This window comes from Diadema antillarum, unplaced genomic scaffold (assembly GCF_040938485.1).
Source record: "Diadema antillarum isolate AM-2024a unplaced genomic scaffold, OU_Dant_1.0 scf00000198, whole genome shotgun sequence".
NCBI classification, from domain to species: Eukaryota; Metazoa; Echinodermata; class Echinoidea; order Diadematoida; family Diadematidae; genus Diadema; species Diadema antillarum.
This window is the reverse complement of record NW_027271087.1, coordinates 52052-192256: the sequence shown is the minus strand read 5'-3', so window position 1 is coordinate 192256 and position 140205 is coordinate 52052. Positions and strand designations below refer to the sequence as shown.

The 140205-nt window shown below is 38.2% G+C and overlaps 1 protein-coding gene across 1 annotated transcript; it reads right to left on the bottom strand.

The window, feature by feature from the left end:
• Positions 1 to 55004: 55004 nt before the first annotated feature.
• On the bottom strand, positions 55005 to 117710 carry LOC139723735 (guanylate cyclase soluble subunit beta-2-like). The gene is made up of 16 exons (XM_071634950.1): positions 117702 to 117710; positions 117470 to 117543; positions 107020 to 107114; positions 80304 to 80567; positions 78058 to 78260; positions 75905 to 75961; positions 72930 to 72941; positions 71718 to 72126; positions 70710 to 70906; positions 70065 to 70188; positions 68513 to 68661; positions 65678 to 65824; positions 63760 to 63914; positions 62757 to 62971; positions 60058 to 60186; positions 55005 to 55210 (listed from the first exon to the last, which is right to left on the bottom strand). The coding sequence occupies exons 1-16, from the start codon at positions 117708 to 117710 to the stop codon at positions 55005 to 55007; spliced, it is 2445 nt and encodes an 814-aa protein (XP_071491051.1).
• Positions 117711 to 140205: the final 22495 nt, after the last annotated feature.

Here is a 140205-nt window from a genome sequence, read left to right as displayed (position 1 = left end):
AAATTAAATGATGCATGTATACACCTTGGCAAGTGTGTATGGAATAGTAATTCACACATGAATACATTTACACACACATACTTAACCACAGCCTTCCACATGAAAGATATTTTCAATTTCACTTGTGCGTTCCAATGAACATTTATTGTTTGTTCTTTTTCAGTCCACAAAACAGACATGACCATGTTGTGTCGTGCATTGTTAGTCATTCATGTGAAATATTACCTCAAGCACTTTAGGTGGAGGCGAAACGCAAAACACGCGTATTTTCCACCTTTTGAAAGTCAGTGCAGTCTTATAACAAATACATATATTGGTCGTAAAGTGTTCTATCCTCCAGTAGTGATCCCTTTGTCACTAAATCTTTCCTCTGGTTAAACTGAGATACAAGCTTATATATTTATGTACGGATTACATGCTCATAATCCATTAGAATTAAATGTAACATGTCTTCTAATAACAAAATGTGTAACTGTTTAGTGAGAAGAGAAAAAGGGGGAAAATGAGAATATGCCATCTTTAACAATTACAATCACGAATCATGAAGTAGCACTGTATAAGGGGCCATTGCAGAAATAATGTCTATCCTTTTAGTATCTCTGCTTCCTTTCACACACACTCTTTTTCTGTGAACATAATTTATCAACATATCAACCGTCCATTACGTCACAATGTCAGGGTCTACTATATAGTTGAATTTAAAGGTCAAGCGGGAACATTTATTGCATTGAGGCATCTTCCCCTCACCCTCCCGTCATATTCCATTCTAATTGTGGTTTAATTCGTGCCGGGTTATAAAGCGGGGTTCTCCTAAGTTTACAGATCATGCGAATTTACCTCGCGTCTCGAACAGCCCCAATTTACACAGATCAAACCTGCACTACATTTGCTTTTCTGCATACATAGGTCCGTTTCTCTCTCTCTCTTTCTCTCTCTCTTTATCTCTTTATGTTTTCATACAGTGTTGCACGTGCACTCTGGATTCCCACAGCAGCTAGAAAGAAAATTGCTCTTATTAAATGCAAATATGTCTGACATACATTGACAGCTTTTGCAAATCTGCGATGAATGCACATCAAAAGCGAGTTAATCGAGTACGACATTAAGAACTAAGTTGTCAATCACCATTTTCCCCTCTCAGAATCGTTTAATGACATCTAAATACACTTGAATAACATTTCCTCTTTCTGTATCTGAGTCAACAAAGACAAACTAAAACGCAAAGCACTTTCCTTCTGTCCTTTGCATGCACAGGTATAATCAAGTACAACATTATTTAAGCCTGTTGGTGACCAAAAATAGTGGTAATAATCATATCTTCTAGACATATAAACTATGTTCCTAGCTAGTTCTGCTTTCTTTATTATCATCATCATCATCATCTTCTTTTCTTATGGCTGATTCCTATCTTGTTTCACATAAGCTTATCCCATGTAAAATCTTGTCAGTGCAAAACGGGTCCTTTATTAATCTTTTCATTATTTTATTTCCTTGATGCATTTCACTGTCGGTCTTATACGCAGTCTTAAAAGACAGTAAAATGAAATAATACCATGCTTACACCATCATCAATTTTATGTCATCTGTGCCTTGTGCCTTTGTTAAATATTTTATGTGGTGTGGGGCACAAGGCGTTATTTGAAGCTTGATACCCTGGATTTAAAGGAGACCTCAAATTGATTTCTTTTTAACTTTTCATTTGGATATCTATTAATTGGTTATCACGGGTACAGAGTTTCAGAATTTAAAGTAATTGGGATGAAATAAGAATGTTCCCAAAATTTATAACAAATCTTAATGAAAGAGGATGATGACATAGCTTCAGATAAGCATGCATGATTGAGTTCTAAAGGAAGCAGAATAAAAGAAGAAAGCCTGCATAAATTGTATACACAGGTGAACTGTTAAGCAAACAGTATTGCAATGAGATGAAATTACTACATTAATAAAATATGTAACTTCCTATGTCATCATTCTTATTCAGAGTGTTTTGGGTTTTCAGAGTATTGGCTTGTCTGCTTAGTGACTACAATCTTGACAATGAATTCCACGAATATATACTGTATGCATGACACTATCGATTCATGTACTAAATGATGGCAGATTATATAAATCGTCTGGAATGTCCCTTTAAATAGACGACATCGTAAATCATAATTGTAGGCAATTATCCATCTTGCCATACATTTGCGACGGCAATGAGAGCACGCGTCGAAAACACGGTCATGGCGTGATATCACAGTGGGAAGGAGGAAGATTTTATTTTAAGTGCTCTTTTTCCATCCCCTGAATTAAAGTCCGCAATAAGCACGTTCTTTAAAACTCGTTTTGCTATGGTTTTACTTCCTATCAAAGTATTTGATGTTGGCAATAAGGCTTTGAAAAGGTGCGGCATATCAGGTAACAACAACAACATCAGTAGTTGGGCTTGAATCACACCTTAATCATGTTAATTTATCTGATATACGTAATCTATAAAGTTACTGTTCAAAATCATGTATTCTATATGACCGTTGTTCTCTCTTTTTCCACAATTATTGCAATAAAATTCGCTCTTTTCTGGCAGATAGAAATAATTAGACGTCATGCATGTGTATTATTACCATTGGTGTATAACGAAACACCAATTAACATGGTTACATTTTTATTGAGTCACTTAAAGAGATTGTTAATTTCTATTTGAATTCAATAACACCTTACTTGCTTTTATAAGCTTTGCAAAAGTAAGAGGGAAAAAACGCGACTTGCTTAAACTGAGTTTAAAAGAACCACAATATACTGACTGAAAAGAGGAGAGAAATGAGGAATAAGTGAATCCAAAGTCCACTGTTGTCGTGGTTGTCAAATATGTTTTGACGTTTTCGTTGTCGCGAATCATGCGTTGCGTTTACGTCAAAAGAAATCAAGTGTAATACTATGTCACAGGTGTATATGGTTGAAATTGTGGGAAATAGCCTTGGTATTTCCAACCATAAAATTATGTATATGTTATTATGTTTGATTATATGCTGAAAATAAGGTAGTATAAGCTGATGCCATACAGAGAATAAATAAATCATATTAAAAAATCAAATTAAGCGTTTTCAAACTGAGGAAAATGCACAGAAAACGCAAAAAAACTCAATGGGCAGAACTGATTGACAGTTGAACTTCGCTGCACAAATTACAACATCGTTTGAAATTTCTTTAAGAAGATGTTCAAAACCACCAAAACAGCAAATGAAGCCCGGGAAATTTCGAACATATTCAATGCATTCTTCTATATAGGGGATGCCTTATTGCAGTACACCCTGTTTTGCGTGAAATAGAGTGGTCACGGAATATGGATAAACGGTATGACAAATATATGTTGAAAGGCTATTCATGCCAGCATTTTGTCTAAGCTAATACATTCAGAAGCCATGCTATAGTATTCCTTTTATGGTTGTATTTTATCATGATACACAAGTTTAAATGCTACCCCTCCCCAAAGAGAGAGAGAGAAAAAAAAAGAAACAAAACAAGAATATGATATGAAAAGACATCCATGATAACGACTAATATATGCCTCCCTATAATGTCTGGAAACGGTAACTGTAAAGTGGAGTCCTAGCTGAAAACTTAAATACTAGTAGCAGTTGGAATCACAAGACTGTGACCGAGCACGGGTTCTTCGTGTAACTGTTATCGATATTTTGTCAAGCAACTTGCAGGGTCCAAGACGCGTGCATCTATACCTTGAATTGGTTGCTCCATATAGATACAGTCTTGCTTATGCTAGAAAATAAATCGTTGCCCATATAAAAGTAGTGCCAAAAGAAATACGAATGTGTACTATCACGGAAGTTTATTACAATACATTTCTCTTTAAAAAAAAAAGAAAGAAAAACAAACTGGGACCATTGCTGGCAGCGAAAATCGTGTCAACATACAATGCTTTCAGTTTTTCTTTTCTAACGAATCGAAATAGGATACGCAACTCAATCTATACATCCAGTTTTAGATAAATGATAGCTATCTATAATGAAACAAGCAGCAACTCTTCTTTCAGCATCAACCGTTATAATATGAACAGATCGCAAAGTAGATCAATGTCCCAGAAGTTTCATTCTATCAGGGGCATTGTGAAACCACTTTCATAAGATGCTATGGAACTTTGCTACGGTAATGAAAAACAGATGTAATAGTGCTTCATCGGCGCTAAGTCATTACTGAAATTATTCGATATTCCGGTAACGAGTGAATCTGTAAGGTCACGACGAAGTTTGATGCAAAAATAAAGAAAACAAACAATTAAAACAAAAATCGAAAGAAGTGGCACTAACCTTACCGTGTCCTGGATTAATTACTGACATTTGGAAACGTTGAAATTAGTGAGTTTGATCACTTACCGCCAAATAACCCAATTATAGTCACGTGATGCGCCTGCTTTAATAGGTGTATAGGTACAACAGAAATTTCTCTCACAGGTTGGTCACTGATCTCCGCTGGTATGAGTCCATGTACTGTGTGTGGCGGGAACCTCTGCGACTATAGTTTTATAAGGCCTTGGTTTTTCCTTCGATTCAGTCCTGGAGGCGTAGATCGTCGTGTGAGCGCACTCTCGCTCATGACTCCGATACTCGCAAACACACACACAAACGCACACACACACACACACACACACACACACACACACTAACATATCACCCCTCCCCTTCGCTCCGTAATTCCCACACCTGTGAAAGCAAACTGTCGCATGCGCAGTCCAATTCTTTTTTCGTGACGTCAGCGGCGAGACGGCCAAGCAGCGAGCGGGAAAAGTGGTGGATAAAAGTTACTGCATATTCAACTAAGGCAATGACGTCATACATCTACCAGCTCGCTTTCTATCGGCGGTCGCTGAATGTACATTGGAGTCTATAAATGTATGAATGGGCGCCAAGAAGTGGAATGCAGTTTGCTGACGCCGCAACGTTTAAAACAGCTTTAAACTGATTACATATTCTACATATTCTCAATTTATATTCATTTGAATATCTATTTTTGTCAATTATCATGGTAGGGAAAAAAAGATACAGAATGTTTCGACCTTCATGTCTATTTTTAACGTAAGTAGATCAAAAATATATCCATCGCTTGGTTGTTTGAAAAACATTGCACGACCTTACAAGATTCTACATATGAGCCGTCAACAAATCAGATTTTTAATGCTGATACATTCAAACACACACAAGCACTTATGAAAACATAAAGGAAAACATAAAGTTTTTACCATAGTCATTCCATTGTTGCTGATTTATTTATAGGCTTATACCTTGGACTACTCTTTCATGGACACTGTGTATCTTCGATATTCAAGCAGAAGCACGAGGCGACCCGTTTGCTTGCATTGAATGGTCTGTCCTTTTGGTATGAATCCCGATCTTGATTTCGTTTGGGGGTAGATTTATGTTGAAGTGTGCAGAGGCATTCTCGCAAAATATATGCAAAAGGTGTGAAACTACCTTGTACAAATCAAAATGTTGTAACACTTAGTTGATTCATAAAAGCAACATAAGAAACTAGGAAAGTTAATTGTACAATTTTAACATTCCAACATACATAACATTTGTTTTATGTTCCCTCTGTTTCCCAAACAATATGTCTTATCGTTTCGTTATTATTACTACAATTTACTGCTCACGAGGGGACTACATTCTACAAACATGAAGGCTTTCTAGCAGTGATATCCGCTTCTGACTTTTTTCCTTGTTACGATTCAGTTAGAATTTGCCCATGCATTTCTTTATGCAATAGTACGTTTTGTTTCATTGTAAAAAAAAAAGATGGCGTGCATTTAAATCTCATTTGAATATGCTAAAGTCACATTGTACTTTACTTTGTTTATATGCAAATGTCATATTGTATACTTTCGTTGGAAATGAAATAAAATGAAATGATATGAACATACCAGCATATCGCAGAAAATCGTTCAGAGGAGAATTACCTCTATGCGCCTCAGTTGTGACGTCACGAGATCGACATCAGTAGTAGTAGTAGTAGTGTCCCTATATATTAACCCTTTGTGTCTCTCGTTTATTTTCTGTCCATTGGTTTGTGCACATTTGACTCATTGGCATTGAAGGGGATAAGGTATCTTGTCATCATTGCATAGTACTCCGGAGGGGACTAAAACTTGTCGGTCCCGTGGTATCCTATAGCTTGCCCATGAGCACGATGAGCATTAAGCCCGCCGCACACTACACGACTCACGACTATACGACCTTAGGACCATAAGACCCAGTCGTACGACCTGCCAATGCACACTATACGATCAGACCTTACGAGTAGGCTTACGACTGTTCTGTCTTCAGTACATTTTACTGTATCTGGATTGGCTGAAAGCCTACGACCGGTCGTAGAAATTCAACATGTCAAATCTCTGCGACTGGCGCTAAGACCCAGTCGTAAGACTGGAAACTGGCAAGACTGTGACGTCACACTTCGAGTCTTACGGTCGTACGACCGGTCGGATCGTATAGTGTGCGGCGGGCTTTATATGACTCTTTATCATAGTGGCCACGTAAAGTAAGTCCATTCACGTACCACACACCCAATTCGGGAGTGTTTTCATCAAGACACCTCCAGAATAGAAATATATATCTATATATCAATTTTATATATCTCACTATATATACATACAGTGTATATATATATATATATATATATATATATATATAACACATATATGCAACATTTGGCAACACAACAATCATATTATTATGTAGTGTACATATTTCTTCAAGAAATGTTAAAGAATGTTGTGGAAATGATGATAAATGTGCATGCTCGTTTCGGTGTAGCTTCACAGTTTAATGAATGATGTGTATATGCGCATACGGAGTATACGTGAGATGTAAGTTGAATGAATGTGTGTGTGGGGGGGGGGGGCTAGGGAGATGGGGGTTAATAGTGCAATACGGGTTTGTGCATTAAGAACGTATATGCGTATGAAAATAAGGCATTTTGTTTTCAAGATCGAATTCATATAAGAAAATAATGAATTCAGACAGTTCATGTGAGAATGTAATTAACATTTTTAATCTTTCTACAGAATGTAAATGTTCTTCAAGTTTGATTTTTTTTTCTTTTACCGACCAGAGGGTAATTGATGCCCATCCAATCCAGTAATAGTCTACTATTGAGAACATCCCTTCACAGATCCCTGACACTGCCATTCGTCATGCGAAATGTACGCCACCGGCCCATGCCAATTAGTGGCTAATTAATGTGATATGTCAAACGATTTATCTTGACCTTCGCAACTCCATTATTGGAAAAGGGTCTACCGCGAGACAAGGCTGTTGATGTTTAACATGGAAATGAAAAATGAAAAAAAAAAAAGAAACTACGATTGTGAACCAGCCAAGATTCGTATTCTTGGCATTTGAAGTTTTCTCAATTATGACAATTGGTACAATATGTAGGCCTACTTTCCAGTGAAGTATACAAGCGCCATTAACTCTATCTGTTCGACTGAAATGTGTACAGATTCATCTATATATATGGACAAGAAACTCATATGGCAGGCAGGAGGCTGTTGTGGCATCTGTAGAAATGGGTGAAACGACATTTTTTTTTTTTTTGCTCCTGCAACAATAATAGCTCCAGTCTTATTTTCTCCAATGACTTAGGGTTAGTGTTAGAGTTGTGATAGGGTTTTAGGTTTTGTTTGAATTTAAGTGAGGATTAGGGTTAGAGTTAAAGGTTGTGTTTATGAGTGAAATTTAAGTTTGGCTTAGCGTGCAGATATTTTATGTGAATAATGGTCACAGGAGCAAATGTCATGGGAACGGGAGAAATAATGATTTACAGCACAGCTTCATCGTGGATTAGATGTGTGCAATCTTTCTTCACGTTCTTCCGAATGTCAAGCGAACATGACCTTTAGTATTAAAGGGAAATTTCCATCCTGATATCGTAATATTCCTTGTATGAAAATAGTAAATCTGACGAATAAATCAGCGAACAGTTGGAAAATATGGGACACATGAAAAAGCTATGAATTGTAAGTGTGGAGCGTATAGACAAATTAGCAACTGAGTGTTTTCTAGATGTTGAGCATCTCATCAAAACGTTTGGTACAAAAAAAAAATCAGTAATATCCCTTTTTTCTCAAATATTTGGGCACAGACAGGACTTATCTGGCGAGGAGCTATTACACGCAAATACTTATTACTCGTATAATGTACGAATAAAAGGTCGTGAGACTTTTTTTTGTTTGTAGAAAGATGAATGTTGGTTAGTTTTTTTTTTTTTAATGAACAAACAGAATAGAGAGCTCCTCAACAAGTATTTGATCACATTGAGCTATCAGTTTGCTCTACCCTACAAACGCATACAGTTCATATCTGTTTTTATATGTCTCATTTTTTTTTTTCATCTAGTGTTCACTTATCTACTTCTCGGATATTTCTGGCTTTATAATAGGCAACATGTTATCAAGATGGAATTTCCCTTGAAGTAGTTTGTGTTTTATTCTACATCATGAAATTCTCGAAGAAGCATTGGCCGAGAACTTCTCATGTGACTTAAAATTATTTCACTATGAAGACAAAGTGGATGTGACGTGACGTCAGCCTCGGAATATTTTTCGCCTGACCAATATTCTGACGTCACTTTTTCACAATAACGGGATGCTTATCTATCGGTATCGCAATCGAAATCGCTGAGAGCCAGCCAGCGCAGCAAAGAGCAAGTGCGCTGCACTGTAATGCTGCACCGCATACTGCATGCGCGTCACCACACTGCTGGTATGCGCTGAGCTGCGCTGCTATCATGCGCTGCACGAGCATGCACTCAAAGAGATTACCCCCAAGGCCTATAAAATACATGTATCTTTGCATGCACTGCACTACACTGCCATGCACTCACCACTTGCACTGTGCACTGGCATGCATGGTGCCACTTGCAATAAAGGCGTTGCACTACCACTTCCATGGTTGCGTGGTAAATTTTTATAACATATTTAATATACTGGAACATGTGATTATAGACATTGCCAATGTCTTCCGATATTTCCAGTTTTATCGATATTATTGCATCGTTAATAATGAATTTGTTTGACTAGATCTAGACTCTATAGGCAAAATGAGTAGTAGTAAGCTACTACTTTCATGTTCATACAATGTAATTTTGATTATTATCATTTTATCATTAATTTTCATCTCGGTCTTGATTTTTCTATTGCAGGATGTAAATCAAATATGCCAAGCACTCTTTTCGAGGTGCCAACTGATAGCATGGAGTCTTCGTTGACTGGCATGGGTCATAGTTTCCTCGGGGCTGCGCCCCTCAGAAAATAGTGCAATGCCAGTCACCTCACAATCCATAATTTCAACTGTACAGTTTGAATATTGTAGGTTTTTACCATATACAATGCGTATAGATGTTCACACATATATACATATACGACATAAAGAAATGTCTATGATTTCGTTTTCGTTACCTTTTGACCAATAAGGGCATGGAATATTCTTTACTAAAATCTCAGTGAGGGAGACGGAAAAAATGACTAGATTTACAACAACAAAGTTTAGAACGATCTTCAATGAAAAAAAAAAAGTGAATTGTCATTCCTCGATTGTATGTCATTTCTACGAGGTACTTGTTATATAACAAGACAATTCAGGTAAGCTGTTGCTGTTGTTGTTGTTCTTTTGATAAATTTCACTCCCGACATCATAGAGGTTTTGATCAATGAAACACCTTCGCCAGTTTTCTTCTCTACTTACAAATCACGAATATGAATATAATCCATGTATATGTCATACATAATTATATACATGTATATATACAGCATTTATACATATATATATATATATATATGTATATATATATATATATATATATATATTACATAATACATGTGTATGCATGTGTGTTTGTGTGTGTGTGTGTGTGTGTGTGTGTGTGTGTGTGTGTCATTGATCGACATTGATTCTTTTCTCTGGTAGCCGGTTCGCGGGCCTCTTCAAATCCTTAAATTCTGAAATTTTGGTGCTCCTAAAAGAGATAGTGGCACAAAATAAAAACAAACGTTACAATAATTCATTTCGAATCTTAGTTGCGTGCTTTTATTTCGGAGCCTGAAGTAAAGTCAACATTTCTAGCAGATGTTAGTGTTGAAATGGTAAATTAACATTTTAAGTATTGTCACTCCTCCAACCTTTTGTTAAATATTTCAATTCAATTTCAATTCATTTCAATTTATTCATTTCATAAAATCACATATAAAATATTTACATAGATGTGTGAGTCAAAGGATGAAATCACGCAAAAGCCTAGGGCTTGGAAATGGAGATTTCCTTTACAATATAGTTTAAAATCACAGTTTTGATTGAAACATATATATATATATATATATATATATATATATATATATATATATCAAAACACAACTTAGATTAGAGGCCGTTACAAAATCAACAATACATTATGATAGAAACAGGAAACAGGAAACAAAACAACGATTGAACTAATACAATATAATACAATACAATAAAAACAAAACAAACATGCACGGTAATTGTCAAAGATTTGTATGGGAATTGCACAATTTTCATCATTCATTCATATAAGAAACATTAATCAATACAGATTAAGAAAAAGCTGCTTATATTGAGTCATAAAGATTAACAACAATTAACAATAAAATGTTAGATTTAGCACTCAAAATGTTGAACTGAAATGTAAAATCAAACATTTTCAGTGTGAAATTTGACATTTTACAAAAGGTTTGAGGTGTGACATCGTTCAAATTGTTGGTTTATCATTTCATTTTTTAGAGTGTAAAATGTTTGAGCAATGTCCTTTATTATCAATGCTCGCATGGACAGCGCAGGCATGTAGCTTGAACTTAATTACCACAGCCTTTTAATATCAGCCGGTGAACAATGGTGTTTATCAAACTTATCGCTATTAGGCTTTCATGGCCTCTGAATCTACTAAAGCTAATTCAGTTGCGAAGCTGAAAGAACGCTACCTTAAAGTCATCTTTGCTACACTGCGGCTGAAATGGGTTACTATTCAACCATGTCGGACCTGTTGGTATACTATTGGCCTATACGACTTCATGACTTCTACCGATAGCAACAATGTCCCATGCAGTGATCGATCTTGTTGCTGTGGTTCTTGTTGGTTGATTTGACATTGCACATAATCAGTCTTAGTGGATATTATAGCAATCGCACGGGGTAACAACTTACACGCTACGGAATCGCAGGGAAATGAGTGCTTTGCCGAGCTAAAAGAAGCCGTTTAGGGAGCGCTGGCACAGTAGAGGAAAGGATCTATGTTTAACAATATTCTTGATGACGAAATCATATCAGGTGTTACAAAAAACATTTCCCACGTTTGATCCTTAATAGTTCGAAAACTATGCATCAGATAACACTGTCATTGATATGAGTAATAGCTAAATACATTGTAGTTTATACAATTTAGGTGGAGGTGATTTGAATATGAAAGCATGAATCTGTTGCGTTAAATCCATGATATGATTAATTTTAATGTTAAGTTCCAGATTTTGGTCCGATTTGAACCCTCTGTACAAAATTGTACTTTACACAAGAACCAATGATGTGTATGTGAGTGTGTGCTTACAATGACCGTGAAAAATAGACATGAATACCACAAATACCACCTTTTCAGAGCTCTGTTGACTAGGCTTCCGGACTCTTGCCCCAAGGCACATGAAAGCTTTATTAATAACTCATGGTGGATTGCCCTGGGCACTGCTAGTCTGAATTCATGGTAAAGGGTAAAATGCATGCACATGAAAAAAAAAACACATTTCAGGATGAATAAAGACTAGCTGCATTGTGGAATTTCTCGTGAACATGTAATAGAGCAGTCCAATTCTGGCCATTGTTCAGGACCGTTGCCAGGGTATTAACCACACACTCCCATACACACATAAAATTTTGTACAGAGGGTTGAAAACAGAGCAGAATCTAAAACCTAACTTAAAAATAAATCTTGAATCTAATGAAACTGATTCATGCTATCATATTTAGATTACCTCCCACAAAATTGTACACTATGCAGCTATTGCTCGTATCAATGTCAGTGTTATCTGATATATAGTTTTTGAACTATTAAGGATCAAAAGTGGGAAATCAACACCTAGGACATCAGTATAAGTCGCACTTTTGAGGACCCTGATGCCAGTATGATAAAAGATGCAAAAGAGAAGTTGTTGAAAGTTTCCAGTGACGCTCCTCAACAGGTGATTACACCTATGGAACATATCTCGAGAAGATTTTTTTGTTTGTTACCGTCTTGACATAGATGTGATTATATGTGTATCAATCAATGGCTGCAAAGGTAATTGCTTTCAACTATAGTCATAACTTGCAGTCGTCTAGGTTTGCCAGCATCAAGTAAATAATGATAGTAATAATTATCAGTCATTACAATCAATTGCGTCCCCACGCGTCATAACGAACGTTTATCCCACGTCCAACCACTGCGCCAGCAAAATACAGAAAGTTCTTAACGACTTGATGTCAGGTTTTTATCTTCTCTTTGATTTGTTTGTTTTCTTGCCATGATAACAAATTCAGGGCGTGGCAGGACACTCATCTGTCATTATCCTTGTTTGATGGCTATCTGTAGATGATATTTGAATAGCATATAATTGCAAGATGCCTGTCACAACCTGGCGTTATCAATGAATGAAGTATATATTATGCAATACCTTTCTCGAGCTATAGAGCGAAAAACAAATCAGAATGTCATTTTTGGTCATAATAACGCAATTATTGAACAATGGAAAGAGCTAAATGATGGGAAACATTTACGTGGTATGCAGAAGCCTCAGTACGTCGTGTACAAGGACATTCACAAAGAGGTAACTTATACAACGATCGTGTAATTCATTCAGGTCAAACTAATTTCTGTTATTACTTCCTATGTTTCTCTGGACCCATACAACTATTCAGGCACTAATGATAATTATCATGCGGTCTGTGCTGTAATCAAGACTGTGAGCGTAAAGGATGGTCAGCCATAGGAAGGTCACAAGTTTACTTCACGGATCGGTAACCATCAAAAGGTCATTGTAACCATAACATTTTAATAGATTGTTGTTGTCAGTATACTCCTATGTAATCCCAATACGTTACAAATATAAAGTGAGCAGTTTTACTTTTGAAAACAGTGCCAATAAATCTTTTTCATTTCATTTCATTTCATTTCATTTCATTTCATTTATTTAATTCTTTCTTTTTTTCAGCAAACATAACACAGAATATAAAAGAAATGAAATGAAATTTGCATTGTGAGCGCGTGAGTTGGTACAGTGTAGATCTCCTTGTAAAATGCTAACAGTCAAAACATTAAAGAGATAAAATATGTATTAGTATGGTTTCAAAGGGAAGAAACGGTACTAGAACGAGCCACCAAAATGTGATGCGTGGCGCCGGCATCTATACTGCGATAAGCTCACTCGAGCGTCACCCTGAATTGCTGAATCTTACGAAATTTCGATTGATATCTAAGCAGTAACAATATTATGGTTAAACATTTTCAGTTAAAAAACGTTTCTAAAAATGTGTAACAATTATGATGATAATGATTGGGTCCAAATCCACTCTGTAGTGTGTTTATGGCGCATAGATAATATAGAGCCAAATGTGTGGGGTTTTTTACGGAGTCACACGTCATAAAAAGCTTTGATGACATCAGAACAGCTAGTCTAGAATGTTTAATGCATGAGTAACTGATATCCCCTTGATTTAGTTATCATCTTTGGAGTTAATACATAAGGAATTATGAAACAAATTAATATGCTGAATAACTTATAAATATCAATTTTACGTAAACTTAATATGGAAAATCATACCAAATACACTAAATAACTTAATAAATTAAAAAAAAATTATTCAACTTTATGGTAACATATAGATCTGAATATTTGACACAATAGAAACAAAATAGGTTCCCTTCGGAATACTATAAATACTATTCTTAGTAGTCAGAGAGACTCTCACAATGTAATGACAGTTATGCATCTCATTTGCTTACCCAAATGAAATAGCAAACGCTTTTCTTTGAATATTGGACCCAATTTAGCATAAAAATGCACACATTGCACACACACACAAACAAAAACCAACAACCGATCAACCTCCCCACAGTACATTCCAAATGATAACAATGGTTCTTTGTCTTTTTAATCAAACTAATGCTATGAATTTTTAGAAATTGTTCAGTCACTAAACAATGGTAATTAAGTGGATATAATGAGATCAGTATTCGCCTTTTAAAGGAAAATATTATTTACACATTAACACCCTCACTCACAATTTTTATTCCTTTACTTGGTAAAAAACTACAATAGCAATCCCCGTTCACGAAAAGAAATTATATGTTTTTAATTTACATTTTGTAATCTGTATCGCCTGATTTTTCTATCGTTAAGCGTACATGAAATACTTGGGAAAATGTTATAAATGATTATACAGGTATTTCCTTGTGGAGATGCATAATGAATTAACCCTGGAGCAAAAAGTCTTCTTTCAACTGACTATGCAAACCTTTAATCAAATTGATAAAATCACCGAATTACTCTTTGAGTTTCTATGTGAGTTTCTCTCTTTTCTTAATAGTAAAAAGGCCTCCCCAAGCAGTTAATAACGTATCATTTATATTGATTTATATTGATATATTCAATAATGTGACATAATGGAATAATGATTACAGAAATGTCATTTATAGTTAGATTTTAGTAACATGCTATATCCAGGCCTGTAGCTCTTGTTTCCAGAGTTTAATAAAAAAAAATGAATAGTAATGTTGTGGGGATGATCTGTAACAGAAGTGATATAATAACACATATAATATGATAAATCAACTGTTAGACCGGCGTCTGTCGTACTCAATTCAGAATGTTAATTAATATAACTGTGCCAATGAGTACTTCTTCATGCTACGAGCTTAATTTTGTCATCTAGCACAAACTGTAGGAAATGTGACCTCTCGAGTGAACCCCAATGAGGCTAAGACGTGTAAGGTCTATCCAAATTCCACGGGTGAAAAAGGTAGGATACATCACTCTTGTCAGAGATTTGCGCTACGCGTCTTCGCTAAAGACAAGTGAATACGTTTTGAGTGGGAGATTTGATGTTTTCCAACGCCTCGTATCCGATGATGGCCCTACTAATTCTGTCCCGATTTTACTCGGTTTCCTCCCCTTCCTTCGCCTCCTTGTCCCATTTTCACATCAGCACTGGTTGCAGAGAGGAACGCCTGTTCACATTTGATTGCCTAGACCTTACTGAGGTGCAAAGCATAACAAAGGGAGAGGTAGAAGATGTTGGATGATTACACTAGATTGTATGCATAGTTGCCTAATCTTATATGTCGCGATGCCGTTTTATTTCGAGGGAATAGATGAAATTGTACAAAAACTCGACTAATCATGCACATCAAGCGCACCTCATTTGGAAGAATTTTTTCAGGCAATTTTTTTTAAAAATAATTTGCCCATTAGTATTTTCTGAACAATTGAAAGGAACAAGGGCAAATAAAGTCTTTTTTCCTTTTTTGCTCGCAGCGAAACTTGTCAAATTGACCGCTTTTCATCTTAATTTGCTCGTTTGATATGTCTCTGTGAATGTAATGGTCGATGTCCATGTATGTGCGAGAGTATCAATAGGCTCGACTCGCCTATATTGCACTTCCCTCTTTTGCATTTCGTTATTCATTTTTTGTTTTTGCTTCGAAATGCAAGTGTAATTGGTGATATTGTGTTCAAACCTCAAAAGGGTTTATATTTGAACAAACTGTTAAAAACACTTCTTATTCCTTATGCTTTTGCACCGTCAGTTATCAAACACCTTTTTAATCAGTCACAGTTTCCAAACTTCTATCATAAACAACAATAAACAATAAACAAACAAACAAACAAATAGGAATTGCAAACTTGCCAGCGTAAAGGTACGAGATGAAATGAATTGACATCAGTGATAGAGATAAACGTATCAATCATAATTATAGCTTGAAATTACGTGAAAAAAATCACCGAGCTCTGTCGGAAAGATACTGGCTCTAGTCATTCAACATGTTACATTCTTATGAAGTTCTTATGAAGTTCATTGCGAAGATTGCATAATAAATAGTTCTTACTCTTTTAAGACTGTAATGATTATTACATGTTTTTATTTGAAGGTGTATAAAAGAGATAAAAGGCTTGGAATGTAGATGACAGATTTCTGAATTAGGTTTTCTAGGCAAAAGATTGTTCTCAATATTCTATCGCTATAGGTGTGCAAAACCCGGTGGGATACTACGATTACTAACTATTTGTTAAAAAAAGTCCGGTGTGAAAAAAAAGAAAAGATAATGGAGTTCCTAGTTCAAAAGTGCATGGGTGAACTTCCTGGATGTTACTTCCTCTGAAAGTTGAGCCCCCAAGAAAATGTGGTATTACTCTTGATCGATCCACTTACTACTTTGCCACATTCCGAAATACCCGAAGTCCCATGTCAACCGGTGATCCATTGCTCCGGACCCGATATCCGAAGTAAATACGTCCCCCAAGACGTCATGAATTATGCAAATACAGAGAGCGTGATCCTTTTGGATCAGATGGGATCGTTCCCACGAGCTGATGGTATCAGGTAATTGCCCCTCCCCCCCCCCCCCCAAAAAAAAAAAGAAACAGGACAAAAATATATGCCTATACGCCATGATTTCAATATCTATCTATCTATCTATATATATATCTATCCATCTATCCATCTGTCTATCTATCTGTCTATCTATCTATCTATCTATCTATCTATCTATCTATCTATCAATCCATCAATCTGTATGTATATATATATATATATATATATATATATATATATATATATGATATGTATATACTATATATGTTTTTATACGTATATACACATATACATTTAGCCGTCGAGATATTATCCAGTTGTCTTCGAGCGTTAATACGATATCAAAAAGATATTCAGGTATCCTCATGGCTAAGGCAAGCTCCCTGCGGGAACAAATATGTTATTCATTTCTTGTTATTTTTTTTCTCAAATGTTGTAAACGGACACTTGCCGATGAGCGATTTCACAGTTTTCTCTGGTTTCATGTGACCAGAACTACTTTCAGATGCAAAGAGTGTAAACAAGCTGCGGAGACAATTGTTGATGCTGAAAAATTAAGAAAAGCAAAGGCAGACATGATTCTAACCTCCATAATTTGCTCGAAGACATCCGTTTGGCCACATGATAGGGTAAACAGATTATTTTCTCTTTCGTAAAATCTAATCAATAGGATAATTTCCCGCTAAAAATGCAACGTACTTATAAATAGTAAAACGATGATGATCTAGTGATTTTTTTTTTCAATAAGCGATAACTTTGGAGGTTACTGTTACTGATAACTGAACATAATCTAAAATGTCACGGAAATCAATGTCATATAGATATCACCTAAATTTCATTTTCCAACATATAACTGAGAATTCAAAGATGAATGCAGCATTTCAAATTACTGGATATATGCTATGGTGCGGACTTTGTCATTAAAGTAACATTAACTTAAGTAAGAGTTACAATCAATAAACGGGAACATTTCGCAAGAGGAGAGATCTGAATAGTGCCTAAATCAACACCTCAGTTTAAGCGAAAAAGGCAGAGAACAATATTGTTTGTTCATTGCGAAGTATATTTCGCAATGAATTACATGATTATAGTAAATGGAAGTCAATCTAATTGATAATGTACTCACATGTCGAAAAATTTTCCCACTCAGTCGCAAAAGGGACCTTACTCTCCCATCCCATTATCATTATTTATTTATTATTATTTTTTTTTTTGGTGAGGGAGGGGGGCATTGTACACTATAGTTCTGCCCCTTATGACTTTTTCCTCTTACGCTTGCATGAAATGAAGAATTCCTTTCAAAAAGATGCTAAATCCACTTTTTACTTCTAACAGTTTCATGCAATGCCTTCATGTCCCATAATAGTACCCAATAATGGCATGTAAAAAAATGTGCCTCTGAAAAAAAAGAATGTATCTGTCTACCTGTCTACACTGATATAACATCTATGCATTTCAAATCAGAAACAGAGGACATGGGGATTGACATGGGAATAACTTCTTCATTGGAAATTCTCATCTCCCTGATTTGTTTTTTTATTTCCTACTTCTTCATGTGCTCCTGCTATATTTTCTCTATCAAGTTATCCTATAACAAATGAATAGCTAATGATAATGGTCAAATTGATTGATTGATTGCTTTATTGTCCACACTGGATAGAATATGCAACTACAGATTGAAACATCTGCAAGGTTACAAGGAAGACAACCCAACATTAAAGTAATGATAGACGGAATAGCGGACGAGACAGAAGATGGCTAGCTATAGATAATTGCTGAAATAGCAATAAATATAGTCATAAAGTGAGGGGTGTGGAGAGTACTGTAAGCAAGAGGGTCCATTTTGAGAAAGGCTGAGTTTTCAGAATACAATGTATTCTCAAGTATTCAGAAGCTGGGATCTGAACTGTCATGTAAATGATGATATTGAAATCATCGTGTTTATCACTGCCATATCATTTCAATTCAATTCAAGTTGGATTTTTTTATGGGGGGGGGGGGTTCACAAGAAAAATGTGTATACAAATGTTAGACAGTCCAGTGCGAGGAATTTCTAGTTGTTTTCAATAAATATTTATTTGTGCGGCATTTCCGCTTATTAAGATCATTAAGTTTTGAGAAAAAGGAGGAATATAAACTTTAAAAAGCGATACAGGGGGCCAGTGCTTGTAATCTGTTGGTCCCTAAATTAACCCGTGCACAGCAATCATAGGTCACAAGGACATTTTGAACTATAATCTACTTAAGATAGGACAGGACCAAAAAAACAGAGACAAAAAAAAATGTCTTTGAATTATTACTATGATGCTAACCTTATATTGGTGATACTGTTTAGTTTAATCGGATGATTAAGGTAAATATCAATCGAGTTTACCTGCTGATTTTGCTGATTCTCGAAGGAATAATAATAAGAACAGTACAGAGTGATGATATAACACTATATATTCCGCCATGAAGCCATTATGTTTAATATATCTGCTCACAATAAATTTTCAAATCATATATAATTACTCCTATCTGCAATGTGTCACCGTGCCAATAGGCACTTAAGCCTCATCAACGTTAATTTAGTAATTTGCTTAAGAGTTTGGCGCTCCTTTGTTGTGTTTGATGGATCCATTATCACGCAGGTAAGTGTATATCTTATCAATTAATTTTGAATTGAAAGACCCTTTTTTGTGAGAATTGAAGGGCGACGAAGTTGGATGATTTTATTTTTCTGTGTTCGCTAACCTTGACGGAATTTGCCAGAGTTGAGCAGCAGTTCAGGAGATATACTATCTGCGGTTATACCAACCCATTTCGTAAACAAGTATCAGAGACATTTTGGCGTATGTTTTTCACAACTGCCATATGCCACCATGCAGTGTCTTTGACATTGAACGCGCTATGACTGAATGCTTGAGTGTTCTTCATCCATTTTCACATCCCCAAATAGCATGAAAAACGTACATTACAAGATTAGCAACAAGTTCCCCTTGACACTCAAAAAAATCAAATGTTTAAACACTTTAGGTCGGTATACATACGTATAATAAATCTCATGAATCAGTGCGTATATGCATATTCACGTCTACAAGCTCATGACATGAACAAATCTGTCCTTATTGTAGTGCAATAAAACGCTTCACCAAATTAACCTGAAGAAATGGTTTAGTCTAGAATATTATACCACATACATGTGACTTTTGAACATATCTAAAAAATGAAAAGAAACCAGATCAAACCAAATAGCGATACCTCAGGCAAGAAAAAAAAAAACCCAGTTGTTGTCTACTTTTACGTCAGAGTTTATGTTGCCCAAGTTTGGCTATTATCGCTCATTTGATAACACCCGTCCGCGGCAACGTAATCTTAAAGTTCTTAATTGAAGCACTTTCATAGCAGCGGCTGTGTCCACATGTAATGTACATTGTGCTTTCTTTTTGATAGACGTTAAAGCCACCTGAATGTGTTATGAAATTTAATTTACCAAGTAAAAACGTCTACATGTAGCTTGTTGCCATTGTTTTTTCATCAGATTTTTTTTAGGACAATTAAAACAAAAATCAGTTTAGCGTTCCCAAATTATTCCCAATTCAATAAGAATGCGGTGTCTCAAAAAAAAACAACAACAACCAACCAATTGTCATCTTTATCTTTCAGTTATTTCTATTTATGACAGGCAATATCTCTTTTCTTCTTTTAACTCTGTTAAGGTTACGAAACTCAATGACGTCACTTTGTCGGAACTTACATCACCCTTCCTGAATTAATTTGTTAACGTCCCGGCCAAATACGGTATACGCGCGTTCAAAACTTGCGTAGACTTGTAACTTCTAAACACTCGTTTCATGTTGTTCGCTAAAAGGGATCCTTGGTGACTAAACTGGCGCTCTTTGACTAATGAAATTGTGAAGCTTTCAGGCTTTAACTCTCTCCATTTACCAAGACCGTCCCAGCCGAACAGTTTTACGACATATTAATTCAAAAAGAAGAGAGAGAAAAAAAATCTATTTTCCAGGACACGAATAGAAGTGCTTTTTTGTTCCGGTTGTTGTTGCCTGTCGCGTTGGCGACCTTTTGGCAAGCATACGCTTGAATTACAGCGGTGTATTGCCCTAGGCACACGCCTCTTCGCTATCCCTTTACGCCAGTGACACAAAAATTGAGTGGTAAGTGATATAACCCCTGACATAAATTGTCTCCAAGAAACTGTTTGGGAGACTCTTGCCAATCAATCTAACTTTACAGGCTTGCCACAAAACCCGAGGGAGAAAGTCCTGGGATTTGTCTTTGCAGAGAGCCTTTTCGGATTTTTTTTTTCTCCCCCTGATATGTTCGAAGATGGTCTCTTCTCTGGGATTTGATGACTAGATCATTACATCCGAACAAGGAAAATCGGCGATCGAGGCATTCAGAGTAGGGGCAGTTATCGGCTCCTATTGTGTATTTCATTTAGAGATGTAACTGACTTTGATGTCTTTCCTAATTCAATGAACACATAACAACTAAGCGGCACAAACTTGCTTTATTATGGTGCACGGTTTCTTTAAGTGCGTACTGCTTCTCGCTTTTTTTTCTTACTAAAAAGAAATACTGGCGTCAATAGTGCATGACCACGCTTCGAAACGATCCTCCATCTTGGTTGAATGAATGATTTATTTATGGAAATAATGACGTGCAATCATTATTACAGCTCACCAAGGGGAATTATCAAAGCAGTCCACATGAAACTATAGCAAAGATTGAAGATACTAAATCTTGATTATTGTAAAGTTATTATTTTGAGTATTTCTCGTGCTATAATTGTGAATTGGGCAATTCAAAGTGAAATGACTGTAAAATCGTCGGGGAAAAGTGCTGTTTATATATTCTAGAGTGAATATTGCACTTTCAAGAGAAAAAAAAAATCTTGAATGTTCATTTTGAAACAAAAGTTACAGACAATGCAACAATATTTTAGGTACATAAAACGTAAAAAATTGCATCTTTAAGATTTTTTTTCTGTTTTGGTTTTTGAGGGATAACTTGTATATCGTAGAGAACACCAATAATTCTAGACATGGTTAAACATATTATTATCGATATGATGGTGCCAAGATTGATTTTCATTTAAACAACAACAACAACAAGCAAACCTTTAAAATGTACTCTTTTTGTTTTCTTGTCTTTGTTGACTATAGTTCAACTTACTGTCAATTATACTTTTTGTCCTAATATTGCAAAAATATTATTCTCAAATTAAGTTATTTGCTACGCCAGTTATGGTATAAAAGTGAAACATTTGTATTCTGAAAGAAGATGTTAGGTCTCTGAGCCTTTACAGAAGAAGCTTTTATCATCTGCAAACAGTATATAACTTAGAATATGATGTTTTGGATGTGGAAAATCATTGACAAATAGATTAAGAAGAGGCCCAAGAACAGACCATTATGGTGATCCACACGTTATTCTTTTTAGATATTCAAATTCAAATTCAAGATCAATTCAAATTTGAATTTAAATTTAAATTCAAATTTATGTTTTTATTTTTCATTTCCATCAACAAGATGTCATGGGATTCCACTAATAAACATTTAATTGTCTCGATTAGTGACATTACTTTTTAGTAATTCAAATGAGGTGCCCTTGTTAACGTAATGATATAACTGTAATAATGAAATAAAATGGTCTACATAAACATCAAATTCTTTAGTTAGGTCCACGTTCGTTTATGGCCCAATTTATCCTATCAATAAGTTCTGACAATGCTGTTTCTGTTGAATGCCTCTGCCTAAAATCTAAACGGATTTTTGATAATTAAGTTTGTTGTATTTTAAGAATTCAATCAATCTTTTGTAATATTTGGAAAATATGGGCTGTAAATGCTTTTTTTAGATTAGAGAAGAGACCAATACGTAAACACAGATTATCTCAAAGAGTCTACGTTAAGGATCGCAAATGAAATGTATCACATATTTTACTACTGTGATATCTTCCAGAAGTAATCTTTTGTTTATTGTCAAATGTAGATTTTTTTCTTTACTTCTTATTAGCTTTTAAGTCACAGTGTGGATGTGATTATTGAATAATCGTGAAAATTACTATTCTTGTTTAAATCATCATCATGATACTTATCATAGTTCAATAATACGTATAGTTGACATAAAATACATGACACTTTTATCATTAAAAATACGTTTTAATCTTCTGCAATGAATTGAACGACTGAAAATAAATCTGCATGTACATCCTTATAATTATCTTAAGTTGAATCAAAGTACATCAAGGTAAGTATTTTTTAACTCGTCACATTTCATTGACAATATCAAAAAAATTGAAGACTTTCGCCTTCATGGTGAGTAAGGCTTTTAACAATTCTAAAGCAAAAATCGATACATTTTGTGATTTTACAATGATATTACTATGTTTAGTTGATTTTCCTCTAGAACAAAGACTAGAATGAAGAGTGATCGTAAACAATAAACCACACATTGACAAAATAGAAATAAATGTAAATAGTGGAAACTATAGATTTATTCTATTACATGTTAACCAGTAATGAAAAAAAAAATTTCCCGCCAGTTGCGCCTACAGGCTTTCTTTTTTCAAATGTACACCCGAATACAGGTCTAATCAAATTTTGATTGTTGAGATACAAACACTTCGACTAGAGTTTCCTCGTCAACCTCCGCAAGCCATTCATCACACATGTCATGAAAATTTCCCCTGTAATGTATCAATTTCAGGAAATAGCAACACTTCCGCTGTATATTTTTCCTTTAGGGCGCTGCGTGGTGATGTATCGCCCTGGGGCAACACTCAAAGTCAATGATTCCCTATCAATTCCAGAACGGTCTGGCATGTTTGATCAGAATAATTGACACATCGTTTGTGCTTGTCAAGACCGGTGTACTTGTGAACAGCCATCACTCGTTTTATTCTTTCTCTGTCCCTCTTTTCTCCTTATTTTCTCCTGCCTGCTTTCATGCCCGAAATTGATTGTCTTGGAGACTTTTTCGGCAGACAAGCAAATAATTTTCCGTTATCATAATGAAAACGCCTATGCATTGTCAAATTAAGCAGACGCGTATGTTCTCTAGATAATATATGTACAGGTGTCTCGATTTCATTTCATTTCATCTCAGCATTAAAATTAATACGGTTCTCCTGTATTTCAAGCGAAATTGAAAGTCTTTCTTGTCGTTATGAAACAAAGTGTCGAATACGGTGTCACATAGAGGATATTGACGATTAAGTATTATTTGAAGGATAATAAAACAATGCAACATAGAGAAGAAAGCCAACGTTTCCTTCACAAGTTCTTCATCTCTTTTTCATGTGTTCTCTTTGTGTTTTGAAAGATTTATGATTGATTACGGAGTCGTTGTAGGTAATGCAGATAAAAGCAATGTACTTGATTTAAATCATTGTTCTATACACTCATTAAATAAAACGAGCATTTCGGTCTTCGTTTTTGCTTTGTAATAATCAATGTAAGGATATCGAAAACATATCAATTGTTATGGTTTGTTTTGTTTGTTTGTTCTAACAGTTCGTTTCTATTAAGCCCGCTGCAATCGATATATCAACATTCAGCCTAGCTTTGGATACAGCAGTGTCCCGCGAATAATAGATACTACAAACATGGTGTTAAAATCGGACTTAACTATGCAGTTAGGATAGTGGTGACTTCGGACAGGTTTCCTACCGGGATTTGGCACATTCTGCCATCGATACAAAACACTTTTTTTTTTGTAAGAATTATAAGAAGAGGGGATGATGGGTAATATCCGTCTCATTCCGCATCACCACTATTGAGTGCGTCTACACATGGGGCGAATGACCACCTTCCCTGTTTATGCGCCCAGTACTCAGTGTATACTATTGATGTAGGAGAATAACACGTCTCGCCTGCTATGACGCATGTCACTATTGAATGTTAGGTGGCAGAGGGGACCGGTACTGTGCTGCTTCCGATGCGTACTTCGGGGTATGTTTGGTTACTGCCCGCTGTTCAAGGGAATTTTCACGGAATAGCTCGTTGAACTCCGCGTTGTCATGGCATTTGTCTGTTCTTTTTTGCTCCTTCGAAGACTTCTAACATGCCGTTAGCTTTTAAAACATACCCTCAAGCAATCTATTTTTTAGGAGTGAATAATTCATGTTATCTTCATCTTGGAAACTCGCGCGATATTACGAGTGTCGCGAGGGTCTAAAGATGCAATGAGTAAATATTTGTGATTTCATGCCCGGTATGCTTTATGTACTCAGGGGTTGGTCTGGATATCGAGTTCCAAATTAACCGATGCCGCATAGCATTGACTTTTTAACTTAAAGGGTGAGACAGTTATATCATATAACATGCCAGCGGATGTGCTTGAGCGTGTATGTTTATCTGTATGCATTGGTATATTTTTGTGCGAGCTGAAATGAGTGTTAATGTTCTGTGTTTCACCATGGACCATTGCCTGTCATAATCAGCCAAGTATATGGATGACATTTCAAAGAGACCGATAGTCTCGCATTGCGGAGAACTATACCATAAAAAAAGGTGTCATATTAACAAAATGGTCACAATGCCTCCACCACCTGTCGCAGTAATTCTTGTAGTGACACACTTTATCAAGTGTTTGTCAGTTTGTCATTTTCAGAGCCAGCAACGATCATTACTTTTATTCAAAGAGTTGAAATTCATTGCCGTTTCCCCCTTTACAATGGTTTTGACAGTGACCTCATACTCCGAAGGTTTCATAAATCCATGCACGTAGGTGTTGCGGTATCATTTTGTTTGACTTAATGTTCTTTGATTTTCATATATGCCTGAAGTTTAATTCCACCATTAAAAATAGTTATCTAACTTTGTATGTGCATGCTGACAGCAGCAATCATCTTTACAGTGTAAAAAGAGACATTAAACATACACAAAATTCAAGACAGCATTTTCTTTATGGCCTTCACTCTCACAAAAGGGTGTATGATATGTAATTTTTACGCGATCAAGGAAAGTGTGCTCTTGCCATTTTATGGCCCCATCGGTTCATACTGCATGATATGTATTTTAAACAGGAAATTTCAATTAAAGTGGTTGGCAGTAACTAACATTTGACATTTAAATGACATTTGGTATCAAACTGAAAATTTGATCCACCAACTTGACCAAGTCAAAGGATATGCTGAAAGTTTTTTTTTTTTTTTTATTTACTTTTTACTACTACTTGTCACTACAAAATAAGAGCTAAATAACAAGCCATAGATGTATACGGTCTGATACTGAAGTACTTCAGGCGAACCTTTTAGGATGATATTTTGCGATTTCGACGTTATAAAATTGTGCTGACACAGCATTATTTCAAAAATTTCTTATGCGCATGTGTACATTTTAGAACAAAAATTGCCATTCATTTATAGGCATATAAGTACTATGCTTAAACTTAATAAATCCAAGATTTTTTGCTCCGAAAAAGAGATGTAGGGACTCGAAATACAAGTAAACATAACAATTCATTTGCGCTCTGAAGTTCCTTGATGGGGCCATGAAAAGCTTACCGTTTTCGAAATTTGCCACCAGGCCACCGTTCCTGTCGAACAATGTATATATATATATATATATATATATATATATATATATATAATGTGTGTGTGTGTGTGTGTGTGTGTGTGTGTGTGTGTGTGTGTGTAATTATGCTTTCCTGTTGTATATAGCGGATCCGAGGAGGATATGCAATAGAGAAACTTCTTTAAACTTAAAGATCAAAGACATTTTGCTCGTCATTCATTTGAAACATTGCGATCGTAACGTGAAAGAAAGGATGTAACTTATAACTTTTAAGGTACACAAATTTTCTGTCAGATTCTCTCCAGAAAATGCTGGAAAATGATTGGAAGCGTCAGTCTCAAATATTGCGTAATGCAAAGATGATGGATTCGATTTGGGAATGTGCTCTTTGTCATTTCGTATTACAACTTTTGTTTTTATCCACGTCTTGTTCATAATACGCATTCAACAAATTTATTCTGGTAATCATATCAATATCTTATACCAAGATATTTGTTTTCTATTCAATAACGAGGGTTTATTTCATCTCATAATACATGTTAAGCGCTACTTCAGTTCAGATTAACGTGAATTTATTTTTGTTTTGTTACGAATAGCTCTTCGTAGTGTTTCAAAATGTGAATTGTGTTTATGACTTCTTCTGCTATCATATAGAATCATTCTTTTGGAAATTGATATTGTCTGGCATTTAAAAAGCCGAGCTGTAGAGGAGACATAGACGTATTTCAATCCAATACTAAGACGTCCTTACAATTTTCCGATTTAATGGAAGTTCGTAACATCCCTTGAATTCAGTACGTTAGAGCGAATAAGGCGCATGAACCTCGGACAAGGCTTCCTTAGTTCGAATCCAGCTAACGGGCGATGCACACAGTTCAGCTATTAAAGGTCAGTTCAGTTGTATTTCTGCATTCTATTGTGATACAAGTGTTTTTAAAAAGTTTCAAAATTATTGTATAATTTTGGACATAAAATTATAATATTACGTATTACTATATTAGTACATAATTATATAAGAAAGGCGTTGAAAGTAAAGATAAAAGGCAATTTCATGTTAAATGTGCACTTACTTACAAAAGTGAGCACTCTCGTGTAAAGTTTACGGCAAGTAATTGGAACGCAGGGGATCATTATTCAGGACTTGACTGACTTGACTAGGAAGACGACTCTATCTAATCTGTAACATAAAAGAAATAAACTATCATAAAGTATATGATAAATCTTGCCCCTCACTATATGTCAAGCTTTTCGTTTACCACCAGAAGAAGAAAGGATAACTCTTATATGATTGTATTTCATAACGCTTATTCATAGAAATTGAGATCCCCCTTCAGCTATGCAAGCCTAAAATTGGGTTACTCTTTTTATTTTTGTTTTTATTTTCTTCCAGAGAACACATGCGTTGCAAACCATCGGCAATGGCGCATGCGCGGCTGTGGTTTGACAGTGTGAGACAACCAAATGGCTTCCAGCAGTAATTGATATGAGGAATGCCAATCTGTTCATCTTGTATACCTTAAAACAGAGCACTTTGCTGGGTTAATGCCGCCAAACTTAATGCTAGTCCTGAAATTGACCCTTTTAGAGACAAATCACAATTCCAGCTAGCTTGAGTAGTGTTTCTTTTGTTACCAAGAGGTTACATTTTAGCTTTTCTTTTGGAAAAAAACCCCAAACAACCCATAAAAACCCCTGCTCTTTTCTTCAACAAAAAATATATACTGTTTGAACGCTTATTTGTGTTTTAAATTGTTCTTGGACTGTTTTGCTTCTGTCATTTGATGAATAAATGTATTCTTTGACAAGATTATCTTTCTTCTCTGTGTATCGTTCCTTCTTCATGTTGTTCTTTATTCATACCTGATTTCCTCTTTCATATTTTAGACTGTACGTCTGTTTGTCGGTACTATGCAAAACAGGTACATTCAACCTTTACACAGAAGCGATGAAAGTGGTGTCTTCAATACTCGGATGTATAGAGCTATGAATGATACGCCTTTAAAGTGGATCTATTCTATTCGTTTAAGGTGTTGTTTGTTTTTTTTGTTCTGTTTGTTCATTTTCCATCTGAGAAGATGGCTGGATAGCCCATATTCAGCTACGTTAAGCTGGTCTTCCATGGGGTCCAGTTGGATTTGAGGTGGGACCACTTCACCGGATTAAACACCCTGCTCTTTGCGATGAATGAATGAAGCGGGATCTTTTACGTGCATGAGTTGTTACTCGCTCATACACGGGACCTCCATTTTATGTCGTATCCGAGGGACAGAGTGTTTTGCCTCTTGCTAGAGGGGACGGTATGCTTACACACAACATTGCTCAGTCCAGACTCGGGTTCGAACCCGGGCCGCGTGATCGTGAGGCAGACGCGCAACCGACTGAGCCAACTCACCGCCACTGTTAACAAAGTTAAGTTGATCATTTTCAATAGATTTGAGGACAACAGCAGGCAAGGCAGAAAACACTGGATACTGCTATCAGTGGCGAATCAAAAACAAAACCTTCTTTATTCAAATTCATGAAATCCTTCTGTCAAGATGCTTCCATTGCAACTGATTGACGTAAATAAGCACTGAATTAATCAGTGTTTTAGTAGTAGCCATGATAAAAACAAATCATGGGCGTACATACTCGAGCGGGATTCGAACCCACGACCTCCTGATCACCGGACAGGAGTCATCTCCACTAGACCAACGAGCTTTCGCCTGACAGCAAGTGTTGATTCTAATCCTTATAGCATGCAGCGGGTACTGCGTAATTATTCAATTGAATAATTTGAATTAATTTGAATAAATTGAATAATTACGCAGTACCCGCTGCATAAGGATTAGAACCAACACTTGCTGTCAGGCGAAAGCTCGGTGGTCTAGTGGAGATGACGCCTGTCCGGTGATCAGGAGGTCGTGGGTTCGAATCCCGCTCGAGTATGTAGGCCCGTGATTTTTTATCATGGCTCCTACTAAAACAGTGATCAATTCAGTGCTCATTTACGTCGATGCAGGGCAATTTGTCTATCAGTTGCACAAAAACCTTCTTTTCTTAAATATGTCTGGAAACGCGTCTTCTTTCCTTTAACATTTCCTTGAAGACCCTATACTAGTCACAGTTGATGTATATTAAGTGGAAAGAGAGAGGGGGAGGGGGCGGGGAAAGAATGGACATGCTGGTACGGAGTGGAATATTATAACATCCAAGGGGAGAGAGAAAACAGAGAACATTGAAGAATGATACCGCTGAGGACAATGTATGGACAATGTGTGGCAGTTGCGGCGAATCATTTCTCTCTCGGATGAATTAATGACATTCATGCTACCGTTCAAGTTATCAGAAGGAGTGTCAATATCTAGCGACGACTTGGTTCATGTAGTATTCACATGTCGGGAGAGTGCGATTTCACAGACAAATAACTTGCACTTTTGGTTGTAGAGGAAGGTGCAGGTTATGAATTGCTTCGTACGTTTTCCGCATCATTTCAATTCAATATTTTGGCCCTGGTTTCCACAAGACAGCAGCAGAAGATCCATCTATCTTCCGGAAGCATCACATTGCTGCGACATTCGTCAGAGATTCGACAGCTTGTATTTATTAGAAGTTTTTCTCGTTTATTGGGTACATTTTTTTTCTAACACGTGTATCAATCACCTAGTTTGCTAAAGCTTCAGCCTTTGAACAGTACAGAGACATCTCCTTTAATGTATACATGCTTCCTATCTCGTAACAGAACTTTCGAGGAATAATGTTCACGTGAATTCTAAGAGATTAGACTAAACTTCAAATTTTAGACTGTGATGCTTATTTGGAAATCCCCCAAAATTACTATATACGGGCAAACAGGAAAGTTTATTCACCCAATATGCCTCAGCCTCAGATGGCGCAACTCTTGATTTCTCTTCAAAAATGCCGTTTTTGTCATTCACGAATATTTCTCCGTATAAACCCGTTCTATCAAAATACACAATTTAGAAAAGAAAAGACAAGAATAGAACAGAAAAGACAAGACAAGAACAGAACAGAAAAAAAAATCAATACAGGCTTTACAGTTTGAGACATCTAACAAGTGGAACTCCATTTCCGGAGTACAATTCGGGTCTGAATGGACAACGCTAGCTGTTTCAGAGATTATTTCCAGAAGAGGAGCAGCCTCATGATCATTGACCTCTGATTTTCCCTTTGATTCATTCTCTTACACTGTCCATCGCCTTCAAAATAAACCGGGTAGGAAGAAGAAGCAAAAGTCTGTTGTCCGGAGTTACGGCGCTTTGAGTCCGGATTAATCTCTGCGCGTTGGCATCAGGCACGCATCCACTGCACTAATTGCATTCGAAACGAATGACCCGCTGGTCTCAAAAAAGCCCCCATTCATAACCCCGCCGTCGCTGGGCGCGAAAGCGCGAAGACAAATGACGACGGAGCTGAGGCCGACTTCTTACGCCACTGGCTGGAGTATGCGAGGTAAGACTGTGCCTTCAAAACAGTGTTGGCAGATGATCATTTTGGTAACCAAAAAGGGCGATATTTTGTGATTTTGGGTACTTTTTTTTGGTGATTTAAGACCGATGAAAAATGATCACAATAAATGAAAACGAAAATGCATTTCCCCACAGATTTTCCTTTAAACCACATTGCAATTCCCTGCAGAAACATAACGCATGTGCGTCTTTTTTTTTTTCACTCAACACGCGCGCGCACAGACACACATATACCGAGTTTTATCCATACACATCATACCCATTTGGCATTTAGTGTGTGTGACTACCGCGTGTTCTGCAATAAATTGCACCGAGACTCGGCACTGCAGTCATGCAGAGTGTTTGATAAATATGTCTGTTAACATGACCCGTCATTAATCAGTTTGTATTTGTTTTTTTAATTTAAGTCTAAACTACAGTTTTCCAAATTTGATGATTTTGGATGATTTTGGATGATTTTTCACATGAATTTTGGTGATTTTCTTCTGTTGGGACCTGGCAACGCTGGTTCGAAATGACGCATCAGCTCAGAGCAATTACAAAGAAAATAAAACAGGTGAAATAACAAGACAGAGTGGGAGAGAGTAGTTGACATATATGTTGCAATGAGATATGTTGAATTTTGACTGAATTACCTTCATTTTTCTCCATATATATATAGGTGTGTAGCCTTCTTGGTGAACATCACTGCAATATACGAACCACGAAAGTTACCCAGCAGGTTTGTTTCCAATATCAATTTGTTGTGCACAAGGTGTGTACACAAAATGGAACTATAAACAAGTGTAGGGAGGCGTTGGTTGCTCCCATGGACTGTATGTGTACTGCTACCGCAAGACACTGTAGAGTTCAAGCAGTGAATTAGACTTCTGTCATTGCAGACACAACTAACAGTAACAGAACCACTGAACCAGCAGTAATGAAAAATATGCACTGATTTAAAGCATTGTGATGATAAAAACTTAATCACGAATAAAACAACGCTTTAATGATGACATTATCAGCCCTGACTTTAATGAGAAAGAGATGGTGATTCAACATCATTTTTTTTATTACTATTCCAACACCAATAATATCGTGCTCTATCCCTATATATTCCTCTTCTGGATAATTTTGTTGTCATGTCTTTTAGCGAGAGTGGGGAAATTTATTCAATTATCTTCATGCTGGTAACAAATTGACAAGCTAGCAATAATATTGGGTGAAGAACACTACAGGAACAAAGGGAGGCAACATACTCTGGCCCTGTGTGAGAGAGTCACAACTCCATCACATAAAAGATAGCGCTTCATTCATCCAATCGCAAAGAGCAGGGTGCATAACCCGGAGAAGTAGTCCCGCCTCACATCCAGCTGGACCCCATGGAAGATCGGCTAGTACAGATGAATATAAGCTATCCAGCCATCTTCTCATGTGGACAATGAAACAAATAACAAGCGAGTAAGCAGGTTGTAAGAAAAAAAAGCCAGGTTAATGACCGCCCTTGGAAACATGCCGAACCGTATCTCCTTTCTGATGGTATCTCCTCAAAGAGGATGAGTCAGGGAGGAGGGATGGAGGTTCCTTTCCATCTCTCTGGTAGGGGGAAACAGCAAGTGGTGGTAAGGAAACTGACAGATTACATCTACGAAGGACGATCGAGCTGAAGGCACGCAGAGGTGATCGAACCAAACCGAAAATAAATGAGATAGATATAAAGAAAGTGGGTGGGGGAGGGTGGGAGAGGGAGAGAGTGGGAGATTAGCGGAATTAAGTAACAAGTAATTGGCGCTTTATTTCTTTAGAATGAAATGCATCTTAAAAAAGTGACAAGTATCTGAGCCTTCTAACATCTAAGCTTGCCAAACTGATTTAAGTACTGTTTTCAATTTATAGTTGTATAATGTGTCCCACTTTCTTAAAAACAAAACAAAAAAGAAGAAATCAAGCAAACAAATAAATAATTGAACAAAGAAAGAATAACACAAATAATGCGTACGACACTGGATTTGTTTTGAGGAAATCGGCCAGGAAGTGTGTAGTCTTTATAGCAATGCGTGTATGAAACAATGAGACATTTTAACACAGGAGTTCTACTAAAAATAAGACAAGTATTAAGGCTTCATTAAAATGTAAAAACTTCGAATGCCAGAAAATTCACGCAATTCGCCCACAATGGCTCCTAAAGACTGGACCGTTTGTGAGTGAGTTCGTGACTAGTGCACGGAGCTTTATTTCATCCAATTTCATTTTCTTTTGTATGAACTGCAGGGCCGGCGCAGTGGGGCCGTGGCCGTGGGGGCCAGGGCCCCCACACTTTTTGTGCACCATACAAAGGAATACATAAGGTGTCATCACTTTGGGCCCCCACACTTTTTTCAACCCGGAAGTACGTAAGTGGCACTAAAATAGAAATATATAGAGATCTTGATGTATGGCGGCGGTAAGGTTATGTGTTTTCTCTGAACATTTTTATACCACCCGGAAATGGGAGGGGAGAGAATGAGAATGAGTGGAGGACCTTTTTTTTTTTTTTTTTTTTTTTGCTTGTCAGGTGAAGAAACCCGGAAGTGCACGGGGAGAGATGAGCTGAGGACCTTTTTTTTTGGCTTGTCAGCTGAAGAAACCCGGAAGTGGACGGGGAGAGTTGAGCTGAGGACCTTTTTTTTTTTTTGCTTGTTAGCTCATGAAACCCGGAAGTGGGCCCCCACACTTTTGAAAACACTGCGCCGGCCCTGAACTGTACTCAAGCACTTATGACAATAGGTACAGGAAAACAGGAAATGAGACTGGTGGGTTTGTGTGTGTGCTTGTGTATGTACGCCTATGTATGTGTGTGTGTGTGTGTGTGTGTGTGTGTGTGTTTGTGCGCACATTTCAGTGTACTCCTTGACAGGAAATATCATCTTTCGTATATACATTCTATTTGTTTATTCAAACATTCAAGTGGAATGTATAGCAACGAATGGAATCGGAATAAAGCAAAAATTTGGAGGAAAACATGTGTTGGTTTAACGCTCTTCTAAAGACGACTGCATTTCATTTTTCTTTACATTCTTCATGTATAAGCAGTGCCCAAAAGACCGACTGTAATAACAATAATTTTCTGAATATTACAGGCGCAAAAAGTGTAAATAATTATTTTGCTCCAGTGCAAACTGTCCCCTATAAAGGCAATAATTACAGTAGAAAGATGACTGTATCAATGAATCTGTGGCTTTTTAGTATTATAGCATGACATTTACAATCTAAGAGGAAGTGAAGAGAATAAACTGATTTCACAGAATGCGTCCTACTGTCTGAATCTGTAAACCATTGATTTTAATCTTTCAGTCAATCCGTAGGGGCTATATAGCAAATCCTCATTTGACTAGGGAGACTTCAATTAATTCACTTTGTTCAAATCTATTCAATGAGGATCAAAAATGCACACCGCCCCCCCCCCCCAAAAAAAAAAAAAATCAATGAAGATAAAATTATCAGGTGACAAATGGGGATGTAGGGAGCAACTTATAGGCTGGCAGGGAGAAAAAAGAAGGGGAGAGATGAGAGGGAAGAGAGAGAGAGAGAGAGAGAGAGAGAGGGGAGATGCGAAAGAAGATATTGATGAGAGAAGAACGACAGACAGAATTTACCTTGGATATTGGTCTCAACATTCCTGTGCTTATTCATATTCCGATGCAACATGGAGAGTTGTCCTCTACAAATTGTGTCCTCTGCGGCATTCCCCATGGACACAATGTACATCAGTATTTAAACTTTTTTCTTCTCGAAATTTCACCCGGTAAGTTTGAAATCTGTGATTTTCTTCTTAAATCGCATTTACGATAGTCTATATCATATGCAATTTAGATGTACCCAAATGCCATCAAATATACATGAAACAATGTTAATGACATTACCGCCATGCGTATGCGTTTCTACCATGAAAGCAAATTCCCTTCACCTTGTTCACTAGCGATTCGTTCATTTGTCTTCTACATTCACATTGAATGAGTGTGTAGATTAACTTTAGGATTTGTTTGTTTTTCTAATTTGTGTCGATACATACCGCATTATTTATTCTCTTCATTCATAAAGTTTTCAAGGTTTTGCCATTTGATGACCTATAAAGGGGACAACATTTCCCGTTGCACCGTCGCTGTACCGCCCAATCCACCTGTCATTCACTTACCAGGCAATATCGGTTAATGTGAGAATTTGACAGCGGGTGTATTAGGTTGAGTCAATGAAGCACCGGGGCTCTTACGTCACAGGATATAGACTTTCATGTGACACAATCGTGACAGTGCTAGCTGCGTCCCCCTCCCCCCTCCTCCAACACACATACGCACACACTATTTACATACAAACTCACACGCAGACTGTTGTTTCATACCTTCTTTTCGACCCTTATTTTCTCATTTTATTCGACTCTTTTCGACTCTTATTTTCTCATATGGGCGGTGAGTTGGCTCAGTCGGTAGCACGTCTGCCTCACGATCCTAAGGACCCGGGTTCGAACCCGAGTCAGGACTGAGGAATGTTGTGTGTAATCATACCGCCTCCTCTAGCAGAAGGCAAAACACTCTGTCCCTCGGATAGGACATAAAATGGAGGTCCCGTGTATGAGAGAGTCATAACTCATGCATTCCGCTTCATTCATTCATCGCAAAGAGCAGGGTGTTTAACCCGGTGAAGTGGTCCCATCTCAAAGCCATGGAAGACTAACTTAGCGTAGCTGAATATGGCTATCCAGCCATCTTCTCAGATAGAAATGAACAAACAAACAAACAAACAAACAACAAACAAATATGTTCTTCCTTCATTGACTAGACCCTATACATGACGACACATTGCGGACGGCAATAACAACCGCGTGATTTCGATCACGTTCAAATCAAAACTATTGAATGAATAAATGTGACTGTGCACCTCAAAACGAACATAAAGTCGCACACACTGATTTTGCGTGAGGACTGAAAATAAGTGAAATGGGCCAACCAAGCCGAACTTGCCTTTTTCAAATTTTCTGAAAGAGCGGGTCTTCTTTTACATTATGCTAAAATTTGGTATCATAAAACGGGCAGGAAAATGTGTTTTTTTAGCAGTTTATCTCGAACATTTTTGGTAGAATAGTGTGATTAGGTGTGTCTTTAGAATCCCTGTTTCATTTCTGAAAAACCTTGTCCACACTCTTCACTTTCAACTCTAATAACTTTTGAAAGGATAGTGCTACTGCTTTGAAAGTTAGCATTAATTATGGACAGAATGTGTTAATAGAACATGCTTAATTTCAGTTTAATCTGATAATCCTTTCATTGTTGTTACTCTGGTGGTTGACTTCCTGTTTTTTGTCTCATTCATCGCACAGCCAGCACGGTTTGGTAAAGATTAAACGCTTGAATAGACACTGTACTTCAGAGCCTCTTTTCTCAGTTCACATTTTTCCTGAGTTTGCGCTTTCTTTCCAATATTTAGATAGGTTAGGAGAGTCCATTTGATTTGAGTTATACATCATCTTAAAGCTTAAAGTCTGCTCTTTCAGAATATGGTCTTAACTAAAAATTCATGTCTGGCGACTTTTTGTTTGTTTTGAGGTGCAGGGTCACAAATACATAAATGAAACACCAATGATCGGTTTAATGTATGGACAAAAGAAAGAAAGGGAGAAGGAAATAAAGAAAATAAAAAAGCAAAGAACCAAGCAAACAAAACAATTCCCTGCGTCCCTGCGTACTACTCAAATTAGTTCTGCCACAGTACCCTCAGGAGAATACGATCGTCAATGGAATGATGAGGCAAACACATGGAATTCTAAATTAATCATCTGTGTTCTTTAAAGAAAGGAAACATTGTTATGTATTAAACAATAGAATTAAGTATATTTTTTCGCATGAGTCTTGAGTAATAAAGCAAAAATAAGACAAAGAATAATAATTGTAGTCTTGTAATAGGATGTTAAAGGGGCCATATTAAGCCTTTTGTTTTTAAAAGCATTATTTCCTCCAATAAAGCAGTTTATCATTGCTTGTCAGAAAAAGGGCTTTAGAATCTCTGCAATCTGATTTGTTAATTATCATGCGTTGAGTCATGCGTCCGGTAAAATCCGATCACACGGCTTAAGCCTTGTAGTGTGGTAGACATACCAGACGCATGATGTGGAAAAAGAAAGGTTGAATTTCATGAATTTATGGGCTCATCTTATAAAACGAATGATGCACAGGCCGACTTCGTGGATCGGTGAGAATCGGATGGTCTCTTTTAACTTTGGAAACAGTCTAAAACCCACTTGCTGCGCTCGTTGTTTTAAAGTGTTCCAAAGTTAGTCTCCTGCATCCAATGCTCACCGATCCAATCTGTCCTGTGCATCATTTGTATAATAAACGACCGTAGAAACCCATTCTGCCTATTGGAACCTGCTGAGGGTCGTAGAAAACGGGTCAATAGGTGGATAACATCTCTCATTCTGATCATTCCTAACAGCGAGGCTCATCATCGCAGCTAATTAGGAGTGACAAATGTCATGACTGAGATCCAAAATAGCCATCGAGTCAAAAGCCATCCCTACATGACTTTTGTCAGAAATAGAAAAAAAATCCATAACTCAGCAACAGTAGAACTATAGATTCAGAAGCGAAGTCTAGTCGATTTTGCAATTGCAAACACGTGCTACAAAATAGATTAAACTTTCTCAGACATTATTGGCATTGTTTCAAGTATTTGATAGTATTACCCACGGAATATTACTGGTAGAATATTGTATAGTTTACGGGCTTAATTGCTGTTCTGGCTCACAAATTATTCGCAAAAAAAACCACCACCCATCAACAATATGCGACTTTTGAATGTCAAGATTAGCACTGATTTGGCATTTGTGTGATGTACTTTAAAAATCCTATCCAATCCATACTTTTTTTTTCAATATTCAGTAAATACCTAAATCATATGATATCTTAACCCCGTGTTTTTAACTTTACAATCCTTGCTGATTATTTTCTTCACATAATACTACTGTAATGCTAACTTATTGTTAAAATATTGATAATTTTTACTATCCTAATGGTTTACATTTTTGACTTACCACTTTCTTTTTTTTTTCTTCATTTCAGTAACCAAAATCCCGAGACTTGAATTGGAATATGAATATTAAATTTGATCTATTGACTAGCTGTTTGCGCAAGACACTGCATCAAAGTCTTACATTGTCTTAGGTCTTGCAATCGCTTTTTTTTTCTTCGATATTGTTATCAAGGTATAGTTTTCAAAAGAATAGTTCTTTCATTTAGTTCTACACTGTATTTTGGGACAAAACTTATATAATCTAATGGTATTCACAAATTCGAATATTTTTAAAAATCTACAATAGTAAAAAACCTTAGAATTCGTACGTCTAGTAATGGTCTGAACAGCCAAAGGTCATACATTTAATTGATCAAAGAACTGAGATGCCCATAATTCTTGCAATTCCCTTGTTCGAAGCATTCTGCACTGTCCTAATTGGGTTCGCCACTTTAGGATGGAAAGGTTGTTGTTTATAGTAGTAAAGCATAACTATTATGACGTCTTAATTGCAGAGCGTACTTTGTAAGATTTCTTTAGTGGGCGTTTACCCTTACATCTAACATACTCCATAATTTGATGTTATTGATGTGTTTTTTTTAACGCAATGTCATCAAAGCGGTGGTAAGACATGCATGTTTACAGACGTACACGCACACACCCACACACACACTAACACACACACGCATATACAGTATATAATATATATAATATATATAATACAATAATATCATATCATATTGTAATATTTCTACGGTCACAGCTTGAAATAATACGTTTTCTTGACACTGGGTTAGGCAAGATGTATGAACATTTTATTGAGTAGACACAATCAACATTTTGCAAAATATATATAGATCTATTTCGGAATGTAACATCAACTCAGGGAAATCTTTATACACAAATTCCAATCTATACAAGTCTCTCCATATGTACAAACTAATCAGAGATAATGTACAGCATTCTCAACTTAAAAAAGAACGAAACAATCTTTGGGATGTACACCAGACCTGACCCTTGTCGAAAGATATTTTCTTATGTATCAAGGACATGTACTGGTAGATATTTTCGTCGTTGAGCTCCTTCAGTGATTTAATCTAAACATTTTGGTTGATATTTAATGCAAATAAGTTCAAAGAGGCTCCACTTTATTTAAAGAAAATGTATTAGAAACATTTTATGTATTATGTGTACGTGTGCTCGCTTTGGTGACTATGTTCGTTTAGCGGATAGCATGCTACAATGATAGCGTTATTGTGTGTAACAGTATTCTTTCTTGTTTTTTATGTTAAAGGACAAGTCCACCTTCATATACATAAGGATTGAGAGCATGCAGCAATATTAGTAGAACACATCAGTGAAAGTTTGAGGAAAATTGGACAATTCGTTCAAAAGTTATGAATATTTGAAGTATCTGCGCAGTCACTGCTGGAAGAGAAGACTACTACAGTGTATGATGTCACATGCGTACAACTACATAAGGAAAATAAAAAGAGAATTTCACAAAACTTTACTTTTTGAATAAAGTGCACATTTCTTCGACTTGCTACTGATGTATGTTAAGGGTAATATTATTCCTCCTGCCTTCTGAAAGAGAGAAGTCAAGTGTTCTTTTGTTATGGGAGAAAAATGGAAATATGTTGAATTTTCTTTATTCTTTCTTTATATCGTTGTACTCATGTGACATCACAAGCTATAGTAGTCTTTTCATCCAGCCGTGACTGAGCAAAAACTTCAAAAATTCATAACTTTTGAACTGATTGTCCGATTTCGCTCAAACTCTCACTGATGTGTTCTACTAATATTGCTGCACTCACTCAACCCACATGTCTATGAAGGTGAACTTGTCCTTTAATAGTGTTGTGTTCTTTCATCATGAGAATCCGATTGAGCTGGCAAACTCCAATTTTCTGATCTGATGGATTTCCGTTTCAGTTGGAATTCCGAGCATGTGGGAAATTGGCCCTGTGATTTATCAATAAATTTGCAGGACACTAAAGCACATTAGGTGAATTAAAATACCATAGCAATATGCCTACAAAAAGAAAAGAAAAAAGTTTATGAATTCTGACACCATTTAGAATTTAGTATTTGTACAAATGTACTCTCACGATCTCAACTATAGCCTTTAAATGTAGTGAGAAGCCATTCTTTTTCAAACTAATTAAAAATAGAATCAAAATAATGGCACGGATTCACTTCAACTTAAGGTTAAGCCACATTATTTTGACTCGGCTCTCCAAAATTACTTATCTTTATAATCTAAAGCAAACTTGCTAACGACAGCAAATTCTACACACAAAGCTACGACTACTTTCAATTATCTATCATAAAACATACGCTTTAGTGCGCAAATTAATATACCAATGGCACCTCCTTGTTCCTCGATATTAAGAGATAATGCCAGAATGCATAGGATAAAGGAGGAAAAAGTAAAATCAATTATGATAGAGACGTGTTAAGGACAGTCTGTCATCCCAACTTGCACAGAATGTAACCTATAATAAGGAATGCCAATTTACATTTCTTTCTTTTTTAATGTCAGTAACGTCAGTAATGCACTATCTTCTACAAAACCATTCAGCAATGTGGTCTCTTGGTAACGCTACCTCTACTCTGTCTTTCTTCACTGCGTGTATTCAGGAAAATAATCTGGTTGTAAGGCGTGCATGTTGTGTGTAAGTGTGTGTGTGCGTGTTTGTGTGAGTAAGTGTGTGCGCGCGCGCTGGGCTAGAAGTTGCGCTGTCTTTCCTCTCGCATTATATTGTTCACCGTAACGATATCCGTTTTGTATAGCCTATTGAATGGTCTATTCACTGCTATTGAACAACGATGGTTCAGAAAGCTAACTTCGCACAGACGTGCACGACACTAAAGAGAAATGATGATCTATAGGGAACAAGTGGAGAGTAGGGGCGAAAATAGAGGCGAGAGGGTGGGAAACACACACTAGAACATTACAATGAAACAGATACATATCACACGCACACACACACACACACATACACACACACACACACTGGCTTGACATATAGAGTGTGTGTTCAGAGGAAGACAATCCACGTGGTGGTACGTGATAACTACAACATTTACAGTGTATAAATACAAGAAGACACGCGTCACCTTTATAAAAGCATGGATCTACTGGGACTGTAACTCCATGATAAAAGAATCATAGATGCCACAAACGCAAATACATACATAGGCACATACAAATGTCTTCAAAAACAAATACCACTTCAATTTATAATTCTCATGGTATAGAGTACGTAGAACAATAAACATTTTCAACATCAATGAGTGAATGGTTGAAGTTCTAAACATACATGACAATGTCAAACACACTTGACCCACCTGGGACAAACATCATTATTACTTCCCATAAGTTCATCATTTACCTTTTCAGAAAACAAATAGAGCTATTCAATGTTCAAGTCGATTGGGGTAAGAATTGGGATTTTTCTTTTTTGGGGTGGTTCCTCCTTCAGTTCCAATAAGAACTTCGATTTTTCTTATGTATCATGTCACCCGATGCCGTCATCCTAGTCAAGCACATTGCTTATTTAAGACGGTCTCCTCCTCTTGTACCTTGAAATATAATTATAATACTGTTAATACGAATGTCTTTTCCTTTCCTGCACCTGAATGTCTGTACTTATATTTCAAATAAGATTATGAATGTTCCCGATTTTGCCATTTTCATTGCGTATTTGTGCGTATTTCGGTATATTTGTACAAGTGGACAAATAAGATCAAACTGAAACTGAAACTGAAACTCTCGAAATGTACAAATTAGCAAATGGTTTTTTGAATGGCTGTTTCGTCATTTTATCCATCTTCCTTTAATTCTAAAAATTAGTTTTCCTTTGAGTTCCTTTGATTTTCTTTGGCCTTTTCAACTCATTTACTCTTCTCTTTTTCAGTGAGATTGTACGCATTTTTTTTATTCCACTCTATTCATCATACGTGCATTTAACAGTTGTGTGATACAGTGTGGTGCAGTGACCTGATGCTTATTATACTCTTCTCTTATAGTTCCCCATGAAAAATTAGCTGATATTGACTTCTAACGTTTTATCTTCTTCTACATGTCTTTCATGTTATTGTTAGGGTTTTTTAACTTATTGTTGTGTTGACACAAACTTAGCATCAATTTCCATCTGTTGGTTCCTAAAATAGGCTGACAGAATCTAAGTTTCAGCTCATCATCCCCAGAGCAAAATGTCATAGGGGTGACCTAATAACATGGTAATACTAACATGCCTAATTAGGCACTCTTCGTATGTTGACGATATTATTGCATTTTCATTTCATCTGGGTCACCGTTCGGAAGATCTTACATAAGCTCGTTACCAGACATTTTAGCACAATTCTTATTAGATCTGACTCAAGCCATGAGCACTGCAGGCCCAAATAAGATTGACACGAAAAGAAAAATAAAGAAAAACAAGTAGTGTATTTTGTTTTGCTAAAAACAGAAACGTATCGTTGCAGTACACAAATATAATGATTTCCCCCGTAATGGGATGTTATCCAGAACAGGATGTCTTTGCTACAGTTCTAGACTCTTCCAGAAGAGCAAAACTACTCATTACTTCTCCAATGTTTTCACTGAATTTCTGCAACACCATAATCTTAAAAATGATAAAATTTGATTTGTGAAAGTTTGCGTTTAAAACAAACATCATAGTGGTGTGAATTGCTAGAATGGAAATCCATCGGTAAATAATTTAAATCATCAATAGGTGGGTACTTTACAACTGATTAACATGTACAATCGGATTTGTACCGATCAAATTTCGGGCAAAACTTTCTGAAAAAATCCACAAATCTAAGTCCCCCTAAGTCCTTTGGTTTCCGTTGTCTCTCTCTCTCTCTCTCTCTCTCTCTCTCTGTCGTTTCTATTATCGGTATGTAGCCTATTTTGCTCCCAATTTAAGGCGGATTAGCTGGCGTCTTAACAGTTTGGACAATAAAAGACAGTCACATCTTTCTGGCAGATAATCATTGGGTGCCCAAAACAAGCAGAGCTGAGGACATCTTGGCGCTTTTTATGGTTCGTTTCTGTTTTTGTAGTGTGTCTTTTTGCTTTTAAGCGTGCAGAATAACACGTGGGCTTGATGTCACGGCCTGCGGTAAATCAAATAGCCCATACAGACCTAACTGCTTTTAGGTGAGGGGGGAGGGGGCTGTGCTTCTATCGGGCGTGTTTGCCTAATTCCTTATTTGCGTTCACTTTTGTATTGCCGAGCGGACGAATGCTTGGCCTATGGTCGGTGGCGAATCCTGAACAACTACTGCAGTTTGATATGCCTTGTTTTATCCCTGGACCTTTTTCTGAGTTTATTTTGTTGCTGTGCTCGTTGTTTAGAAAATCTGACGGCCTAATCTACGATTGCGTTGACTCTACTACAGTCGAACGGATACAGTCACATTTGTATGTAAGATAATATGCCTTTCTTTCTCACTGTGTGTGTGTGTGGTTTTTTTTTTTTGAAGAGTTTTCGCTCTCTTTTTAAATCTAATTGTGTGTCCATCCCTCCAGACGCATTTTCCCTTGCGACAAATCTCGAACCCAAATACCATCATGTCGGTGAGAGCTCAAATGGCACTCCTCTTCCTAAAATCCTGACGTCTTTTCTAGTCACCTGTGGGACAACAAGATACTCTTTCATTTTTGAAATGTGAAGAGCCGGCCATCAGGTTCAGGTGTCTGTAGCGGTGTTTGCTACACGAGACATCACATGAAACTGTTATGAACCCATCATTGGCTCGCGAACCGCCGCTGTCTTTTTTTTTTCCTCCGAGGACACAGACTTCACTTGGAGCGATTTGCAACAAACGGGGTGTCTCGAGTGGGGGGGGGGGGGATCCAACGAGCTTTCCCTGTAAGTGACTGCTGCGACGGCGTTAAGGGGAGTTCGCAGTCGTGAGCTTTGGTGTGATTGATTAACGTGGCAAGCAGAACATGCTTGCATTTTATTCGGACGCTCCTAAAAGGCAATGACGAACATTTCACCTATATTTGTACACGTGGGGTATATTCACCTTTCGATAATGATCACGCAGTCTAGAGACAATTTGCATGTACAACTTAATTATTGGAAACCCCCACCCCCTTGATCCCAAGAGGATTTACAAATATAATTTATTTTATGTTGAGGCACTAGCTTGCTTGTGACTGCAAAACATGCGTCTCCCTATCTGTGAGTTCATGCAGGGAGGTGGGTGGGTTTCTTCTCACCTCCCTGGTTCATGTATGAGTGTGTGCGTGTGTGTGTGCGTGTGTGTGTGTGCGTGTGTGTGTGTGTGTGTGGGTGGGTGTTGTTGTGTGTTCATTTGTTTTTGTGCGTCATGATCAATTGAATTAGCCACACGGAAAAAGAAGTAGTGGAAAAGGTCATTGTTTGGTTGTTTTTGGGAATGAGCAATCAACGTAAGGTATGAACGCTATCTCCCTCTCTTGCTCTTTCTCTCTATTAACTTATCCATCTATCTATCTACCGATCTCTATCTATCTTTTTGTCTATCTATCTATCTATCTATCTATCTATCTATCTACCTACCTATCTATCTTTCAATAAGGATGTGTTTAATTGCATTGAATTCAATGGATGCCAGCCCCGGCGACGAACATGATGATTGTAAAACAAAATACACTGACGTCGTCGTGATATCGACCCCAAAAGAAAGCCTCTCGCGTCAAAGAAAGTGCATCTTTATGTCTCTTAGCTGAGGGAAAGGGGGAAATACAGATATTCAAGTAAAAGGATCCGCCAATTAAATTTGGGGTGAACGTGAGAGGAGAAGGTCGTGCGATCAAATAAACAGGGAGAGAAAGAGACGTAGAAAAGCAGACATTTTATCACAAATATAAAGTTATCTTTCTTTTGAATATTCTCCACACTAACCCTTCACCCAGTTGTTCTTGTTGTTTTTTTGCACCCAGCCCTGTGTCTTTCCTCTATGTGCTTTATAAATACTTCCGTTTGCTGTTGTGTGCTGCTGCCTATTCCGTTTTAACACCCTGCGCGCAGGAAACTGGACAAAGTATATATAATGCGAGAGAGGTTCATTGTTTGGAGAACGTGTGCTATAGAAATATAGGATGAGAGACCGTGCTTCTTTACTCTCTTGTCTACTATCTCTTCAACTCCACTCATAATGTCAAAAAAGGGGAATACGACTTAAAAGAAAAGAGAAAAGGTCCATACTAGAAAGGAAAGCTTAAGGGACAACAACATTTTCTTGCTCTAACCTTCACCGTAATACATAAGATGAAAATCTGTTTGAGCCGGCATGACCTGTTATCTACACAAGATATGAACTTACTAGTATTCCGTCCTTAACTCATAGCGAATGGAAAAGACAACGGCCTTGCTGAAATGCTCTCAGAGAAAAAAAAAAGAGACTATCATTTGTTACGTCATTGCTCTAATCTAAAGAAGACTTGAATCTATCTCGCTGGTAATTCTCACCCTTATTTATTTAATTTTCTTTTTTGTCGGCCACGTGTTTGGCAACGAGTCCATGCAAGTTAATGTTGGAACAACACCAAAGATTACGTTTATTATGATGAATCAATTGACAACGATGGTTGAATTAAAGATTGCACATAAAAGAACACAAAATGATATCGCTACACTTATGATAGTAGCAACGAAGTTATTATAATCATTATGTTGATGGATATGAATAATGCTTCCTAATAATATCACATAATAATTATGATTATAACGCTCAGGTCAGCTTTCTGTCACTCATGACCTGACTGAGAGTTTCAGTAATAAGAGATTGCATAATGATAACGAATCTTACTGTCAGAAAACGAATGCAGAGTATTTATAATGTGAGTCTTTTATCCAATTTGCAAGCTGACGGCAATAGGTTTGGTAAGTGACATAATCTTAGTGGATATATATAAAATGGAACTTCTTTATCATGTTTACAGTCTCCTCTTCTAGATTTTTTTTTTAAATCTGTACTGCCCTGTTCATTCGCTATGACGATGCTGACAGTGCAACATATGCTTATATTGCCCTCTTAATGCCGTGATATATTTTTGAATGTTTTTCCGTTTGACTGTTATCTCTCACTCCCTTTTTTCTGGCTTTTCCTCCTGAGTTTTATGGCCTCCGAGGTTAGGAGAGAGCGGACTGCACTAAATGTCGGGTCAAATTTACCGACCCTCACCGCGTCCCCCCTGCCTCTGCAAACTGACCCAAAAGAAAGGGGGAGTTGCTTTTTACAAGACAAATTGCCCTCTTCCAACCTTTTAAGTTATTGAACAAGGGGGAGAAAAAAGGAAAGAAAAAGATTGGGGGGGGGGGAGGGGAGAGCCTGCGGTGAAGGAGCTCGATTCTAGCCAAGCATTTGATAAATCTACACACTCGAAGACAGCAAAGTGAGAGACGAGATTGGCTGGTACTTGGGACGTTAAAGCCCTTCTCCTCTAAGCAGAGAGTGGATGGATGCTATCATTGCTAGTATTTTCCTCCTTTGAGTGTTTGTGTGTGTGCGTGTTTTACGAAGGAGAATCAAACGATTACACCCCTATACAAGCCGTTATATACAAAGCGTCTTGCTTTCATACGTCCATATACTATAATAGACCACTCGTGCGAATTAAAACGACTTTGTACACGCGAGAGAATGAGTACATTTCTTACGGTAATTAGGATTATGAAAAGAACTGCTTGTGCATAGTAATAATTTTGTATACACATGTCATATTCTTTGTAGAAAAACGGAATCATTGATCTTTATAGTCATATACCACGGGATGGTTCGAGTAAAAAAAAAAAAGCGGAGACAAAAATGGATTAGAATATTGCGCGGAAATGGTTTCTGGTAGGGGGGGGGGGTAATTTTGTCGTGCTCCTGAGGGACACGTTTCTGATTTTATGAACTACGTACGCCCTGACTGCCAGACATAAAAAATCGAAATCTATATTTGACCCCATAATGTTCACTGACATCACTGCCTGTAAATTTTAAATACTTTAGTCTTGCTCAGATGATAAACTGTTTGTCAATCTGATTCCACATTTCACGACGGTGGAAAATCTTTTTCCCCTTCTATGCTTGATCTCGAATTCTTGTTTCATCGACAAATATTATTAAAATCATGTGATTTTACATTAAAAAAAACACGGATTATATAACAAGCCGCTCTTCGAAGAGGTTGTATCACAAGTGAAAGGCAGCGTGCTTACTTTGCGAGAATTAGGATGTGAATAGGGGAGCTAATGGATTTAACAAAGGGAGTTTCGTATCCTCACTAGTTTAAGTACACGAACTTGACTTCTGTCATGAGCTGAATAGAACTACTTCCGCTTTAATAGCAAAAGGCGTGTTATGGACGGCGAGCTAGCAAGTAGGTAAGAAGCTTTCATGGTAGATAATGCGCAATTTCCCTTGAATGCTTGTGTAAAAGGGGGAAAATCTGACTACAGACTTTAATGCTATTCGGCAGTGAATAATAGCTACCATCACGAACTGAATTGATTACACCTGGAAAGTGTGATATTTGAAAGGTCGTGCGACAGACATCAGCAAACATATTATTAACATGTGTGTGCGAGCGCGCTCGCGTGCGTGCATGTGTGTGCGTTTACTTTAATAGCAACTTTTAGTATCAAAGAAGAGGAAACAGGTGAAATACTCGCAGTAAGACATACAAGAAAGCAGGGCGGATCCAAGAAGCAGTTCATATTTCTGGTGCCACTTCCGAGTTTAATATTTCTCGTTTTCTGATGACACTTCCGGGTTTAATTTTTCGTTTTGTCATGCCACTTCCGGGTTTCATCACCTGACACATCGTGCGTTTGCATGCATGCTTTTATTAAAAAAATAAATAGATAAATAAAGGAGGGCGCACTGACCAGTGCGCCATTTTCCTTTTATTTCTTTTATCTAAATTTGGATCGGCCACTGGAAATACGCTTATATCAGGGAAAGGGGAGCTGCGGAAGGGAAATTTGTATGGCCAGGAGAGTTCCTATTATCTTTCCTTAATAACATCCCGCGCCAGTCCGGCCCCGATGGACATAATAGAGATTGTCTCTTCCTCGAAGCATCGCGACTTCTCCTCCACGCAGATTGGAAGAGAGATAGAGATAGGCCTAGAGATAGAGATAGAGATAGAGATAGAGATAGAGATAGAGATAGAGATAGAGATAGAGATAGAGATAGAGATAGAGATAGAGATAGAGATAGAGATAGAGATAGAGATAGAGATAGAGATAGAGATAGAGATAGAGATAGAGATAGAGATAGAGATAGAGATAGAGATAAAGATAGAGATAGAGATAGAGATAGAGATAGAGATAAAGATAAAGATAGAGATAGATATAGAGATAGAGATAGAGATAGAGATAGAGATAGAGATAGAGATAGAGATAGAGATAGAGATAGAGATAGAGATAGAGATAGAGATAGAGATAGAGATAGAGATAGAGATAGAGATAGAGATAGAGATAGAGACAGAGACAGAGACAGAGATAGAGATAGAGATAGATAGAGAGGGAGAGAGATGGAGAGGGTGAGAGAGAGAGAAGGAGAGAAGAAAAAGCAAAGGGTTGGCCCTTTGTTTGTCTTCAGGGGTCGAACGATCATTGCAAAGTTGATGCCACCCGTATTAAGTTGTGTCAATAAAAAGGTCGATCTGTTTTGCCTTGGACTGCGACTCTCAGTCCCGTTCACACGAATTTGTCGCGTCAAGTGGTATTCTGTTGAGAACCCTCAGGATAGTAATAATATAACGAAGCGAGTGCATAATAAACTCTTGCCTAATCTAACAGAACCTCTGTTATAACAGAAGGACAGTCTTTCCCCTGTTTTCATTGCCTTCGGTCGTTTGAAGCCAACAGGTTTCTAAGCCCCGATTACTTTTACATTTTTGTTTCCTTACACACAGCAATATTCAGATATTATGTTATCAACCTTGACTCTTTACACTCTGTTATACGAGGCAATGTCTGCATCATAGTCTTTTATGATACCACGAAATGCTCTATCATCTTAATCCATGGCTTACCGGAGTCTGATACTCCGTGTATTGACTCGATGAGGGAATTACCGCATCCCTGAGGCATTAGTGTTCCTCCATGCCAAAGTCATGTTCACACCAACTGACATTCATAATGTACACTAATGATATCACCAAATGACAAAAGAAAAAAAATCTCTCTTGAATGGGTTGGGGTGCTTTATTACGTACATCTGACGCTGTGGGTTAGGTTGCTGATGCCATTGAGGAGGGGGCATATATGGCAGATAAGTATGGTGTTTGTTAGCATAATTTATCGCATTATCCCAATACTGCTCAAAAACGTGCGGTTGTCATACCGTCCATTGAGGTTGTTGGTTGTGACGTAACCTGTTGCTCTTCGGGTATCATGTCCTAGGATCTATATACCTCACGTTTGAAAAAAAAGAGAGTATCGATTAGGTCAATAACTCGATATTACGACCTGCAGAATAATTCTTCTCTCTGCTCTTGCTTTGAAGGATGCAAGAATATAAACATCTAAATATATCTGAATAATATCTGAATATAAGTTTGATGGGGGCGGGGTGATAGATTATAGCTTTCGGCTATGTTGAAATACCTAATCACGTCTCAACAGAGCAATAAGGTGCAAAATGAGAATACTGATTATGAGAAAGTAAAACTGATAATAATGAAGGGAACTACACCATAGGCCTGGTAGGCTAAATTTATATCATTATAATTATGATCATAATGACTGATATAATGATAATGTTAATAATAATAATAATGATAATATTAATAATGATAATAATAATAACAATAATAATAATAACAATGATAATAATAATAATATCAATATCTATAATGACAATAATGAGAGTAATAATGATATGATATTATTATAATAATTATAATTGTTAACAATATAAGTGATAAGGAAAATAACAACAATCATTATCAGCATGATATTGTTGTAAAAAGGCAAGCAAACCAGCATTACACTTATGGTATAAAAATCTATCATTGTTTTGAACAAGAATTGGAAACAATTAGAACATTGCCGTGGCCTGTGTTTTACATGAGAAGGAGAAGGAAATGTCATCAGTGCATGCAAGGAATGCATTTTGTATTCATTTTCTTTTTCATTAGTTTGCATGTATACAACCGTACATTTGTACAATTGTAGATTCAGATTGTCTTGGGGAAATGTCATACACTCACCTAGACGTATACACATGGCGAACCTGTCCGATATAGAATAACTTTCCAAAGCTACCACTCCTTTCTTTCTTTCTTTCTTTCTTTCTTTCTTTCTTTCTTTCTTTCTTTCTTTCTTTCTTTCTTTCTTTCTTTCTTTCTTTCTTTCATTCATTCTTTCTATCTTTTTTCTTTCTTTCAATTCCTCTCTCAGTCAATTTTTTGTTTGCATTTTATCTTATTTGTTTTTTGTTTGTTTGTTTGTTTGTTTGTTTTGGTACAGGGGAGGGGATGGGAGTTCTTCCAGCATGGGTCATTCTTTTCATTTAAATGTAGCATGTTCAGTAGCATCTTCTGACTGAGTATGATCTATCTTGCAAGAGATCCTTCGACCTACGATATCAGACAATCGAGACTGAAAGAAAAATGGGCGAAGAGATTAGTGTTCACAGCAACATTAGGACGATGATAACCCGATCAGGGCCGAACGGCCTATGGGTGGCCTTACATACTTGATGCCGTGACAAGAAACGCAGGTACAAAGATATTGTGTACTGTCTTCCATTATGCAAATTGTGTGAAAAACAGCCCTAGCTGACGACTTTAGAATTCGATTAATTTGCATTTTCGCGCTTGAAGGAAGGCGAGCGCCCCGCCACTTCGGGATCCCTTTTCCCGATTAAGCGGATGGAAAGAAGACAATGAAAGGGGCTAATCAAAATCGACGGTGGGACTTCCTTAAAGTAACTCTATGAGTGGCCAAATAAATCATTCCAACAGTTTGCGACTATGACGTCTCACGGACAGGTGGAACGAGCCGAGATTTCTCCACCTCCACGCGTTGGCTCCGTATCACCAATATACATACTTGCCTCAATTTAGCGAATCGAATCCTAGGGGAGGTATCGATCTCGCGTTTGTCTATTCTTCGCGCCTTTTCCTTGCTCGTCTTTGATGACCACGTACAGACGACACAAACAGCCTCGGCATGGATTTGCGATATTAAAAGCTTTACGGACAGTGAGAGTAAGCCTTACGGTATATCGACTAATCTTTCGTTGGTATACAGGGAGCAACCGCAAATAACTTGAACAGAATTGATCTCTAGACACATAATCTGGCCTTCATGAACGTTCATGCTACGTAAAATGGTTTACGTGTCTGTTATCCTTACCACGGTAAACAAGGGCAACAACAATAGTAAACTCCTGACAACAAATTTCTGCCGAAGTTTTGACTAAGGATAGGCTATTAAAGCAAATGTAATTCGCTATACCAAGCTTATTGAAATTTGAAAACCACGTTGGGAACAGTTAGATTATTGGAAAATACCCTCTCAAGAAAAACTGCTAGATTTTTTTTTTCTTTGTTTTTTTTTTCGGGGGGGGGGGGAGGCGGGAGGTTTACTATGGTTCGGTTTTATCATTCTTATCATTTTTCATTATCTTTTTAAATCTTATTATTTTTATATCTTTTATATCAGATTACATAATACATACATTTTCATATCTTTTGCCGTACCGGAAGCGGATGTCTAGGATACAGGGAGTTCTTACCTTTTTGCACGTCTCGCCAACTTCGCGGGAATGTTTGGAAGAGGTTATGTTCTCTTTGCGTAATTCTTGACGCTTTGATTGCATTATCGTCTCCCTTAATCTTATTCCTTCGTCCTTCCCCTTTATCTCTCCATCTTCTTCTCTCCCTCCGTCGAATTCCCACCTCCCCCACCCCGCTCTCTCTCACTCGCTCCTACCATCATCCAATGGCTCTTCTCTGCCGATTTATTACTCCTTATAACACGACAGCGATGCAGTGTGTTAAGACATGATCTGACCTTTTCCTCGCATCAGTTGTGACAACAAGAACAATAGTAGCGAAGCGAAGCATGAACTACGGCTTCGCACACCAACCTTGACGAGTGAAACGTTTGTTGAGCAGTATCTTTAACAAATTAAAAAAAAAAGATATGGAATTAAGCAAAAGCTTCTGGAGGTTATTATAAAGACAACGATGCGAACAGTCCCGGTCATTCTTTGTCGAGTCACACTTGGGTGGCGCCGTGGCGACCAAGCTGAATGCGGCAGCCATGGCGGCCGAGCACACGGACAAACTCGTCGACGCGTCGCGACGTACCCCACCCCTCGCTCCACTGCGAGGTACAATACAAGCAGCTTACACTGACATCGCACTAATTAAACTTTGGAGGCGTAAAAGCTGGTTGCTTTCACACTAATCTAGGTTATTCAATTGTGATCCCAGTGGGTAAAAAAGGTCAATTCTGACTTCGGTTATATACACCTGGTAACCAGCAATTAGAAAGTATTGATTACGCTTGTAGTCATTTCGGTCATTTCATTTCATTTCATTTTTTTTTTCATATTTCATTTCTTGCTCATTTATTTTTTCGTAGCAACCCTGATGTTGAACTGAGCTGAGAGATCGTTGAGGGTATAGTACATCCAATACAGACATCCGCTATCGATTACCGAGACCCACTCCGAACATGGAATATTGGGCAAAGATATCGTGTAACTGAGAAAATAATAACTGAAAATGGATGGACAGTAATAACATTGTGTTCGCACATTTCTGTCATTTCTCTATAGAGCCACGTACCCGAGGAATAAAGTACGTTCGCAAGTAGCATTTTTTCCGGTTGGTAGATAGGGAGATAGAGACTATTGCGGTATATGTATGAGTTCATTTATACTTTATAAACGCCAACAACGAAACAAAACTACAAGTGCGACGACATCAACGGAGGGGTAACTGCAGCGTAATGATGACTGACATAAGTCATTTTTCGTTGCCACAGGCCTACCCGGAGTGTTTCATAATTTATGTAACGACTACCACCTGTGGTATTTTTTTAATTGCTTCCGTGTCACCTGCTCATTTTTGTCAATAAAATAAACAAATGCGTTAAATAATAGTTATTGTCATTCTCTCCTGTTTTATTTCGCCAGTGATGTGAGAGAAAAAAAAAACCGCCCCATCAATTTACACAAATCTGACATTACATTTGAGCAATACATGTTCTTGACATCCTGGCACATAAGCAGTTGGGGACTTTTTCATGGGGTAAAGAATGACGAAGTCCTCGTCTTTTGACTTTGCATAACGACACAAAGCAAGTATCATCATCTCAAGATGATAACAAGATAATGAAATGCATGATTAATTACATCATATAGCGCCTTTAAAGCTGCGCTAAATCATCAGCTATTCAAGCCACTTTATTGACCATCCTTTGATAAATTGTTCCTGATCCTAAATAGCAGCTTGTGTCTTGCCATGTTCCTATGCTTTTGTATAAATATGTGCTTTTGTTTTATTTTTTTCTGTCCTGTCTGTCCTGTAGTGTCAGTCTTTGTTTGAACTAATTTCCTTACTAAGTTTCTGCGTCTACTGATGAGTTGTCCACAGTGTACACAAACTTTAAAGAAATCACTTTTTTAGAAAACGAAAGAACACTTGATTGACCGCTTTCAGAAAGCAGGGGGAATAATTGCTACCCTTAACATATGTCAGAATCAAGTTGATGGAATGTGTAATTTTCATGAAAAATGAATTTTTGTGGAATTCCCTTTATATTTTCTTTATATTGTTGTCCGCACATGATGCCATAACCTCTAGTAGTCTCCTTATCTAGCGGTTCCAACATCAAAAATTTAAAAATTCATAACGTTTTCATCGATTGTCCGATTTTCCTCAAACTTTCACTAATGTGTTCTACTAATGTTGCTGCTTTCACTCAACCCACATTTCTCTTTGGGCTTTGGTTTCCTTTCATAGTGCACCCCAACCCCTCCCCGGGGCATGGATAATGTAACAAGTTTGGTATGAAACTTAGAATGCTTTCCTTCTATCAATTACCTCTAATCTCACCGCACTGTCAACTTTTGTGTACTCAAGATTATTTAAAAAAATGCGTAGCTTATTTTAATGTTATATTCTGTCGAGGAGGAAATTGAATAGAATTGAATTGAATTGATATCCGAATCTCGAAGGAAAACAAAAGTAAGAATTGATGCTTCTGTTGAACTTCCTGGAGATAATTCTGGTCTCAAATCGAACGCTGTCTTGTTATATTGAGTTCAAAATTGACCTATATAGCGTTTGAATCTTATTATCCTAAAGATTTCAATAATCACGGAAGTCATTGTCTAGATGTCAACTATCACTATCAGGCGACTATAAACAATGATTTATTGTCCGTGTTTATCTTCGTGCCTTAAGAATGCTTGCGTCTGTTTACCTGAGGACATGATTTTTTTTTCTGTTTTTCTTTTCGCTATCTATCCAACCACCATGACGAAAAACATGATGCAGTGTTTCTTTGGCTTGTAAAATCTTTGAGTTGATTATGTGGTGTTTGGTGGACAGAGCACTTTATAAGACATCTATGTAAGGTGGTGGTAAGATGGAGGAAGACGAATTTCTTGTGTGAGAAGATCTAATGGATTGCTGTAACCATGGCAATGGCGTATTCTTTTTTTTTTTGGGGGGGGGGGGTTGTGTGTACGGTTTGACGTTCTCAGCACAAAATTTCGAGATTTAAATGGAGACGTGTGCAGTAATAATAACTGTAGCAACGCAGAAGGGATGTGCATTTTCTTTCTCTGTAATAACCATTGCGTGTGGGGAACAGTGTGCTCACAAGAAATGCATGATTCCCATAAACAGTGATAGTCGGTCTTTTTTCCCTTCTCTGCACAATAGGGATTATGTTTTCATAATAGATTCCTTTCAAATGATAAATTACAACAATGCACTCCTATACTCATTAACAGTATTCACGAAATGTGACATACTGGCATGAGATGTAATGAGAAAACAATAACGATATTTTTTTCATATGGAAGTGAAGCCGTGGTAGGGATACCCCAGTGAACGATTTGCGTTTACCTTCAATTAGGCTCCTTGTATTGCATTGTGGCACTACTAATGAGGCAATCAGGATGTATCACGTGGTTGCTGTAGGGTGTGTGAAGTGTTGGGACGTCATGTCAGCTTGACGAGGGAATAACAGATCTTAATGACATCCAAGACACGACCAGATATCTGCGTGAATATTCTGAATGACGCAGAGGGATTTGGTAAACACATAAATTAGATGTCGAATATCCATTTGAAAAACTCAAGTTCTCATGTCGTTGTCTTTCTTTCTTTTTTTTCTTTTAATCTCACAGAATTTGGCAGGTCTTGGATCCTCGTACATCGGGCGGTCGGCCCGCCCTTCCTGGCCTTGGCTTGCGTTTCGTCGACCCCTGCCCGCGATACCTGCTTTGCCTGGAGACGTTATCATCCTTCGCATCCTGCCCGTCGGCTCCGGGTCGCGACTCGGCAGCGCAGGCCATGTTGACAAGGTTTGCAGCTTCCTTGGACGATTCTAGACAGAAGCGGAGAGGCATTAGATGTTCGAAAGGCTTGGAGGTTTCAAGGAACTCCCCACAAAAAAAGGCAAAAAAAGAAAAAGAAAACAGTTCCCATGCAAGGGAGATGAAGTATATTTCCAGATCTCTTTTGTTGAGTGACTACAAAGCTGTCAGCCCTATTTGATTCGATACATCTTGATTTCAAGGCCTAATCAGGAGGATTTCCTTTGTCAAAGAGCATCATAGAACAATCAGAAAAAAAAAATGTTGAAAAGCTACTAAGGACAGCATAAATTACAAACGTCTATTCATAATGGACCCATGTGGAACAGGTTTTCAGTGTTGTAGATGGTTCAAACTGTCCAGCGGTTTTTTTTTTTAAATCACATGCGTGAACACTTCCCCCTAAGGATATTTGATAACCGAGAATTAATATCACGCCCAACCAAAATAATGAAGTCCGAATGATGCACGCGCAAAGAATAGCGCAGTAACTACTGTATCTACTGATTCCATCATAATGTTAGAGTGCAAGTGATCTACAACAGAAGTACCTACAGAGGGCGCTATAATGGGTGCGGTTTCGTTGCTCCTCGAACTGACTTGTTTGTTTTGTTTATCCCCTACCCTGGGAATGGATAAGGTCAAGTGAAATACCAAAGGCAAATGAGTAATATAAAAAGAGCACGATGAATAGGGTCAACATCAAAGTTCAAATTCATTCCATGTTTTGGTCTGACTTTCGTGACTAAAGCAAAATCAAACGGCAGACGTTTCATAACATTCCGACATTCAATAAAATGAAATTATGGGACGCCTAATGTTCATATTTACACAAAACAGTCGAATGAATCTCAGCCACTTTTGCAGAAATCAAACGAGGTCACCTCCTAACAAATGTTTCATGGGTATAGCATGGACACAAATTTTCTTCTACCTTCCCTTTTTGACATGAGACAAAAATAGAAGTGAAAAAAAAAAATCTGTCCTTCGCTTTTGATATGATAGCAAAGCAATTGCGACTTCGAGGTGGTTGGCTGGTATTTGGTAAACTTATCGACTGAAAACAAATTTTGTTGACATATTTCTGTGCACAAGCAAATGGGAGAATTCAAGTTAAATGACATTAAACAGTTATCAAATATTTTGCAGAAGTGCATGCGTCCACCGGCATTACTTCTTCTTCTCACATCGGACTTGGATTCTTAAGTCTCCTATATCTACCATTTCATCTGACAATTTTAATCAAGTATTCTTCTGGTCATTATTTTTTTTCTTCTTTTTTTGATAGGTTCTACAATGAGTTAAATGCCACTAATAGAAGAACGTCAAGATGCAGTGTAGTAGAGCACACTTACATAGTGTTAAATCTACAGTAGTGGTGCATCAAAAATGCAGAGAATTTATAGAAATGAAAGTAGGACAGGTAATATATAAAATAGAATACACAATTATGGCAGGTACTTTTGCAAGACGTGATTCCGCGTGGAAAGCAATACTCGTATACGGTGCTCGCGGAAACGTGAACAAAAGAGTCTTGCAGATTTTCAACAACACCCGAGTACCTACACCTAGATCATTAATTGAACTATTCTATAAGATTGTTGCAGCGTAATATAGATTTGAACGTTTTATTTTGAATCGTTTATGTTGTAAACATCCTTTATAATCATACATATCTCTGTTATGTAAATTGACGAGGGGGTGTTAATAGTTAACGAACACATTTCTGTTCAGTCTAACTTCTTTCATGAATAGGGAAGAAAGGTCCACATGTGCCTTTTATCCTGGAGTTGTTATTGTCTAGAAATCATAGATACTCAAAATGTTATGTTTTGTGTAATTTATTTAATGTAAAAACAATGGAAAATCGTGATGTAATAGGATCGTTAGCTAAATCCTTTGATTATGAGCACTATGACTGTATCAGACCTTGTGATTTCTTCTCCATATAAATGTCAGTATAACGCGTGGAAGCAGAGTTTGATGATAATCTATTCTAGAGCACAGCAATGACGAAAAAGGGGAAAAAAGCTAATCTCGACTATAGCACAGTGAAACAGAGATCCAAAAATTAAACTTTACTCAATCTCACACGCACGTAAACAGAGTACACACGAACAAAACAAAGCTTAAACCAATTGCATGCAAAGTTACCAAAAGTTTATTGCAGGTGACGTCACATACGCCATTAAGCATAAAATCGATAATTTAAATAGAATACAGATACAATAATCGTGAAACAAAAGTGTACAGTTCATGCATAGCGAAGGAATACAGACAGGATAATGTCGGGAGAAAATAAAAGTACTACAAGCCACATCAATTACAGCTTGCTCGTTCGTTAGCGCGACAAGTACTGATCCGAGTATGATAATTTCGTAACTAATACTGACAATTAATTGTGCCAGGGACTTCAAACAGTGTGTACAACGCCATGGGTTTTTCTGCGTCAATCAGCACTCAAAACACACATAAGGGTTTACATTCTTGACGCTTAGACATCAGATCAATTTGTAAGTACAGTCTCCTCTCGAGACACTTTCTTTTATCAAAAATAACTTACCCTGTTCGAAACAAAGAACCAGTGGAACGAGAACAATCTGCGCTGGATGTAAGACACATACACTCTGTAATTTTCCCTTTCCCCCTACCCTTCCCTCTCTCTCTATCCCTTATTCTATCCAGAGTAGCTAAGCATAGGGTCTCCATACCGTCAAGCCTCGGCTTATTTTGGATGCCCTTCTGTTTAAGTTCCTTAAGCTGTTTGTATTTGTTTTGTTTTGTACTAAAAACTATATGTCGATATACTGTTTGTCATGAATGACTTGTACACAATTATCTGACGTAACGGAATCAAGCAGAAATAAATCAAATCAAATCAAATCAAATCAAATCAAATCAAATCAAAATTAAATTATATTTTAAAAGGAATAAAAGTTTCCTGAACCGTCCAGCTCATCTGAGTTACGGTAAAGCGGGTAAATAGTGTCAAGCTTGTAATGCCAATGATTTTGGACTGGACGTTTTTCATCACAGCTAATCATATACCATTTTCCAGATCATCTCTATTAATGACATCAGTCATCTTCATGGAAAAAAATATTTGGTCTGTAGGTGATCGCTGAGGGCGCTATGCAATTCTCATATTCACACTCTTCGAGTGAGAGTACCTCGCACTGAAAAAAATAAAGTTTAAATTTGAATAGAAAACTGTAACAAATGCTCTAAAGTTTAGAAGAGTGGAGATTGCGCCAAATACTTAGAATAGGAAAGTTTATTGAGTTGATAAAGCACATTAATGAGACGACAATTGATGCAAACACACTTTGATTATAAACATAAAAGGATAATTTTCTTCCGATATAACTAATGTAGAGACACAGCATCGAGTGAAATTAAGTATGCTTCTATTCGGGCACTTTACTCGAAAAAGCATAAAATTGTTTAATAAAAATACTATTATACAAACTAACAAAATATATCGTTTGGTTCCCTGATGTCCAATGACGTGAGGACACTTTTGTAGCAAGACATAACAATATTCAGAATATTTAGATTCTATCAAATGAAATATCTACATATCTGTACAATATCATCTTAGCAAACAATAAAATAATAGTTATGATATTATATCAACCTAATCCAATCTACACATTGCACTAGGATATACTGTCACTTTTCTGAAAGAAACATATAAAATATGAAAGGAAAACAGTATTTACATTGTGCGAATTTTGAGCACTGAACGTTGCAATTTGGGGCTGGCACTGACATTTTTTTTTTTTTGAACGGGACGACAAATCATAATGGTTACGAAATTTTACTGATAGTACTTCTCAAAGCAGAGAATAGAAAAAAAGGCCTCTAGATTTGAGCTTGACCATAAAAACTAGTAACTCTGTTTTAACGTAGACTTGATTTACCTCAATTTGCTTCCGTGAGCTTTAGTTCTTTCCGTGTACAATTTTGTTCATAAAAAAATTATCGAATTCTTAGGTCAGAAATGTGTTACTCTTGTTTGTGCAGGACAGGAATGATTTAGAATAGTTTTTTCATCAAAACTGATGATGAAACAATGTATATGTCTTGAGGACATCGCTCAGTATGTCAAGTAGCATATACCTGAACCAGCGAATTTGTATCGCAGCAAGCACAAACATATGGTATATATGTTTATATTTTTTTTTGATAATTCATTTGCACAAGAAAGACAACATTCAACCGACAATGCTTTACAGCAATGAAAAAAAATAATAAACAACAAGTAAAGCTAAATAAATCGAGGACAGTTTCACAATGTTTACAACAAACTAATCAAACTAAAGTAAGATAAACCGTGCTTTCTATAAAGGCATATAGACAAAATGTACACTCGGAAAAAACATACGGAAAGAAAGAAAAATAAATAAAATGATGGTATGCATATATGCAATGTGTGAGGTGACAGTATGCACATACATGCAGTGAAGTCGGAGCAGCTAAGGTAACCCAAAGCATCAACTATGGTCTGTAAGGATTTTTTCTTTTCTTTTTTATTGCTCTTGATTAAATTTGTGTGAACAAACTCTGTGAGACAGCTCAGGCAAGAAATATTTGATTGGGACATTAAAGAATTCTTTGTACCAACCCCAAGATGCAAGAAATCCTAACGTTTTCAACACGTCTGTTACATAACGTGGGTCAATATGTTTCTGGTCATTTCTAGTGGACAATTTATTGACCCCATTGATCCCATTCCAGAGGCATGCATCTCGAGTGGAAATTGCAGGCCCAACACATGCGGGGGGAAACGTGCATAAAGCTGCGAGTGCGGTCTGTTTTTACGTGGCAGTCGCAGGTGGGGGTGTCGGGGTAGTACCTGTGGCATTGCTCCCTCTATCGGGGAATATCGGGGCAGGGATATGCATCGTGCTCGCGCTGGTGTTTTCGTTGTCTGGGTACCACATGGGAATGACCACGGTGCTGTCGTGGTGGTAGTTTGGGCCACCTGTTAGGAAGCAAGAGATAGAGGGCGGGCTGGCATGAAGTATTTAGCAAAGCCAAAGAGACAAAGGAACACCTGCGACTAAAAAACATACTGACAGAAATCGCCCCACACAGCTGGTATTTGACCAATCACGTGATCACAAGCCGCGTGTCCTGTGAAATCATTGGGGGAGGTACTAGTACATGTATGCAGTTTGTAATGCGTAGATGTTTGCAGGCCTGTGTGAATGTGTGTGTGTATGTGTGTAGGCCTACATGTTGTGCACATGCGTGTGTACTTGTGTGTGTGCGTTTGCATGTCTGTGTATTTGTGTTTGTGAAAGTCCGAAAAAAAAAAATCCCCCGCAAAATGGTATAATAATTATACAGTTGCGAATGGTGTATATTATGTGCATGTGTCTGCGTGTGTACGTATGCACTGTAATGGAAGTGTTTACTTTAAGGAGTGTGGGTCGAAGTAGGGAGGTGGACGAAAATATTTTCACCTTCCTTGTCAAACGAAGTGTGTGCTTGGTTGCAGTATATCAGTGTATTGTCTCTTCTTAGTTACGATTTAGTACTTGTGTATCATGATGTAGATAGCCGGGTTCACACGTACAAAATAGCGGGATGACGATCGCGCTCCATATCTCGAAATTTTTTGCAGCCGTTCACACGCTCCAAATTAGCGGGATGGCGATCGCGCTCGAAATCTCGAGTTTTTTGCAAGCGTCCACACGTGCAGAATTATCCCGCTAACTGCCGATCGTGATAACAGCAAAGCCTGCAAACTGGGTCACACAGTGCCCTTCTCCATCACTGCCTGCGCGTACTTCCCTTTGTCCTTCGCAGAGGCCTCGCTGTTGTGATGTGCGCAATGCATGATGGGATATAAAAACTCGAGATTCTCATCCCGACCGTTCACACGTACCAGCGGGGCGAATTATCCCGCTAATTGAGGAACTAGCGCAAAATTTCTTGGGATTAGCTTCGCGATGCTTATCCCGCTAATTTTCGGGGTTTTTCCGTCCACACGTGCCAAAAACTCGAGATACCGATCGCGATGCAAATCTCAAGATTAATTTTGTATCCCGCTAATTGGTGTACGTGTGAACCCCCCTAATAAGTGTCGGTGAATTTTTTTATTATCATGATGCTGTGAAAACAAAAATGTCATTAAACACAACAAGTTTTACCGTTATCACAAGCTTCTGCATTGGCTGAACTCGTACATGATGGAAAGAGAAAAAACAACAAGAAAGTACACGCCGAACTGATGAAGAAATTCATAACGAGTGAAGATAGAAAACAAAAATAAACATAAGCTGCAAATGAATACAGATTCTCGCTTTTAGATGATAATGCACATCTAAGCATATATAATAAAGCATTATATAATATAAAAAGGTCGAATAGAAGGCAGCAGAGAGCATTGAAAGCTACTTCAAGTTCCAAGAAGCAACTGGCAATAAGAACAGGATATCAAAACGATGACGAAATAAGGCGGCGTATGATGCGTTGAAGATGATGCGTAGCTTTGTTTGTTGGTTTGTATTTTCATTTTCCTCTGTACAAAAATTAATAGAGAGTTTGATCGCAAAACATCAGAGTAATTCCAGTTCAGTCATAAGTTGGTCCGATAAGAAAGAGTAAAATCTTAAGAGTACAACAGCGAAAAGAATTGGATATAGATTGGGGAAGTTATGGAATTGTGAGGTTTCGCTAATTTCTACAGAACAGTTCTCGTACAGTTGATCTCAATATGCAAATGAGGGAGTTGATGATGTCATCACCATACAATTTTCCATTGATCATGCAAAAAAAAAAAAGAAAATTCAATGTTTCTTTCATTAAAGTGTAAAACATAATGTTATTCCTGGTTGAATAGCTTCCGAATAATGATCAGTTAGACATATCAGGATTTGAGATTGGAGCGGAATTGCATTCGAATGAAACACCAGAAATTTCAAAGTATTTGTACAAAATATATGGAAAATTGTCAGGGAATGACATCATCACTTCACTATTTGCATATTCATATTGACAGTTCAAGAACTGTTTCCTGAAAAATTTGCTGAACTTCAAAATGTCATAACTTCTTTATTTTTCATCCGATTTCAATCAAATTTTCATGTTGTGCTTAAATAGTTGTCTCCTTCTTTTCAGACTAACTTTTAACTGGAATGGAAATCCTCCTTCAGCGCATTTTTTAGGCATTTTAAAGTAGGTCCAGAATGAGATAGAGCCATATAAAAGTTTTTCAGTGATACCTCATCTGTTACATAATAAAGAATATTCTTGAATTTTTATTAAAAACATTCCACATTTTCTTACCATTTCCTTGCTTTTTAGCAGCTTTTATCGCAAATGTCGAAGATTACCAAGAATGAAGTTAACTCGTTTTGATGTGAAACTCCTGTTTTTCACTATTCAATATCTCCAGTTTTGAAACGAATAGAATGTATCGCAGCTACCGTCTTGCACATCAATGTGTCCTATAAAAAAAAATGAAATCGATTAGATAGAATGCATCACATGGTGCAGATACAGAGCAGATAAAAGCATTTAGTGTACTGTGGATGAAGCGCTTACCATTGGCCACTTTGTTGGTTGGAGTTTGCGGCGGTGACTTGGATTTGTCCGTCTTTTCGGGCGTGCTGGCTGTCGAAGTGGGGCGCCCTCTACCGATGATTTCGTCGATGCTCGCGCCTTTGTTTTCCTCCAGAAAGTAGGTTAGCATTGTGCCTTTGCCCTTGACAACGATTTCCCCCCTCTCGCTGTAGCTGAACGCGTAACCCTGGAGACAGCTGGACGACAGGGTATGAGAAAGAGATCGAAGTAGTTGCGTGAGATGAACGAATAATAATCACAAAGCTTGTTATTCCGAATAACAGACGGTGTTTTTTTTTTTTTTACCCTTTATGTGCTTTGAGTACAGAGTGTATACACTGTCCCTGGCATAAAAAGGGTTAAAGGAGTGAACCATTTCCAGATAGGAAATTGTTTTCTTCTTTCTTGTGTCTTCCTCTAGGTATTTTTCATACCAAAAATAACATAGCTAAATTCAGCGAATGAGGAAAAAAATATTTGTATTAGACATACATGAAGTTTAAGGAAATTTGGACAAGTTGTTCAAAAATCGTGATATTAAAAAGCAAAGCAAAACAAAACAAAACAAAACAAAACAAAACACGGTTATTGCATGTGCCGTTATGGCTGCATAGAAACACTTCAAAAATCATAAGTCATAAAAGTATAATGATACAAAAAAAAAAAAACCCAGAAAATTCAGACTTATTAATGACAAAAATATATAACCTTGACATGTGAAGGCTATAGGTGCTCTCTTAAAATAATAGAAATAAGAGCGATTTTGGATTTTTGCCCTACTGTGACATCACACAATGTTCTAATCTTCCTATCAGGTAATGAAGACACATGGACTGAGTCAACACTCAAAGAATTCATAACTTTTGAATGAATTTCTGTATTCACAGAATCCATGATAATCAAGGGGTAAATTCCTTTGAAAATATCCTTGAGGTCATGTTGTTTATCGCGGGAATTTCCCGCGCAAGGAAACCGGTCAGCTCACCTGTAGGCACTCGAGCTGAGGTGAATTTTCCCGGGGAGTCCGTGGCTCTCCATTCGGGACGCAGTGTTCACCGTATCGCCGAAGAGACAGTACCGCGGCATCTTTTCCCCAACCACGCCCGCTACGACGGGACCGGAGTGAATACCCACACGGATCTGAATGGAGGATGGAAAGATTTAATAAGCCAGTTCGTAGTTCGTATCCTTTGCGCATGAGCAGAAAAAAGGTCATTGGTACCAAAACGCATGATGGTTTTCAAATTAACCGAGATAAGCATCTGTCATATAATGATTATTCATCCAATCCTGGTACATGATACTTGCTAGTACATCCACCTGACTGCAAACCTGGTATTTGGCATTACGAATATAAACATGTTTTAATGCATTCAATAAAAAACTAAGAAATAGATGCTTCCCCCGAGGGTTGTTTGACAGACCATTCTGGTCACCTGGTCTCGCTGTGCAAGATCATTTTTTGTTTAACACGAATTCCATAAATAAAGATTGTTACGCCAGGCAAACTTACCGGTACACATTATGTTGCTTTGAATATGAGTGAAGTGCCTAACCAACTAAGAAAATAGAAAGGTCATTTGTACCAACGTGCACATGGGCTAATTACGAACTGGCTTATTGGGCGTGGCTCTATCAGGGGAAATCCCTTTGACACTCGTTGGACTAACACCTCTCATTATCTCATAGACATTGCATACAAACAGGTCACCGGCGATTATGACAAGGTTAAAGGATACAACTTTATGTTGTCTTCTGTATGTCAGTCAGTCTGTCTGTCTTTCTTTCTTATCTTTATCACCTTTTCTCTTACCTACTAACGCCTTTCATACTGCCCCGCATCTACAACCTCCATTTCTTATTATTGTTATTTGTTTTACAATCAACTTTGTAAATTAGTGCACAAATTTCTTGTCCTGTCACCAATTGTAGCTAAGCATAAATCTGTACTACTCTAAATTTCTACAGGCGTGTCATGTATGTTACTTTTTCTGTTTTTCTTTCACGATCCCATCGGGAACCAGCATTATTAGCTGAACGTGGTGGACTGGTATAAAGTTGGTTTTGAAGAACAAATTGAAAATGACACAAATGTTTTTGTATGGATTGTTAGCCGCACTCGTGAATCGAAACGTGGAAGCGCTTTAATGTACATCGAATTCTTATCTGTATGTGAATTGTGTTACAAAACTCTCACGGTGCTGACATGCTGTCATTGTCTGGCAGGACATTCCATTTCCGATACATGTCCCTAAAACCAAACTCTTCTGATCTACCATTACATTCTGGCATATAAACAATGGTTTGTGATGTTCATCACAGAATGATGTCATTAGCCTTAATTATTTTCCAGGACTCTCATCTCAGGCACTCATCACGGATATTCAAGGTGATTCTATCCTCAGGTGATATTCAGATTTGTGGATAACAGATAATAAGCTGTCTGTGAGAAGTGCAAAATCACAACATCAAAAATAAACATTCATATTGATACAAGATTATCGTCACTTCAGGGTCCCGTTTCATAAAACTTGTTATCAGTAACAACTACCACATTTTTATGACATGTTTACTCTCAGCCAATCAGATGCTAGAATTTCAGTAGCTTAACAACATTTACTATCACAACTTGTTCTTGATAACAAATTGTATGAAACGCCGCCAAGGGAGATCAGAAACTATGTCGGCTTATAGCGTGGTAGACGATGAAGTGTCGTTACTTATCTTTGCATCGTACAAAAAACATCGATCAGGTCAAGTGAAATAAGTAAGAGTATACGGTTTAACACCTTCTGCGCCAATGAGTCAAATGTGTACAAGTTTCACACATAAACCTATGGATTGGAAATAAACGTGACATATACAGAGGGTTAATCTACTCCATCAGAGGACCAGACACTTACTCCGATCGGTTCCCTGGTAACAGGTGACATGACCTCTTTGGAAATCAGCATCATCCCCAGAGCCTGGTTGGCGATTCGTGCGGCGTGCGAGGCCACGGGTACGGGGAGGCCCCCGACGACCATGTAAGCATCTCCGATTGTCTCCACCTGGGGGAGGGGAAACATAACACATTCAATCATTCTACGTTAAAGTCCAGTCTACTGTCGAAAAAAAGACAAACTACAAAACAAAACACAGAATACTGACTAGCGCTGAATTCTGCACGAGGTTATTGGGAGAGGGCGTGGCATCATTGAAAGTTGCAATAAATTGCATTATAGTACAAGGACAATTAACAATCCACCCAGAAACCCTGTTGTTGCCGTGGTACCAATGTAATCGAAACAATATTTCTAACCAACGATGGCACACCTTTGTTTGAGGTAGAAAAATAGAAAAAGGTGCGCAGAATTTTAGTCAAGAATGAGAAAAAACAATCCTTGACAGTAACCAACAAACTACTTCAATCAAATTAACGCCACATTGATATGATATTCGTGTTGGCCGTAATCTGTGACATAAATAATACTAATAACAGCAATTACAACAAAACAAACAAACATGCGTAACATGAGGAATGATAAATGCTGTTGACTCCCTTTCCGTTGAACGTGGATGAATAAGAGAATACATAGTCACAATTAACGTAAACATCAATAAGTTGTCAATTACTCTTTTTACAGTAATGTTGATTTTTGGATATATTTTATAGTTTCTGAAGCCATTAACCTCCCCCCCCCCCCTTCTCCCCCGTCTTCCCACGGATACTGTACTGGACTTTTCTTTCTTGCAGCAAAATGAAGAAAGACAATCATTCAATTTGATTTCTTAAGAACAATTACATTACCAGTAATAATCCATCATCATTAGTTGCCATCATTTCTGTCCTTCGTTACTGTTAGTAATTCTGTATTATCATCATCAAACGAGTGATGATATCTAATGCTACGTTAAATGTTCCGAAGAAGCCTGTACTTAAAGCAGTCCATCCGAAACGTAGCTGGTAATGAGCAGAAAAAAGGAGAAAAAGACCCCCCCCCTCCCCCCCCCCCCCAAAAAAAAAAGAGTGAAAGAGAGATGGACAAAGAAAGAGATAGGCAGAAAGATAGATAGAGAGGGAGAGGGCGAGAGAAAGAGGGGAAAACTGTTAACATTTTCAATTTGCCTTGCAAATGACAGCGGGTGACATGTTTACAGTATACAACATAAATCTCGAAACAGCACATACAGTCAACTGACATTATGGAAAAGAGGGATGCGAAGCATCGATCTTCCTGAATGATCGAGCCATTACTGTATTATACAACGTGGGATACCATCGTCGGTATGGATGGAGCAATAAATATCTTATCAATTACGTAAATATGTCACAAAATGTGCTCCGTCATTAGACCCCTGAACTTGACATTCATATAACTATGCGAGGCGTAGAGGGCGCACTCAGCTTCCGTGCTTTCCAATTATCATTTTACCCTTCCCTCTAATCGAGTTAAGCAGCGAGTGCGTGCGTCGCTAGGGAACAGTTTGCGCTCTTTTCATAATCTTAATTGCCCTCCCCCCAATCAGTTTAAAAATTCATTTTATACTCCGCAGCACATCACACGCTCCTGGAAACGGTGCGGCTGTCAGACGGAAGATTTGATCTCCATGTGTGTCAATTATAACTAATCGAGTGGCCTTAATTGGAAGTGGGAAAGCTGAAAGAATAGGGTCAGATTGTATAGAGACACAACACACACACACACACACACACACACACACACACACACACACACACACACACACACACACATACATACGCGAACACACATGCTACACCTGAATTAGCTTGCTAAAGACCAGCCTTTCTGCAGCGGGAGGTCGCTTGAAAAAGCCACTTATTAATCGGTGAAGCGTAGCCCCCCAACATTTAAGTGCATCCACTCGAAAGGATTTCCAAATACAAATATTTTACTTTGAATGGATGAATGACACCTTACAGCTACCTGTGAACAAGTCACATCCAACACAAACGCGCATATCTACACGTGTACACTGTATAGATATTCATGATATCAGATCGACAAGAAGATATAATTCTGAATTTGCAGTGAGCCCTCTGTGTATAACAGTAATCACGTAATATATACATTTCCGTCAACTCCTCTAACACATATCAATCGAGTTGGACTTTGCTAGTTGTTAGGCCTGAATTTTCCATTGAAGCCCACTATCTTGACCCATGAAGCTACAAACCAGTAGCTTCATGGCTGACCTCTTATCATGTTACCGATTTCACAAGGCGTCTCTGTCTCGACGGGTGCAATGACACACGCTCCTGAGATAAATGCTCCCGTGAAATACCTGCACGCTGAACCAAACATAAATTCTACCCACAGACATAACCGTAACCCAAATCCTAATCCTCACATTAAACTACACCTACTAAATACCCTATCACAACCCTAACCCTAGTCCTAAGTCCTTGGAGAAAATAAGACCGGAACAATATTATTGTCGCAGGAGCAAATGTCGTGTCACTGTCCCGGCGACACATTTGGGACGTACATGTAGTTGGCTGTGCCATGTTAAGTCATAAGTGAGCTGTCGATTCACAACGCTAATGCAGACGGTAAAGTGGTCCGGAACCGTTTCGAAAAACTGGACTACATGAGATCGATTAGGAATAGTTATCTTGCGCATGCGTAGAACAACATTCTTGCCTCAGGCGCGCCGGTGTTGTAAATCAGAAGCTCGCCATGGAGTGTCAATATTGTAGGTATAGTATAGAGTAATGTGAACACCACAATACGTACCTTGTACACGTCGTGTACGGTGGTCAGTTTATCGAACCGCGTGTAGAGGGCGTTTAACATGTTGACGATGTCAATAGGACGGCATTTGGAACAAATATTAGTGAAAGACACGATATCGCTGAACAGAATTGTGACCATCTCAAACTCTCCTGTTTGGACAAAGTGATGCAGAGACAGAGAGGGGGTGGTTGGAAGATTTAGATATGACGAATGAAAACATCATATTACGCAGTAATGATAGTATAATTATTTCATGCAGAAAACTGTCATCAGTTGGGGAGATCATACAATATCACATTCAGGCTTCTACCAACATTTAGTGATTTGCTGGCAAGAAATAAGAGGGCAGAGCTAGAGAAACGGTGCAATCACTTGGCCTGAAGAAGTCCACAGGAGTGGATGAAAGCTAGCCAGCAAATCACTAAAGGTTGGTAGAAGCCTGATTCTCCTATTGTATGGTGGTATATTTGTTTTGTTTTCAAATGATCTAGCCGCTATGAAGAAAATAATTCGTACTGCCGTGGTGGAACTGCAGGACGCTTCAGATATTCATGCGACGTCCTAATGATGTTGTGTTTTGCTGACGATGGACATTGTTGACATTGTGATAGCACGTCATGGCCCTGCATGCCTGACAAAAGGAGTTAATACTGTTTATACATAAATAACAGTTTTGATGCTAACTACATTCATGACCACTGCCTTAATCTCCTCTTTCGGTTGGGTAAAAAGAAAAAAAAATCATCGTAATAGCCACAAATTGGCTAACGTCCTCACTCCTGAAAACTAAGAATCAGTACAATCATGGCAACTCGGATAACTGTAAACGTTAGACAAATTGTCATTGCGAGAATCCGAAATCAATCACAGCTGAACTAACCATTGTTATCACTTATCATCATCTTTTGGCATCATTACTTTCATCACATAAGCTTTTATTATCATTATTATTTTCCTCTTCTTTTGAGAAAAACAATGCAAGTGAGAGCATTCTGGTCAAGACTGACCCGGGGATTAGGGGCTGCTCGGGAGAAGGCTGACGCGAAAGCTGCTACCCTGAGGACATAATCACAGGAAGAAGATACACAGAATCCGGGAAAAGTAGCAAGTAAAATAGGACAGCGAGGGAGACTGGTAAACACCTAGATTTCCAAGACATCAAATATCCCAAAGGGTTGAGTTTCCCAGCAGTCTCCGATCGAACGGGTGACTTCCAAAAACAGGTAAGATTGGCGTGATCTCTTTTGTGTCACAGTAGTAGCGTAAGCGTGCGCCGACAGAACTGAATCGATCACTTCTTGCAATGTACGAGTAAATATTCCCTTTCCGTTAATTTTGTAGGCTTGTCCATCAATGTCGAGCTCTGCCAATGATTGAACTTTCTGTTTTGTTTGAGTTTTTTTTTTAGGTCCCTCGCATGCACGCAATTAATCAGTGTGCAACTGGCAGCTTCGCTCAAGGTCACTGCGTCCTTTTTGCAACCCTGAAAAATCAATAATTAAACAAACATTACAAAAACTCCAGTTTCTGGGACTTGGTGGGTCCAACTTACCGGCCTCAACCTTCTTCCCGTCCCGGAGCTGATCGGCCACCTGTCTTGGAAGCATGGAATGAAGCAACATGTCGGTTTTCTTCTTCTCCGCCTCCAGTTCGCCCAGGGCGAACCTCAACTCCTCCTACGAGTGGTGACAGCAAGAGTACATCCAGAGTGGACTTTTTGCATTCTCTTTCGCTCATGAAACAATTTAAAACTTTGATCGTAAAACTGGAAAAAGCGTCATTCTTTGATATCTTACGGTAAGTTCATCATCAGATACAGCAATATGTAATCTTTCGAATGATACCTAATACTTGCTGTATAACAATGTTCTTTAAGTCATGATAATAATAATATCTTGTATCTGCAATGCCTGTTTCAACGACCTTCAGAACATGCTACACAGTATTCACATTCACGAATCTATCGCGAATTTCGCGAAGAGTAATGATTTACGAAAGTAATGCTCGCGAAAGGTTTTGCCAGTACACATACACTGAATGCCAGTCGCCATTCGCTAAAGTTTCATGCCGCGAAAAAAGGCCGTCGGCTCCAATTCGCGAAAGTTTAATGCTACGAATGCTTCTGATTTTACAGGTTGCATAAGGAAGGTTTGAGACTGCTACTTTAGTATTCTCTACTACAAGCTCTCCCCCTTACCTTCTTCTGCTCCAGTTGCTTGCCGAGTTCGATCTCGGCCAAGCGCTGGTGGTTGAAGAGGATGAGGTCGCGTGTGATGTCGTGGAGGGGGATATCGGAGAGATGCAGGTTTCGCTCCTCCAGCTCCTTGAGGCTAGCCACCCGGGGCGAGCAGGCGAAGAGCATGGCGTCGATGGACTCCATCCAAATCATTTGACCTGCCAAGGATTTTGACATCAGAGTGTGCATAGTATGTCTATACCTTCATTGGTATTCATTCGATATGCTACGTTCTTTCGGATTCGCCATAGGGGAATAGAATTCTGGAGCCGAGAAGGTCACGTCTGACTAGGATGAAACGAGAGAATCAGCTGCTTTTTTACCCTTTTTTCTCTCAAACTCGAAAACAGGTGCTACTCAGAGAGTAAGAATTTCTCCTCGAACGATAGACTAGCCTGGAAGCCATAATCGAGAGAACTTAGAAAGGTGTTGGTTGGGATTGTTGTATGTATCAAATGTCTGATGTGAGAGTCTTTGTAAGTCTGTAATTATATGGATCCATCGATTATTATTTTCCACTCTACTGTCACACCCATAGACGAATCCCAGACACTTTTTTTCCTCAAAAGGCAAATGTAATAGGAAAAACAGAATTTAACCCGTTGAGGACGGATTGATTTCGCTATAACACGCATTTTCCATAGACACCTGCCCGAGTGTACTCGGGACTCGTCCTCAACGGGTTTTAAAATCACTTGAAACTTCAATAAACGGCTTCTTGAAACTACAAAGAAATTCCCAGTGTAACTTCTGAAGTAGGCCTACTTCCATTCCTGTTAGTGAAAATTTTAAAAGCTATTTCATTCCATATAACATCATGTTACTAAACTTGTACCCGTGGCTGTCAAGATAATCCAAGCATATATAAAGAAGAACGTATTACGTCTTCCGGCATACAAAGTGGACCGTACGTGGTGATTAAACGCACGTGTTGATTGGATACGCACGTGTATCAACAACCTGACTTACCTCTAAGCTGCAACATGGGCTGATCCGTACCCCACCCTGGTATGATCATCTCTCGCTTTGTCTCCAGCACAAACTGCATGTTGATGAACTTACGTATACTCAGCACACTCCACTCGATCTGGGGGTGGAGCATATTGAACAAAATGTCCACGGTTGTGTCCTCCATAGTTCTGAGTTTCGGCAGCGCCCTCTGTATGTGCACACCCGACTGGAGGAGACGAAGTTTTGAATCAAACACGAGGTGGTAGGGAAAATACTCGCAAAACATACGCTGGTCCAGCCAGAGTTTCTCCGGGTAGGATGGCGAGAAGTTCCCGTACACGTTCGCCAGGGACACCAGCGAATTGACGTTGAGGGTAGAGGGTCTTTGGTTGTTTTCGGTTTGAACTTCCATCTGTCTTGTTACATGCTACGAGAAGAAAAATATGAAGGATTGAGGGTACATCTGTATTTTATCTATCGATGCATTACAACTATCGATACGTCATGGAAGGTAGGGTACGGATTATCGTAGTCATTAAAGATAGGTCATTCCTTTTGCATGCAAATTTTTGAAAATTTGGTTAGAACACTTAGGTATTGAAGAAAACACTATTTGGAAACCTCCTGTGAATTTTGAACTCGAGATGGTCTTTATCATTTTGTTGAGTTATATTGACCTTTAAGATTCAAATAATTATTTCGTACTACGAAAAAATTACAAATCTAAACTACTAGTCTAGTTTTACAGACCTGTGTGATGCACTTATGTAGTTCATGTAAGTGGTGTGTTGTTATTTGCCATAGATAACACATCAAAAGAAGCTAGTGAATTCTTCCTTTCTGACAGCTTTAACATGCATATCTTTTGGTCGAAGTATAAGTATCATATTACAACCACAGGAGGATTAGTATGTGCAGCTGTGCTTCGTACACAGAATACGTTACGGTGAGCATTTGGTGCATTATTTGAATTTTAACGGCTAACAACCCTCAAATATCACAGAAATGTTATAGCTTTACCATAGTCTTGTCATTCTGGTGGAACATATCATGTTCTGTGCTATTTGGGAAGGAATGCAAAAGGGATGGCCCATCTTTAAAAATGCATAAGCGCATTAAACCCCTAAGCATCATTTTTTCTATACTGTATATCTATACTGTATATTATGAAGTAAACTACCCCCCCCCCCCGAAAAAAAAAATCGACAAGGACAGAAACAAAATACTCACATGATCTTCGTCCTTTGGTGGCAGGAATTATCAATCAGATGAAGCCGATAGTAGAAAGGGGAAAAGAACAAAAAAGACATAACATGAAGTGACGATACTATTCCTTTCATTCGAATGATCGTGTAAAATAGAGCTGTTGCCATTTAAATCCAGTAGGTCATTATAATATACGGGATATATGAATTATTTTGTTTCCTACACCTGATGGCAGATGTGCGTAAAATGACGTTTACGTGAAATGACATTTACGTAAATGTGTGAACGGTCGTTACATTGACGCATGTGAGAATGTAAAAACATACTAGATATGCCCAAGGAATGGTTATGGGTATATTGCACGTCGACCCTGCGGCTAATGCCCTGGATCTACCCTTGTTACTTTTGGATGATTTATCGATTTTTAATGAAGATGATTGGCGAGAATCCCTTCTTTGCCCAAAATTTTAAGTTGATGTTTTTGTCTTTTATGGGATGTTTTCCCCAAAATACTTCAAGTCTCATATTTAAGGCTGACGTCAGAATACGATCAGAAACGAAAGGAGAGTAAGTTGTTGACATAGCTCTGTTTGGCATTCTTTTTGTTTCTGACTAATACTTTCTTTTTTAACACCAGGCAGTGGCTACATCAACATCATTCACGTTCCATGATGATCACGATCGATACTTACGCTATTATTTTGGACCTGCCTGAAAAACGTCGTCAACATCGAAGAAAAAGGACATTGTATCTCGTAGCTAATACTCAGGAAAGTAAAATGAAACTTATCTTTATTCTGCATGCACCTTTTGATGTTTCCTAGTCGGGGAGGGGAGCTCATGTCAAATTTTAAAATGTCAAAATTAAATGCTTCGGTTAACAATTGGGTAAACATGCCCGATTACATGCACCGCAAAATCCATGCTTCGATTATTCATCAAAAATAAAGAAAAACAATCAAATAAAAAAAAACTAAAGAAGAAAATGTTACATCAGTGACTATGATATCCGTTAATCTACTCATAGTACTTCTAGAGCCTATTATTTTCAGTCTTCGAACTGTGGTTTCTATTACAAGCAACTACTATGAAGTTGAAAGGGTTAATGACATTTTGTTAATGCTCTCTTTCGCTATCTATGCGCCTTCCGAAGAACGGCGGCTATGTTGGAGCCTAAATTCTACATCTAATTCGCTTTCTATCAATAACGCGTCTAACAAATGCTTTTGAAATATATCTTCTACTTTGGCTTTAGCAGAAACAGTGGTTATGGTTAGTATATACTATAATATACTATAATATATATAGTATATACTATACTATAATATATATAGTATATACTATTCTATAATATATATAGTATATACTATATATAATCATCCTAGAACTGATAGTTGTGACATAACGTCAAACTATTCTGCCCAGCACTAGCGCTTAGCGACACGCCATGAAAATATTCAATTCGAACGATGCTTCAAGAAAAGAAGACGAAAGATGAAATTAAAAGTTATCTGTCTACACGAGAATCCTGAGCAACTGCGCAGCTTTTGTTTTATCTCCACGTCTGTGATTTCAAACAAAAATTTCCGACAAAAATGAGCAAGATCTAAATTTGTCACCTCGCGTAGAGAAATATTGACATATCATTGCCCTTCATCGATGTTACTCAGTTGCAATAGAAACAACTGAAGGCAAGAATTCACAAATTTGAATAGAGAAAGATGTAGTTAAGTGTCCAAGAGATTGATTTGCGGCATCGTAGAGGCGGTACTGGGTTCGATCTTGGCCCCAACCCTTTTCCCACCAAAATGAAACGCGGATGGGTTATAGAGTGATTAATTGCTCGGGTAATCGTTACTACCCCTGGGGAAATCTGAGTCTGCTAAATTGACGAGGAACCCCGTCATTACGGGCAGTGAAGAATGATTACACATATCGCGGCAAAAATGGATGATCAATAACTTGTGGACAAAGTAAAGTCTCATGTAATGACGAGAGGCAAGTCATGATTAAAGGCGTATAAATGGGTATATAATGTTGGTGGAATGTAGAGGCGGGTAAAATGCTCTATGAATGATCGTGGTTGCTTGGATGTGACGTATCAGACTGCAAATGGTCCGATTATACATTCTGTCATTTAAAGCGCCAGTAACATCCCCTAAAACGTTTCCCCGTTTCCTATTATCTACCAAGATACGTAGTGGGGGCTGAAGTCGTTCATGAAAATTGTTACTATCAACGTTACCGCGTTAAAGAAAATAATTAGAACGATAAAAAAGTAAAGTTTTGGTCTAAGCCTTAAAATAATTAATAGGCCTATGTTGTAAGACTTTTTGTAATTTAATGCAACTTGAAAAGAAATTTGAAGGTTGTTTGCTAGTGTTCCTATGGTTTTATCGTTTCAATCATTGCTACAATGCTTTTTTTTTTTTTTTGGAGGGGGAGCTTTACCTATGCATCTTGGTATTCGAGAATGCTGTAGATTAAAGCACTTGCGAGTTTGACCTCTTGATTATGATGGTAATAATATTAAATGATGATAATCATTTCAAGAAGATATGAATAATAGCAATTCGGAAGCTCTCTAAAAGGCCCTATCACATTAAATACGTATGCAATCAGCAATTGTTCATTATAGAATTTCAGCTATTTCCGGTGATGTCTGAATAAAATCTTTCATCCCTGTGTAAAAGCATCACTGGATATTTCCATAGCTTTTATAAACTCGACGTCATCCCTATATATCTTCGTCAGACATTTTCCTGTTTGATCTGCTAGTGTAATTCTCCTCAAACTCTCTACTTCTTTAGATCTATTTCATCATAGCAGAGCATACTTTAACAAATTCAAGCAGGCCTATTGTAACTGGTTGTGGAGGAATGTATATAGGTCGCGAAGGTGATCTTATGTCGTGGAAACGTGCAACTCTGTGCAACCCTGTATCTCCGCTTATTCGTCGCACCCTGTCACGTGGTGTGAGAGGTGATGACGTAACTCACCCATTTGTAAGGCACCCATGCTGATGACGTCACGGATAGGTTATCACCATCCATGTTCTAGCGAGAAGGGTAGAAGTGAATTCATGTAATGGTACAGATCCAACCAATTAAATGATGAGTAATGTTACGTACTGCGTGCATGACCTTGAGCGGGCACACTGTGTCAGGTCCACAAACGTGTTAACTTGTCGAAAAACAATAATACAAATGATGCACAGGACAGAGTGGATCGCTGAGTGGGTTTTAGACTGTGCCAAAGTTAAACGAGGGCATCCAGTTCTCATCGATCCACGAAATAATCGTGTGCATCATTTGTGCTATAAAACGGGCGTGCAAATTCATGAAATATATCCGTTTGCCTATCATGTGTCCGGTTCAGCTACGACACTATACAAGGCTTGAGCCATGCGTTCTGATTTTACCGGGTGTATATGGTTCAGTATGGACCAGTAAAAATCAATGCAAGACAATTGACCAATCAGATTACAGAGAAAGCCAATGTTTCTAATAGCAACTGTGCAATGTATGATTTTGTTGGCATTGTTTTGCCGCTTGGGATTGTTTGCATTTTTTGTTGTTTTATAATATCTTGTTATCAGCACCAATTTTCATGGTGCAGATGTCATAGACAATAGGACCAAATATCTTATTTCTCGTTCTACTATGTTTTCCAAGATATAAAGTAAAATTATGAAATAAGTAGAACCAAACTTTGATAACAGGATTAATTAACAAGCCGTGGACCGTCCACTAGAGTGCATGAGATGGAGATAATTATATGAACGTTGCAAAATATTCGTTGACAAATGCAGAAAGAAGAAGAAAACAAATATACAAAAAAAAAAAATAAACAGGGAGGAATATTATTCCGAGGATATGATAGCATGCATTGAGTACTGAAAGAGACACTACACTATGCGCGATACAAAAGCGAAAGAAAATACATTGTGTAGAACAATATAGATCATGCAAGTTCATTTTGCCATTAATTCAGAGATTTCGTCATTAAAGGCGCATTGATTGAAAATGTAGAAGCTTAGCCTGTATGATACTACGGTATAAAATTCAACTAGCCATTCTGCAATCACGGTACTGCGTATGCTGGAATCTTATTCATTTGCGTACAAAGGCCCACTAGTAACAAGACTAAAAGCATACTCCATTGAATAATTTATGTAACGTGCACATTGGCCTGCAATTGTTTTGAGCTGGGGGGGGGGGGGGCTTCAAAGCGCATTCTTCTTGTGGTAACTAACAGTAAAATAACAGAAGAGATTGTCAAAGTGGGTGAAAGAATAAGGGAAAAATAATAATAAAGACGGAACTGTCTGCATGGTGACTTGTTTTGAAAGGTGATAACACAATTTAAACATGAAAAATTGTGCCCATGTAGCCCGAAGGGGGGAAAAGACATTCAACAATCTTTACGACAGAAAAGAGTGAGTCCTAATAACGAGATCAAGCAATTTTCGGTATTTGAAAAATTACATTGTTTGTAGAGTAATAACTTGTAAGCTTTTGTGCACTCACGAAACTAGAAAATTGTGAACGTCGTGATGAGAAGACTAGCTTCATAAAAATGTTATTTCAAGGCAAAATAAAAGTGGACATACCCATTGTTGGACTTGATATGCAGGGAAAAAATATTCATTCCTATGTCTACTATAGAAATAAACTATGAATGAATTGAATTGAATTGAATATACAATACACATTGCGTAAAGTAACCTTCATCAAAAGAACATAGAGAAAGTTGTCATAAATTCACTATCGTTAAAGTGGGATGAACTGTGGTGAACGCAAGAAAAAAAACACTCTATGGAAAACCAATATAATCTGAGTGAGGGAATACGAAAAAAAAAAATCAATAACTAATAATTATTATAATTTGTAAGAATTTACATAGGGACACAAAAGTACAAGCGAGATGTCAAGAAATATTGAAAATGTGGTCCTACTTAAAATCATGCTTTCTACGGGGTTATAGCTTCGTACTATCAAAAGAAAAATACAAGCATAATTATTATGATGATGTTAATGCACTTCTAAAGATCTTTCTCATGCTCCTACGCCAAAATTTGGGTTGGATGGGAGACAAAAAAAAAATCAATTCTCTCCCTTTTCCCTCCTGCTCCTCCTTCTTGCACCCCTACCTCCTTGGTTATCTGGACCGTTGGCATCTCCGATTTGGTCGGCGTCCTGGCCGGCGATGAGTCGAGTTTCCTCATCTTCTTCTGGAAGATGGCAAAAGTCACGTGTTCCTTCTTTCCGTTCCGCTCCTCCTCGTGCGTCTCCTCTAGAACATCCATTCTCACCTCGCTGTGGAAGAACTCCCTAGCAACGGCCCGAACGATGCCTGGGTCGTTTAAAAAAAAAAAAAAAAAAAAATATATATATATATATATATAATGAGATATAAGCGCTTTGGGTAATCACCGTCCTATATAACATAAAACAGTATATCTACAAGTATAATTATAATGTTATAACACAACTTTGTTCTCTTCCATCTGCGGTGTCTGAGTCTCGCAAAACGAATAGAATGAGAGCGCTTTGAGAATTACCAATATCTTATGAATACAATATCTAACAAATTTTAGCTTTCCACAGCTTGTTATGTCACTACCTTTTTATTTTTGCATTTAAGGTACCTGGGGTATGGAAAACGAGTAGGATCTGAGCGCACTGGGTAATTACCATGTTACGTAAAAGTTCTAGCTTTCTATAACTTTAATGTTATCTTCTTCTTCTTCTTTTTTTTACCATCATCTTGTACGAAAACGGTACCCTGGTCATGTACAACGGTGCTTGGCTATAAATCATCAACCTGCTTGAAAACCTCTTTCTTTCTTCAACTATTTAATGTTATCATTATCTTTTTTGTTTTGTTTTGGTAGTGTAACTATGATTTTTTTTTTCGAGAACTGCACGTGGGCTTCAGCTTCCTTCTAATTCTAAATGATAACAGACAGTATTTTTATGGATGTGAATTTCAAGGGTATAACATTTTTCGATGTTCCATTTAGGATCAAAAGAGTTTCATTACAAAACGGGTTAGGCTCCATTGTAAAGCCCACTCCCAGATAGAGCAAAAGAACACCTTTCCACTTATATCTCATTCATTAAATAAAAAGGAATATTCTCAAAATTATGATTAAAACTATTTTATATTTGTAATTGTTTTCATTACTGTTCAGCAGGTTTAAACGGAGTTAACTCGTATTGCGATGAAATTCTTCATAAATTACGTTGCAACATTTTTTTTTAACCTTAGTGTTTGGAATAATCTCATTATTTTGTCTTAAACTTCATGAACGTGATGTCTATGATCGATTCCCCCATCATCGCTGTGGCAATGAAGGACTTAGATAATTGATCATGAAACACTCTAAGATGGATTCACCGCCGTTTCAAAACGGAGGCGTGCAGAAATGAAAAAAATCAGTAATGGGCATTCTCTATAGACACTCGAGCCGTTTCTTAGCTCATCCATCTACGGGCGTCTTAATCGATAGTGTTTGATTTCGCGCAAATCGTCAAGGACGACATTTAGTCACGTACTGAGGGAAATAATCAATTCCAGCAACAAATCAAAAGAAGAAATAAAAGGCGCAGCGAACATGTGCATATTTAACAGCTGTGTACAGAGCAAACTGGAATGAGTCATGCACATTAGTATTGTTGTTGTTGTTTTTTTTTTTCATTTAGTGATTCGTTTAGACATCATTGTTCGCAAATGGACGTACATTGCAGGTATTGTAAGAACGCGTGCTAAAGGCAGATAATACAGAGCAGAGGGACAATACATGGATTACACTTTTTAAAATATACTTTAACCGCAGGGATTTCTGAGGCTCATATCCACTTTCATAAAGCTGATGTCATAAGCTCAGTTATTTTGAAAATTGCCACATGCTTGCATTCATGGCATAAGAACAGGAGGAACATACATATTCATTTTGTATTCACGATTTAAATTCCTGAGTCTTATACCTATGTTACACGTTTTCTGTTAACTCTACACGTTCCATATACTCTTTGTCCAATACCCTATGCCACCTCTGACAAAATATTACAATATTGAAAGTAATGTTAAGATGATGACGGTGTTGTTGATACTGATTATAGATATCATTGTGTTTTATATTACTCACATCAGTCAAATCATCAGTTACATGTTTAACGATCACGCTAATAAAATTGACACTGTCTGCCATTATCAACCTCAATATCCCAATGTATTTTTCACGACAATTTCCATCTCCTATCTAATACCCAGTATATTTAAATCGGACAAGTATAACCGTGGGAAAACATGATTTTCTGGCAAGGTGCCACGAGCACTTTGTACGTCGAATATGTCTGAAAAGGAGGGGGGAAAAAGAAAAATAAATCGTACCAACAACAATCGGATGTAGCCCCTTCCTGTGTGAATAATAGTGGAGAATAAGTGCGTCGTCTGAGGCTCTTCTCTCGCATCTAAATGAGGGCGCTTCCATCTTCTTGTAGGAGAAGCTGAGGTACGAATGGAGCGCATCGAGGTTCTCCAGAAAACTCTTGAGGTTGCCACCGAGGACGCGGAGCATCTCATCGTAGCCCGACCTCTGGCAGAAGGTGAAGAAGAACTCGCCGAACAGCTCCAGGATTACCGGTATTGGCTGGCCTAGAGTTGAAGAACGAGAGATGGAAAAGGTGATGAGAGAGAAAAGGGATGAAAATCGAGCAGAGAAGAGCGGAAAGGGAGAGAGATAAAGCGCGCGAGAGATGGTCGGAGAGGTGCAGACGTTGTATACATTGAATGTTGTCATTCGCAGTGCATATTTTTATGACTGAGTTGTTTGTTTTTTTTTTTGTCTTTTAAACTTGAATAATGAGTACGTTAATATCTTGAAACAAGGCAATTGCATTCATGCGACAGCTGGCTGAAAAATCACAAGTGAAAACGGACAGACTTGTAAACATTTGTGATCGTACTGCCACCAAAAAATACCGATAGCTGCACCGTATGTGTGTGACGTCACTTTTTATTCATTCACGTCCATCTTCTTGTACGTGAGACAGCACTGATTCTACTTTACTGCTAAACTAAAAATACGTGTCTCCACCAAGTCATCAAGGAAATTTGTTTCGCGCGAATCCACGCATATCAATGATATGTTGCTCTGGGCCCTGTTGCATAAAACCCTTACCGCTGGACTTACCGCTCCTTTCTAGCGGTTAGTCTTCAAGTTAGCGGTAAATCTTATAATCCTTGATGCTGATTGGCTGTTACGCCTAATTTTGACGGTAGTTACCATTGAAATTCAACGGTAAGTTTTATGCAACAGGCCCCTGATGTGAATGTTCGCATGTAGTGAAATCACGGAGTTAGAATCATATCCGACCCCAAATCTGCATTAGAGAAGAATTTGCTATATGGCTGTATAATTGTACTTTTTTTTTCTCTATGTTTCAGTCATTATTGTACCCGTGCTCCCCATCTTAATCTTTAACTCGATTTTAACTGGGACCTACGCCCAACAAGCTCGCTTTTAAGTAGGTTTCTTCATATTTCTTTAGCATCCATTCACAGATTCAAAACTTCATAGATTGACCACTATATGTTTTATATATTTGCAATATTTTATGTATGTCTCCAGCTTGATATCATGTACTTCATTTAATTTTGTTATATTTGATGAATTTTTTCATCGAGAAATATGAAAATAAATCGAAATTGAAATTAAAATTGAAATTTCCTCACACCTCTTGCTTTGCCTAAAGGTCAGTTTCAAAATGTATGGTATTCTGCGTACCGGCACTCTCATGCGCAGATTGAAAATCCACATTCACCAGCTATTGGATTTGCTTATGAGTTGTGGAAACTTAAACTTAAACTTAAGTTTGTTCAAAATCGATATACTATTTGATTCCATGTGAACATGTAATAATCTTTCTGAAGGACGTGTTTTTCTGCCTCATGCAAGAATGACAGACTTTTTGGGTTCGGAGTTCAATTTGAATCGATGATATTAAAAAAGAAGCAGGTTAGGTCAGGTAAATAAAACACCTGTTTATTTTGGTGACAACGGCACGCGTACATACCAAGTGCAAACATTCGACAGGAACAAGATGCTCTACTTTAAGAAGCTCTACATCATAAATGACTGACATTGTGAATATTGATTATTTTCTGATTGAATAAGACCGTTCCTTGAGTCTGGCTTAAACGAGAATGAAAAAAAAAATGCTACAGAACGAAGCAATAAATGTCAGGTTTTTTTTCTTTTGTTTAATGAAACGGCTGAAAAACAAACCCGGTAAATCAGGCTGTTACGAATTGCGGAAGATTTCTCTTTTCATGAGACACTAAACATGTCTTCACCATGATTTATCACTCTACCTTAATGCGCAGCCATGTTTCCGTTTTGGGATCACGAAACAAGAAATTGCATTTTATATTCCCTGAAACCGAGCTATTTCATTTACATCAGGTACTGGGGATATTGGAATTAATGGAAGCACCATGTATCACAGTCACCATCTGCCTGTTCCTGACAACAATCTGGTATTACAAAATAATACCATAAACTTTGTTTAAGACATACTAGATCTACAACATTTACTGATCTAGGTGGCACTAGGCAGTTAGTTAACCGTGCATTGCTGATATATCATGCCAATTCCATTGACTTGATAAAGATCGCACACCCGGCTTGCATATGCAATAGATTGAAGAATCGAGAACTAGAGTAAATTATAAAAGTGTCAACAGAGAGTTCCATAAAATTGGAGTTCATTAATGTCCATGATGAATAGAATGGAACAGATACGAATTTGGAATAATTAAGATATTTTCAAAATATAGCTGCTCTTATTTCATCTCGTAGAATTCCTCTCAGCTAGATTTCATTGCCAGTATTCCTTTGACGTTTTGGGAGTAGTGGACTGATATGTGGATTTGAAATGATTAATTCAAGCCGAATTCTGCCACTCTGACGCGTTCGTATTTTGATGTACGCGTACGGCTGTCGAGTCCAAGTATGCATGGGGGCAATTCCGCGGTTAGTAACGTTACATTTTAAGGACATTCTCATGATTTAGATTAGACTCATTTCTCTATCTGTGGATGTGAAGTCTCATTAATGTCACAAGAGATCATTCTAGTGTAGACCTAGAACAGAGCAAAGAATGAAATCATTTCATGAATTATTTTAGAAGAAAGGTCTGCTTTTAATGCCGGTTAGTAACGTTACAAAAAAAGGACATAAAAAATTGATGAGCAACTTTGAACAAAAAGTTTGCTAAAACTGGTATAGCTTGAAATATATCAACACTTATTTTTCATTTCTAGCTTTTAGGGCAATGTCTACCCCAAATATCCCTTCTCATAATAACTTTGTTTGAAAATTAAGTACAAAAATCATGGTTAGTAACGTTACGGTTAGTAACGTTACGGTTTGTCCAGTGATTACAGAATTGTGTGTTAACTCAAATCATTACATGTTTCCCCATGAGAATGCAAAGTTAAAGCTAAAAAACATCAGATAAGACATGAAACTCTTATTTCAATCATCAAACTCATGCAGTATAGTACCATTGTACTTGTACATGTTAAAAAGACTAGAAAAAAAGTTTGCATAAATTACAAATTTAAAAAAAAGTACCACTTTTAAAGGCTAGGTCAAGTGATATCCACAGTTTCATAACTTCGCCAATCACTGTTTATCATGACTCACAGTAATTCACAAAAGCAGCCTGTTTTATTGAGCAAAACAGTTAATGTGTTCCTTGAAATCAAGAGTACCTTTAATAAAGGGGAAAGAAATCAAAGAGCAAAAACTAATGTACTGGTATGTAGTATGTACAGTGTATGGCCAATTGTGGTGTGCGTAGTCATTGCACAATAGGAATCCAGCATATTGCAATGTTTTATATTATTGTGAAAGTAGTTTAAGTCATACAACATTAACTCAAATAATACAGTGTATTAGTTGAATTCATGTTTATTCAAGTCTAGAGACATGTATTTTTTTTTCTTTTAGACCAGTTTGAATGTCTAATCTCTGCACTGTTCTGAAAACAAAAGTCTGTTCGCTGTACCTGAAGCGTAATTAACCCCGACAAACCATTGTATGATAATTTCAAACTGGGACAGAAAATTTGAAGCGATGGCCTCAATTGTTTTTAACACTACTTTCCACACAAAATGCTCTGCTGGCCTACAGATTCCGTCAATTGCCCCTTCCCATGGGAAGTGGTTAAAAAAAAAATCGCTCAATGTGCAACTTGTGAGCCTTCTGTAGTGATGCAAATGCTGTAGACCCCCCCCCCCAACATTTCCCGCCACGATTCCGCAACACGCAAAGATTTTGCCGCATCGTCTCATGAATTTTTTCATTGAAGTCTCCCGCATATTTTGAGACCAAATTTGCGACGTCCAGGTACACCGTTCTGCAGTTATGTAATGTTTTGCATAAATGCATGTCGACCTGAAAACAGCTCAAATTCATAATATCATGTGCAAATCCAATGCAAATTGTGTTTTTTCGTTAATTTGATATTAATTAGATTGTTTCAACCTTTGACCAGTGAAATCAATCAACTGTAATGTAGATAAGCTTTGAAAAGTGCCTGCAACACATTTTGGCAAAAAAAAAAACCAATAGAAAACAAAAGGTTAAAAAAACATTAAAATACATAAGAAATTAACAAAACAATAAAAAACAAAAGAAACTGATTTTGATTTTGCTATTTTCTTTGCAAGAAAGTTGTTTGATGTGTCTTGAGGAACTCTTACACAAAAATTTAGCAATCCTTCAGTCTTTTTTATGGAGTTATAGGTGAAAATATGATTTCATATGTAAATTTGCATAATTAATTTACTAAAAAAAGAAGCCAATATCTTTTTACTGTATGACCACGTAATCTCGTAGTTGACATCTGACTCTATCATCAGGCAAAATTTTGCCAGACCAGGACCTGTCCATTGGAGTCTTATTCACTTATTTCATGGTTAGTAACGTTACAATACACACAGGCTGTGGTTAGTAACGTTACGTGGTTAGTAACGTTACACATTTTGACTGCTGTTATTTCTAACTTCTATAATGATTAATAATACTTATTTTTATATTTCAGTTAGTCATTGGACACAGCAGGAAAAATTGAAATATTATCATTCATAGACACTTTATACTCTCTGGAGGTAAATAATTTTACTTTTTGGTTAGTAACGTTACATGACTGTCCAATGGTTGGGGAAATGCACACATGTTTGCATTTCGAAGACATGTAAGTTGATTTTACTTAATCTATCCATGAAAGCACTGCATTGCCTCTGTGAATTCAATATTTGTGGCTAGAAAATGGCATTTAACTTGACTAGCTATCTTCTTTGCTATTATGGAGATTTTGCTGATGAAATTCAATCCGAAAGATTACTTGTTCAAAATTGGTGAATTCAATACCTAAAACTATCAAGATACCCTGAAAAATAGTTTTTCCTGAATTATCAATGTGTTCTTTCTGAAGTCAAACACAAAAATCAAGGAAAAAACCAAATTGAAATTTTATGGTCATGTCCCTCTAACTGCGGAATTGCCCATGTCACGTATGTCTGTTTAATGACATCGGGAATGCGTCGTTCTGAACGAAAGTTTAGATCCTCAAACCTCGCTCATTTTTCACCCCTTTATACAGGCAAGGACAAAACCAAAGGACGCCATTGACAGAAGATAGACGACTTTCATCTGGAAATTATTTACGCCATCTATCATTAATGTACAATTCGCCTTCCTCCGCCGCCTAATAATTCATAGCCCTGAATAAGTGGTGAGCGACTGGGAGAATCGTTGCTAACAACAACGGCAGATTTTCGGGACATCAAGGTTTTGGTAATTAAAATTACAAAGGAAAGTCATCGCTTTGAAAGACCCTTGGCGTTATTTTAATTGCAGGTTTAAACATAATTTTCATGCCCTTTATCAGACATTGTCAGGCGTAAATCCGGATCCTTCTGAACGCATCGAAATATCAATCATGACTATGGACAATGAGCCATCTGATGCATGGTCATTTCATAACTTTTAGGGGCTGACAATTTTAGAGCACCTACTCACTCCTTGTTTATATCAACAACATGAATGACAAGGTGTGAATTTTCATCAATTTGTCTCCCTCTGCAAATGAAATTTGTTGGATCGCAACTGCTGATCTGTAATTTAACAAACATTTCGGGAAAAAGGAACCACGGCACTCGAACATGTCATCTGCTGCTTTCCGGACAGTGACATTACCGCCAGGCTGTCCCTGGTTGCCGGCAGTGACACGATGAACTTGGAATAAATCGTCGGCGTTTTCACGAACCGACGCTATTTCGTTTTTGAGCGAAAATGCAGTTCTGAGAAAATCGCGTTTAAAGATCTCACAAGTTTTAGACAACGTTTTCAATGACTTTTCCTGTCTTGTGTGTGAAAATTTTGACAGGGTGATGAGAGTGGAAGTTGTTCTTCCTATCCATAGTGTAATTTTAGTGTGAATTCAAAAAATTTACGATATTTCTGTCTTCAAACTCACTGCGTCGGTTCGTAAATCCATCGTTTCTTGCGCGCACCATAGGTTATGTACTTAAGCGCGGGTCTCACGAACCGACGTAAGTTGTATTACGCCGGTTCGTGAGACCCGCGCTGTAGGGCCTGTACAATAGGTAACGTGCAATACGCGTGTATTTACGAACCGTCGCTATTTCATTTTCGTATGTGTTTACATACAAATACTATTAGGGCTATACATGCTTATCAACAATAACCTTATTAATTGAAATTAATTGTCATGTAATGATTGTTGTGATGATTACAATACATTTAGTGATAATTAAGATGATAATACAAGCCAGTTTCTCTTAATTGTTCTAAAAAGAGTGTTGTCATTGTTTTCATCTTCATTTAGTACACGCATGTATTGTTATTATAGCTGTGGTTGATCGTTCCAAAGATTTCTTTGCCCCCCCCCCCTTTTTTGTGGATATATTATTATTTAACACTTTTGCATTTGGACATCTATCATTTGGTAATACATGTATTCGGTATACTGTGTTTCATATTTTTTAATTTTTACTGTTTTTTTTTTACTTAATTAACTTACTTTTTCATTTTTTCACATTATTTTTAATTCAAATTCAGTTCACTTCTTTCATAATAATGATGAATGTTTGTTCTAAGATGAAGGATACCGCTAAATCTTGGGAAAAAGACGTGCCAGTCAATAATAATTACTTGTATTTACTCATCTTTCATACTCATGCATGCACTCTGTTATTTCTTTCTCTGAAATAATATATTAATTTCTTTATTTCTTATTATTCCACATATTTGTGACATTTACTTTGTCACAATTTTTATCAGTGTCATTATTGTCATTTGGCTCGCATGCGAATTCACTCATAATTCCTCATTTTCCATCTTTCTCTTTCCTGCTCAACAGATTCTATGATAGCTGCACCTGATCATATAAAAACATAATTCATCCTGCATGCACTCTTCGAAACTGATAAACTCCTAAAAATACATGAATATCGACACTATCAGAATTTCAAGCTTCATTTTAAATATATAATAATGGTCATGTTTTATTATGCCTTTTGCAGCAATATATTGAAGAGGTACATTATGTAATCGAAGAAACATACGTCCTCAATAGAATATCAAATTTGAATTATTCAGAGATGAGTAATGACAATGGGAAGGATAACAATTGTGGAAGAGCTCCATAAATCAATACATATCTAATGGCAAATGGAGATGGAATCAAGATTCAAGAATATGTGTAATTCAAGTTCATTATTATATCAGTTCTTGTGTGTTCACAAAAAGAGGAACACAGTTCGAACATGCACACCAAATCTTACATCGTACATTTACATCTATAGAGTGCGGACGGAACATATACAAGAGAAAGAATAACATTCTCAAATTAATATATCAAGCATAACTACATGTATGTATATGACCACACAAAGATGTTGCTGCATATGCATGAAGCTTGAGAGTGCTGCAACACCCATATGCTCAGATAAAAACTTGATGTATATCATACAAAAGAGAAGAGGTACTGCATGTACATGTATATTACACTATTCACAGGACAGTAGAGAAAAAGCACGAGAGAGAGAGGGAAATGGGTGTCTAAAATAGGTCGATGTAAGGAGTGCCAAGCCAATTAAGTCTCTAATAGAAGTCATACATATATAAGGAAACAAATTAATCACAACATAAATGATCATGCTCATGTTAACCAATAATTAGCATCTAAAAATGTGTGTAGAAAGCCCATAATATCAGCCTTTCGCCCCGAAGGCTTGTTACATATGAGAAAAGAGAAATTTTGGCCGACCTCCCCCCTCCCTGTGAATCCTTAATCCACCAGTACTATAAACACATTCTGAGAATGTGTTTTAGTACATGTACTAGCAAATTCACAAGAGGGTTGGGGAAATTCAGCCAAAATTGTGTGTGGCTAAAATAATTAAAAAGAAAGGTCATCAGCAAAACTACGGGGTGGATGCAGACGAATTTTCATGTGATGACTAAAAAATATGCAGCTAAAGGAAAAAAAAAAGACGGCGGAGAGGGGCCAAGGCTAATTTGACTCCCCTCCCCCCCCCCCCCCCCCACCAAAAAACAAACAAACAAACAAACACCACTGTTTTACAGCACCTTTAAAGGACTCTTAATTTTTTGTTTGTTAAAAACAAACGTCTCGAAGTAAAGAATTCCATATTGTAGGCGAAATGTAGACCGATACAGTGTATAAAGGGTACATCCCAAGCTATTAAAAAAAAAAAAAACAGATTATGAATATCATTTAAAGTAAGAATTTCAGTGTGTTTAATCATCTTTAGTTGAGTTGCAAATGACATGTACATATTTAATAAGAGCAGTAAACTTCGAAGCGCCCCCAAGCCCTTCTATACTTAATTATTCATGTGTAAAGGTAGCGCCAGGGCACTCCGGTGGTCTAGTGGTTATGATGCTGGTCTAGTAATCCAGAGGTCGTGGGTTCGAATCCTGCTTGGGCTGCCTGTGATTTTTTTTTTTTTCACAGCAGCCTACAAACTGCACACTGCAGTTGCGTGCGTTACTACGGATGGAGACAAATGAATAATCTATTATTTTAATATACGATGTTTGACATCCTTATTGCAATCACTTTCTTTAATTGTAAATTTAGAGACATAATGAATTATTGTTAAAAGAAATCAAATTTCTGTATTTTGTTGTGAGTTTGCATGGGAACATACACGTATCATAATTTACAATTTTAGTTAGATAAAGAACATCTTATAACAGAACTGTCTAGTGATGGTTGAATAATTATGTCAATTTGTTATAAGTCCTATCATTTACATGGAGTGCATGTTCCCATGTTTATAAGAATCATACGTGACACATTCAAAGTGGGTTGAAGACAACAAAATAATAAATAAAAGAATAAAGGAGAATAGAACTTAATCTGATTACAGCATCATCTAAATATTGCCAATGTGCACTTAGAAATCTATCAAGATTTATCACAAGGTTATGATTACGAAACAAAACCTTCAAGATTTATTATCATGAAATACATACCAATGAACACTTAAAAAAATCTAACATTCCATATCCACATGAAGCTTTCCTTGATATAAATGTCTCTCTGTAGTGTTATTAAAGTGTAGCAAAATTGTAATTACGACATCACAGAATGGAATGCCTTGTTTTCACCTTCAATCTTAGGATCTCCTTTCATGTTTCCACTTTACAATCACATTTCACTGTAGATATACCGTCCTTATGTTGTCGCCCTTCATCCCAATTTCTCCCTTCTATCCTATCTGTAGATTGTCTTCTTTCCTAAGCCATTGTATTCACATTCCTTGATGATCAGCACGATGCTGTACTTTTTTCTTCTTCTCTGAAACAGTCCAGCTCTTCGCTACTGCATGGCATCAGTCATCTGAAAGAAAAGACAGAAATTAAGAACTTTCAATTAAAATCAAACATCATGATACAAGATACAACTTTCATTTTGAGAAAAAGAAATCAGCCAACTAAACTGTAGTTGAAATTATTTTGCTCTATTTATATTAAACATAAAACAAAACGGTATACAGGATCAAAGAATGTCAAAAAAATACTGCTGTTTTTGATGCATATTCAAATTGTCTCGCCTTTTACATATTTTAATGATGCAAGATCTTATGTCTAGCACTTAGTAAGTCTCATGTAGAATTTAAATTATTATTCACATGAATAAATCTGCATGTCCTTGTAAACAAGGCATTGCTTTGAAAAAGCTGAATATTACTAATTGCATTTGGGAAAGAGTCTACGACAATCAAACTTGTTTATTATCAGAGACTTTAACATCTTAATTAGACCTAGACTCTACATTACCATTGCATTCACATCCGTTGGTGATGTACACGACCCTGTACTTTTCCTTTTCTTTTCTGAGACAGTCCAGTTCTTCGCTACTACATGGCACCAGTCATCTGAAAGAAAAGAAAGAAATTAAGAACTTTTGATTAAAATCAAACATCATGGCACAAGATACAACTTTAATTTTGAGAAGAAAAAAAAATCAGCCAACAAAACTGAAGTTGAAATTATTTTGCTCTATTTTTATTAAACATAAAACAAAATGGTAGGCCTATGCAGGATCAAAGAATGTCAAAAAATGCTGCTGTTCGTATTTGATGCATATTCAAATTGTCTCTTCATTTACACATTTTACTGATGCAAGATATTATGTTTAGCACTTGGTATGTCTCATGTAGAAATTGAATTATCATTCACATGAATATAAATCTACATGTATTTGTAAACAAGGCATTGCATTGAAATAGCTGAATATTACTACATGTACCTGCATTTGGGAAACAGTCTATGACAATCAAACCTGTTTCTTATCAGAGACTGTAACATCTTAATTAGACCTAGACTCTACATTATCATTCAGCTTTTAAAGGTATTAACCATTCACCTATAAAACACTGGCATTGTCATGTGCATCATATTTCTTTGATACTGCACATATTTTCATGAAGTCTGCACAAGAATGCAAATGAAACACGTCTGCTGTTTGGTATTTATGAGAAAAAAAATCACTAACCCGGAAGTCCTTGGCCTTAGGAATAACGCGTGGCGAGTTAGTAGGAATTGACGTTAAAATAGAATAAGAATAGATCTACTAAATAGGCCTTTGCCTCATGAATGTCTGGTCTAATTATAGACTAAGTGAAGTCTAGACCTTTCACTTTTAAGTTACCAGTGGTTCACAAAATTTATATTATAGATCTAGACTACATCTAGATCTAGACATCTAATACTATTAGATCTTGGCAACTTTTGTCTTTGTGACACGAAATTAACACGTCACGGATGATATTGCGGCGATATCCAACAGGATGACAGTACCACTATTACTGACTCAGTAAGTTGACATAGATAACTAACATCAACTTGTTAACGTACGTTAGAGATGGCACCATATACAATAACCGGTGACACTGACACTGACAGATCTAACGACTACGTTTAGACTAACGTTAAAGAGTTAGACTCGCCATCTCAGTAAGTCGGCCAAAGACAAAGTCAATACAGGGCTAAGTCAGTGTTACTGTTATGTTAGGCCTAACAAATGTTAACGGTTACTCGGTTAGGTTAGGTTTACCAGGACTCAAGAGTCCTGGTTAAATCAGTCGAGGGACATTTCTTAGAAGTCCTTCGATTCCAAGAATAAAAAGGGTGAAAGAACAAAGGGAAAAAAGGAAAGAAGAAAGGACAAAAGATTATGTATGGATGCTGTGGAAATCGACAGCGCTACTGTATCACTATCAATCACGCGTGAATATGTAAACGCCATTTGGTTGGGCCGCATTCACAAGTTTTAGGGAAAAAAAGCCCCACCGCTGTGCTTCAAAGGTACTCCACTCGAACTAACGTTAGACATAATGTCACATATCTACACACAGTACGGTACTAGGGCTGAATTCACAAGTATACTATAACACTGCACTGTACAGGAAAGCCACCTAACCTGTAGAGTACTACTCGTAGTGTTTAGGTAGTATCACTAGACCACATACTGTCATAGATGACATCTACACCAACGCTGCACACTGGCACTGGTCCGACGGTCCCTGACCAGGAAAAATCACTGTTGGACACTGACCAGTAACTTTTTCAGGAATGGACAAGTAAAAATTGGGGGGAAAATGGGTGGACTCTACCTACTATTACCACTAGTCTAGATGTAGATCTAGAGCTAGACTATAGACTCTGTGTTAATTTGACTTGGTCTTAGACTTCAGCTGATCTTAGTTTTAGTAACTGGCATTACAAGTAAAGTCTTAACTTAGACTTAAAGAGTTAAACTTGAAAGTTAAAGTCTAACATGTCTAACTTTATTCTTTACTCTTCCTTTGAGTTTTACTTTTAGACTTTTTACTTTTTTTTTAGTTTAGTAGGCCTACTTTGTCAATCTCATGATTTCATTTTCAACTCAAGTCAAGGCATAGCCATGGCATGAGTGTCTTCGAGACTTTGACATCTTGCATGTCTTGCACACAGACGTTACGACTACAGTACTCAGTAGTCTCAGAAGTAACGACATAAGTTGAAAAGAAACTATAAATAATATGATTTGGGATCTAATTTGAAATTGGATGGCGTTTACAGACTAGGCTTCATAAGCATCACGCGATTGAATACATGGGACTACACTCTACCGCAATGAATGGTTATGGTAGTCCAACTGAAACTGTTATTTTGAGCATGATTTTAATAGGATTATAGCTTACCATTCACTTCACTCGTGGACAGTGGGCTGGCTTAGGTCGTCATTCATCTTTCAGATGGTTTGGTTCTCACTCTGAGATCTGGATTAGGGCCAAAACCTAATTCTAGGCCAGTAAGTTGAACAAAGCTCAAAATAATGCAACTGCGACGGTTCGTAAAACCCGCATTGCTCTTCACCCTAGCAATTCGGGTTTCACGAACCGGCGTATCTTTACTGCGTCGGTTCGTGAAACCCCTTTTTCTCAATTTCTCGATATTTCGAGTACCGTCGTTTTTTTCTTTCTTTGATAAAATTAAGAATAATTAATTTTGTGATCTAAAATTTTGGGATTTGGTAGAGTTTTGAAAGCACTTTCATTTGGTACCAATATCTCGATTTTGAAAATTTTGACCAAAATCGAAATAGCGTCGGTTCGTGAAAACGCCGACGAAATATCCAAGCTCTGAAATTCCGACATTATTAAGTTAAGTGGTCCAAGGCGGATAAGGCATTAATGAAACCAAGAGAATATTAATTTTCTTGCACAATTCCATTCACAAATTGAAGAAAATTCACACCTCAGCCTTAACCCCTCTGATTAATATTCTCTTGGTTTCAACACGAATGACAATAGGGAGCTTTAGATTTTAGACGCGCGGACATTCAGAGGGAAAAAAACATGTTCTGAGCGTGCGCAGAAGCGCGCGTCAAGTCGATCTATTTTTAGCTTGCGTCGCCTGAGTTTTTCACTACACGTACTGGGCTATTTTCACGTCCGCACAGTTTGCAACGTAGAGAACTACTTCATGCGCCGATCATTATGGGGGCGCGACTTTATTTTTTATACGTTGCGTCCAGCGTAATCTAAAGCTACTTTTCAACGCGACGCAGGGGAGAGGAGAACGTCCAGCGCACTCGTCGTCTCAAACGTCCGCGCGTCAAAATCTAAAGCTCCCTAATAATATTTGCAAGGCAAGAACTACCGAGGACTGACAAATTAGAAACTGCCAATTAAGGATTTCTTGCATCAGATGCGTGACAAAACACCTGCCATCACCGTATGGAATGTCACATCGCCACCTGGGTCACCTTTGTTAAGGAGAGCAAGATTATCGACTTTCCCTTGTCAATTTCCAGCGTCACGCCCCATTAAAACAAAAACAAAGAAGCTGCTTCAAACAAGACAAAGAAATGCCTTTTCGCGAGAACACAACAGATTAGCAGATGGTCTGGAAATTGTTTTCCGAGATTGCATTGTATTTTGCATAATCGATAATGTACCATTCACACCCATGATCTCAAGCTGTGAAATTTCGTTCTGCTTTTGTTGGACATCTAGAAATGAACACCTGCAACTTATGGAACTGAATAGTTGCAATGTCATGCCCTCTGTGTAACTTGTCTTTCTTGTCTGTGTAACTTGCGTTCTTGTCTTTAGAAAAATTATAAGCAGTTGTCATGGGGAAAAAGAAGAACAAACATCTTAACAAACATGTCAAAATGTGGTTGTTCATTCACCTTGGTCACAATACGCATCAAAACATGTGCCTTTTCCCTTCTTCCTGCTTTTCATTAATAAAACTTCAACGATTTTAATATTCTCAAGTTTGTGACCTCTTTTACGCTTGTATGACATCCGCCCTTCACTTTGCTAAAAATTTGCATCAAGGATCTTCTCCGCTCTCATATATCCTGTATAGTTAGGTCAATGCAAATAGTCTGGGTGCCAGAGGCTGAACCTTGTTTTACCGTCCACCCAATGTTTTTTGATGGTTTTACCCTATTTCGGGGATGCTGAATCTGAATCCGGATGATGCAACTCTTGCATCCTTGAGGGTTTTGAGATATTCAAGATGGCCACCAAGATGGTCGCCAAAACCGGAAATTCCCACGTAAATCCTTCTAAATGGTGAGATATTGAAAACAAGTGATGGTTTTACCCTATGTCGAGGGTGCTGAATCCGAATCCGGATGATGCAACTCTTGCATCCTTGAGGGTTTTGAGATATTCAAGATGGCTGCCAAAATGACCGCCAAAACCGAAAATTCCCTCGTATTTCTTTCTAAATGGTGTGAAATTGAAAAGAATTGATGATTCTCTCTATTTGGAAGGTGCTGAATCCGAATCTGGATGATGCAACTCTTGCATCCATGAAGTTTTTGAGATATTTAAGATGGCCGCCAAAATGGCCGCCAATTAAAACCGGAAATTCCCATGTATTTCCTTCTAAATGTTGAGAAATTAAAAACAATTGATGGTTTTACCCTATTTCGAGGGTGCTGAATCCGAATCTGGATGATGCAACTCTTGCATCCTTGAAGATTTTGAGATATTTAATATGGCCGCCAAAATGGCCATCAAAACCGAAAATTCCCACGTATTTCCTTCTAAATGGTGAGAAATTGAAAACAATTGATGGTTTTACCCTATTTCGAGGGTGCTGAATCAGAATCTAGATGGTGCAACTCCTGCATTGTTGAAGATTTTTTAGATATTCAATATGGCCGTTAAAATGGCCGCCCAAAACGGAAGTTCCCATGTATTTCCTTCTAAATGGTGACAATTTGAAAGCAATTGGTGGTTTTATCTTATTTTGAGTGTGCTGAATCCGAAGCTCAGGATACAACTCTTGCATCCTTAAGGGTTTTGAGATGATACAGATGGTCGCCAAAAATGACCGCGAAAAACGGAAATCCATATGTAGACCCCCTATTTCCTTCTAAATGGTGTAAAATATAAAACAGTTGGTGGTTTTACACTATTTTGAGTTTGCTGAATTTGAAGCTCCAGTATAGAGCTCTCACTTCGTGTGTGTTTGTAATAGATTATACACATACATAATGTTACATCATATTGAAGAAAAAATTGAAGCATAACAATAAAAATGTCCCACTCGTGTCTTCAACAATGTCATCAAGACCACCAATATAAACCAAATAACCAATTGGAGTGTTCATGGATAAAGAGATTAAAACTGCTCATGGATTAAGGCAGGTAATTTAGATGAACATGTCTTGTCCATTAATTGTTAGTGTTCAAAACTTATCCATTATATGTAGAGGAAACAGTATAATCTTGCAATTATTCAACCGCATCTGTAGTCTTGAAGGGTTAATTGCTGGCACACTTGTATCGTACCAACTCAAAGATATCCAGTAGAGCTGGTTTCACTGTATATACAGCAAGTTCAAACTGTGCCATTGACGAAAACCATCAATTGTTATCAATTTCTCACCATTTATAAGAAGGAAATACATTGGAGTTTCCGTTTCGGCGGCCATTTTGGCGGCCATCTTGACTATCTCGAGGTGCATCATCCAGATTCGGATTCAGCACCCTCGAAATAGGGTAAAACCATCAACCGTTTTCTATTTCTCACCATTTAAAAGCTAATACATAGACATTTCCGGTTTTGATTGGCGGCCATTTTGGCGGCCATCTTGAATATCTCAATACCCTCAAGGATGCAAGGTTTGCATCATCCAGACTCGGATTCAGCACCATAGAAATAGGGTAGATCCATCAATTGTTTTCAATTTCTCACCATTCAGAAGGAAATACATGGGAATTTCCGGTTTTTATTGGCGGCCATTTTGACAGCCATTTTGGCGGCCATCTTGAACATCTCAAAAACTTTATGGATGCATGAGTTGCATCATCCAGATTCGGATTCAGCACCTTCCAAATAGGGAGAATCATCAATTGTTTTCAATATCTCACCTTTTAGAAGGAAATACATGGGAATTTCCGGTTTGGGCGGCCATTTTGGCGGCCATCTTGAATATCTCACAATCCTTAAGGATGCAAGAGTTGCATCATCCAGATTCGGATTCAGCACCCTCGAAATAGGGTAAACCATCAATTGTTTTCAATATCTCTCCATTTAGAAGGAAATACGTGGGAATTTCCGGTTTTGGCGGCCATTTTGGCGGCCATCTTGAATATCTCAAAATCCTCAAGGATGCAAGAGTTGCATCATCCAGATTCGGATTCAGCACCCCCGAAATAAGGTAAAACCATCAAAAAACATTGGGTGGACGGTAAAACAAGGTTAGGTCCAAAAAGTGGCTTTGGCACCCAGACTAAAAAGTGTGGAGTGCGATTAAGGGTGGGATTTCACGGAGCACGCGAACGATTTGCGAAGGACGCGAATGACAAAATTCAAAATTCGGATAAGTTTTTCTCCGAATGTTTTCCGATAATGAAGCCAAAAACTATTCTTGCGAAATTTGTGCGAAGTTTCCACGACGTATGTGCGAATGTCGTGTGTATCATTGCTAAAGTACAGCATGTTACGTACACGAAGAACACGCGACGGAAATGCGAACAACGAAAAATTTTCAATAATCATGGGAGAAAATGTACCCAAGGAGAGGGGGAAGCTGTCTTGAGTTGAATTTTTTTCTTTCCTCTATTTCTCCTTTCTTTTTCTCTCATTTCTCTATCGTGTGCTAGCCTACATTTTTTTTCCTAGGACATATATCTCCACTATATAGTAAAGCATTTGATCTTTCTCCGCAGTTCCTCCAACACATAATCTTTATTAATTTTAAGTGTATTCTGCGATTTTTTTTTTATATCAAACATTTATTTCTCTTTGCTAGTGTAGGGACTTATTTTGAACCATTTATTATCAGCGTTTCCCCCCTTCTGTTATAACATGTACCACCCCTCTACACACCAATACATCAACCCACACCACATACATATTCACATCCACATGCATCCACGCACCTCACCTATCACAGACACACCACATATCACATGACATTTTCCCGCTCTTTTCACTTCACATCCATTGGTCCCTGTAACACTGAAAACATGCCAAAATCACCCAAGCCTACACATCATTTACATATTATGAATATTTAGCTGTAACCTTTGTTTCCTTATTTGCATGTTTTGTTATGTTGATTCTGTATATGAATATTCATGTTACAACCTGGATTTCCATGTGAACTCATGCTAAATTACGAAGAATAAACTGGCTACAAGTTAGTTAGCCAGGGGACTCCTTCCAGGTACCACGTGTGTGCTGCTGTAGTCTGCTGTTGGTGTACATGTGATGAGTGCTAGAGAGCTGAGAGAACCCGAGCCTTACAACTGGTGGCAGCGGTGTGTTTTTCTAGCGCTCTTTTCCCCAGAGAAACAGGCAGCGTTGACCAGCAGCCACTAATAGCCAAATTTGAGGCTATATTTTCACCCTTCTTCGATTTTTGGCATTTTACCGTGCTTCATGTGAATCTTGCTCAGCTTTGAAGGATTTTCATCGCACTTTGTTGGATGCAGTTCAGCACACTTATACTGAATTTATACTCCATCCTGCTGTGATTGAAATTCGCCCTTCATCGTGAATTACTTCACTTTTGCCAGGAGTTGGCAGAATTTTGAGCAAAGTGGTGATATTTTGGAATTGTGTTTTCACTGTGAATTCTGGAAGGATCAATTCTACTCTGCTTGGAGTTCGCGTGACTGTTACACCGTGACTCTACAGCAGTTGAGAACACCCCGTATATACCTGAAGGCAAGTACCTCATCACTGCAACACATTGTGAGGATAGACACAAGAGTGAATTTTGATAGAGGTGAGCCATTCAGAGTTGTTTCCCCCCTGGAATTTTAACCCTTTGTGTGCATGAGTTGGAAGACTGTACTACATTTTCTCTGCTGTATGAATGCTGGTTTCCCGCTTCTTGTTGCACTCTCCTAATACTTACCTTCTGGTACGAGACTTGTGATGAGGTTGAGTGGACATCCTTAAGTGCAGTAAGGCTGAAAGCATTGGATACAGTACAGCTATTTTTGGTCTCCCTACTTCATTTGGCACACTTTTGATATGAGTACATTCAAACTTGATCTCCCGGAAGTCTTCACGGGAGAAGATGGAAAGAACTTTGGGCAATGGGTACGTAGACTTGAAGTTGCAGCTGAAGTCCTCCCCCAGTCAGAGAACAAGCTTCATCTCCTGCTCCCAACTAGATTGGCAGGTGCAGCGTTCACTGTGTGGGAAAGTATCCCAAGCTCAGATCAGAAAGACTACAACCTAGTAAAGAAGAAATTGGCAGCAGTCTTTGGGAATACCAATTATCTCACAACATTCAAATCATGCATTGACGCACGCAAGAGACGGGGAAATGAATCCCTCGAAGTGTTTGCAGCCGCAATTACCACACTGGTAGAGGAAGCATTTCCAAACTATGATGCTGCAGGCAAAGAGGGTGAGAAGTTCAGACGATTTGTGGCAGGTATTGACAAGGCACTCCAAATTAAAATCCATGAAATGGGAGCGACAACATTTGAAAACGCACTTGACATCGCTGTACGGGTGGAAAGAGCAAGTAGCATTGGCAAGACAGCATTGCAGTCAGACCAAGTAGTCGCATCCACATCTGAGAAAGAGGATCACATGTTGCTAAAGCTTGAGAGAGTTTTACAGCGTTTGGATGAAGTTGAACTCAAGCTGGAAACACTTCAACTGAAATCCAGCCTTCATCGTTCTGGAAGTCCTCACCAGCAACCAACCATGCCACACACTTTTGAACGACATTCCAGACCGAGACACAGATATCTCAATGACCAGTGGTACCAGTCAGCTCGGTCATCCAGCCCACAACGATCACCCGGCCCAGGGCAAGTACATCAACGTCATTTCAGGTCACCAACCTCGCATTACCACTCACACCATCATCGTTATCGGTCTCCAAGTCCCCCTCCATCTCACCACAGACGACGAGATTTCAATGAACATTGGAGTCCACAACCCAGGTCAAGCCCATCTAGACACAGATCTGATGGGAACAGAAGATCATCTAGCCCCGACAGATACCAATCACAGAGTTCATACTGGGAACAGTACTCCAGGGCACCACACTGGCAGTCATCACAGGGTGATAGACATCGGCAGGACAGAACAGAGCCTCGGTATCCTCACATGAACCACAGTCCTTCACGAAGAGTACACTTCGATGACCAGGGAAACGATTGGTAGTTGGTGATGAGGGTCAGTCATCAACTACATCAACACAGAACAAACAGACCCAAACCCAAAATCCAGCATGCCAGCCATCCGCTATGTCTGTAGATGACACACGAGGCAGACGTCATCCTTCATCTCCTCCTCCGTACATCCCAGCGATTGTGGATAACACATACATTTTGGCTTTTCTTGATACCGGTGCCCATATATCACTGATAAGTTCAGACCTCTACTACTCAATTCCAGAGAGACAACGAAGTCCATTGCAGAAGGCTGCAACCTCAGTTTCATCAGTCACGGGCGAAGCCATCGACACCATTGGCATAATTTCACCGACAGTACATCTTGGAAACAGAGCCATCAAACATCTGTTCTTTATTGCAAGGAACATTACTCACCCCTGCATTCTTGGATGGGATTTCATGTCAAAACATGGTGCCTGCATATCCACCCTAACCTCAACATTCTCCATGCCAGATGTGAGTATTCCACTCGTCGATCGCCATCAACACCAAACTCCATTGACGTGCAATGTTTCGCTTATCGGGAAGGCAGTCCTCCCTGGAATGAGTGAGACTCATGTTCATGGCCGACTGGTACCATCACAGCCTGACATCATCCCAGGAGACTACGATGGAATCTTTGAGCCCTCCATCCATGAGCATCTTTCCATAGCAGGTGCACGGTCCTTATCTCGACCACAAGATGGTGTCATCCTGATCAGAGTGATAAACCCAACACCAGATGTGGTAGAGATACCAGTTAAGACCAACCTTGGGCAATTCCATTCGATCACAGGAGAGAAAGGAGAGGAGTACGAAGTCGTAAATGATGTAGTTGCAGTCACACAACCGAACTCTACTTTCCAAGCTTCATCTATGCTCACCAAATCAGACCTGACCAAGGCGGAGTACGAAAAGGCTGAATGTCTACTTAACTCATGCTCAGACGTTTTCAGCACCTCGGCAGATGATATTGGACAGACAGACTTGACATACCACACTATCACAACCTCAACCACCAACCCAGTGCGGCAAAGAGCATACCGAACTTCACCCACCATGAGACTTGAAATTCAACGTCAAGTTGATGATCTGCTCAGACGAGGCATAATCGAGGAAAGTTTCAGCCCATGGGCAAGCCCCATCGTGATGGTGAAGAAAAAGGACAACACCTTCAGATTTTGTGTGGACTACAGAGCACTGAACGCAGTCACTGTGCGAGATTCTCATCCAATCCCTCGCCAAGACGACTCTATCGATGCCTTGTCCTCATCGTCCTACTTCAGCGTCATCGACCTCTCATCTGGATACTGGCAGGTCCAACTACACCCTGACAGTAAGGAAAAGACAGCTTTCACCACGGGCACTGGCTTATATCACTTCAACGTAATGCCTTTCGGACTTGTAAATGCACCAATGACCTTTCAACGCCTGATGGAACGTGTCCTCCATGGATTACATTGGTCTACATGCCTGGTGTATCTGGATGATTGTATCATTCTTGGCAGAAACTTTGAGGAACATCTTGTGAACCTCCGCGAAGTTCTCCAACGGTTCAGAGAGGCAGGACTCAAGCTAAAACCGGCAAAGTGTCAGCTCTTCAAAAAGGAAGTGACATACCTGGGTCATGTGATCAGCCAGACAGGAGTTCTACCCGATCCAGCCAACACCAAGAAAGTGTCAACATGGCCTCGACCAACAAATCCGACTCAAGTAAGATCATTTCTTGGACTTGCATCATTCTATCGTAGATTCATCTCTGGTTTTGCTCAGGTGTCATCCCCTCTCACAGATCTCACCCACAAAGGAAGGCAGTTCATCTGGACAGATGAGTGTGAAGATGCCTTTAACCACCTGAAACTGGCCCTCACAAGTCCACCACTTCTTGCATACCCCGACTTTGGCGAAAAGTTCATTTTAGCCACCGATGCTTCCCAAGACGCAGTCGGAGCCGTCCTTTCTCAGATGCAGGAGGGAAAGGATCGAGTAGTTGCCTACTACAGCCAGAAGCTGACAGAGACACAACGAAAATGGTCTACCTATGACAGGGAACTCTGGGCAATTGTGTCAGCAATTCGTCATTTCAGACATTACCTCAGAGGCCAGGACTTTACCATCATCACAGACCATCGCCCCCTCTTGAGCTACAACAAGGTCCCAATCCAGGACGACTCATCTGGGCGCAGAGCGAGATGGATAGTTGAGCTGAATGCCTACAAGTTCACCATTACACATCAGAAAGGCACTGCACATCAAAATGCAGATGCCATGTCACGCCTACCAGAGCACTCTCCACAGGCCATCAGTATGGTAAACACACGGTCCTCCACACGAAAGTCATCTACACATCCGCCAGACCAAAACGAGACTCAACCCCAGGCAAGTCAAATGACATCCAGTACAGGGCCAGAGAACTTCATCCTCGACAACCACTATGCTGACTTGAAATACCAACAACAACATGACCAGGATATTCAGAGAATAATCATGGATATCAATGAAGGACATCATCCAACAGTGAGAGAAGTTCGTCGACAGACCCCTCGTTTACGGCGTCTCATGTGGCAATTTCCACGTCTCGTCTTAGAGAATGACATCTTGTATCGAAGACGGCAAAACAATTCAGGGTCAACTACACTGCAGGCAGTTATACCAGAGTCTCTAGTCCCTCAAGTCTTGGAAGAGATCCATGGCAATCCATCCTCGGGACACTTTGGCACCCAACGCACGCTACATCGGGCAGAATCAACATGCTACTGGCCATTCATGCACAGAGACATAAGCAACCACTGCAAAGCATGCATCGCCTGCGAGTCAATCCGACAACCAAATCCCAAACACAAAGCCCCACTCCAGAACATCAAGACCGATCACCCCCTTCAGATGGTCTTTGCCGACATTGCTGAACTCCCAACTTCACGAAATGGTTACCGCTACATACTGGTTGTTGTCGACCACTTCAGCAAGTACACCAACATCTACCCCATGCGAGACCAAACAGCCCAGACTGTAGCCAAAATCCTGTTTGAAGAGTATGTCAAAGAGCATGGAGTTCCTGAATCTCTTCACACAGACCAAGGAAGGCAGTTTGAAGCCAGAGTAGTTCAGGATCTCTGCCAAAAGCTTGGTATTCGGAAGTCACGGTCCTCACCATATCACCCCCAAGGAGCTGGCATTGTTGAAAGAGCGAACCGCGTGATAAAAGATCAACTTGCAAAGTACATAGCAGGCCAAGGAGGAGACTGGGACAAGCACATACATCAACTCCAACTAGCATACAACACCAGTGTCCATGCCAGTACTGGTTTAACGCCATACTTCATCATGCACGGGCGTGAAGCAAGAACCCCAGCCACTACCACATGCCCAGTTATGACTCAACCATACGATTCACAGCACGAGTACGTCACCGACATATGTTCGCGACTGAAAAAGGCCTTTCAGTATGCCCAGCAGAATGCAGACCAAGCCCAACACCGACAGAAAAGAGACTACGACACATCTACCAGAACCATCAGGTATGCACCAGGAGATCTCGTTTGGCTACACGATCCTGTTAATGCAAGGCATAAACTAGAGCCAAACTGGAAAGGACCATACAGCATCATCGCAGCATCACCAGACAGCTTGGACTACAAGATAGTCGACATCCACAACCAAAATTGGAAGAAATTGGTTCATCACAACAGACTCAAACTGTTTCGATCCAGAGCCTTTCTACAGAGTAAAGGACCACCAGTGTCACATCCTCCTTCAGGTGACCAGAGTAAGCAACAAAATCCCAGCACCCCAGCCTCATCATCACCTGTAAGTGACGAGAGGAGACCCACAATTTCCTCTCCATCATATACTTCACTTCCTGCTTCGATAGAGGTACCATGGTCAGCCATCACCCCAACTCCAGCTGACCAGTTCCAGCCCAGAGATGATCAGCAGATTCCAGGTCAACGCCAGGTTCACCCAGCCGACCAGTTCCAGCCCCGAGATGATCAGCAGACGGCAGGTCAACACCAGGGTCCCCCCGGCAGAGACGAGACTGACCAACAGCCTAGGTCAGACTCGGCTCCACGACATCAACGCCATGACCAATCCATTCATCACCAGGCGGCAGACGATTCTGACCATTCGTCACGGTCAGAAGAGTCTAACACACAGCCACCAATCCAACCGGTTCGACTTCGAGCTGAGCCGGACGATGCTGAACGACCACGCCAGCAGGCCAGGGAGCAGCAGACGCACCACCAGCCCATCCAGCACCTCAGACCAGGCCAGATCAACCTACCTGAGGGACGAGTACATCGCCACCAGCCCATCCAGCACCCCAGACCCAGCCAGATCAACCTCTCTGAGGGACGAGCACATCCCCTTGCCCACTACAACCAGGGACCACAACCTCCCCGGGAAAGCTCCACCGGCCCGGACGTCGACGACCACCAAGGCAACATCCCACCACAACCAACCCGGGAAAGCTCCACCGGCCCGGACATCGACGACCACCAAGGCAACATCGGGCAATCCACACCGCAGCAACGGGTATCTGGTGAAACAGCGCACCAACCAACCGCAGCCCGAGCACAGGGAGAAACCAGGGAAAGACAGGTTACCCAGACTCGTTATGGTAGACAGATTCATAGGCCGCAAAGATTTCGAGATTTTGAAATGTGAGATGTTTGCACTTATTAGAAGGAGTGGTTAGACTTTGCCAAAATTGTAATTATTGTGATAATATGAAGTTTGAAGAAAAAAAAAGTAGAAAATAGGAGCATTAAGGTGCATCAGTATGTTTATGTTAAAGTTGTTAGCAGTTAGTTTTTGAAGGCAGTAAGTGATTAATGGTGTTTGAAAAGCACTATTAAAGTGAGAAGAGTATTAATTGTATTTTGGGTGTATATAGGGAGATGAACCAAAACTATTGATTTTATTTTTGGTTTTGAAATTTTTATAGTATGAGAAACGCCACGGGAAGGTAACTGGTGTAACACAGATGAAAAAAAAATAAGCAAATTAAAATTAGAGTAAATAATAGTATATGAATTGATAGTGTTTGTATAGCACAGTGTTTGTATAGCGCATAACACAAGATGATAATACTTTGATGTGTTTATATGCTGAAATAAGTATGGAAAAATGGGTATGGAAAAGAGAATTGATTAGTTATGAGAAATAATTTAATATATATGTGTGTAATTTAGATAAAGTGGATTAAGAAGTGTTGTTAACAGAAACAGAATATTGGTTGTGAACAGAAATGGAATATACTGTCGTTAACAGAATATTAATTGTCAGGAAGGAATATATGTTACGGTGTATATTTTGATTAGGATAGAAAGACGGAAGATGAGAAGAAAGTGATGAATTTGGTTAGGGTAGGAGATAGACTGAGAAAGTGTATTTATACAGGAAAAGTGATGTTTAGTGTTATAGTATACGTAGATTAGTGATTTTGGAAGGAGGGTAGAAGATGAGTAATGCTCAGTGTATAAAGTTGATTTGAGAAGAAATAATAGCAGTTTGAGATGATGGAAGGAGTATTTAAAGAAGAAGGAATTGTGTTTTTGATGTGATCAGTGCGATCAGTTTGACAAAATAGGATATATGTTTGATTTCATTTTTTTGAAAAAAAAAAAGGTATAAGAAAATGAGGACATTTTATTTTGTAAGAGGAAGACTGATTTGTAGGGACTTATTTTGAACCATTTATTATCAGCGTTTCCCCCCTTCTGTTATAACATGTACCACCCCTCTACACACCAATACATCAACCCACACCACATACATATTCACATCCACATGCATCCACGCACCTCACCTATCACAGACACACCACATATCACATGACATTTTCCCGCTCTTTTCACTTCACATCCATTGGTCCCTGTAACACTGAAAACATGCCAAAATCACCCAAGCCTACACATCATTTACATATTATGAATATTTAGCTGTAACCTTTGTTTCCTTATTTGCATGTTTTGTTATGTTGATTCTGTATATGAATATTCATGTTACAACCTGGATTTCCATGTGAACTCATGCTAAATTACGAAGAATAAACTGGCTACAAGTTAGTTAGCCAGGGGACTCCTTCCAGGTACCACGTGTGTGCTGCTGTAGTCTGCTGTTGGTGTACATGTGATGAGTGCTAGAGAGCTGAGAGAACCCGAGCCTTACACTAGTCTTTAATTTCTTTTGTTACTATAGTTGTTAATAATTGTTTGATGTTTAGATGTATGTTACGATTTTTATTTGTAGAAAACGTATAGGTCATACATCCCCCAAACGTGCGCTAAACGTTCGCGAGAATGTCTCAAAAGGTACGCGAACAGTTTGCGATTACGTCGTAAAATGATCGGAAAAACTTTGCAGATTTCGCGTAACATACGCGAGACATTCTCCAAAGTTTCGGAGACTGTTTGGGGTTTCACGAACATTTTGCGAACATCGCGCGTGTCTTGCGAAGGTCTTGCGCATATGACGAGGCTTTAAAGACACTTTCGAGAACAATTCACGAGCAAATCACGACCAAGTGTGCGGAAAAGGTTCGCAGAAAATTTCAAACTTTTTTGAAACTCTCGCCGAAGTAAAAACGACATTCGCGAACAATTGACGACGCTTCCGAACCCTCACGTTCGTTTGGCGATCTTTTGCAGACCAAAATGCGAATGCTGGATTTTGCCATTCGCGTCCTTCGCAAATCGTTCGCGTGCTCCGTGAAATCCCACCCTAAGTGCTCTAGTGAAGGTGACAAGCCATTTGTCAGAGTCACCCGATTATGTTAACGGCATTCAAGACGCAAATTGTGACATGTTACATGTTAGGAATACTAATAATTATGTTGTAACAATATTGAGGAGTTAGATTTTAATAGTTTGGGTTTACTTGTTTCTTCTATTAAGGCATCGAGACAAAAGATATGTACATGATATGTTAAAACATTCTTGAGAAGTTAGATTTTCAGGATTTAGGTTTATCTTAACTTGTGTTTCAGAACGTGTTCTTAAATGTGTGCTGATCATTGTTACTTTATATGAGATTTGTTATGTGATCAGCACCATTCATCAACACTCAACACGTGATTAAACGGGGTCATCCAACGAGACCGACAACCGCACGAGCCATACAGCCCACGAGTCAGACATCGAAAAAATAAACCATGAGCCATATAGCCCTTGAGTTCGACACAAGGCAAATAAGGCCCATGAGTTCGACACTAGGTAAAAACAGCCAACTAATTCGACATTACAACACAAGCACAATTCTATGAATGTACTATAATGATGACATGATTATCATTATTCTATAAGTGTCACCAAAATAAAGATACTGAAGATCTTACCTGCCACTTCGCTGGCAGCCTTGACCAATTTGAGTGTTATTGCATCTGTGTAGGTAGTGTGTGAGATGAAACTATCGTCCACTCCAGCCTGAGTTCTGGGGGGGGGGGTGACAGGGAGAGATAAGGAGAGACAATTCGAATGTCATGTTTATGAAATTAGGAATATGGACCATATAATGTTTCACATGCTTGACATAGTTGAAGAGGGTCATGGCATTTCCTGCATCCAACACACACTGTTAAAGCATTTCATTATAATCACGTGAATCACATCCAACTAAATCTATAAAATCAGTAATGACCAACTTCTATGCCCGTTATAAATCAATAACGTTGACTGCCTAACGTTTTGACATTTATTTGGGTGCACTTCACGAGACCGACACCCACGAGTCACATAGCCCACGAGCCATACAGCTCACAAGTCATACAGCCCATGAGTTATACAGCTCACGAGTCATACAGCCCATTAGTTCGACACTAAGCTAACAAGGCCCACGAGACCGACATATTAAGCTCCGTGTTATATCTGTCTGTCGAACTCGTGGGCTGCTTTTGCCTAGTGTCGAACTCATGGGCTGTATGACTCGTGAACCGTATGACTCAGGGACCTATTTTCAATGTCGAACTCGTGGGTTGTATGACTCGTGGGTGTTGGTCTAGTGGGATGAACCCCATTTATTTCACCAGTCAGTGCCCTCTGGTTATCCAGTTTCATACTTATCGATACACATGTACAATTCTTTTCTTATTCGTGTATTATTTGTTTTATTAGTATTTGTTTGTGGATTATTTTTTTTCCATATTCATTTTATATTTTACATTGTTTATTTGTCTTAAGTTTGTTATTCCAGAAAAAAAAATGGACTAGGTCCCGGGAAAAGTCTAAGCTATTATGGAGAGGTAAAATTCCATCTTTGTTTCTCCTCTACTTATTGTTTTTTTTTTTATTTTAGGTGTGCCTTTTTTTTTTCTTTTTGTTGGTTTGGCTTTTTGTTGTTTGTTGTTGTTTTTTGTCTCAGAGCAATGCGTTTCCCTTTCAGTTTGGAAGAAGAGCACATGAGGTGAATTTAAAAGGGACACATAGATCAATCCTATCGAATGTCTGTCAAATGAATTACTTCTGGGAGCATTTTGGTCTCCAAAGCGTTAGCTTTTCTAAATTCTAGCTGTTCCTAATATTTCAGGTGCAAGCTCGGATTTCATACCTATTCAACAGGGCGACAGCGAGAAGCCCGTGTTTTTCCTTTTTGCCCTTGTCAATCTTTTTTTTTTTCTTCGTTTTCAATTCTCAGATGGGCACTGTGATTTGTGCATCAATGTTGCTTTCTTTACAATTTGTCAGACATCACGAGCAAGATTGATGTAAGATATCAAGGATTCTCTTGACATGCATAGCGGGCTAAAATCCCCACCCCTCCCCCCCCCCCCCGAAAAAAATAATGAATAGTGGAATACTAGTAAAACCAGGGAGAAATGATGGATAATAACTCTTATAAACACACAACACAGGCATGAACACACAATGATTATGTGTTTTGGACGACTGGGTGACTGGTATGAACCGTAATGAAATAAGGAAATGGATTAGAATCCACGCACAGAAAACGTGCGTTGACTTGTACTTCTTCCAGAGCGTGTTGTTGTTGTTATTTTCAATCCTCTTACATTGATTTATCTAGTCCACAAGAGACATTCGAGTAAGCGGATATAATCTATACAAAATTAGGATTCTGCGGACAGTGTCGGTTTATATGGAAATGTCATAAAGCTTTAAGATTAAAACGAAAGAAATATTTTACTGAATGATTACTATACAGTGGTCAAATCAATAATTTCATCTGCTGCTGGGGGAAGTAGGCTTTCTCCCTTGGATATAAATTCATACATATATATAAAAAGACTGAGCGCAGTGTTGGATTTCTCAGAGGTGAAAAAATAATAGGGCAGAACACATTTAGCTAGAGCTAAAAAGATTATCCCGTTCCCTTCCTTTCTTTTTGTTAGTGATCCACGTTTGAATAGATATACCTCTGCGCTATAAATTTGTCTTTTCTCCCTCTTTATATATATATATATATATATATATATATATATATATATATATATATTCACTCCTCTGAATAATATCTTGCTTTCATATATATATATATATAAAACACATATTATATAATAACAAAATTCATATTCAGTTGTGTGTTTGTGTGCATGTGATTATTAGTGATGCCATCAGAATGCGTTATTCAGGCAATACCTGTTTAAATGATAGCGCTTTAGGAATGAAACCATGGTTTTACAGTGTATTTGTCTTGATTTCATTTATTGTATGATATTTCATCATCAGGGAAGCTCAATGACGATTTCATGTTTTAGCCACCAATGCAGTTTATGATTACACAGATAAACAGTAGCGATGAGGAGCAAAACAGAGCGATCCAATCAACATTCAGAGGGTACAAGCCTATAATCCTGCTGAAAAGAACACAGTGATTCACAATGTGTTCACACATTCGACCTTGTGAAAACGCTCGAATTTAACAGTGTGAAGATGATTTCACACTGGTGTGGTTTTTCACAGAAAGTTCACATAGTAATTTTGTGTTTCACACTGTGAATTGATGACTCACAATGTGTTCACAATGTCAAGACACTATAATTTAACAGTGTGAAGAGATTTCACAGTGTGTTTCACACTGTGGGACACTGTTCTTTCTATGATGTGCTTGCAGCCTTTAAAACAAGAAAGCAGAAAAAGCAAAGTCGTGTGACATTACAGTATCGCTTTAACTAGCTGTAACAAAAGTCCATGCACGATTATTAGGTAAGCGTAAACCATACTTCTAAAATGTGGTAGACTATATAACTTTGCAGCGATTGGTATTTCGTTAGATGAAAAAAACGGAACCAAAAGGAAAGAAAAAGAAACACGTTTGAACTAATGCAATGAAGAATTAAATCATAACATTTTTTTTTTCAGATATAAACATTCTATTAAGGTCCATTTAGATTTTTATATCACAGCTAATTACACAATTGACTGTCATACGAGGCTTTGTTGGAATGGTGTTGTGCTCCTTTACATTACAGCATGTGCCACCTTGGTATAACATGGTATGGCGTGTCTACTGGTAATTGTGTTCGTTTTCTTTGGCATTATGCCCGGCGGCACCGCTAATGCTTTCTAAAACACGTTCATTTGATGCAACTCTTTCTTCAACCTGTTGGCTACTAACCTCCACAAAACGATGTGGTAATACACGCATTCTTGGCTTATACACCCACATACCCGCAGAGATTCAAACGCAGAAAGCTTATCGTGGACAAATATGAGATGGTCGCGTGCGAGCAGTAAATGAGTGCATCTATTGTTTAATTCATGTTGCCTTAGAAAAACGACAAAAAGAGGAAAATGTCGCCCACGTATTATCGAGTTAATTTTGAATGGAGCCGACGTAGAAAACTGCGTTCTCAATTAACGGTCTTAATGGCAATCCGCCAATTCCGCACGATATTGCATCCGCGTTGGCTGTCGTTTTAAATACAAACACTAATCAAAGGCAAATAAGTATCAGTCAGGACAGGTCGGGGCCATTCTCATATATTTTGTCTAATCCACACACAGTGCTGGTTATATGCAGCTATTCAGAAAGCATTATGCCACGATGTCAACCGATGCAGGATTGTATATAGGCCTACTTAATTTCCCGCGCCTTGCATACGATACTAGCCCTTCCTGCAGTCCTGTCTATCACTGTAAACATGATGACTGTCAAAAAAGTGAATATCGTTGGATTTAAGTGCTGTGTCACATAACAATATTGTTGTCTCGTCAATCGTCTTTGAACAAATTTTCTACAGAAATCGACAGGCTCACTAATTGTCCTTTATACTCTCACAACAAACATACAGAGATGTCAAATTCCTCAGCAATATGCACATTGCAAAGGTATCATGCCCTTTGCACGCATAGTACAAACGTAATACTGTGCAATTTCCTTTGAAAATATACAAAATGGCAAGTCATTATAATCTATTGACATGTTTTCACTGAGTCCTCCACATCCATACGTATGCATTAAATTTAGGCGCTACTTCGCTTTAAGCAATATTGTTTACAAAGGTTTCACCCACTTCATAAATCAAAGTTGTACACATGCTTAATGTTAAACAAAATGTTGTATCAAATATATTTTTGTACACTCTGTTATCAGTTTGTTTATCGCCTGGTTACGTTGCCATTTATTACTGTTAACATATATTATGAAATAAATGCAAAACAGTATTTACAGAAAAAAAAAAACCGAACCCGTAATAGAATACAAAGGTAACATGAGCAACAAACAACAGAATTCAAAGGAACATTCCAGACGATTTTCATAATTTCACATCATGTATAGTACATAAATCGACAACTCCGTGTATATATTTCTGGAATTTATTGTGGTTCTTAAGCATAGAAACAATACTCTGAAAAACCTTAAACAAATTACAATGAACAAGGATGATGACATAGGAGGCTCACATATTTAAGAAATGTAGCAGTGTAATTCCATTACAGTACCGCTTGCTTACGAGTTCACCTGTGTATAATCTATGCATGCCTTTTTCTTTTGTTCTGCTTCCTTGAGCCCCAACTCATGCATTGTTATTGTGACTCTGCCATGTCATCATCCTTGTTCATGGCAATTTGTTCTAATTTTTGAAAATATTCTCATTCTTCATCCCGATTATCACAAATTCTGAAACTCTGTCCTCAGTATAACTAATCTATAGTTGTTCAAATGTAAAAATCTGAAAATCATCCGGAGGTCTCCTTTAATGACTACAATTACTGTCTTAGAAACTTATACGCCCGCCACGACATTTCTAAACCTCAGTGATTTCTGTTCTACATTCTTACGTTGTCGACATGCATGCAATTAATACATAAACTACAAATGTGATCTGACAACTACTAGTAAATGCCAAACATTTACACGTTCAAAAATATATTCAAATCCTTTTCTCTCTCATACACACACTAGCTCTCTCCTCTCATCTGAATTGAGAAGCAGTTCATGCAAAGTTCTACTGTGTAGAAGCTAGATCTACGTCAATCTACTAGTATCTATATACGTACGGCTCCCTCTCTCTATCTTCCAATGTACGTATATATATATATATATATATATATGATGAGCTTGCTTCCAAAAGGCGCTAAATCCATTGAAAAAATGATGGATTTAGCACCTTTTGGAAGCAAGCTCCTATAGTTCAGTTCAGTTCTGTTCATTTTTTTTTCTCCATCGCAACATAATCAATAACATTATATAATATATATTATATATATATATATATATATATATATATATATATGTGTGTGTGTGTGTGTGTGTGTGTGTGTGTGTGTGTGTGTGTGTTATTCAATCAGCCAATCACATACAACACTGACATGGAAAACGCAGGGATGAATATGTCTTGACTCAATCGGTACGGAACACAGAAACCTTACAGCAAGAGTAAGTTATTGCACTATAAATTATGATGTCATGATTGGCGATGTGTACTTTGCTGGACTCCGGACGGTGATTTCGGGGCAAACAGGTCTGGAGGTCGATAACGGTGACAAAACTAATATTATTTTCAATTTAAAAGTGCAAATACCCGTACGCATCCAGACACATTTACAAACTCACACAATACACACACACACACACACACACACACACACACACACACACGCACACACACTCTCACACAGGGCGTAGACATACACATCATTGCTTCTGTTGTTGCCATGGAAATGATGGAGAGCGCATTTTGTTCTCCAGGTCAAACAAATTAGCTCGCGTGAAGGGCAGACCTGTCACGGGCAACGCGTGTTTGGCATTCCACAAGTGTGTTCGTGCTTTCCCGCTTTTCTAAATTTTTATTGGCGATCAATAAACTTTATTTTCCTCCTACGCGGATTGGAAAAGTGAAATGAATAGATCGATTAGTGAAAAGATGTCCGAGGACGGTTCTATGATTGCACTTTCCAACAGTTAGCTTGATGAAAGGACTTTTGCATGTCCTAAGACCATTCGACAAAACATTACGCATAGCTCGCAAAGTGAATTTAGCACACTCATGAATCTCGCTGTACTTGTGTGTGTGTGTGAGTCGTGTAAGGCCTTGCAAGGGAGAACTTGCACTATTCGATAAGGATTGATTTCACATCATCTGAAGATGAAGACATACCGATCAATGCCATACGATATTTGTAATGATTTACGCTGAAAAGTCGAAGGTATTCACAATGGATGTCTTAAAAGAAAATACACCAAAACAGAAAGAAGAACAAAAGCTTACTGAAATGCACAGGTCTTAATGACAATGGATAATATGTCTCTGAAAGTAATAAAGAACGGGAAATTTACCCGTGTTAGCATCCCCATAATAATCCGGTATTTTTCTAAATCATATTAATTGATCGCCAAAACAAAATGATTCTATCATAAACACTGTCGTCAAATGTCAGTTTTTGACCATAAGTCCCAAATAGATAGATGTATTTATAAAGGATTAATGAACCTTCTTTTTTAGAGAAATACAACATACTTATAAAAAAACATCAATATGGATTTAGCCAGAACCAGTCAACAGAAACAGCAATGTCACGACTTCTTGACGACATAAATCTGGCCATAAAAGAAAAAAAGATTCTGCGTTAATCACATTTACTTAAATGTTACATTTCATTTTATAAAACAAGTGCGTTATTACTGTATGAGGGGCAAGGATAAGCTATATCACAAATCGTCAAAAGTCAACATATGAAATATGAAATAAACAATAATATAAAATCCCACCACATCTCCAAGAAATAAAGTTCAGATCACCACAAGGATCTCTTTCCATGAATATCAATGTTTTAAAATATTTAATACATAATCTAAATTGTATAGCATTTGCAGATAAGTGTTTTTTTGTGAAGGCTCAGATCGTAACGGCTTATTTCATGAAAAAATTGTTCAATTTTCTTCAGAGCATAAAGAGGTAGATGTTAGCAAATAAATCTACTTTAGACATTGATACATTAACATATCATTTTGAACGATGTTGAACAATAAGACATTACAAAATTTACAGTAATTGTAGAACATAATCTACAGAGACAAGGAAAAGAGTTTAAATTGTATACTTCATTTTTTTTTTGTGGGGGTAAAGATAAATATCTGTTTTGGAACCACCCCATTATGGCCTCTACAAAAAAAGGAGAAATTCATTATTCATTTGTTTCATCCCACATAAAACATTGCAGCGTTATTTGGGGCTTCACAGCAGAGAAAAATCTTGAACGTATTCATGAATTACAGAAAATCATACGTTAAATAATCAGAAGACTCCATTAAATTCTTAGTCTTTCAGAACGAAAATTCGAATCGTTTAAGAATTATTTTCCATTGAGAGTGCCATCTTCATGTTTGAATTTTTGTAAAATTCATAACTATGACACTAGAAATGCCCAAAACACACATTTTACAGCAACATAATCTTCTCTTTTTTTTCAATGACTCTATTCCTTGAAACACTTTTTCTGACATCAACCAAAAACAGTATACGACTTTACGTTAAATTGGAAGAAAATTCCTCTGGATAAAATGAACCCAAAGTTATTTCCAATTTCCAACACTATGAGAAATATACTAGCAATGAATGATGGAAATTACAATAAAACACTACGGAGCATCAAATTAGAGAAACTCGGTTTCTTAAATTTGATGGGTTAATAACGATTGGTAGGTCTATATACCACAGGCATGCTGTCTGAGTTTTCTAACGATTGTTTCTTTGTCATCTTCCAGGGCAAAGGCGTCAGAAATGTCGGTTGTTCACATTTCATCGGGCGACGTCTTGCATTCCCATAGCAAAAATATGTTTGGCCCCTTGAAAAGAATCGGCCGGTCGTCTTCAGTAATATCGACCGAGAGTGGACAAAATTAAAAGAGAAGGGGAAGGGGTGGGGAAGCTGGCTACTTGTGGGCACCATTGTGACTGAAACGTGTTTCATTATTGGGGATTTTTTCTTTTTTCGGGGCATGGTGTATATAGTACCTTACAACATTAACAAGTTGGAGGAGGTGCGCGCGTTCTGTGAAAAATCGTTTGGAATATGAGCGCAAGAAGCTATTCCCCTCTCGACAGTGAAAGAGAGAGGGAGGGAGGGATAGAGGGGATGGGGTAGAGGGTGATAGGGTTAAAGTTTCCGCTGCAAGTATACATCTAATGCGATACATCTTTTCCGTACTACTTTTTGATCTGGGGTAGATAGGAGAATTTCATAGTTTTGACTATAGTGAATAGGATAAATCACCCGTATAAGCATCTACGATGCTAAATCTAGTGTTTCAGCAAATTCAATCACGTTGAAATCTGACAACTGGCCTTTAAGAGAAGGAAATGGACGTGTAATCGAATGTTTGCATATAGCGCCGACGCATATTGGACAACGCAAGAATGAAGAGCAAAATGTGCGATTTGCCATATAGCTAATCTGAACACGGCTGCTCTGTGATTCAAGGCGCAGGCATGAAAGCTTTCAGAGCCAACATACAACTAAATTAAGGGCGGCCAGTAATACGTCTCATCCCCCAATCTCAAGGCAGGCTCAATCATAATATTGTGCTGATCGCGAGGACGCCATTTGTACAGGGATTATGCGAAACTCTGGCGACATATTACATTCGTTGCCATGTGCGGCGGGTCGTCCCAGGTATTTATGACAACTATTGGCGTGTTTACTAAGCCGGTCGGCCCGCACCTCCTCATTTTGATGGCAGCGTGGCGACAAGCTGGGATACCTACAGGACAGGAAGAGATGCCACAGAAAGGCAGATGGATAGATAGAAAGAAAGATCTAGGCAGAGATAGAGGGACTGATAGATAAAGAAGGAGAAAAAAAGGGGGAGAGGAGAATGTTTAAAGTAAAATAAAACACAAGGAGAAACGGGTGAAAAGGAAGAAGAAGAGGAGGCTGAAGAAAGGTGATCCGAAACTTGTGTGACATGAAATGTGACCCCCATCTACCTTTGGCGAAAATTTGGTCCCAAAAGGGTGCCTAATTTCCGGTTTACTGGTGGAGGATCTGAACGAAAACGACGGCAGGTCCCCTTGAAGGGTCGGTACACATACGCCAATGAGTCGGTGGGGGGCAATCGCTGCGAATTTCATCTACCAATTTCTCATTCGATTCAGTTCCCACAGGCAAAAGTGATTTGCAGAACGTCGTTACAGTCGTTACACGCGCGCGCGCGCACACACACACACACACACACACATACACACACACATACTTAAAAAGGAGAGAGACAAGAAGGAAAAAGAGATTTAGACATGAAGAGAGAAAGAGAGGAAAGATTATACATGAAGAGATATAGGAAGAGAGAGGGAGATATATTGTAATATAGACAAGCAAGCGAGAGGGCAAAATATTAAAAGAGAGAGAGGGAGGAAGGTCATGTAATAGCTACATAGTCAGATACCGACAAAGATAAACAGAGACAGAGAAAGAAGAAAAAAATAATAAGGAAAAAACGAGCAAAGCAGACGAGCTTATGTGTCTCATATTCTGTTGATTCTGGGCACTGTTACATCATCTGCATCAACGGGTATAATTCGACGCCCTCAACGCCCTAAAGCACCATCAAGTTGAGCATCGTTTACTTGGCTTTTCGCAGACCTGTTGACAACCACACTTTACGAAAATAAACTAAGGAGCTTTGATGCGGATCTGCAGGGTGTCTAATCATCCCTGATGATACTGCCTATTACATGTGCGCGCAGAGTATGAATTGAGCAAATAACGCACGACTCCTGCGTCCATACTATTATAAAATCCAAATCTTGTTGAGCACTGCTATAGACAACAGCACGTCGTCGGTCGGATTTTGTTCATAGCTAAAAACAAATCAACGGAAAAAGACAACCGATTACGTTCAAATTACAATGATTATCAGGAATATTTGAGTTGACAGTAACATTTTTTTTTTATGCGACTTTAATTGCTTTGCTTTTTTTGTCTTACACCAACAAGCATTTTGTTTGGTGCACACTGAAGAGAAATAAGCACAATCGACACAAATTACCAATAGGTGCTTGTGGGAATACCCCGTTGTTTTCTCCAATATACAAAATTTAATACTCCTGCAATCAATGACAATGTTATTTCTTTGATCTTCATAGTGCCTACAGTAAATAAAGCGAAACATGAGATGGAACACCCTACACTGTACCTTATGTTCGTCCTGTGTCTATACAGTGCAATATAGGAAACTACGAATGACATCGATGCAGTTCTTTCAACTCTAAATTTGACTCATTCTATTATTACTCTACTGTATCTTCTGAAAATTAAGTCCATTCTAGACTAGCAACCGCAACGATCATCCAGAATTTAATCAGCGGTTGTTGATTGTTTGAGATCACTTACTTGATTTTCTGCCATGTCTCTTCTCCGAATTTCTCCGTCACTAGAGCCTTTACGCATATATTGATGAAACCATACTGTGGAGAGAAGGAAAAATGAAGAGGAAAATTTATTATCATGAGCATAACGCAAGGTGGGGGGGGGGGTAATCTGTCGACGTTTAGAGATGAACAAATAAATCTCTTTTATACCTCATTCTTCAAATCTTTTATGACATTTTCATAACCTTACTTACCTTTGCCATTGTCATTGGTTCCAATCCTTTATCTCCTCATATTAACGATGTGATCCCAAAGAGTTTATACATTTCGTTCGCTTATTGTATTTTGCATTTCACATGCGTATGTGTTCATGATATAACGGGATACGTTATCTTGGATTGAGACAAAGACAGAAACTAAATGAAAAACGGCTGTAGCGATATTGTGTCAACGGTTGATATTTCTGTCCCCAAAGACGAATTACCACCTCCCCCTCCCCCCGCAGTGATGTATATTTATCAATTTTGTCACTCATTAACTTACTAAATTATTTAAGCCAGCAGAAATGCACAACATTCATGCTTTTTATTTCTCCCCTTTTCCCCATATATACCGAAATGAGATACAATTCAATTAACAGTCATGATAAATGTAGCTCATTGACAAAGTTATGGTCACAACAACGATAACCCTCCGTCCACGCCCATAAAGCCTCATCTTGTCTCATTATAACGAGAAATCTCAGTACCAAGACAAAGACAAGAAGTGATAACGTTAACTTTGCTGTTTGCTGCGGGGATAAAACACACATTCAAGCCGAGTAATTAGAACTTGATTGATATGTATTGATGAGTTGGGATGTAAAATTGAGAAGGAGAGGCACCATGGTTATCAAGTAAAGGCCTATTTCAAAAGCGAATCAAACACCGGAAATAAGCTGAAGGATGACAACATCCATTAAAAATTAAAAATATTCAGTCCCAAAAATCAATTAAAAGAAGCAAAGGAAAGACCCGTTCAAAAATTAAAAAAAACCCCAAGAGTGGTGATCTACTTCGCATCCTCGCTACAAAACGGTTGCCTACTCTACAAAGGGTCACTCTGAGCACAGCGCCCTAAATACCGCATTAGAGTCCGTTAGATAGCGCAGTGAAATTAGCTCAAGTTCGTGATTATGCACCTAGGGAGATGAACGCCGATGACCGGATATACCGTCCGCGCACTTGACCGTTTGTGTTTCCCGACACACTATCCTTCATACAAGAGTTCTTGGAATAAAGCAACCCCATCCCCACCCCATCCCCCCCCAAAAAAAGGAAAACCTCTCTGTCCCTCTCTTTCTCTCTCTCTCTCTCTCTCTCTTCCACTTTCCCTTTCTTAAACATCAGAACGTCTTTACAATGGTCATTGCAAACAGACAACGGCACACCCACACTGACACACACACATACACACAAACAGATTGATTCATCCCCGCCTCCCTCCCCTATACTTACAAAGTCCCTCTCCCTTTCTTCCTCACCCTCCTCTCTAGCTATTATCTATCTCAGGGGCGGATCCAGGAATTTTGTAAAAGGGGGGGGGGGTGGGGAGGCGCAACTAATATTCCTGGTGCCACTTTCGGGTCTCATTTCATTTTTTTTCTTTTTATTTCTTTTGTTTTTAACGATAAATAAAGGGGGGCGTGCGCCTCTTGCGCCCCCCTCTGGATTCGCCACTGTATCTCTCTATTTAGTCCTATCTGTCTCCCTATTCTTCAACACACCAACCCCCATTGATTTCGACAGTTATTAATAACCAATAACTATGTTAATGTGCAAGAGAAGAAGAAGAAAAAAAAACCCAACCTAATGCAGTGTGGTACCACGTGTGATTTGAAATCAAGCGTATAGGGCTGAATGCATTTAATGTGTTTGCGCGCCCTCTCTGTTAGGTCTCATATCGGAAACATACTTCTCGGTAATGTTACGTAACTCCCTGTCTTCCAAACACATTATTGCTCTTCGGCAAACATCGAGTTTCACATCCGACATCTGTCGATATAATTTTAGTCCTGCAAATAACTACTCGTTATTCAAACAGAAGAGCATAACCGCATGCGTGTATAGACGCTGCAAACTAAGGGCAGTGTGTGCGTATGTGTGTGTTGTAGAGAGTAGGTATTACATTGTAATCGCAAAACTTGTTATTTATGATAATTACCAAAAGAAGACGTTCAGGGTCCGTATCTTAGCAATATAACGGCAAGTTCTGTACTTGCTTTCTTTTGTTTCAATCTTAGTTGTAACACTTCCCTGGATAGATAGAAAGAAAGAAAGAAATAAAGATAGATAGATAGATAGAATATAGATAGATAGATAAATAGATAGATAGATAGATAGATAGATAGATAGATAGATAGACAGATAGATAGATAGATAGATAAATAAATAGATAAATAGATAGATAGATACATACATACATACATACATACATACATACATATAGATAGATAGATGGATAGATAGACAGAAAGATAGATATTGGTTTGTTTCATCAAAAGGAAAGTACATAGCAGCCAAGAGGCTACTATGTGTTTAGTGACCTAGGGAAGTTGTTCAGCATCGCGTTGTCAAGATAAGGTATATATTATACGAGTTGTACCACGAGATGTAAGGCACAAATGCGTTCTTTTTGAAAACATGGATCAATGTGCTTTTTAAGATTCCTTCAAACCTGTACGGTATAACTACCTGTAATTAGAGCTAGTCAAGGTAGCTAGCTACACGCAAGTAAAAATGAGCCGCTTTGAATAAAAAAAGGCAATAATATGTGAATCTGCGTGCTGGTAATTAAATGCCACGCGTCTCATAACAGAACCGATAATAATCAGCGTGCATATTGCTTCAAAACACAAGAGCGTACTCTAGATTCGGAAACACTGAGCTGACATTTCGTGCAACCCGGCACTACAAGAAGAAAGAAAGAAAAAAAAAAACCTACGTGAGATATTTCTCAGATGCGGTAATTATTGATGATGAGAAGCACAAAGATTAAAGATTCAGCCCACTAACCTTCATTTCTGACGGGAAAAAAAGTAAGGGGGTGGAGGAGATCTAATACAGTCATTTCGATTTGCTTTAGTGTGGTGGAGAATCTTTTAGTTTTCATTACGTGCGTAGGCAGAGTGCGCGCTTTTGGTTCGGCGCGACAACGAAAATGAATCTTTTTCACACTTGGCAGAAGCTGTGTCAGCCGTGAATTATTACTCATTTAACAGTTTGAGGTCTGTATACAATTTCAAGACCGCCGAAGCCTTGGCGGGTCAGGTATCCAGAGTTCTGGCCTATTAATTACCACCTGAGCGTCCCTGCCAGCTATTAAGCCACGAGACGAGTTTCAGTCGCGGGAAAAGTGGATTTGTGCGATGTGGGTCGAATAATAGTTGAGCATGCCTTCGTGTGGATATCGGATCAACACTAATGTAGGCAGCTATGTGCTCCAATATCCAGTATTACCCATTGGATATTTAAAAGACTCAAAACGAAAAGAAATACTAACAAACGTCGGGATGGAGACATCCTTGATGAAATCATTGAAATGAGAGTGACAGTTCAAGTGTCAATTAAAGTGAATCTGACATTACGTTCAGGTGATTAAATGGCTACCTAATGCCTAATAATATTCGCCTTTCCTCAACACGTTATCATTATTATTTGCGAGCATTTCGCACTGACCGTGGATAATGACGCCACACAATAGCTCCATTTCGAAGGCCACACTAATAGGGTCCTACACCACTGGATTTAAGTGGATTATTGTGTCTCGCTGGGGAGTTTGCCATTGGCAGGCATAGATTCTATTAAAAAGATTTAAAAAAATAGAAGTGTCAAACCAACAACTTTATATGATGACAGAAAACGTCCTAAAAAATGATATAGATGAAGGTCAAAGTTTCCAGGCGCAAAGTTTTTGTTTGTTTGGTTGTTTGGGTTTTGTTTTGTTTTGTTTTGTTTTTTCTTTTTTTTTCCTTTTTGCTGTTTATTTAAAAAAAAAACAGTCACTTGGGTTAGTTTGATTCAGCACAGTAAAAATTCGATATAAAATATGCAAGGAAAGGAGAAGGTGATACAACTCACTGCAGAAATTTCGTAACACTGTCTCTATCAATGTATTATGCGGAAAGTAGCGCTATTGCATGATTATTATATTATGTGAGAGAGGAAGAAAATGATAAAGGTAAATGTTATCATTAACAAATATTGACATGGCTGGAAATCGCAAAATATAAAACTGAAAACTTATAGATCCGTATAACTACAGGCATATAAGCTTATTCCAAAGGAAGAGGCGAGAAATGCTTATCTGTGTGAGTTGATAAGTAATGGTTTATCTGAATTCACCCCCCCCTCCCCCCTCCCCCCCTTGGAACATCATCGCGAACTCCGAGAGAGTCGCTTAGAACTGTATAATTTATTATATGTTTGTTTGTTTTTATGGGAAACTTTTTTATTATTATTTCAACAATTTTGTCGAGAAGTGATTATAGGACTGGTGGAAGGACCTCTTTTCATTCCCGGTCAGCGTTCATGTCGTTTTGTGCTTTTGGACTTTGATCGAATGTCATCTTACGAATTTAGATGCGATTGATTGATAAAAACAACAGCAGCATGACACGCACACCTCACTCAAAAGCGTGTATAGGATACCTACTGACAACAACCCGTAACGCCACGATGTCGGGATCAGACCCATTCCTACCCTGACATAAAAAGAGTGTGACCCATGATCATCGCACAGGCTCTTAAGCTGAAAATCGACACGTGAGTGATTGTAAATGAGCTGTAAATTATCCCAATGCAAATGCCGACCTTCATGACTTTTGCCGAAACGTGAGCCGCTGGAAGAGGTGAACGCGTAATGTTGGGGTGAACGGCAGCAGTAGGGGTGATATTCGAAACTGAACGGTTAATGGAGCTTAAAGGCATTATTTATCATTTGCAGATGAAAAAAAAAAACAGCTTTCGTGCTTCACAATAGTTCTAAAATACTAGTTAGGGATAGAAACAACCAATGTAAAATATGTCATCAGTATAAGAAATATTGAATATTGTTAGATATACAAAATGTGAACAATGGTTTTGATGAAATTGTTTCTACAATAAACTGTCTACAGTTATGGTTCACTGAGAAAAATAGTGATATCTACTTCTATTTTTAGTTTTATTGGGAAATTTTTGTATTATGTTAGGATGTTTTGTGATAAACTGACCTACACATTATGCATCAAATGTGATAACTCTAAAATTTTATTAATCACTGCTCCTAACCCTATAAATGGCAAACGATACCTTTAAACTAGCAATACTAATGACACTATGGAATTTGTGGAGATTCATCGATTCAAATATTTCGACACACTTTCAACCAAAAACAAAAGAGAACCCTTGTGTAGTTAGCAAGGCGGTGCCATAAGCCACTCTTTTTTCTGAATGCGATTTAAGTGTTGTTCGACAATTTCTATGTGTGTAACGATGATGGTAACATTGTCTTATTAATCCCCAGTATACAAAATGCACACAGGACAGAGTGGATCGGTGAGAATTGGATGCGCGAGTTTACTGTTTAATCCCACGGGCGCCGCGAGAGGATTTTAGACTGTTTCCAAAGTTAAACGAGAGCATCCAATTCCTACCGATCCACGAAGTAGACCTATGCATCATTCGTTTTATAAAATGGGCCAGTAAATTCATGATATTCAAACTTTTTCCCCATCATGCGTCCAGAACATCTACGATACTCTAAAAGGCTTCAGCCATGCGTTCGGATTTTACCGGACGCATGGCTCATTGTTGATCAGTAAAAATCAATGCATGATAATTGACCAATCAGATTGCAGAGATTCTAAAGCCCATTTTATGATAAGCACTGCCATCAAAAAGGGCTCAGCTATCATAATTGACTGCAATTATGAGGCACCCATTTATCAATAATAGCACCAATGAGAAGACATGAGGCGTGGAATAAAACACAAGCCTGACAAAGGTTCGAACCAAAATCCTTCAGAGGTGTATAATTTTATTCCAAACCTCTTCAAGCATCAGGTGCAGAGCATCCCACTTCCTTAACCCTATCAAGCCTCAGCTATTTTGACCCCTCGCAGGCCCAAGGGGGGGGGGGGGGGGGGCACATTGTGCCCCCCTATATAACTTTTTTTATTATTTGATGTATCATCGTCATATTTGGCACGTGGGTAGAGTAACTCATACTCTACATGACTGTACATTTGAATTTTCACAAGGTCACCCATGGAGGGCGCTATTTACCAAAATATAAAGAAATACATAAGAAATATGCTAAAAACATGATTTTTCCGTATAATATCTTTATCCCCATTACATATGTCTTATTATAGACAAATCATTTTCATATTTGCCACAAATGATAAGCAAGTGGAATTTGATTATTTGTAATGGTTGAAATTTCTCAAGGTCACCACATGGGGGCGCTATTCATATCAACATAGTGATACATTATGAGACCGGGGATGAAATGTTTGGGATGGGTACATGTATAGTTATGACATTTCATATTTGCATAATACTGGAATTTTGAGATTGCAAATTGATGATATGATAAACTAATGATATTAGAGGCATAACTTGGGTGAAGGAATCAAAATAACTCAAAATATAGGGGCAATCTTTAGAAAATATTATTGTTTTCAATTATCTCTATTATATTTATTGTTTTATGCCTTTGTCACATAAAAACAAAGGAAAAAATTAGACAAAATTTCCAGGACCATAATTACTTCAAATTTTGCTCCTTCAACAAATTTCAGCCAAGAAACACCCATTTCATACACTGTAATGCTGTTAAAAGAAATGGGAACAGAAAAAAGATGCAAAATCTGACTGACATGGTTGTCAGTTTATGGTTGCCATGGCAACCAGCAACACCAAATATAGCTAAATTATATATCAAAATGTTTGCAATAAGATTTTGGGAAAAGTCACCAAATTCGGTTGAAATCGGATTAAGGGCGAAGGAGCGGCAAACGAAAATCTGGTAGGGGGCACAATGTGCCCCCCTCCCCCCTTGGGTTTTATAGGGTTAAAGGGGAAATTTAGTCCAAATATAAGTCAGTCAGATAAAAAAGAGTAAATTTTACGAGTTCAACGGTAAAAATTTGACTGAAATCGGATGAAAAATAAGGAAGTTATGACATTTTGAAATTTTGCTCATTTCTGCAAAACCGTTCTTGTACAGCGGATATGAATATGCAAATAATGATAATGAATAACATTTATATAGCGCTTAATACTGATGTTTCTAAGCGCATCGATCCGGAAAAAAAAAGAAGTATGACATTAAAATAAAATACAGCATTATGTAAATATACGTATTATGATATAACATGCAGCAGCAAAACAACATAATTAAAGTTGAGTAAACAGATAAGTTTTCAACAATGACTTGAACTTATCAACGTTATCAGCATTACGAATATGGAGAGGAAGTTTATTCCAGAGAGACGGGGAAATAACAGAAAAAGCCCTATCACCATAGCGGGTGCAGGTGCGGGGACCATGAGATAGTTGGAGAGTGGAGGAAGAACGAAGAGAACGGGTTGAAGTGGAGGAGCGGAAAGAAATTAAGTCTTTGAGGTAAGATGGAGCAAGATTATTACATATCTTGTAAACGATAAGGAGGATTTTGAAGGTGATACGTTGATGTATGGGGAGCCAGTGGAGGGATTGGAGAACAGGAGTAATGTGGTCAGATCTTTTTGTAAGGGTTACAAGCCTAGCAGCTGTGTTTTGAATTCTTTGAAGTGGTGCAATACTAGAAGCAGGGAGTGAGCTAACCATGTCACTACACCGTCACAATTTTCCATTGATCGTGCACACACACACACACACACACACACACACACACATACACAAATGACGAAAATTCAATGTTTCTGTCATTTAAGCCTGAAACATGACGTTATTCCTGCTTGAATAACTTCAGAATACTAGTAGAGATCACTTAGATATACACTGTACTAGGATTTGAGCTTCGGGCATAATTGCACTTGAATGAAAAACTGCAAATTTCAAAATTTTATGTACAAACTATATGGCAAGTTGTGAGGGGATGACATCGCTCACTTTGCCTTTTGCATATTCATCAAATTGACCGTTCACGACCTGTTTCCTGAAAAATTAGTGAAACTTTGAAATGTCATAACTCAAAATTTTACCATTAAACTCGTGATATTTACTCTTTCTAATCAGACTAACTTAAATTTGGACTGGATGTCCCCTTTAAAAGAGAAGTATTAATTTTAGCTGCGCATAGTACGATGTAGAAATCTTTTTTTTTAAATCACTGTACATACACCACGCCAGACCTGCCAAATAGTACGACTATACACCCAGAGGTGGACTGTACTTTCCAAAAACAAGAAATAACCATGCATGACCCACAAGTTTGACGTACTGTTATTACTGTAATTTGACATCTCTGATAAGAGACAGAGGAAAAACAGTCACGAGGAAATAATTCTTGTCAAGTCTACTGTCTAAGGGAAGTCATGGGGTCAAAAGGGGTCACATTCCATTCCGAATGTTTGATGGTTTTATAAACCCAGAGGATCGAGAAAAAAAATCTCTGTATGATAATTGTGACACTTGACAACAAAAGCTCCATTTATCAAAAAAGAAAACACACATCATTAACCTTTGATTTATGAGAAGCATTTTCATACATATCGGTTTTTTCATCTTTCTTTCCTTCTTTCTTTCTTTCTCTCTCTCTATCTCTCACTCTCTCTCTCTCTCCTTCTATTTTTTTTTCGCCCCTATGATTTTGTGTTTGAGACTTGCTTTTTGACACCTGGAAAATGTTACTGTTTGTGAAGGCAAAAGTTGTGGTCGTTATAATTTCCCCAAGGTACTTGATGAAGTTTGGAAGGGCATTTTGCGCCGACATTTGCAACAAACTGAATATTCACCAAGTAGCATAAAAAAGAAAATAAGATTATAAGTTTGTGGATGGTTGGAACATTTTGAAAATGGAGTTCCGGCATTAGCACATACACTAACACCTGTGCTAACACTAACACTTTACCCTTAACACTAATGCTAATACAAACACGCTGATTATCCCTATTTCCTCTATGTGCACTGTGACTGTTGCCTTCAAGTGGCGTCTTGATACTGTAGACCCTCCCAAATGGAGTATTTTAGTGATTTAGGCCTTATTTTTTAGAGAGAGGCTTGATCTAAAAAAATACAACGTGGAGAATGAAAGCTACAGACATATTTTATTGCAAATTAAGTATTCCTTCTTTGAAAAGCGTCACAGCTACAAGAGAGTCAAACATAAATTTTAGGCACCCCATGAAAAACAAGGAAAAATACAAAAGGGTGTTTGCGAAAAGTGAGGATTGTAGGTTGATCCTCCCCCTCCCCGCCCCGTTGCTCACCAGCTCTCCCTCAGACAAAAATATAATGAGCCATGATAATTAATTGAAACTCGAAGGAAAACAAATGTTTGGACATACAACCATCTCCAAACACATCGAGCTATTTTAATCCACTCCAACGATATTTTCTGATATCGATGAAACTGTCAAGAAAGACTAACAAATCGGCTTTCTGCCCCAAAAGTGTTCGTGCCGATATACTGGACAAACAGATCGAAATTCAAGCCAGCAGGTGTAATTGACGCTACAATACTACGTGGTTCTTTTCCTTTCTTTCACTGTGCATATTTTATGTACACGTATATATGGGGGAAACAATATGGTTATATGGCTATACTTAAATGGTTATGAAAATACATTAAGAACAGACTAGACCTTACGGAGACATATTTGTGTCTCCTTAACGTTTCCAACTGTTACACATCCCACTTAAGCCGTGCTTTTCTGCTGACAACGCTCAGCACACATTTCCATGCACTGTCTCCGTAAAGCTCGACCCACAGTTACATATTGCGCATTTCAATACGTTTTTGTTTAGTTTTTTGTTCAATCTCAATTTCAATTTCTATGCAACTTTTTTTAAAGAATACAACATGCAAACAAGAATACATTTACAATGACATCGATTTGAGTAAGAATAATATCTTCTAAAGAAAATCAAGTGCTTCAAACAACTTCAGTAAATGGTTTAGATACAAAGTAAGTAAATTGTGGTATTTTCACTTTCATGACATGTTCAACGTTGCAAGGGCCGTCATAATAAACAAACGCAATGGTACTTGACGAGATGACGACCCTATATGTTTCCTGACAAAACTACTATAATTAGGCCTATACAAAAAATGGGATTGGGGGAGAGTGTAGCAAAAATTTGCGTGAAAAAAATTATAAAGAAAGGACTGTCTAATCTTGTAATGCTTGTAATAATATCATTGCATTATAAACTATCATATCCAATAGCTTTGTATATGAACACGTATAGTCCTTATTACTTTGCTGTATTTCCATTTTCGTTGATTTATAATTTATTTCATTCAAGCAACCTTTCTGTGTTTTATGCGGGTTTTTTTTTTAATATTTTAAGTTTTCGGAGAGAATGTTGGGTAAATGAAAGCATCAACTCACCATCTTGAATGCAGTATCCCGTCAAACCCACTTGATCTACAAGCACACGAATTCTGCGTCAATGTTTCGCCGCGGCTCGCCGGAGAGCGCGGAGCGGAGAAACCATACTTATTCGGTCGGAGCTGTGTCGGTCCCGCGGTCAGCAGTTGGGACACCGGTGAGGACTTGGTAGATCGAACACGTGTCTGTACATGTTAAGGTGGGAAAATGACATGTCATTTAGCGTTTCTGGAACTTCGAGTTGAACAAAAAATAAATGAGAGTCTCATCTCCTGATAGGATAAGACAGATATACTCGAGAGGATAGTTTAAAAGATTGAAGAATTGAAGGAAAAAAAAGTAGAGACATTTTAATATAAAACATGAAGTTGGAGGGGGTTAGGGGAAGAAGAAAGAGACAGAAGACGTATAGGGGAGAACATACTAAGACATCAACTAATGCGTACCTTAGGGTGACATTGAAAGAATGACCTCCTAGAGCATGATATCGAATCAGGGGAAAAGCTGGGAATCACAAGTGCGTTTCGTTTTACCCCTCCTTCGCTCCTCACGGCTCCTTGCGGATCAGTTACATTAATTGCCGGACTTTTAACATCTCGGGAAGGTTATTGAGCCTATATGATGATGTGACTCTAGTTCTGTCCTGGTTTACTGAGAACCTCTGGACTCTCGAAGAGGTTACAGATACCAGCGCAAGGCGCAATCAACAAATGTGTGTACGTGGATACATATGCATGGATAACGGGACGGCTGATTTCTTCTTTGAACAGCTGCCTTGCGAACATCTGACCGATGTCAGCTACGAGCGTCGCAATCGTCTGGGTTTATCCCTCTGTGTTTTATTCACGCGCCAAAAAGCGGCACACTCCCCATTCGTTACCAGCTCTCTCTGTTTATCCCACGCTGCTGAGGGCAACCATAGAAACAGAACACAGAGCGGAGTCGAGAAATCAAGACAAGAACGATAAGATGTCGACCTCAAAGTTTGACCCGAGATAGGATTTTCTACATGAAAATCATAAGGGTGAAGTGACAGACACGAGAGAGATGGTGGCAGCACATGTGTTGTTTACCGCATCTCGGTTGGTTGGCAACGATGCTTCACAACATCACACATTCAGAAATCTTTCAACATGTACGAAATATATATGAACTATGAACGCAGGCAAGAATTGAGTGAGATTTAAGCGTGCTATGATTTATGGGAAAACGATTTCGCTGCTGTGCGCTTAATAAAAAAAAAATCATAGATATTTATGATGATTTAATCAGCACGACAATGTTCCATTGCTGAAGCTTCGTTTTATCTTGTCTTGTTTTTCTTTTCTTTTTATGATCGTGCTGTTGGTGCGGCCAGGTTTTGTTTCCCGAGAGGCACACTTCTTTACTAAAGTACTTTTCTTCTCATTCCATAGTTCTCTCCCTTTTCCTCTTTCTGATTAGTCCTTTGCTTGGTATTCTTTTCTTCCTCTTATTCTCCCCCACTTTTGTTTGTTTGTTTGTTTGTTTTTTTGACGCATTTCCTCCACTGAAGTGGATTGTATACTGATGAAAACATCCATGGCCACCCGGCTATCGTATAGTTCTATAGTCACCTTTGCATCCTTTTCTTGGAGGAACTTGCGTAGCTCGCATTAACTGTATTGAGAATTGCCATATCTTGGAGGTAAACTCTTCATCATGTGCGAACAGCTATGGAGAGTATAGAATTCTGAATTACATATGTACATAATTATCAATTATGGGGGGGGGGGTAAACGTAAGGAGAGTAAATGCAAGCACAAAACTCCACCACAATACCCTGGAATCCCAGGCTGTGGGGGAGCAACATATGAAATAGTGTATACCACAAAGGGGTGTGTGGTACCTCTTTGATACCACTAAATTTTGAGAACTTCTGCTGGTAACGAATCTCGACAATTACACTGACTTTGCCTAACAGCTGCTTTTCATGATATCAAGAGTTCTGTACTTGGCAATCGAAAGAAAAATCAAACACCAACACATCATTCTCCACTCCCCACGAAGATTTCTTCAAAATCTTTGATTCTTCGATTTCTCTTCAAATCACTGCATGCATTTTTTTTTTGGGGGGGGGGAGGGGTGTTAGCAAGTTTAATTGATTGGGCTTCGTCTTTGTTTTGTTATATTATGTAAAAGCTATCGCTGATGGGCAACACAAATAGGCAGGCAGGTGAAGTTCATACGCTGAGTTTGGAGATCATAGGATCCATATAAACTCCCACTCAATTCACCCCACCTCCTTTCCCCCTCTTATTCGCTCCTTTCCTTTACTATTGATGTCCCTCACAGAAATAGAATTCGTGACGTCTATGACGTCAGAGAAATCAAATGTATTACTCGGGCTAAAACACACAGGTTACTACTTTTTGGCAACTTAAAATCAATAAAAACTGATGATGCAAGAAAGAAAAGGAGATAAATAAAAGAATATCTCAGTTATATGAATTGGCAGGTGGTTAAGATACTAAATGAAGACCTGTCAAGGTCATATTCAGTTGTTTTTGTTTTTTTAGTTCCGTTCTTTGTTTTGTTTTTGTTTTGTTTTTTTCTTTTTTCTTTTTGCTTTGAGGATCGTGAGGTTTGCTGTCAGCCAAATTGCCCTTGAGTTTGCCATTTTGTTTTGTTTTGTTTTGTTTTGCAAACCTACCATGACACATATTGAAAACTTTCGCCCTAATTCACGCAGAAAATCCGACGTAGCAGACGCTGGAGAAAGTGAGTGCGTGTAAGGCGAGTGGCTAGTCGACACGTTAATGGGGGTGGCCTGCAGCACCGTGCGTGGAGGGACATCCTGTTCACATAATTTCACGCGTAGTGTGTTGTGTGTAGGCGGCAGAAATCGGGTTAAATCTACAGTTGAGATATAATCTAGGACCTTATCATTCCTTTACAACATTATTTCAGTTGATTACCTGTGCACAACACGTGTATATAAGCACCCGATTGCAGACAGCAGGTGGCAAGCGACCGTTAATAGCAACTACTTACATTATTACCACCTCCGAAGAAAATGCACCAGTCCGACTAGAGCCATCATCGAAAAATGAGACGGAATGTGAAATATATTTGGTTGTTTTTGCTCCCAAACTTAACAGTTATGTTGCTCATAAGGCTGCTACGTATCTAGATAATGTCTCACATACAACTGTATCTTGATATTGCATTGAAAATGATATTTGGCGAGAAACAAAAGCTTGAAATCACATGAATTCACACTGCTGACGACGGCAGACAGTGAAGGTCAACGGCTCAAATTTTCGTTGGTAGTCTCGTCATGTGATAGCTCTGTGTGGATTGTACACGTTCCCTATGACAGCAATTGTGACTGGGTAGTCTAGCTTTACTGCTTATTTGCGTCAGGACTGCTCAACCAATGAACAAGATTCTTATATCACAAAAATGGGCAGAATCTCCACTTTCGAAAACCGTGCGCCCCAAGTTCGTGCGACTTTCCGTTCTCGAGATATCCCGTGTGGAAGAATTGCAAGACGGCAAAATATGCTCAAATTCGTCAAATTTGGACTGTTCGCCATAGACAAATCTACTCATAAGGTACTTTTCTGATCAAATTTGCGTCACGACTGCAAATGTTACAATAATGATATATACACATAAATAATCCCTAAAGTGTCTACATTCAGAATCCGGGCGCCCCAAGTTTGCTTCTTAAATAGTTTAAGAGTTATGGCAGATTTTGCGGAAAAATGCGTGGATTTTTGACCCGTTTTACGTGTTGTAGCGTTCGCGCGGAAGCGCGGCTTCGCAGATGACCGAAAGTTTTCAATATGATCATGATTATAGTCATTTGAATTTGGTTGTTAGTTTATGATTCCTAACTTGTTGCGTTCGTGTTACGTCAAAACTACGAAAGTTGAACCAGGTACTACTAACCGTGGATATCAAGGGCCATATGACATTACTTGAGCAAAAACGAAAAGCAAGCCAAAAAGAAAATTAACAACTTACAGCACGGGAATATATATTGCTATCAGAACGTTTTCACTCCGCAATTTACTTTCGTTTGTAAAAGGCTCCCGCCACATAAAAAAGAGATGAATATAACAGAAGTGTACTGATATACAATAGAAGAACTTGCCAAAGATTCTTGCGTGATGCCTTTTGTTGTTGAAGTTTCATGTCAGAGTGAGTTTGTTTTGAATAGTGCCTCTGTATTGGAGTCTGTAAAACACATTACAACCTTTCATAATATTGGAGCTACGTACTCCGTCATGCTGGCGCAGCTAATGGGGGAAAATATCGACACATGATTAGCGGCAACCCTTTGTTTCAGAACACACACACACACACTCGCGCTCATACACATACCCATTAATACATACGAAAGTGAAGAGATAGGCATTGTTGAATATCCAAGCATACAGAACAAATAACAGACGCTCATTTAAGCGGGGGAGGGGTATTATTCTTAAGAAAAGTTACAGTCCGAATTGCAGTAGTCAACGTACGCTTCGAAATCATGTTTGGTTCTAAAAGTACTTTCACACTTGAAAACAAAATGACAATCGGTGTGGCACGATTGTATCGAAACTTCATCTTGAAGGGAGATTCCGATGCAATAAAAGTTTAGGAAGCGAATCTGAATGTCAAACGAGACAAGGTCCCTTCATTAAAAAGAACGACATTCTGGTGACGAGTGCCCTCTGCAGGTCAGAATTAGAAATACGATCTGTCTTATACCGAGAACATTGCATTACATCTGTCGATATCAGCGATCGACAGGAGAAGAACTATGTCTGTATGTAAAGAAAACAATGTAACAAGTTCTTACATAGACATCGTAAATATCGCGTGTCACAAATCACTTACGTGAAATAATAATATGCAAAATATGGTAACTTCCTCTCCATGCTCGCCGATATGATATCGTAAAAAGCGGCATTTATTATTTTTGTTTGTTGACAGACAATTGTGGGAATATAAAGTTGCAATGATCACTGCAAGAACATTTTGTTACATTAAAGCATTGCATTGTCAGCGAAGTACAGTTTGAACGCCGAATGATATCGAACGTTATAAGTGGACTAAAATTGGTATAATGATAATGAAACACCCCCCCCCCAAAAAAAAAAGAATTTGAAGCAGTCTTACGAAATAACTTGAGATTGTAATTTGTCATCACTGACAAATTAAGGTGATCCGATTTTTTTTAAATCAATGATTCGACTCCTGATCGCAATAGGCATGACCATACAGGTTTCATCTGTGTTTAGAGACATTGGCCGTGTGATGTTTGGATTCTCATTTAAAAAAGGGAGTCATATCTGCCATCTTTGGTACCAAATTCTGTATACACTAGATAACGAAGATACACCAACAAATATATATGACTTTGACCCACCTTTACACTCCCAAGATGGCAGTTGAGGAAAAAGTGGTTATTTTGTGAAATGATTCTTGCGACATCGTCTATACGTGTGCAAAATATGGGAAAGATAGGACAGGTATTCGCCAAGATACAAGATGAAACATGTATGACCTTTGACCCTAATTTACATACCCAAGATGTTGTCCGATCAAGTAGTTGTTATTTTATGAAATAATGTACGTGACATGAACTAAACATGTGCTAAGTATGGGGTGATAGGGGCTGTTTTTCTTGATTTATTGCAAAGAAAGTTGCAGAAAGAAAGAAATATATCAATACATCGAAGATAAACTTTAATTTCAACCAAGTTTTTCGATGTGATTTCGACGTCGCATGAATAAACGAAGGGCACTTGACGATAGTGCAAAGTCTCAGCTACAACATTTTAAAATCTGGGAGAAATTCACCAAAGGGTAAGTGAGCTAGTGCTCGATAAAGACAGTCATGTCAATTTTCACATCTAGAAAAATTCACTCCCATAGAGATAACACGTCATAACGAAGATAAAGAAAGAAGTACATATGACCTTTGACCCCACTTTGCACAGACAAGATGGCATCTGAGCAAAAAGTGTTTATTTTGTGAAATGATCCTTGTAACATGGTCTTTGCGTGTGCAAAATATGGGAAAGATAAGACATGTATTCACCAAGATACAGGATGAAACATTTATGACCTTTGACCCTAATTTACATACCCAAGATGGTGTCTGATCAAGTAGTTGTTATTTTGTGAAATAATGTACGTGACATGAACTAAACATGTGCAAAATATGGTGGTGATAGAGTATGTTTTTCTTGAGTTATTGCAAAGAAAGTTGCAGAAAGAAAGAAATAATTATTTCAATACATCGAAGAAAAGCTTTAATTTCAACCAAGTTTTTTGACGTGATGCTGACATTGTATGAAAAAACGGAGGGCAAATTTACGATAGCCCAAAGTCTTAGCTACAACATATTAAAATCTGGGAGAAATTCACCGAAGCATAAGTAAGCTAATGCTCGATAAAGACAGTCATGTCAATTTTCATTTCCAGAAAAACTGCACTCCCATAGAGATAACACGTAAACTGGTCAAATTTGACAAGATGACTTTTAATCCATTTTTACGAGGTGATGACGTCATCCAATCAAAAGTTTGTAATCTAACTTTTGAAAGAACATTAAATAAGCTACAACATACTGAAATCTCGGTGGAAATTGGCAAAGGATTAGTGAGATACGCTCGAATGAACTTGAAATTTGATGACGTCATTTTGAAAATTTACTTTTTTTACTTTATTAAGCAATTTCATATCTTTTAATCATTTTTTCAGCATCACCAACCCATGAAATGACATGTACAACTCATCAGCTTTCAGAATATGTAAAGAAAATGGGGGGTCACCGTCCATCCTGACGAGTAAAATCGGATTTAAAATTGGCGGTTTTTTGGCATAGTTGCACTGTCTATCGCCATTGACGCGCGCGCGGAATTTTAACTTTGACGGGCCCGTATGACGTCATATTGAGTCGGATTGACTTGAAACTTGGTAGAAATATTCCTTGACATTTCAGACATCCAATCAAAGTAAAAAAAAAACGGGAAATTTCTATTGCACATGAGCTGTGCGTGCGTATATGCGCGCGCGCGTACGCGTCCGTCCGATTTTTTCAATTTCTCAAAAAATGCTTCAAATGGTCTGAAACGTGTGCAAAAAAATTTTGAGCTCGATTGGAGCATACAAATATTTCAACGCGCGCGTACGTGCACGTTTTAGGGTATAGATGAATTTTGAGAATATGAGTAGAATGCACATAACTTGAAATATATGTGACGTAAATTTCATTGAAAAATTCTATTCCATTAATGAGATATGATTGAGAATGTGTTTTCATATAATGACGTCATAGTGACGTCACGGTCGACTGATCACTATGATTTTACGAGATCTGTCATCTTTGGGACACGATACATACATGGTGGAAGTTTGAACTTGATAGGCATAGCACTTTCTGAGCTAACCTCTGCACAACTTTGGGGGAGAAATAAAGAAAGAAGAAGAAGAAAGAATCCGTACAGATACAGAAGGTGATCCGAGAGGATACTCGGATCACCTGATAATAACAATACTACTACTACTACTACTACTACTACTAACAATAATAATAATTATAATGATAATAATAATAACTAGAGATTGTAATTTGTCATTACTGACAAATTAAGGTGATCCGAATTTTTTTTAATCAATGATTCCAGGTCTGATCGCAATAGGCATGACCATACAGGTTTCATCTGTGTTTAGAGACATTGGCCGTGTGATGTTTGGATTCTCACTTAAAAAAGGGAGTCATATCTGTCATCTTTGGTACCAAATTCTGTATACACTAGATAAGAAGATACAGCAACAAATACATAATTTAGGCATGACCATACAGGTTTCATGTGTGTGTAGGGACATTCGCCGTGTGATATTTGGAATCTCATTTAGAAAATCGAGTCAGACCTGCCATCTTTGGTACCAAATTCCGTATACACTGTAACGAAGATACAGAATGAAGTATATTTGACCATTGACCCCACTTTGCACAGCCAGGATGGCATCTAAGCAAAAAGTGGTTATTTCGTAAAATGATTCTTGTAACATGGTCTTTGCGTGTGCAAAATATGGAAGAGATAGGACATGTATTCACTAAGATACAGAATGAAACATTTATGACCTTTGACCCTAATTTACATACCCAAGATGGTGTCTGACCAAGAAGTTGTTATTTCATGAAATAATGTACGTGACATGAACTAAACATGTGCAAAATTTGAGGGTGATAGACGCTGTTTTTCTTGAGTTATTGCAAAGAAAGTTGCAGAAAGAAAGAAATATCTCAATACATTGAAGATAAACTTTAATTTTAACCAAGTTTTTTAACGTGATCCCGACATCGTATGAAAAAAACGAAGGGTAAACTACGATAGCCCAAAGTCTCAGCTACAACATATTAAGATCTGGGAGAAATTCACCGAAGCATAAGTGAGCTAGTGCTCGAAAAAGATAGTCATGTCAAATTTCATTTGCAGAAAAACTGCACTCCCATGGAGATAACACGTCATAATGAAGATACAGAAAGAAGAATTTATGACCTTTGACCCCACTTTGCACAGACATGATGGCATCGGAGCAAAAAGTCGTTTTGTGAAATGATTCTTGTAACATGGTCTTTGCGTGTGCAAAATATGGGAGAGATAGGACATGTATTCACCAAGATACAGGATGGAACATTTATGACCTTTTACCCTAATTTACATACCCAAGATGGTGTCCGATAAGTAATTGTTATTTTATGAAATAATATACGTGACATGAACAAAACATGTGCAAAATATGGGATTAATAGCCATTGTTGTTGTTCATCTATTGCACAGAAAGTAGTAGAAAGAAAGAAAAATAAAGAAAAAATTATGTTATTTTTATAGAAATTTGAAGGAGAAGCATGAAAAAATCAGAAAAAGATAAAGTTAGGAAAGGAGATTCAGACTAACTAAAGAAAAAGAAGGAAAAAAAGTGTTTAAAAAAAAAAAAAAATGGCAGGGGTGAGCATCGAACCAGGGACCTTAGGATTACGAGTCGGATGCGCTATGCAATGACCTATTTCATGCTCCATAGGCCTTGTGTATTAAGCAAAATGACGCTGCATCGAAGCCATATGCAATTTTTCAACCAAGTTTTTCGACGTGATGCCGACGTCGTATGAAAAAATGGAGGGCACATCACGATAGCCCAAAGTCTCAGCTACAACATACTAAAATCTGGGAAAAATTCACCGAAGCATAAGTGAGCTAGTGCTCGAAAAAGATAGTCATGTCAATTTTCTCTGCCAGGAAAACTGCTCTCCCATAGAGATAACACGTAAACTGGTCAAATTTTACAAGGATACTTTCAATCCATTTTTACGAGGTGATGACGTTATCCAATCAAAATGTTGTTTTGTACATTGATGAAAGAACATTTCAAAAGCTACAACATACTGAAATCTGGGTGAAAATTGGCGAAATTTAAGTGAGATACGCTCGAGTGAATTTGAAATTTGATGACGTCATTTTGAAAATTTACTTTGTTTACTTTATTAAGAAATTTGATATCTTCTAATCATTTTTTTTCAGTATCGCCAACCTATGAAATGACATGTACAACTCATCAGCTTTTAGAATATATCAAGAAAATGGGGGGTCACCGTCCATCCTGACGAGTAAAATCCGATTTAAATTTGGCGGTTTTTTGGCATAGTTGCACTGTGTATCCCCATTGACGCACGCGCGGAATTTTGAATTTGACGGGCCCGTATGACGTCATATTGAGTCGGATCGACTTGAAACTTGATAGAAATATTCCTTGACATTTCGGACATCCGATCCGTGTGAAAAAACTGAAAATTTCTATTGCATATGAGCTGTGCGTGCGTATATGTGCGCGCGCGTACGCGTCCGTCCGACTTTTTCAATTTTTCAAAAAATGCTCCAAATGGTCTGAAACGTGTGCAAAAAAAATTTGAGCTCGATTTGAGCATACAAATATTTCAACGCGCGCGTACGCGCACATATCAAGAGAAAATGTGAATTTTGAGAATATGAGTAGAATGCGCATAACTTGAAATAAATGTGACGTAAATTTCATTGAAAAACTTCATTCCATTAATGAGATATGATTGAGAATGTGTTTTCATATAATGACGTCATAGTGACGTCAAGGTCGACTGATCACTTTGATATTAGTTCGATTGCCGTCTTTGGGACACGATACATACATGGTATAAGTTTGAACTTGATAGGCATAGCACTTTCTGAGCTAACCTCTGCACAACTTTTGGGGAGAAATAAAGAAAGAAGAAGAAGAAGAAGAAAGAATCCGTACAGATACAGAAGGTGATCCGAGAGGATACTCGGATCACCTAATGATAATATTAATGATAATAATAAATCGTTTTATTTTTCATAGCGCATATCAAAAAAAAAAACACAAAGAGTCTCTATGATGATTAGGTCTCTGTCTATATTTAAGGCGGGAAAATATAGCAAAAAAAAAAAGAAAATTGACAGACAAAGGTGGGAGAAGAGACGGAAGGAAGGTAAGATGAAAAGTGACAAACCTTTGACAAAGGCTACAGTAAAGTGTATCTCTTTACAAATTGAAGGAACACGTTTTCAAAAGACATGAAAAAAATAATATACACTGTGTCAGCATGTTTGAGATACTTAGTATAGTTTATTTCATAACTCTACGGCTGCCAGATGGACAGACTTTGCACTATAAGCATTTTCTGTTGACATTGTGGGGCGATGGTTAAAAGATACGTTGACTAAGAACGAAGGTTTTTTGCTAAACAATTTTTGTTTTCAATTGTTAAAAATATGATGAGCGGGGCCTAGATCTTGCAAGCTAATAAACCCTAGGTTACGTTTTTGTCTTGCATGACTCACTTGGAAAAACAACAACAAAAAGAACTCGAAAGAGTAGGAAAAACAAGTGCTCAAAATATCCAAGGATCACTAACTGCAGAAGCTGTATAAAGCACAATCCCTTGGTGCGTGGCCGTGACTTAAGATCCACTAAATTTCATTTTCTACCGCTACTCAACTGGGAATAGTGGTTAAAAGCAACTGCAGTGGAGGAAAATGTTACCTAAGTCACTGCGGCAGACTAAAATGGTCCTGCGTAGCAAAGCTGCATGATCCCCTCTGGTGGCATTGATTTGCTATTTGACTGTAATTCAAAAGAAGCAAAAGTTGGCATATGACATAGTAACACAAAGACCGGGGGACGAACGAGCAACGCAGAACGAAAACAGCACACGATCACTAACAGCAACAACAGCAGCAACAACAACAACCGCTGCCCCCAAACAGGAATGTACCGCCACTTTCTCGGAGTTCGGTGCGTCGTCACTGTATTATCATCTAACACAATTTGGAAAATCATGAAGATAATTTTGCCCCTAGAACCCAAGGAGAGCCCCCGAACTGAGAATCAATACAGGGAAAATTGTTCGCCTCAACTCCAAGCTATACGAACGTTGCAGCACCATGATTCAGCTGCTGCTAAAAAATGGTAGCAAACAGTGAAAGGTAATTTTTCCTTCAGATTGACTTGAAAGTGGACAGCGAGAAAGAGAAGAAAAGAAGTCAAGCCCATCGAAAAAGAACAAAAGAAATACATACATACACACAAACAAATAAGAGGTGGCAGAAGCGGTTTACTATCATGAGCAAACACGGCGACAACATAAAACACTGATCCTTCGTCACTCATGTTTGTTTGTCTTACGTACAGTTAAACCTGCCTTAGCGGCCACCTGTGTAGAGCAGTCACCTGCCATCAACTTTTTTTTTGTTCCCGCGAGAGAAAAAGTCATGTGTATATAGCTGCGGTTACCTGTCTATTTAGCACGGCCAGCGGCCACCAATTTTGTATTCCGCGGTAGATTTCTGGGTATCCTTGTAGCGTCCACAGACCTACGAGCTGCAATCGAATCCGATATTTCAGGCTATTTTCTGCTTAGCAGGCGTGCTGGTCATGCATGGCTATTTGCAGTTCAATGATTGCCACCGCTACATTCACCCGCCATTCAGGCATATAATGAACTCGTATATTTCAAATGTCTGCTTGCTGTAAAATGCCCGCTGTGTGCAATACTGCAGCAGATAGCGGCTTTGTTCAAGGTATGATAGATGTGAATATACAAATGCACATAAATGTACGTATTATGTATACTATAAACAATAACAAAATAATGT

Bases quoted from the DNA above. Each gene is read 5' to 3' on its own strand.
- LOC139723735 (XM_071634950.1), bottom strand. The intron at 75,962-78,057 runs GTAGGGGTGCAA...CCTTCTCGCTAG, and splicing joins CGGTCCAGATAACCAAGGAG to AACATGGATGGTGATAACCT. The intron at 55,211-60,057 runs GTACTACCCCGA...GCTTCTGTCTAG, and splicing joins TAGAGGGAGCAATGCCACAG to AATCGTCCAAGGAAGCTGCA.